Genomic DNA, 141155 nt, shown 5'->3' with positions numbered 1-141155 from the left:
ATTCATTATATTTATCTTATCTAATGTACTTATTATGATACATTTGTATCATACATTATAAGTACATCTCCTTATATAATGAATGTTCATCTCCATATCCAATATATGTATTATTCGATATATTGATATTAATAATAAGTACATCCTTGTTTTCTTATAAATAGAAGCTTAATTTTTGTCATAAATATAATAGTGATATATCGAAATAAAATATTATCCTCTGACTTTCTCTACTATCTTTGGTGTATACCTACTTTCTCTTCTCAATTTCTTTATTCTCTCTATTACATATTTGTAACTCAATATTTTACAACAATGTGGTATATTGTTATGAATTATTGAATTGTCATGTGGTTTGGTATATCATTACTAATGTATAAGATTGCATTGTCCAACACCTTTAAAATGTTTAGGGGATAGAAAGCAATATTAATATTGGTGCCTCGGATTCTATGAGGAAGTTGATGCATTGAACGCGGTCTCACCTCCCCCAACTATTCTCATTTAATAGCTCTCTCATCTACCCTAATTAAAGCCATCTTGTCCTCAAATGTTTGTCCAATGACGGTGGACAATAGGACGTGGGGATAAACATTGGTGACGGTGACTAATCAAGTAAACAAATAATAAAATGTAGAAAACTGTCCCTTTCAAGAAGGACTTGTCATATTAAAGGCTATCTCAACTCCCCCAACTAGCTTGGGCTTCCAAGTATCTTCATCAAACAGCTAAGCATTTGTACAAAGGATTTTAGAGGCCTAAAGGACTTTGAGAATATGTTCTCAAATGCGCCTTAGATCATCACTGCATGGTGATGGCTAGCAACGGCTATACATGGTTGACGATAAGTGAATAGAATGTGTTTTTGTTTAATGTCTATCTTATTTTAATTCCCTTATCTCTCTCAGACTTTTATTTTATCTCTTTGTATAGCGTAAAAACTAAACTTCATACTTGAAACTAAATAGCCATTGTGACGACCCCATCACATCACGGCTACTGTAGAATTACTATCACCGATATCTTCTTTATTTTAAATTTTCTTAAGCATGCAGAAGCGTAAGAGACAATAGAAAATTCCAAGGTACACGCGATTTTCTATAAATGGGGCAACTTCATTTCTTATTTATCCATACATGTACATCAGATGACAAGTGGGGTGCCATGGGGAAGTATAAAAAGTCAGCACTAGATTGACTATACTAGACTCTAGGTCGATCACACCTCCCCACCTAGATGTACAAGTGTTATTTAATAGTGGCCCCTGATGTTCTCAAAACCTTCCGAGCTCTAAAAAAACCTTGTTCCCTCCTCCCAAGTGAAGTTCACTAGCACCCCATAGCAAATCATCGAGGAGGTAGATGGAATCGACATTCTAATGATATGAAAAGATGAAGTCAAGAATGAGTGAGTCACAACCTAGCAAGTAGAAAGTCCATCAATCTATACCACACAAATCGGTCACTATATGACAAAGAAAGTCTCAATAGGAATTTTTATAAATACATACACAATAGCTTAACCTTTCAAAATACACGATTGATCAATATAAGGAATAACTTTCCTTAATTCAAGAATACCAAAGTCACAATCAATACAAGTTCATGTTGCCATTATCTTCCGAGAACCTCGTTAATCCCCGGGCATCTTGCACCCATCCGGCATCGCGAGGCATTTGGGGGAGCCGTGTTACACCCCCCCAGGCATCTGGAGGAACTCAGTTACCCCTCTAGGCATCCCTACTACAACCCGGGCATCGTCATCCCAAGGACCGACATCATTCTCAATCACACATTCAAACCATGATGCGGCAATTTCATAATTCAATTAAAAGCACATTAACACCACTACCATTCAGGGATTCAAGCATACATCTAATGAATCATCATTCATTTTCATCCCTTATACAAACTCATCCATATAATATTAAGTATACTGTGGGGAAGGTCCCACGTTTCAGGCCTAAACTAGCCTCGTAAGGCGTCTCGCATGCCTCTAGAGTCGATGGCTATTGTCTAGGTAATGGATCTCCAAAAATTATGAAACTCTAGTAGGAGGTAGACAAGATCTAAAGGAATATCCTTTGTGAAGAACTCAAAATCCGTTTCAGTTCATACAGTTCTAAATAATTTTTGCAATCCGGGCTCAAAACAGTCAAATCTCCAGGACGAAATTGAGTAGAAAAATAAATATTTCACTAACCTATTGAGACCAAAAAATTATGAAAATTTAGTGTGTGTGCTCTACAACTTTTTTGAAGAACATATTTTAGAATTCTGGACCGAGAAATCTGTAGAAAATAAAAGCATAAAAAGGTCGGTTCAGTGACCCAAAAATAGATTTTGAATCGTCAAGTTTTTCATATATATTTTTTGTCATATGAAACCCAAAAATTCTGAAATTAAATTATGTCATAGAACAATCAATAAGGGACAACTCTCATGAAGAATACCCCATGAAATTTGCACCACATAAGTTGGTACAAAAGTCACAAACTTCTTGGTCGGGCTAGATCCGAACCCGCCCTCAGCCCAGTCATGAATTTCCTTCAAAGTTTCTGCCGTTCCGGCCTTCGCACATGCCAAATCTCGACTACCCATGCCTCTACGACTTTGACTATTTTGAACTCGACAACATAGCTAAGTAATGTAATCGGAACTTCCGACTAAACGAACAACGTAGTCAAAACTTCAATTAAATGAAAATCTCAACAACGTTCTTGGTTTCTACAAAACTATTCTCGTCACATGACAAACGATCAATATAGGATAGAACGGAGGATATCCACTTGCCTCGGTCCCCGTGATTTGCGGTGGCGGCTTGGCGGAACAAAGACGAGGTCAACGATGGTGACGCAAGTAGCCGCAACGGAGAGAGAGACGGTCTTTGCTGCTTGCGCTTGCTGTCTTCTCTGATTCACGGCTAAAATAGAAGTGGGGAAAGAAGCTGGAGGAGCTGAAGAGGGCGTGTAGATAGGCCTTACCTTGTAGGGACCAACTCCTTGCATCAAGCTAAATCCTTATTCCAAATATAAAGATTTCTGGTCTAACTTTTTGATGTACAAGATCCTCATGAAGCCGAATGTAAAGCATACTATCAAGATAAGGTGCTACCTTACTATTCTGGAATCTCTAATGTTGAACAGAAATTTAAAGAGAAAAAGAGAAAATAAGCTTTTTCATTATTTAAGAGCCCAAACACACGAACGAACGATTTTATCGCTGAAGGCTTGACATCCAAAGTTATGAGCTCCATTTCTGGCTGTATATCCTCATGAAAGAACACAATCGCGACCTACGAAGCAGGATCCGCACTGAGCTCTTCCTCGCATCCCCTGGACTTCGTCTTCCAATCTTCACACACGACAGCGAGCGATGCATGAGACGACCCGCTCCCTGGTTCAAGCTCTCGATCGAGCTATCTCTAATCTCTCGAGCCCTACGTCTCATTCTCTTCCCTTCTTCACCGCTCACCACGGCCCTCACCACCCTCTCGATCTCCTTCCTCCCCACCACCTTCCTCCCCTCCTCGACCGACGGCCTAATGGCCACCCCGATGTCTTCTACCAGCATCGCTGCGTTCGTCCTCTGCTCCGCGTAGAGCGGCCAAGCTATTATCGGCACACCTTTGGCCAAGCTCTCGACGGATGAGTTCCAGCCGCAGTGCGATAGGAATGCTCCGATGGAGGGGTGGCTCAGTATGGCCACCTGGGCAGCCCAAGAGGACACCACCATGCCTACCTCTCGAGTCTTCTCCTGGAAACCTTGCGGTAGATACTTGGTCGGATCGTTTTCCTCGTCCCTCCCAACATTGAAAAACGCAGCTGAGACGAAAATGCTAGCGTATAAGTCCATTGGATAATACCAGAAACATATGGAGAGAGTTCGAAAATTCTACTGTAAAGTCTCTACTGCACGCTTCTAAGACACTCGTATAATTGTTTGCACATCACACGCACGCGCGGGCACGTATTCCAGGTTTCTTTTATGGTGAAATCAAGATGGACATGTATCGTAGGTAGTCATCAACAAAATCGCTTCTGTTTTCATTTTATCGCATCAGTATTTTCCGTCGAGTAAGCCAAAACAAGAGCATACGCACGCTCTCGCCAAGGAGTTTCGTGGTCCTACCCGAGGCGGAGGCATCCGTGGGCTTCCGGACGATCCACAAGAACCTCTGCTGGCTCAGCTCCAGACCCCAGGCCATTTCCACCTGCTGCTCCGTCGTCAGCGTCCCGCCGCTCCCAAGCGATACCAACACGACCGACTCTTCCGGTTGCCTGTCCAGCCACGCGAAGCACTCGATGTCTGTAGAGCGCAGCCCCTCCGCATCGCCGTCCTCATGCACGAGAGGCCCGATCGCGTGGATCTGCTGGGCCGGCACCTGCCTATAAAAGGACTCCTCCCTCAGCACCCGGAGCAAACCCGACTCAAGGCCCTCCCATGTGTTCAGGAAGATCCCGGCCGCCATTGGGAACCGGCTGACGTGGTACAGGAACCACCGGTACTCCTCGTTTTCTCGGTCCTTCACCTGGTCCAGCAGGTCATCCGGTCGGATCGGCGGGCATCCAGGGACCCGGATCGGCCCCGGCAGGTCCACCAGTTCACCCGTCACCTCTCGATCCAGCGTCGGCAGGTACAACGAGAACGCGAGCATCTTTGCCGACATCGTGCAGAACGAGTAGGCGGGGATGCCTAGCTCGCCGGCCACGTCCAACGCTTGAGTGCAGAAAAGGTCCACGACTAGCGCCCTCGGGTAGCTCAGCTCGATGAGCGTGGCTCTGAGGCTCTTGAGGCTCGCTTCGACGATGAGGCATATGCGGGTGAGGAGGCGGGAGTCTTCCGGGACGACGGAGGCGGCGTCGACGGCCGGGAGGCCGAGCACGCGCAGGTCGCGCGGGAGGCCCGCCGCATTTAGCAGCTGGTCTTGAGCTGGGGTCGGGTCGACGGTGGTGACGACGAGGAAGGTGACGCGGAAGCCGTGGCCGACCACAAGGCGTTTCGAGAACTCGAGGAGGGGGACGACATGCCCGACGCCCGAGTTCGCTAGGACCGCCACGTGGGGCTTGTTGCCTCGATCGGCGACGGCCGACGCATTGTCCGGCATGGCGTGGGGGGTTTGGGGATGAACGGGGGAAGCGGGAGACGGAAGGCGCTTGTCTTGTCGTGGTGTTAGTTTTTTGCGAGCGTGCATGTCTTTTTATAGATCGGTGTGATTCTGAATTTCGTTACGTTATACAGAAAAGGTTGCGCCGGACAATTATTGTACAAAAATTCTTGCATAGTCGAGAGCGACCAAAAGTGACGACCGAACGCACATTAAAACAAATTGGTGGCCGCTCTAAAATAAAAACGACCTTACAAGAAAATACAAGAAAGCGCACTTTTCCTGTCTGTTGCCATCGGCTTTCGTTGACATACATACATACATACATACATACATACGAGAAAGAAAGACTTCAACAGTTCACTTAATACCTATAAAATCTATGGCGTCCCGTTTCCCTTGTCTAATTATTACGGGGAAAGCTTACACCAAATACGGAAAAATTATCCGATCAATCCTAAATTAATTAAGAAAATATCAATTATGTATTAAATTTTTAAATTTTATCAATTTAGTTTTAATTTTTACGCGAAATTTCAATATAATCTTTCAAGTCAATTTTCACTAAAAACCACTAATGTGACGATCTAATCATCGCCAATTATTCTACCTGTCACACTATCCCATCGGAGTTTTCGATGAAAATTGACCATAATGATTACTTTGATATTTATTGTAAAGATTCATGACTAAATTAACAAAATTAAAAATTTAAAATTAAATCAGCATCCGTATACTAAATTTAGAGCTGATGAAACAATTTTCCCCACCAAAAGCTCATGTAACCTCCCGACGCTTCAACAACTTCAGCTTTTGGATCATACTTTGTGACAACGTCAACCCTTCTTCTAGAACTCCCCCTACTCTTTTTGGCTCCTTTTAACTGGGCCCGAATAGTCTGACGGTCCAGAAAAACCATTAGGCAAATCGGGCATCGGCATTTTTTTTTTTTTTTTTTTTTGTGCGTGCGGTAATTCCGCCTTCAAAATAATCTTTTAAGACACATTCTCAAAGTTGTCTGGTGGGAGAGAACCAAATTCCCCTTCTTTCTAGAGTCCACTAATTTTATCTGATATTATTCTGGTTTTGAGGGTCGATTCAAAGATCCGACATTAAATGGTGTTTAAAGGGGCGCCGATAATATGATATACAGATAAAATTATGCCAAACTCCAAAATCAAATAGGCATGTATTCAAATCATATCATCTTTCGAAGTTGAGATAACTCAATAAAGAAGAACAACAATGAAAAAGAAGAAGTTGCACAAATGCTAGGCAGATCATTGGGAGGTTTCGAGCGAACTCTTGTTTATCTATGCCCTTCATAAAAGAGGGGAAGGAAATGTGATTTCTAAAGCTCTATTTATTTAGCGAAAAATAAATAATTTGAAAAATATTTTTAAAAAATGATCACTTGTATTACCTGAAATAATTAATTGATGAAAAATGTTGCCATTGTTGGCAATAATTTATTTTTAAATAATACATCGACAATAAAAAAATTCATTCATTCATTTTTGTAAACGATATAAGGTTCATTTTTTAGAAAATATTTTTTAAATCACTCATCTTTTGTAAAATAAACGGAGACTAAAGAAATAACGTCGCAAATTGGAGCAAGCATGGTTTCGATATGTGGCTGAGAATTTGTGTCGATTTTTCACAGCAGGGCGCACTTATGAATGATCCTTCAGGGCGCGCAGCCCGGGATTCGTATATTTGGAATGCTTGACATGGCATTTGCGGGAGAAGGAGGGGGGCGAATATTGCATACCCTGTAGATTCATCAAATATAAAAAAGTCGATGGGTTGAAATCGAGCGCGGTTCGGAAAAGTATGATTTGAACTATAAAGGTGTTTTGGCCCCAAAAAAAAAAAAAAGTTCAAAGGGGTACCTAAACCAAGCTAAATTGATTTTTTTTTTTTTTCTGGGGAAGAAAGCGAGATCCGATTACATTGCATTTAGGGACATTTTGGAATCGAGGCTTCGGCGGCGGCGGCGGCGGCGGCGGCAGCGGCCTGGTGGTATGGGGCTCCTAATTTTTCAAATGGAGTGGCACGAGTTTGAACTCGCCTGCGACGGCAGTGCGCGTATCTTCGGTGGCGGAGGGGTTCTGAACCTGTGACGCCCTTGGTGGGTAGGGGGCCTGAGGCAATGGGGCTCGCGTGCCTTGGACGCAGTGTGCGAGTGGTGCCGAGAGACAACTTTTCCGCAATCTGAAATCCAGATATTCCATTCCAACACTAGACTTAAACAATTTTTTTCAAAAGACTTCATCTCGATACTTGTCCGGAGTATATTACCTCCTCTTAGGGAAGATAGAAATACAGGGGAACTAGGGATGCGAAGCGTGTGAGCATCCATACGTTAAAATAAGGAACGCATCTATGAAACCTGTCGTCCCTATATATCAAATGGACAGGCCGCAGAGGCCCTCGTAGGAGCGCAAGCTCCTTCTTTTGGTGAGGTTACCTTTTAACCGAACACCAAGGATCCAAGGGAAGGCCCTACTTAAGAAGGTTGGATGAAAGTTCCGCACATTCCATAATGTTGGATGCAAAAAGCCTTGCTTTGTTGTGTTGAAGAAATTTCCATAATTGATTTTGAAGATTAATAAAAAAATTGCTTACTTCACTCTTGGTTCTGATGATGAGTTTTTCCAAGTGATATTATTGGAATAAATTGATAAGCTCATATTCATCATATTTAGATTCTTATTGGAGATCTATTTCTCTACAAGCTTGAACTTGATAATCGGAACAATGCATGATTGTTTGAGGATTATCGTCAAGCGTTCTAAGAAGATCTTAAATCTTCGTGTAATGGCTAGAAATGGGCATAGATTTCTTTTTATATTTATTAATTGTGCAAGAGGAATGAATATCATAATAATCTTTCCTGATTGGAGATTCGTAATACATGCAAAAATCATTTTGAGATGAGACGAACTTTCCATATGAAGAATTCAACTTATGGACACCCAATCTATTGTATGGATAACAGAATAAAGGGAGACTTTATTCTTTGCATTCTTAAAGTAATCAAATCTTCCATATCATTCAAGTCCAACTAGTTGATTTGGTGAATAATCCTCAAAGTCTCTGTCAAACGATCTGCTTGGATATTGAGAAGTATTAAAGGAAGTCATGATGCCGAAGAGATAAGAGAGAATTGAAGTCTAAAAATTCCAAATTTCTAGAGAGCTTCGTTCTTACATACTTGTCTTCGTGAGCTTAAATTTATGATCACTTAGAGGTTATTGCCAAGAGCTGACTAATGGGATGTCATACGACTTAACTCAAACTCGCGATATCGCGAAAGACAACTCTATCACGTGCACATATCAAACATCAAAACCATACGTTATATTTACCATGTCACCTACCCTTATAATACATCCAATTATCACGATTAAATCCGATCATGGGTCCGAAGGCCCACACGCCCCTTGAGGCCAATAAAAGCCTCAAAGAGCACTTTTGGGCGGGCCCCGTCGAGCCTGTGGTTGCCCAATCCAGCTAGCTTGTAAAATAAACTTTCTGTAATGGGTAGGCTGGGCATGATATTGGGCCCGTTCCGCCAACCGATCGCCTCTATCATGGAAGAGAGTCCCCGGGGCTTCCTCAAAACTTGGCTTTTCGATCGACCAATCGAGCCTTACATCGAAACTGTCCCAAGAAAACACAACCAGCAAATCTCGGACACGAATAATGGACCAAAAGCAAGCCCACATCAGAGAGAGAGTTTTTATATAACAGATCATTGAACTTCATGGTGGTAAGGCCACTTCTTCGGATGCCTTTGGGAGAGCATTAGCCCAAAACCTTTGCATAATTGCAAAGAACTATAAATTTTTTTTTTTTTGGTAAAGCAAAGAACTATAAAGTTTGTTAAACACTAATTGCATAAATGCAAAGAATTTTGACAAAATGTACATAGTGCTTTGCATAGAGGACCTTGGTTTAAGAGATAAAGAAAATTGCAACGGTGACCTTCCTCAAACAACTCAAGCACAGTTGGAAGCTTTAGGAACAGCCGTCACCAAGCTCCCGTGCCTCAGGCAAGCCAAACAAGAGGGCATCTGATATCGTGCACCCCAGGGGATGGGTTGCCGAGATTACAAGACCCTAGAGGAAAGGTGACGACGAGGTTGCGTGATCTCAAGCCAATCAAATCTAGGTTTGACATTGCACAAGTCAAGCATCAAATGTAGACTTCGGTGTCACACAAGCCAAGTGATGGGTTGTTGAGGTTGAGCAACCCTCGGTAGTATGACACTAGAGTCACTTAACCCCAAGTGATGAGTTGCTGAGTTTTCGTGACTTCAAGTAAGTCAAATCTAGACTCCAACATCATGTGAGTCAAGTGACAGGTTTGCAAGGTCACCTGATCCTATACGACGGAATGTAAAAGTCACGCAATCTAGGTGACCCTAAGCAAGCGTTTATTCAGCTCCCTTGAGTCACCTCTATGAATTCCAAACTTGCAGGAAGGGACTATGAACAGTGCAAAACTAAGGGGTAAAAACGGAATATGAAAAATTAAAAAGGTAAAATTGGAATTAAAAATTTCATTAATTTTGGGCCCCTACATCTGAAAAATGTTGGGATGCCCATAATGGTTTCCAGTAGCCTTGAGAGAAAGGCCCTTGAAAGCTTTTGGAAATACATTTTATTTTTCAAGTGGGCTTCCAAGTATCTTCATCAAACAGCTAAGCATTTATACAAAGGATTTTAGAGGCCTAAAGGACTTTTGAGAATATGTTCTTAAATGGGCCTTAGATCATCACTGCATGATGATGGCTAGCAGCGACTATACGTGGTTGACCATAAGTGACTAGAATGTGTTTTTGTTTAATGTCTATCTTATTTTAATTCCCTTATCTCTCTCAGACTTTTATTTTATCTCTTTGTAGAGCGTAAAAATTAAAATTCATACTTGAAACTAAATAGCCACTGTGACGACCTAGCACGTCATAGCTATTGTAAAACTACTATTGCCGATATCTTCTTCATTTTAATTTTTCTTAAGCATGCGAAAGATAAGAGACAATAGAAAATTCCAAGGTACACACGATTTTCTATAAATGAGGCAACTTCATTTCTTATTTATTCATACATGCACATCAAACGACAAGTGGGGTGCCATGGGGAAGTACAAAAGGTCAACGCTAGACTGACTATACTATACTCTAGGTCGGCCACCCCTCCCCACCTAGCTGTACAAGTGTCGTCTAACAATGGCCCCTGATGTTCTCAAAACCTTCTGAGCTCCAAAAAAACCTTGTTCCCTCCTCCCAAGTGAAGTTCAGTGGCATCCCGTAATGAATCATCGGGGAGGCAGGTAGAATCGATATTCTAATGATCCAAAAAGATAAAGTCAACAACCAGTGAGTCACAACCCAGCAAGTAAAAAGTCCATCAATCTATACCACACAAACCGGTCACGTATGACAAAGAAATTCTCGATAAGAAGTTTCGTAAATACATACACAATAGCTTACCTAAGAACCTTTCAAAATACATGGTTGATCAATATAAAGAATAATTTTCCTTAACAAATGACCAACAGTTCAATTCAGGAATACCAAAGTCACAATCAATACAATTTCATGTTATCATCATCTTCCGAGAAACCCCGTTACCCCCTGGGTATCTCACACCCATCCGGCATCGCGAGGCATCTGGGGGAACCGTGTTACACCCCCCAGGCATCTGGAGGAACCCAATTATCTCTCCAGGCATCCCTACTACAACTCAGGGCATCGTTGTTCCAAGGACCGATGGCATTATCAATCACACATTCACACCATGATGCAGCAATTTCACAATTTCATTAAAAGTACATTAGCACCACTACCATTCAGGGAGTCAAGCATGCATCTAATGAATCATCATTTGTTTTCATTCCTTAGACTAATACAAACTCATCCATATAGGTATTAAGTGAATCGTGGGGAAGGTCTCACATTCTAGGCCTAAACTAGGCTCATGAGGCATCTCGCACACCTCTAGAGTCGATGGATAGGTCTAGGTAATCGATCTCCAAAAATTATGAAACTTTAGTACGAGGTGGACAAGATCTAAAGGAATATCTTTTGTGAAGAACTCAAAATCCATTTCAGTTCATACAGTTCTAAATAATTTTTGCAATCCGGGCTCACAACAGTCAAAATCTCCAGGACGAAATTGAGTAGAAAAATAAATATTTCACTAACCTATTGAGACCAAAAAATTATGAAAATTTAGTTTGTGGTAGCTTGGGATGTGCTCTACAACTTTTGTGAAGAACATATTTTAGAATTCTGGACCGAGAAATCTGTAGAAAATGAAAAGCATAAAAAGGTCGGTCCAGTGACCCAAAAACAGATTTTGAATCCTGAAGTTTTTCAAATATACTTTTTGTCGTATGAAACCCAAACATTCTGAAATTGAATTATGTCGTAGAACAGTCAAAAAGGGACAACTCTTGTGTGGAGAATGCCCCATGAAATTTGCACCACATAAGTCGGTACAAAATTAGCAAACTTCTAGGTCGGGCTAGATCCGAACCCACCCTCAGCCCAGTCATGAATTTCCTTCAAAGTTTTTGCCGTTTCTGCCTTCGCACGTGCCAAATCTCGACTACCCATGCCTCTACGACCTAACTACAAGTTTGACTATTTCGAACTCGACAATATAGCTAAGTAACGTAGTTGGAACTTCCGACTAAACGAACAACGTAGTCGAAACTTTGATTAAACGAAAATCTCAACAACGTTCTTGGGTTTCTACGAAACTATTCTCATCACACGACAAATGATCAATATATGATAGAATGGAGGATATCCACTTGTCTCGGGTCCTCGTGATTTGCGGTGGCGGCTTGGCGGAACAAAGACGAGGTCAACGATGGTGACGCAAGTAGCCGCAACGGAGAGAAAGACGGTCTTCGCTGCTTGCGCTTGCTGTCTTCTCTGATTCACGGCTAAAATAGAAGTGGGGAAAGAAGCTGGAGGAGCTGAAGAGGGCGTGTAGATAGGGAACTATCGTTCCCTCGTGCCCCCCTTTTCTTCCCTTTTTTTTTTTTCCAATCAATGCTGCCCCTTCCACAGCCATTGTCTCTTTCTCATGCATCAATTTGTTGACTAAGCTACCTCAATTCACGTCAGCTGGATCCTTATCCCTTGACCAGCTGAAACGTGAAGTACTTTAGAGAAAATTCAAGAGTCTTGGTAAATTTTTTTTAAGGCTATTTCTTTAAAGACCAATGCTTTGAAAATTCTTGAGGTTGGGATGTTTGGATCAGCAAAGTTTATTGCGACAAGGTAGCGATGGCAACTCAGTGATGTCGCGGTGAGGATGCAAATGGCATAGTCAAATGGAGAGCTCGTTATTTTGTCGAGTGAAAAATCAAGATGTCACACACATGCCATCCAATTTCCTTATCAGCAGGCCACTTACCAAGCAGGTAAGTGAGATGTTAAGACTTTGTGGCCAATCTGGGGCCTAATATTTTTGGATGTATTTCAAGAAGACGTAATTCAGCTTCTTCTTTTTCTTTTTATTTAAAGTGAGGATATTTAGAGAATAAAGGATGCAAAACAATTGCGAAGTAATTGTTTTGCGAAGTAATCGGCGTGGAGACGACTTTTGTTTTTCCCTTTTCTTAATGGAAAGGGGCTTAGCAAATGCAGCTATTTCCCTTGCAGTGCCTTTTTTAGGCCTTACCTTGTAGGGACCAACTCCTTGCATCAAGCTAAATCCTTATTCCAAATATAAAGATTTCTGGTCTAACTTTTTGATGTACAAGATCCTCATGAAGACGAATGTAAAGCATACTATCAAGATAAGGTGCTACCTTACTATTCTGGAATCTCTAATGTTGAACAGAAATTTAAAGAGAAAAAGAGAAAATAAGCTTTTTCATTATTTAAGAGCCCAAACACACGTACCACCGGCCTTGGTGGCGAAGTTGGATAAGACCTTGAACCTTGGGGGAAAGGTGCAAGGGTCAAACCCAGTGGAAGCATCGGCGTCTTAAGCGTGATATCGGGGTGGTGGGTCCTCCCCGTAAAGATCACTCCAGGGTTTACTTGGCAGCTATGTACATCGCCGTAAGGTGACGAACGGCTGACGGGGTTCCCTGGATTACCAAAAAAAAAAAAAAACACACGAACGAACGATTTTATCGCTGAAGGCTTGACATCCAAAGTTATGAGCTCCATTTCTGGCTGTATATCCTCATGAAAGAACACAATCGCGACCTACGAAGCAGGATCCGCACTGAGCTCTTCCTCGCATCCCCTGGACTTCGTCTTCCAATCTTCACACACGACAGCGAGCGATGCATGAGACGACCCGCTCCCTGGTTCAAGCTCTCGATCGAGCTATCTCTAATCTCTCGAGCCCTACGTCTCATTCTCTTCCCTTCTTCACCGCTCACCACGGCCCTCACCACCCTCTCGATCTCCTTCCTCCCCACCACCTTCCTCCCCTCCTCGACCGACGGCCTAATGGCCACCCCGATGTCTTCTACCAGCATCGCTGCGTTCGTCCTCTGCTCCGCGTAGAGCGGCAAGCTATTATCGGCACACCTTTGGCCAAGCTCTCGACGGATGAGTTCCAGCCGCAGTGCGATAGGAATGCTCCGATGGAGGGGTGGCTCAGTATGGCCACCTGGGCAGCCCAAGAGGACACCACCATGCCTACCTCTCGAGTCTTCTCCTGGAAACCTTGCGGTAGATACTTGGTCGGATCGTTTTCCTCGTCCCTCCCAACATTGAAAAACGCAGCTGAGACGAAAATGCTAGCGTATAAGTCCATTGGATAATACCAGAAACATATGGAGAGAGTTCGAAAATTCTACTGTAAAGTCTCTACTGCACGCTTCTAAGACACTCGTATAATTGTTTGCACACCACACGCACGCGCGGGCACGTATTCCAGGTTTCTTTTATGGTGAAATCAAGATGGACATGTATCGTAGGTAGTCATCAACAAAATCGCTTCTGTTTTCATTTTATCGCATCAGTATTTTCCGTCGAGTAAGCCAAAACAAGAGCATACGCACGCTCTCAAGGAGTTTCGTGGTCCTACCCGAGGCGGAGGCATCCGTGGGCTTCCGGACGATCCACAAGAACCTCTGCTGGCTCAGCTCCAGACCCCAGGCCATTTCCACCTGCTGCTCCGTCGTCAGCGTCCCGCCGCTCCCAAGCGATACCAACACGACCGACTCTTCCGGTTGCCTGTCCAGCCACGCGAAGCACTCGATGTCTGTAGAGCGCAGCCCCTCCGCATCGCCGTCCTCATGCACGAGAGGCCCGATCGCGTGGATCTGCTGGGCCGGCACCTGCCTATAAAAGGACTCCTCCCTCAGCACCCGGAGCAAACCCGACTCAAGGCCCTCCCATGTGTTCAGGAAGATCCCGGCCGCCATTGGGAACCGGCTGACGTGGTACAGGAACCACCGGTACTCCTCGTTTTTCGGTCCTTCACCTGGTCCAGCAGGTCATCCGGTCGGATCGGCGGGCATCCAGGGACCCGGATCGGCCCCGGCAGGTCCACCAGTTCACCCGTCACCTCTCGATCCAGCGTCGGCAGGTACAACGAGAACGCGAGCATCTTTGCCGACATCGTGCAGAACGAGTAGGCGGGGATGCCTAGCTCGCCGGCCACGTCCAACGCTTGAGTGCAGAAAAGGTCCACGACTAGCGCCCTCGGGTAGCTCAGCTCGATGAGCGTGGCTCTGAGGCTCTTGAGGCTCGCTTCGACGATGAGGCATATGCGGGTGAGGAGGCGGGAGTCTTCCGGGACGACGGAGGCGGCGTCGACGGCCGGGAGGCCGAGCACGCGCAGGTCGCGCGGGAGGCCCGCCGCATTTAGCAGCTGGTCTTGAGCTGGGGTCGGGTCGACGGTGGTGACGACGAGGAAGGTGACGCGGAAGCCGTGGCCGACCACAAGGCGTTTCGAGAACTCGAGGAGGGGGACGACATGCCCGACGCCCGAGTTCGCTAGGACCGCCACGTGGGGCTTGTTGCCTCGATCGGCGACGGCCGACGCATTGTCCGGCATGGCGTGGGGGGTTTAGGGGTGAACGGGGGGAAGCGGGAGACGGAAGGCGCTTGTCTTGTCGTGGTGTTAGTTTTTTGCGAGCGTGCATGTCTTTTTTATAGATCGGTGTGATTCTGAATTTCGTTACGTTATACAGAAAAGGTTGCGCCGGACAATTATTGTACAAAAATTCTTGCATAGTCGAGAGCGACCAAAAGTGACGACCGAACGCACATTAAAACAAATTGGTGGCCGCTCTAAAATAAAAACGACCTTACAAGAAAATACAAGAAAGCGCACTTTTCCTGTCTGTTGCCATCGGCTTTCGTTGACATACATACATACATACATACATACATACGAGAAAGAAAGACTTCAACAGTTCACTTAATACCTATAAAATCTATGGCGTCCCGTTTCCCTTGTCTAATTATTACGGGGAAAGCTTACACCAAATACGGAAAAATTATCCGATCAATCCTAAATTAATTAAGAAAATATCAATTCTGTCTGAAATTTTTAAATTCTATCAATTTAGTTTTAATTTTTACGCGAAATTTCAATATAATCCTTCAAGTCAATTTTCACTAAAAACCACTGATGTGACGATCTAATCATCGCCAATTATTCTACCTGTCACACTATCCCATCGGAGTTTTCGATGAAAATTGACCATAATGATTACTTTGGTATTTCTCGTAAAGATTCATGACTAAATTAGTAAAATTAAAAATTCTAAAATTAAATCAGCATCCGTATACTAAATTTAGAGCTGATGAAACAATTTTCCCCACCAAAAGCTCATGTAACCTCCCGACGCTTCAACAACTTCAGCTTTTGGATCATACTCTGTGACAACGTCAACCCTTCTTCTAGAACTCCCCCGTACTCTTTTTTGGCTCCTTTTAACTGGCCCCGAATAGTCTGACGGTCCAGGAAAACCATTAGGCAAATCGGGCATCGGCATTTTTTTTTTTTTTTTTTTTGTGTGCGCTCGCGCACTAATTCCGCCTTCAAAATAATCTTTTAAGACACATTCTCAAAGTTGTCTGCGAGTGGGAGAGAACCAAATTCCCCCTTCTTTCTAAGAGTCCACTAATTTTATCTGATATTATTCTGGTTTCGAGGGGTCGATTCAGTATCCGACATTAAATGGTGTTTAAAGGGGCGAAATGTCCTGATCATAAGATCCAATATGATATACAGATAAAATTATGCCAAACTCCAAAATCAAATAGGCATGTATCGAAATCATATCATCTTTCGAAGTTGAGATAACTCAATAAAGAAGAACAACAATGAAAAAGAAGAAGTTGCACAAATGCTAGGCAGATCATTGGGAGGTTTCGAGTGAACTCTTGTTTATCTATGCCCTTCATAAAAGAGGGGAAGGAAAGGTGATTTCTAAAGCTCTATTTATTTAGCGAAAGGTAAATAATTTGAAAAATATTTATTAAAAAATGATCACCTGTATTACTTGAAATAATTAATTGATGAAAAATGTTGCCATTGTTGGCAATAATTTATTTTTAAATAATACATCGACAATAAAAAAAAATTCATTCACTCATTTTTGTAAACGATATAAGGTTCATTTTTAAGAAAATATTTTTCAAATCACTCATTTTTTGTAAAATAAACGGAGACTAAAGAAATAACGTCGCAAATTGGAGCAAGCATGGTTTCGATATGTGGCTGAGAATTTGTGTCGATTTTTCGCAGCAGGGCGCACTTATGAATGATCCTTCAGTGCGCGCAGCCCGGGATTCGTATACTTGGGATGCTTGACATGGCATTTGCGGGAGAAGGGGGGGCGAATATTGCATACCCTGTAGATTCATCAAATATGAAAAAGTCGATGGGTTGAAATCGAGCGCGGTTCGGAAAAGTATGATTTGAACTATAAAGGTGTTTTGCCCCAAAAAAAAAAAAGTTCAAAGGGGTACCTAAACCAAGCTAAATTGATTTTTTTTTTCTGGGGAAGAAAGCGAGATCCGATTACATTGCATTTAGGGACATTTTGGAATCGAGGCTTCGGCGGCGGGGGTGGCGGCGGCGGGAGCGGCCTGGTGGTATGGGGCTCCTATTTTTCAAATGGAGTGGCATGAGTTTGAACTTGCCTGCGACGGCAGTGTGCGTATCTTCGGTGGCGGAGGGGTTCTGAACCTGTGACGCCCTTGGTGGGTAGGGGACTGAGGCAATGTGGCTCGCGTGCCTTGGACGCAGTGTGCGAGTGGTGCCGAGAGACAACTTTTCCGCAATCTGAAATCCAGATATTCCATTCGAACACTAGACTTAAACAATTTTTTTCAAAAGACTTCATCTCGATACTTGTCCGGAATATATTACCTCCTCTTAGGGAAGATAGAAATACAGGGAAACTAGGGATGCGAAGCGTGTGAGCATCCATACGTTAAAATAAGGAATGCATCTATGAAACCTGTTGTCCCTATATATCAAATGGACAGGCCGCAGAGGCCCTCGTAGGAGCGCAAGCTCCCTTCTTTTGGTGAGGTTACCTTTTAACCGAACACCAAGGATCCAAGGGAAGGCCCTAGTTAAGAAGGTTGGATGAAAGTTCGCACATTCCATAATGTTGGATGCAAAAAGCCTTGCTTTGTTGTGTTGAAGAAATTTCCTTACTTGATTTTGAAGATTAAGAAAACTTTGCTTACTTCACTCTTGGTTCTGATGATGAGTTTTTCCAAGTGATATTATTGGAATAAATTGATAAGCTCGTATTCATCATATTTAGATTCTTATTGAGATCTATTTCTCTACAAGCTTGAACTTGATAATCGGGAACAATGCATGATTGTTTGAGGATTATCGTCAAGCGTTCTAAGAAGATCTTAAATCTTCGTGTAATGGCTAGGAAATGGGCATAGATTTCTTGCCATATTTATTAATTGTGCAAGAGGAATGAATATCATAATAATCTTTCCTGATTGGAGATTCGTAATACATGCAAAAATCATTTTGAGATGAGACGAACTTTCCATACGAAGAATTCAACTTATGGACACCCAATCTATTGTATGGATAACAGAATAAAGGGAGACTTTATTCTTTGCATTCTTAAAGTAATCAAATCTTCCATATCATTCAAGTCCAACTAGTTGATTTGGTGAATAATCCTCAAAGTCTCTGTCAAACGATCTGCTTGGATATTGAGAAGTATTAAAGGAAGTCATGATGCCGAAGAGATAAGAGAGAATTGAAGTCTAAAATTCCAAATTTCTAGAGAGCTTCGTTCTTACATACTTGTCTTCGTGAGCTTAAATTTATGATCACTTAGAGGTTATTGCCAAGAGCTGACTAATGGGATGTCATACGACTTAACTCAAACTCGCGATATCGCGAAAGACAACTCTATCACGTGCACATATCAAACATCAAAACCATACGTTATATTTACCATGTCACCTACCCTTATAATACATCTAATTATCACGATTAAATCCGATCATGGGTCCGAAGGCCCACACGCCCCTTGAGGCCAATAAAAGCCTCAAAGAGCACTTTTGGGCGGGCTCCGTCGAGCCCGTGGTTGCCCGATCCAGCTAGCTTGTAAAATAAACTTTCTGGAATGGGTAGGCTGGGCATGATATTGGGCCCGTTACGCCAACCGATCGCCTCTATCATGGAAGAGAGTCCCCGGGGGCTTCCTCAAAACTTGGCTTTTCGATCGACCAATCGAGCCTTACATCGAAACTGTCCCAAGAAAACACAACCAGCAAATCTCGGACACGAATAATGGACCACCAAAGCAAGCCCACATCAGAGAGAGAGAGAGAGAGAGAGAGAGAGATCACAGAACTTCATGGTGGTAAGGCCACTTCTTCGGATGCGTTTGGGAGAGCATTAGCCCAAAACCTTTGCATAATTGCAAAGAACTATAAATTTTTTTTTTTGGTAAAGCAAAGAACTATAAAGTTTGTTAAACACTAATTGCATAAATGCAAAGAATTTTGACAAAATGTACATAGTGCTTTGCATAGAGGACCTTGGTTTAAGAGATAAAGAAAATTGCAACGGTGACCTTCCTCAAACAACTCAAGCACAGTTGGAAGCTTTAGGAACAGCCGTCACCAAGCTCCCGTGCCTCAGGCAAGCCAAACAAGAGGGCATCTGATATCGTGCACCCCAGGGGATGGGTTGCCGAGATTACAAGACCCTAGAGGAAAGGTGACGACGAGGTTGCGTGATCTCAAGCCAATCAAATCTAGGTTCTGACATCGCACAAGTCAAGCATCAAATGTAGACTTCGGTGTCACACGAGCCAAGTGATGGGTTGCTGAGGTTGAGCAACCCTAGGTAGTATGACACTAGAGTCACTTAACCCCAAGTGATGAGTTGCTGAGTTTGCGTGACTTCAAGTAAGTCAAATCTAGACTCCAACATCATGTGAGTCAAGTGACAGGTTTGCAAGGTCACTTGATCCTATACGACGGAATGTAAAAGTCACGCAATCTAGGTGACCCTAAGCAAGCGTTTATTCAGCTCCCTTGAGTCACCTCTATGAATTCCAAACTTGCAGGAAGGGACTATGAACAGTGCAAAACTAAGGGGTAATGACGGAATATGAAAAATTAAAAAGGTAAAATTGGAATTAAAAATTTCATTAATTTTGGGCCCCTACATCTGAAAAATGTTGGGATGCCCATAATGGTTTCCAGTAGCCTTGAGAGAAAGGCCCTTGAAAGCTTTTGGAAATACATTTTATTTTTCAAGTGGGCTTCCAAGTATCTTCATCAAACAGCTAAGCATTTATACAAAGGATTTTAGAGGCCTAAAGGACTTTTGAGAATATGTTCTTAAATGGGCCTTAGATCATCACTGCATGATGATGGCTAGCAGCGACTATACGTGGTTGACCATAAGTGACTAGAATGTGTTTTTGTTTAATGTCTATCTTATTTTAATTCCCTTATCTCTCTCAGACTTTTATTTTATCTCTTTGTAGAGCGTAAAAATTAAAATTCATACTTGAAACTAAATAGCCACTGTGACGACCCTAGCACGTCATAGCTATTGTAAAACTACTATTGCCGATATCTTCTTCATTTTAATTTTTCTTAAGCATGCGAAAGCATAAGAGACAATAGAAAATTCCAAGGTACACACGATTTTCTATAAATGAGGCAACTTCATTTCTTATTTATTCATACATGCACATCAAACGACAAGTGGGGTGCCATGGGAAGTACAAAAGGTCAACGCTAGACTGACTATACTATACTCTAGGTCGGCCACCCCTCCCCACCTAGCTGTACAAGTGTCGTCTAACAATGGCCCCCGATGTTCTCAAAACCTTCGAGCTCCAAAAAAAACCTTGTTCCCTCCTCCCAAGTGAAGTTCGTGGCATCCCGTAATGAATCATCGGGAGGCAGGTAGAATCGATATTCTAATGATCCAAAAAGATAAAGTCAACAACCAGGAGTCACAACCCAGCAAGTAAAAGTCCATCAATCTATACCACACAAACCGGTCACGTATGACAAAGAAATTCTCGATAAGAAGTTTCGTAAATACATACACAATAGCTTACCTAAGAACCTTTCAAAATACATGGTTGATCAATATAAAGAATAATTTTCCTTAACAAATGACCAATAGTTCAATTCAGGAATACCAAAGTCACAATCAATATAAGTTCATGCTGCCATCATCTTCGGGAACCCCCGTTGCCCTAGGGCATCTCACACCCATCCGGCATCGCGAGGCATCCAGGGGAACCGCGTTACACCCCCAGGCATCTGAGGAACCCAGTTATCCCTCCAGGCATCCCTACTACAATCCAGGGTATCGTCGTCCCAAGGATTGACGGTATTCTCAGTCACACTTCCACATCATGATGCAACAATTTCATAAATTCAATTAAAAGCACATTAACGTCACTACCATTCAGGGAATTAAGCATGCATCTAATGAATCATGATTCATTTTCATCCCTTAGACTAATACAAACTCATCCATATAGATATTAAGTGAACCGTGGGGAAGGTCCCACGTTCCAGGCCTAAACTAGCCTCATAAGGCGTCTCATATGCCTCTAGAGTCGATGGATAGGTCTAGGTAATCGATCTCCAAAAATTATGAAACTTTAGTACGAGGTGGACAAGATCTAAAGGAATATCTTTTGTGAAGAACTCAAAATCCATTTCAGTTCATACAGTTCTAAATAATTTTTGCAATCCGGGCTCACAACAGTCAAAATCTCCAGGACGAAATTGAGTAGAAAAATAAATATTTCACTAACCTATTGAGACCAAAAAATTATGAAAATTTAGTTTGTGGTAGCTTGGGATGTGCTCTACAACTTTTGTGAAGAACATATTTTAGAATTCTGGACCGAGAAATCTGTAGAAAATGAAAAGCATAAAAGGTCGGTCCAGTGACCCAAAAACAGATTTTGAATCCTGAAGTTTTTCAAATATACTTTTTGTCGTATGAAACCCAAACATTCTGAAATTGAATTATGTCGTAGAACAGTCAAAAGGGACAACTCTTGTGTGGAGAATGCCCCATGAAATTTGCACCACAAGTCGGTACAAAATTAGCAAACTTCTAGGTCGGGCTAGATCCGAACCCACCCTCAGCCCAGTCATGAATTTCCTTCAAAGTTTTTGCCGTTTCTGCCTTCGCACGTGCCAAATCTCGACTACCCATGCCTCTACGACCTAACTACAAGTTTGACTATTTCGAACTCGACAATATAGCTAAGTAACGTAGTTGGAACTTCCGACTAAACGAACAACGTAGTCGAAACTTTGATTAAACGAAAATCTCAACAACGTTCTTGGGTTTCTACGAAACTATTCTCATCACACGACAAATGATCAATATATGATAGAATGGAGGATATCCACTTGTCTCGGGTCCTCGTGATTTGCGGTGGCGGCTTGGCGGAACAAAGACGAGGTCAACGATGGTGACGCAAGTAGCCGCAACGGAGAGAAAGACGGTCTTCGCTGCTTGCGCTTGCTGTCTTCTCTGATTCACGGCTAAAATAGAAGTGGGGAAAGAAGCTGGAGGAGCTGAAGAGGGCGTGTAGATAGGGAACTATCGTTCCCTCGTGCCCCTTTTCTTCCCTTTTTTTTTTTCCAATCAATGCTGCCCCTTCCACAGCCATTGTCTCTTTCTCATGCATCAATTTGTTGACTAAGCTACCTCAATTCACGTCAGCTGGATCCTTATCCCTTGACCAGCTGAAACGTGAAGTACTTTAGAGAAAATTCAAGAGTCTTGGTAAATTTTTTTTAAGGCTATTTCTTTAAAGACCAATGCTTTGAAAATTCTTGAGGTTGGGATGTTTGGATCAGCAAAGTTTATTGCGACAAGGTAGCGATGGCAACTCAGTGATGTCGCGGTGAGGATGCAAATGGCATAGTCAAATGGAGAGCTCGTTATTTTGTCGAGTGAAAAATCAAGATGTCACACATGCCATCCAATTTCCTTATCAGCAGGCCACTTACCAAGCAGGTAAGTGAGATGTTAAGACTTTGTGGCCAATCTGGGGCCTAATATTTTTGGATGTATTTCAAGAAGACGTAATTCAGCTTCTTCTTTTTCTTTTTATTTAAAGTGAGGATATTTAGAGAATAAAGGATGCAAAACAATTGCGAAGTAATTGTTTTGCGAAGTAATCGGCGTGGAGACGACTTTTGTTTTTCCCTTTTCTTAATGGAAAGGGGCTTAGCAAATGCAGCTATTTCCCTTGCAGTGCCTTTTTTAGGCCTTACCTTGTAGGGACCAACTCCTTGCATCAAGCTAAATCCTTATTCCAAATATAAAGATTTCTGGTCTAACTTTTGATGTACAAGATCCTCATGAAGACGAATGTAAAGCATACTATCAAGATAAGGTGCTACCTTACTATTCTGGAATCTCTAATGTTGAACAGAAATTTAAAGAGAAAAAGAGAAAATAAGCTTTTTCATTATTTAAGAGCCCAAACACACGTACCACCGGCCTTGGTGGCGAAGTTGGATAAGACCTTGAACCTTGGGGGGCCTAATGGCCACCCCGGTGCAAGGGTCAAACCCGAGTGGTTCCAGCCGCAGCATCGGCTCAGTATGGCCACCTGGGCAGCCCAAGAGGACACCACCATGCGTTGCTAGATAAGCGTGATATCGCGTATAAGTGCCCTCCGAAACATATGGAGAGTTCGAAAATCACTCTACTGCTTCTAAGACACTCGTATAATTGTTTGCACACCACACGCACGCGCGGCACGTATTCCAGGTTTCTTTATGGTGAAATCAAGATGGACATGTATCGTAGGTGGCCGATTTTATCGCATCAGTATTTCCGTCGTAAAAAAAAAAAAAAAAAAACACACGAACCACAAGAACGATTTTATCGCTGAAGGCTTGACATCCAAAGTTATGAGCTCCATTTCTGCCTATAAAGGACTCCTCCCCAGCACCCGGAGCAAACCCGACTCAAAGGCCCTCCCCGGTGTTCAAAGATCCCGGCCGCCATTGGGAACCGGCTGACGTGGTACAGGAACCACCGGTACTCCTCGTTTTTCGGTCCTTCACCTGGTCCAGCAGGTCATCCGGTCGGATCGGCGGGCACCAGGGACCCGGATCGGCCCCGGCAGGTCCACCAGTTCACTCCGTCACCTCTCGAAAGCATCTTTGCCGACATCGTGCAGAACGAGTAGGCGGGGGATGCCTAGCTCGCCGGCCACGTCCAACGCTTGAGTGCAGAAAAGGTAGCTCGATGAGCGTGGCTCTGAGGCTCTTGAATATGAGGCATATGCGGGTGAGGCGGCGGAGTCTTCCCGGGACGACGGAGGCGGCGTCGACGGCCGGGAGGCCGAGCACGCGCAGGTCGCGCGGGAGGCCCGCCGCATTTAGCAGCTGGTCTTGAAAACGACGAGGAAGGTGACGCGGAAGCCGTGGCCGACCATTTCGAGAACTCGGGGGATTTGTAAACGATATAAGGTTCATTTTTAAGAAAATATTTTCAAATCACTCATTTTTTGTAAAATAAACGGAGACTAAAGAAATAACGCGCAAATTGGAGCAAGCATGGTTTCGATATGTGGCTGAGAATTTGTGTCGATTTTGAGAGGCGCACTTATGAATGATCCTTCAGTGCGCGCAGCCCGGATTCGTATACTTGGGATGCTTGACATGGCATTTTATGGAGAAGGGGCGAATATTGCATACCCTAGATTCATCAAATATGAAAAAGTCGATGGGTTGAAATCGAGCTGTTCGGAAAAAAGTATGGGATTTGAACTATAAGGTGTTTTGCCCCAAAAAAAAAAAGTTCAAAGGGTACCTAAACCAAGCTAAATTGATTTTTTTTTCTGGGAAGAAAGCGAGATCCGATTACATTGCATTTAGGGACATTTTGGAATCGAGGCTTCGGCGGCGGGGGTGGCGGCGGCGGGAGCGGCCTGGTGGTATGGGGTCCTATTTTTCAAATGGAGTGGCATGAGTTTGAACTTGCCTGCGACGGCAGTGTGCGTATCTTCGGTGGCGGAGGGTTCTGAACCTGTGACGCCCTTGGTGGGTAGGGGACTGAGGCAATGTGGCTCATGTGCCTTGGACGCAGTGTGCGAGTGGTGCCGAGAGACAACTTTTTCCGCAATCTGAAATCCAGATATTCCATTCAAACACTAGACTTAAACAATTTTTTTCAAAAGACTTCATCTCGATACTTGTCCGGAATATATTACCTCCTCTTAGGAAGATAGAAATACGAAACTAGGGATGCGAAGCGTGTGAGCATCCATACGTTAAAATAAGGAATGCATCTATGAAACCTGTTGTCCCTATATATCAAATGGACAGGCCGCAGAGGCCCTCGTAGGAGCGCAAGCTCCCTTCTTTGGTGAGGTTACCTTTAACCGAACACCAAGGATCCAAGGAAGGCCCTAGTTAAGAAGGTTGGATGAAAGTTCGCACATTCCATAATGTTGGATGCAAAAAGCCTTGCTTTGTTGTGTTGAAGAAATTTCCTTACTTGATTTTGAAGATTAAGAAAACTTTGCTTACTTCACTCTTGGTTCTGATGATGAGTTTTTCCAAGTGATATTATTGGAATAAATTGATAAGCTCGTATTCATCATATTTAGATTCTTATTGGAGATCTATTTCTCTACAAGCTTGAACTTGATAATCGGGAACAATGCATGATTGTTTGAGGATTATCGTCAAGCGTTCTAAGAAGATCTTAAATCTTCGTGTAATGGCTAGGAAATGGGCATAGATTTCTTGCCATATTTATTAATTGTGCAAGAGGAATGAATATCATAATAATCTTTCCGATTGGAGATTCGTAATACATGCAAAAATCATTTTGAGATGAGACGAACTTTCCATACGAAGAATTCAACTTATGGACACCCAATCTATTGTATGGATAACAGAATAAAGGAGACTTTATTCTTTGCATTCTAAAGTAATCAAATCTTCCATATCATTCAAGTCCAACTAGTTGATTTGGTGAATAATCCTCAAAGTCTCTGTCAAAACGATCTGCTTGGATATTGAGAAGTATTAAAGGAAGTCATGATGCGAAGAGATAAGAGAGAATTGAAGTCTAAAAATTCCAAATTTCTAGAGAGCTTCGTTCTTACATACTTGTCTTCGTGAGCTTAAATTTATGATCACTTAGAGGTTATTGCCAAGAGCTGACTAATGGGATGTCATACGACTTAACTCAAACTCGCGATATCGCGAAAGACAACTCTATCACGTGCACATATCAAACATCAAAACCATACGTTATATTTACCATGTCACCTACCCTTATAATACATCTAATTATCACGATTAAATCCGATCATGGGTCCGAAGGCCCACACGCCCCTTGAGGCCAATAAAGCCTCAAAGAGCACTTTTGGGCGGGCTCCGTCGAGCCCGTGGTTGCCCGATCCAGCTAGCTTGCAAAATAAACTTTCTGGAATGGGTAGGCTGGGCATGATATTGGGCCCGTTACGCCAACCGATCGCCTCTATCATGGAAGAGAGTCCCCGGGGCTTCCTCAAAACTTGGCTTTTCGATCGACCAATCGAGCCTTACATCGAAACTGTCCCAAGAAAACACAACCAGCAAATCTCGGACACGAATAATGGACCACCAAAGCAAGCCCACATCAGAGAGAGAGAGAGAGAGAGAGAGAGATCACAGAACTTCATGGTGGTAAGGCCACTTCTTCGGATGCGTTTGGGAGAGCATTAGCCCAAAACCTTTGCATAATTGCAAAGAACTATAAATTTTTTTTTTTTTGGTAAAGCAAAGAACTATAAAGTTTGTTAAACACTAATTGCATAAATGCAAAGAATTTTGACAAAATGTACATAGTGCTTTGCATAGAGGACCTTGGTTTAAGAGATAAAGAAAATTGCAACGGTGACCTTCCTCAAACAACTCAAGCACAGTTGGAAGCTTTAGGAACAGCCGTCACCAAGCTCCCAGGTGCCTCAGCAAGCCAAACAAGAGGGCATTCGATGCGTGCACCCGGGGATGGGTTGCCGAGATTACAAGACCCTAGAGGAAAGGTGACGACGAGGTTGCGTGATCTCAAGCCAATCAAATCTAGGTTCTGACATCGCACAAGTCAAGCATCAAATGTAGACTTCGGTGTCACACGAGCCAAGTGATGGGTTGCTGAGGTTGAGCAACCCTAGGTAGTATGACACTAGAGTCACTTAACCCCAAGTGATGAGTTGCTGAGTTTGCGTGACTTCAAGTAAGTCAAATCTAGACTCCAACATCATGTGAGTCAAGTGACAGGTTTGCAAGGTCACTTGATCCTATACGACGGAATGTAAAAAGTCACGCAATCTAGGTGACCCTAAGCAAGCGTTTATTCAGCTCCTTGAGTCACCTCTATGAATTCCAAACTTGCAGGAAGGGACTATGAACAGTGCAAAACTAAGGGGTAATGACGGAATATGAAAAATTAAAAAGGTAAAATTGGAATTAAAAATTTCATTAATTTTGGGCCCCTACATCTGAAAAATGTTGGGATGCCCATAATGGTTTCCAGTAGCCTTGAGAGAAAGGCCCTTGAAAGCTTTTGGAAATACATTTTATTTTTCAAGTGGGCTTCCAAGTATCTTCATCAAACAGCTAAGCATTTATACAAAGGATTTTAGAGGCCTAAAGGACTTTTGAGAATATGTTCTTAAATGGGCCTTAGATCATCACTGCATGATGATGGCTAGCAGCGACTATACGTGGTTGACCATAAGTGACTAGAATGTGTTTTGTTTAATGTCTATCTTATTTTAATTCCCTTATCTCTCTCAGACTTTTATTTTATCTCTTTGTAGAGCGTAAAAATTAAAATTCATACTTGAAACTAAATAGCCACTGTGACGACCCTAGCACGTCATAGCTATTGTAAAACTACTATTGCCGATATCTTCTTCATTTTAATTTTTCTTAAGCATGCGAAAGCATAAGAGACAATAGAAAATTCCAAGGTACACACGATTTTCTATAAATGAGGCAACTTCATTTCTTATTTATTCATACATGCACATCAAACGACAAGTGGGGTGCCATGGGGAAGTACAAAAGGTCAACGCTAGACTGACTATACTATACTCTAGGTCGGCCACCCCTCCCCACCTAGCTGTACAAGTGTCGTCTAACAATGGCCCCTGATGTTCTCAAAACCTTCTGAGCTCCAAAAAAACCTTGTTCCCTCCTCCCAAGTGAAGTTCGGTGGCATCCCGTAATGAATCATCGGGAGGCAGGTAGAATCGATATTCTAATGATCCAAAAGATAAAGTCAACAACCAGTGAGTCACAACCTAGCAAATAGAAAGTCCATCAGTCTATACCACACAAACCGGTCACGTATGACAAAGAAATTCTCGATAAGAAGTTTCGTAAATACATACACAATAGCTTACCTAAGAACCTTTCAAAATACATGGTTGATCAATATAAAGAATAATTTTCCTTAACAAATGACCAATAGTTCAATTCAGGAATACCAAAGTCACAATCAATATAAGTTCATGCTGCCATCATCTTCTGGGAACCCCGTTACCCTAGGGCATCTCACACCCATCCGGCATCGCGAGGCATCCAGGGGAACCGCGTTACACCCCCCAGGCATCTGGAGGAACCCAATTACCTCTCCAGGCATCCCTACTACAACCAGGGGCATCGTCGTCCCAAGGACCGACGGCATTCTCAATCACACATTCAAACCATGATGCAACAATTCCATAATTCAATTAAAAGCACATTAACATCACTACCATTCAGGGATTCAAGCATGCATCTAATGAATCATGATTCATTTTCATCCCTTAGACTAATACAAACTCATCCATATAGATATTAAGTGAACCGTGGGAAGGTCCCACGTTCCAGGCCTAAACTAGCCTCATAAGGCGTCTCATATGCCTCTAGAGTCGATGGATAGGTCTAGGTAATCGATCTCCAAAAATTATGAAACTTTAGTACGAGGTGGACAAGATCTAAAGGAATATCTTTTGTGAAGAACTCAAAATCCATTTCAGTTCATACAGTTCTAAATAATTTTTGCAATCCGGGCTCACAACAGTCAAAATCTCCAGGACGAAATTGAGTAGAAAAATAAATATTTCACTAACCTATTGAGACCAAAAAATTATGAAAATTTAGTTTGTGGTAGCTTGGGATGTGCTCTACAACTTTGTGAAGAACATATTTTAGAATTCTGGACCGAGAAATCTGTAAAAATGAAAAGCATAAAAGGTCGGTCCAGTGACCCAAAAACAGATTTTGAATCCTGAAGTTTTTCAAATATACTTTTTGTCGTATGAAACCAAACATTCTGAAATTGAATTATGTCGTAGAACAGTCAAAAAGGACAACTCTTGTGTGGAGAATGCCCCATGAAATTTGCACCACATAAGTCGGTACAAAATTAGCAAACTTCTAGGTCGGGCTAGATCCGAACCCACCCTCAGCCCAGTCATGAATTTCCTTCAAAGTTTTTGCCGTTTCTGCCTTCGCACGTGCCAAATCTCGACTACCCATGCCTCTACGACCTAACTACAAGTTTGACTATTTCGAACTCGACAATATAGCTAAGTAACGTAGTTGGAACTTCCGACTAAGCGAACAACGTAGTCGAAACTTTGATTAAACGAAAATCTCAACAACGTTCTTGGGTTTCTACGAAACTATTCTCATCACACGACAAATGATCAATATATGATAGAATGGAGGATATCCACTTGTCTCGGGTCCTCGTGATTTGCGGTGGCGGCTTGGCGGAACAAAGACGAGGTCAACGATGGTGACGCAAGTAGCATAACGGAGAGAAAGACGGTCTTCGCTGCTTGCGCTTGCTGTCTTCTCTGATTCACGGCTAAAATAGAAGTGGGGAAAGAAGCTGGAGGAGCTGAAGAGGGCGTGTAGATAGGAACTATCGTTCCCTCGTGCCCCCCTTTTCTTCCCTTTTTTTTTTTCCAATCAATGCTGCCCCTTCCACAGCCATTGTCTCTTTCTCATGCATCAATTTGTTGACTAAGCTACCTCAATTCACGTCAGCTGGATCCTTATCCCTTGACCAGCTGAAACGTGAAGTACTTTAGAGAAAATTCAAGAGTCTTGGTAAATTTTTTTTTTTAAGGCTATTTCTTTAAAGACCAATGCTTTGAAAATTCTTGAGGTTGGGATGTTTGGATCAGCAAAGTTTATTGCGACAAGGTAGCGATGGCAACTCAGTGATGTCGCGGTGAGGATGCAAATGGCATAGTCAAATGGAGAGCTCGTTATTTTGTCGAGTGAAAAATCAAGATGTCACACACATGCCATCCAATTTCCTTATCAGCAGGCCACTTACCAAGCAGGTAAGTGAGATGTTAAGACTTTGTGGCCAATCTGGGGCCTAATATTTTTGGATGTATTTCAAGAAGACGTAATTCAGCTTCTTCTTTTTCTTTTTATTTAAAGTGAGGATATTTAGAGAATAAAGGATGCAAAACAATTGCGAAGTAATTGTTTTGCGAAGTAATCGGCGTGGAGACGACTTTGTTTTTCCCTTTTCTTAATGGAAAGGGGCTTAGCAAATGCAGCTATTTCCCTTGCAGTGCCTTTTTAGGCCTTACCTTGTAGGGACCAACTCCTTGCATCAAGCTAAATCCTTATTCCAAATATAAAGATTTCTGGTCTAACTTTTTGATGTACAAGATCCTCATGAAGACGAATGTAAAGCATACTATCAAGATAAGGTGCTACCTTACTATTCTGGAATCTCTAATGTTGAACAGAAATTTAAAGAGAAAAAGAGAAAATAAGCTTTTTCATTATTTAAGAGCCCAAACACACGTACCACCGGCCTTGGTGGCGAAGTTGGATAAGACCTTGAACCTTGGGGGAAAGGTGCAAGGGTCAAAACCCAGTGGAAGCATCGGCGTCTTAAGCGTGATATCGGGGTGGTGGGTCCTCCGCTAGCATCACCTCCAGGGTTTCTTGGCGGTATGTCTGCCGTAAGGTGACTAACGGTGACGGGGTTCCCTGGATTACCAAAAAAAAAAAAAAAAAAAACACGAACGAACGAACGATTTTATCGCTGAAGGCTTGACATCCAAAGTTATGAGCTCCATTTCTGGCTGTATATCCTCATGAAAGAACACAATCGCGACCTACGAAGCAGGATCCGCACTGAGCTCTTCCTCGCATCCCCTGGACTTCGTCTTCCAATCTTCACACACGACAGCGAGCGATGCATGAGACGACCCGCTCCCCTGGTTCAAGCTCTCGATCGAGCTATCTCTAATCTCTCGAGCCCTACGTCTCATTCTCTTCCCTTCTTCACCGCTCACCACGGCCCTCACCACCCTCTCGATCTCCTTCCTCCCCACCACCTTCCTCCCCTCCTCGACCGACGGCCTAATGGCCACCCCGATGTCTTCTACCAGCATCGCTGCGTTCGTCCTCTGCTCCGCGTAGAGCGGCCAAGCTATTATCGGCACACCTTTGGCCAAGCTCTCGACGGATGAGTTCCAGCCGCAGTGCGATAGGAATGCTCCGATGGAGGGGTGGCTCAGTATGGCCACCTGGGCAGCCCAAGAGGACACCACCATGCCTACCTCTCGAGTCTTCTCCTGGAAACCTTGCGGTAGATACTTGGTCGGATCGTTTTCCTCGTCCCTCCCAACATTGAAAAACGCAGCTGAGACGAAAATGCTAGCGTATAAGTCCATTGGATAATACCAGAAACATATGGAGAGAGTTCGAAAATTCTACTGTAAAGTCTCTACTGCACGCTTCTAAGACACTCGTATAATTGTTTGCACACCACACGCACGCGCGGGCACGTATTCCAGGTTTCTTTTATGGTGAAATCAAGATGGACATGTATCGTAGGTAGTCATCAACAAAATCGCTTCTGTTTTCATTTTATCGCATCAGTATTTTCCGTCGAGTAAGCCAAAACAAGAGCATACGCACGCTCTCGCCAAGGAGTTTCGTGGTCCTACCCGAGGCGGAGGCATCCGTGGGCTTCCGGACGATCCACAAGAACCTCTGCTGGCTCAGCTCCAGACCCCAGGCCATTTCCACCTGCTGCTCCGTCGTCAGCGTCCCGCCGCTCCCAAGCGATACCAACACGACCGACTCTTCCGGTTGCCTGTCCAGCCACGCGAAGCACTCGATGTCTGTAGAGCGCAGCCCCTCCGCATCGCCGTCCTCATGCACGAGAGGCCCGATCGCGTGGATCTGCTGGGCCGGCACCTGCCTATAAAAGGACTCCTCCCTCAGCACCCGGAGCAAACCCGACTCAAGGCCCTCCCATGTGTTCAGGAAGATCCCGGCCGCCATTGGGAACCGGCTGACGTGGTACAGGAACCACCGGTACTCCTCGTTTTCGGTCCTTCACCTGGTCCAGCAGGTCATCCGGTCGGATCGGCGGGCATCCAGGGACCCGGATCGGCCCCGGCAGGTCCACCAGTTCACCCGTCACCTCTCGATCCAGCGTCGGCAGGTACAACGAGAACGCGAGCATCTTTGCCGACATCGTGCAGAACGAGTAGGCGGGGATGCCTAGCTCGCCGGCCACGTCCAACGCTTGAGTGCAGAAAAGGTCCACGACTAGCGCCCTCAGGTAGCTCAGCTCGATGAGCGTGGCTCTGAGGCTCTTGAGGCTCGCTTCGACGATGAGGCATATGCGGGTGAGGAGGCGGGAGTCTTCCGGGACGACGGAGGCGGCGTCGACGGCCGGGAGGCCGAGCACGCGCAGGTCGCGCGGGAGGCCCGCCGCATTTAGCAGCTGGTCTTGAGCTGGGGTCGGGTCGACGGTGCTGACGACGAGGAAGGTGACGCGGAAGCCTTGGCTGACCACAAGGCGTTTCGAGAACTCGAGGAGGGGGATGACGTGGCCAAGTCCCGAGTTCGCTAGGACCGCCACGTGGGGCTTGTCCTCTTGATCGGCGACGTTAGGCGGAGTTCCCGGCATGGTGCGTGAGTTCAGGGTGAACGAGAGAAGCGGGAGATGGAAAGCCATTGTTGCGGCGTTGGTCTTTAAGTACTGCATGACACATTATACCAAAATTAATAAAATATTTATAAAAATTAATGAAATTCTTGTCTTATTATACCAAAGTTTCAAACCTTAGCAGCCCTCGCGGCGTAGATTTTTCCCACTTGACTTTTCCACACTGCTTGGTTCCCAAATTTCTCGAAACGTATGTTTTTTCAACACTTGGCGTAGACCGAAGCAACCAAGCAGCTGCCAGCAAGGAGTTGATGTCGTGAACTCTGCGATCACGCCTTTTTTTTTTTTTTTTTTTATGGGACGGGAGGGGGGTGTCTTGCGCGATTACGCAGTTGATGATGCACGAACGCGACAAAAAAAAACCAACGAGCCTAGACCAAAGTTCGGACCTGGAGTTTCACCGTGATTGTTAAGACGAGTAGTTTCAGTTTTAGCATGTGAGTAGTTGCTAACGTGTCAATTTTATAGACTGGTTTTTACGCGAAAGCGAGGACGGAAACAGGAAGAAGCAGGTAGAGGGCACGCCGAGTGGAATTGCTGAAGGAGTCTGGACCTTAAATTCATCGCCTTAACGCCGGAGATTTGGAAGAATTTATGTCAAACTAGATTAATACGACGGGAATTCATAAATTGGTACACGTGATAGATAAATAATAAAATCCTAAATTGATATATTTATCAATTGTCATGTATCTTTCAATTCAGCAATTTGACGGTAAAATGTAATGAAAATTAATAGAGAATAAATTTATCACAGGTATATTAATTTGTGATTTTTTTTCGTTATATTAACTTTGATAAAAAAATATATTTTATTTTCCAATATTTATGTATGCATATGGGTCAGCATCACATATCACATGGCAATATAAAAAGACCGCGATTTATAAAGTCAAGTTACATCGTGTGGATTCTTTAATGTTGGGTTGTTGTCCGAGGTTTCTTGACGTTGTTATATTTGAAATAACTCGATATTGTACGTGATAATTGCGGCACGAGTTCGCTTTGATTATTTAGGCAATAATTGAGGCCAAAGTAAACTTCAAATCATCAGTACCAAAATATTAATATTTTATTATTATTATATTGTATAAATTCTGTACCCATTAAACCTTTCCCATCGCTCTACAAGTAGAGTTTAGTTGGGCGCATGTGCACATGGGGTTTTGCATGAATCGTGGGGACTCATGGAGTAAAAGATGTCCAAAATATTGAAATAAAACAGAGAGGGAAAAAAGAAAAGTCTTCAGTCCTGGTTGTTTATACTCAGGTTACTGGCAAACAATCGTGACTTTTCATCTGCTTATAGCCCCATCACCTCTTTTTATTGACAAAAGAATAAAGAGAAGCAGTAGGTCAGCTATCCCTCTTGGGGTTGTTGTTATGAGAAAAAATGCTCAGAAGACGATATGATCACTTTGTGGAAAGTGACGATATTCTTCTGACCACACATTCTCAAATGTATTGTCAAGCAATAAATTTGTATGGTCTAATAATAGACTTTGTCAACGGTCAAATTGAAGACGTGTGGTCGAAAAAATGCCATCACTTTATGGAAAGTGACCATATTGTCCAATAAGCATTGCTCTTATTATAAATATCTTCTGAGAAAGATGTTAGAAAATTTTCAAAAGGGTACAGAGTGTTCTCATTTTTTTAAATAAAAGCACAAAATACCTTCATTTTTTCAAATAAGAGTAAGAAGTGAAACTAATTTCATATAAGATTTGAAGTGACCATTGCTCTTATTATAAGGGCAATGGTCACTTTATGGAAAGTGACTATACTGTCCTCTAAGTATTGCTCTTATTATAAATCTCATTGCTAAAAGATGTTAGAAAATTTTCAAATAAACATCTGAAGTGTTTTCATTTTCTCAAATAATGACTTAAAGTACTATCGTTTTTTCAAATAATAGCTTGAAGCGAAACTTATTTTAAATAAAATCTAAAGTGAAAATTTAGTCTAAAAAAGGGGGCATAAGCTTGCCAATTGAATGGCATATTCATCTTCTACTTTTAAATTTTTTTTTCTTCATTTTCCCTCTTTCCTCTAGCCAAGGTGGAGGTTATCAAACTCAAGTAAGAGTTGCCCTCGCCCACCCAGCCTAGGCAAGGTTTCGCCTAATGCCAAAGAGGGCAACCCTCGCCTTGGCTTGGGCTAGCGAGGCTAGGTGAGGGCAAGGGTTGCCCTAGCCTCGCCTAGCCCAAGTGAGGCGTCGGCCCTGCCCGGACACCCATTAGGCAAGGGCAATCCTCACTCGCTCTCACTGATGCCAATGATGGTTGGGAGAGGAAAGAAAAAAAGAAAAAAAGAAAAAGAAAAAAAATACAAAATAATTAGTAAAATATATCTATAATTTTTAACTAAAATAGCCTTCAATAGCCATAATAGTCGTCGGCTGGCCAAAAGTCCTTATTCGAAACGATTTGATCACTTTAGACCATTAATTGAAAAAATGATAGCACTTTAAGCCCTTAGTTGAAATTTTCCCAAATAATGCTTGGTTTGAAACCACAACTATTTAAAGTAATGGATGCCTCTTAACTCGGACTTGTGTTATCACGAAAGAAAACACTATCCCCGTGCATATCAAAAATCAAAACCATACATTACATTCGACACATCATCTATTCTGACGGCACATCTACTAATTATCACGACGAAACCAAAAATTACATGCGAGGCCATAAAAGCCTTGAAGGAGGTAATTTTGGGCTAGCTTGTCAAATAACAAAAACAAGTTAGGCCTTCGGACACAACTAATGGGCCAACAAAGAAAGCCCACATGAGGGGGAGAGAGAGAGAGAGAGAGCCCATGGAAAAAGCAAGGCTGGTCCAGATGGGCCAGGTCCTTGTCTCTCATGTAGCCGTTGGCTACCCACCACCATCTTCCGACCTTTTTTTCCGTTTCCTCCTTTTCTCTTTGCCTTCGGCTGGTGGAATGAGGTTTTGAGTGTGCTTTTGTCGTTGTTTGTTGCCCGCCCCCTTCCCTCTTTGGATTCTTTTTGTTAACGGTAAGGAAGAGCAACTTCCACACAAAGCCAACGATCCAAAACGACCCGACTGGAGTGCGACCCTTGGCCTAAAAGACGTTCCCCCTCCCCACGCCTTTTCCTCTTTTGACCGCCACCTCCCGGTCCCGGTTCCCATGGGATCAAGTTCCTATTCTGCCCTCCCTTCACCGTCTCATTCAGGACCCAACCCAATCTTAGCTGCTGCTTGACCCTTGATTAGTATGTTGCACCTCAAAGCGACGATGGCAGCCAAAAGACCAACGTGACCTAGAAATGGCAACATCTCTCACTTGGTTCACCTAAGAATTTTGAGATTGTTAGATTAAAGCGTGATGTCATATGTTTTAAATGCTCTGATACTGCACATCAATCAATAAATTGAAAATTGGATATTAGTTATGACTAAGAGGGTAAAGGAAATATGTAGATACCAACCTCTACTTCACATCTTAATTATCGAAAATGTGATTGCCGGCGCCACGCTAACTTAGCTGAAGATTTGTATCAAATTAGAGCGTGGTTCAATATTCTAGTGCTTTGAGGATATATTAAGATAAGTCAAAATTCAATTCAATTCATAGTCTGATACAATACTTTATTTGAAGTCAAGCAAGGAGTGCACATCAAAGCCGGAATCTCTTAAACTTTGCATAGATAGATTATTTAAGTCCACTGGGCACCATTTTCGGCCAATAAGAGTTGACGTGGCCGTCACATCATGACCATGTCGAAATATGACATATTTTCTTGCCATGGTGTTTTGTTGACAGATGCAAAATTCTCCATGTGGCTTGTCCACATAGGCCAACATTTCCGGCCATTTTTCCACAACGTGTTTTCACGGAGGCGCATTCTTTCTCCACACCATCCTACCGCACGGTTCAATAGCCACGTTAGCTCAAATTGATCGGAATCAGCGTTCAATGGGTCTCAATTAGAAACTCGATTAGATAAATCCAAAGTTCACTGTTAATGGAAAAAAATGCGATTCAAGGACAGAAACGCAGGAATATTTTCTCACAAATATGCAATTAGAGACGTAATTCGTGTTCATCTAATCGAATGTTTCACCCACTTGTATTTTGGATGTTAAATGTTTTTCAAATAACATGTTTTATTTAATTAGAAAGAGATAAAAACCAGGCATTCTAACTTAAGCCTAAGAAAGGAGAACAATCATGTGATCTCAAGTTTCACCTCAACTGAGGAGAGAACTTCAATTATCGCCCCAATCATAGCAGTAGATTAGTTAGGATGATTGGGTCATTATTGGATTTGCACTTTGCACCAACCTATTTCAAAAATCACTTTTCTCAAAGTATGCATGCTGAAATTTCTTTTCAATTATGATGTGCATAATGTGTAATATTAATAAACGTACTCATTTTTTCGAAAGAACCGACCATTTACACACATATATCGATGATCGTTTTTTAGTGGTATATAAAATCTTCTGAAATTTTATGGAAAATGACTTTTGATAAATGGTGTTGTGGATAATAGTTACCCAAAACGTTCATGATTTCTTGGGAAATGTTTCCAAAATTAAAATCAAAAGACGATAAGGATAGAGTTGCAATTTTGTCGAACCAAGGGCGGCAAAATCGGAATTGCGAAAGAACATTTCTCGTGCATTTCCGAAGTCCCGGCAACGGGAGGTGACCGGCACGCGAGCAACGGCAACCGGCTGCTCCCGGTGCGGCAGCTGCTCCAAACGAGTTTCCGCGTTTTAAAATCGCCAGAAGGACGTCCCCGTTCGTTCCCTAGTCGTTTTTTGCTGGTCCAGCAGCTGCTCCATCTTCTTCATCTCTCGCTCTGTCTCTCTCACGCTTTCTTCTCCTGCCTCCTCTGTCTCTCCCTCTCCCTCTGTCTCGTCCATTTCGACCTGAATCCTCTTCAAATTCCTCAATTACTGTGCTACACTTCACTGACAAGCAACCCGCCTCCCGCAAATTCGAAATTTTCGAGCTCGGCGACCGCAAAGTGCTCGAGCCAGAGCTCGAAGGAGGTCGCGTTCTGGGAAGTTCCCCCCGCGTCGTCATCCGTGGCAATGCCTGTTCCCGCTAAGCCCCAGCCCACGGCCAAGCCTGTGGCCGAGCTGCGAGCCATCCTCGGCCCTGGCGGAAACAGAGTCGCCGTAGGCAAAGAAGACCCGAAGCGCCAGAGCAAGCTGCAGAAGCCGAGGAAGCCAGCTGCTGCGGAGGTGCCGGCTTCGGCCGTGAGGAGCAGCGCCTCGGTGGACAGCACGGCCTCCTCGGACTCGAACTCGAACTCAAGCAGCGCTTCCTCTGTGAAGAAGATGGCCAAGTGCAGGAGGACGGTGAAGAGCGTAGTAGGAGCGACGGTGGCGAGGCCAGTGTCCCCCGGTGCTGAGGATGGTGGTGTTTCTGGTCCGTTGAAACGGTGCGACTGGATCACAGCGAATTCAGGTGAGGAGCTTCATTAGCATTTTATCTGTCATATGTTATTTTACTATAAGCTCAATTCTGCTCATGGAAGTGGCTGTCTTTGAGAGTTTTTATTTACCGTGTGCTCAATAAGCCATTGAAATATATGTTCATCAGCGATTATCTTGGAGAGAAGGTGTTTTGGTCACTCGGCTTGAACTTTCGAGTTTTTGCATTGAAAAAGAAAAAGTTCATACAAAGGGCTTCTTAGAATGCACTAAGTTGTTTAACTTATAAAGAATAATTAAATAGCCAAATCTAGAATGGGGATTACGATTTACCCAAAAACACTAATTCCAGTAATCTGTCATTTTGATATTTGCTTCTTCAGAAAAAGGGTCTTTAACATGCAGAATAGCTGAGTTTTCTGCTCTAATACGACATAATCTTTGTATCGGTGTAGGAACGCGTATAACTTTGTATTTGCACCTTTGTGTTGTTTCGGTGGCAATGAGGTGGCTATATAAGTTAATTCAGGATTCTGGCTTCCTTTGCAGATCCTCTGTATACTTCCTTCCATGATGAAGAATGGGGCGTTCCTGTTCATGATGATAGGAAGCTCTTTGAGCTGCTGGTCTTTTCACAAGCACTGGCAGAATTGAGTTGGCCCATGATTCTACAGCTGAGAGAAGTATTCAGGTTGCGCTCTTTGTCAGATTTCTACTCCTCTTGAATTAGTTCATATAGTTTCATTCGCATCTGAGGATTTTGTCCTTGGAACATTGGCAGGAAGTTTTTTGCCAATTTCGACCCATCATGCGTTGCTCATTTTGATGAGAAGAAGATGCTCTGTGTGAAAGTAAATGGCAAACCATTGCTTTCTGAACCAAAGCTTCGTGCTGTTATAGAGAACGCCAAACAGACCATCAAGGTAACTACGTTCTCTAAGCATATTACTCGAACATTGGGGAATATGCTCACCTAGTACGAGTCGCGTGAAATTTCATTTATACTATCTCATAGAATAATATCTGATATGGGCACAATTTTTCGAATAAACAATCAATATTGCCGTTATTTTCTGATTCTCATTTGGATAAACATGCTAATAAATTAAAAGCGAAGAGGCTTCAAATATAGGCTTACAGCTCCGGAATGGATAACTGATGAGTGTTGCGTTGGGGGAAACCACCAATCCAATCCGATGGCTAAGATAACAAGTACAGTGCTACAGAGAAGATCATTGAATGAATGCTGTCGTTTAATCTGCAGATTCAGGAGGAGTTCGGCTCCTTCAGCAACTACATATGGAGTTTCGTGAATCACAAGCCCATAAGAAATGGATTCCGTTATGCTCGTCAGGTACCCATAAAGACGCCGAAAGCAGAGGTCATTAGCAAGAACATGATGCAGAGAGGCTTCTGCTCCGTCGGGCCGACTGTCATCTACTCGTTCATGCAGGTCTCGGGAATGGTTAATGATCATCTATTGTCATGCTTCAGATACAGAGAATGCATTGCAGATGCCAAGAGGGATTTTAAACCCAAGACAGAGGAGACAGAAGTGAAAAACGAAGGCTCGGGGAGCCCACGCCGTCTTAAAGCCAAACTCTTCTAGAGCAAAAACTTACCTCCTAACTGATGACAAAAACTCAGAATTACATTACCTTCTAGATATGGGAATTTGATAGGGTCGTGAGAGGGTCTAGCGTGTGCAACTTAATGATGCTTTAGTATAGCTATTCTTCTCTGTCCGCTTGTATAATGTTGGGTGTATTAAGAAGTTGTTGACATTACGTTCTGAGGAATGCCCTGTTGATGTAAGGTTGTGAGAAATTTATCCACTTTGCCATCTATTTTTAGCACTTCCATGCCTTCCGACTCTATGAAGTACTTGGCTCTCCTTAGCCTTTGTGAATATGGTGATCCTCGACGGTGGCACAAGGCCAGTCCATTGACCACAAGGCCGTTTCGAGTGTTTCAGCGATGTCCCTAAAGAGGAGAGGAAGGCAAAGCAGCACACGCCGTGACCGTTAGGAATAGTGTAGAAAGGACTGTTGTGAAAATTCCGGACAAGAGCTTCTTCTCAGCTGATGATTGAATAACAGTTTAATCCAACGACCTGAGGGTTTTTCGTGAATTAGTCACTGGAAGGTGTCTTCGCAAGAAATGAGAAATTTACATGATAATTCATGGTCTTTGAGACCGAACCATCAAAACTACATCAGCAATTAAGAGGGTAAATTATCCAAAATGTTAAACCTATTACACTTTTGTCAATTCAATCATAAACTTTCAATTGAGTCCTAAACCTTTCAACATTTTGCCAATTGAGTCGATCCAATCAATTTTGGCTAGAATTTGCTGATGTAGACATCGACTATCCTATTATCCTATGTGGCATTGATGTGAACAAAATTTATTATTTTTATATTTTGTATTTCTTTTTTTCTCCTTTTTTCCTTTTCTTCCTCTAGCAGTTGTCCAATCTCCGACAACCAACCAAAGGCCACAACCAGCAAGGTCGACCTCCCCGGCCAAGGAGAGGTCACCCTCACCAGGATCTAGCGAGGGGTGACCTCCCCGTCCTCGGGTGAGGCGAGCAAGGGTCGGCCTCACAAGGCCTCATGCAAGGTTGCCCTCGCCGAAATCTAGCAATGGGCAACCTCGTCGGCCTTAGGCAAGCTCACCCTCGCCAAGAGCCTCGCTCGCATCCGGCTGAATCACTCCTCACCAAGAGTTGGCGAGGGCCATCTCGCCCGAGGCCAATGAGGTTGCCCCTTGACGATCGTGGCCTCTAACTGATCGTGGAGGCTAGGCGACCAGCCAGAAGTAAAATTCAAAAAAATATTTAAAAATTTGTTCACGTCAACACCGGCGTCCACGTCATCAAATTCCGGCCAATACCAGAATTGGTCGGATGAACTCGATCGGCAAAAAGTGAAAATATTTATGACTCGATTGGTAAAATTGAAAGATTTAGGACTAAATTGACAAAAGTGCAATAAGTTTAGAACTTTTTGGACAATTTTCCCAGAAAAAAAGAGCTATCTCAGATCCATTTGCATCTGGTTTAGCTGGACCAAAACACAGATCACAGATGACACCTTTCATTGTCAACTACAAGATGTATTCGTATGTGCTATATGCATCTGGAAAACTTTAAACAAGACATCCATGATGAGTATGAAAAGAATGAAAATGAACAAATTTCAGATAAAAATGAAAATTTGGGCAACCAGAACCACATATTTGGGCATGTTTACAAAATGACAAGTACCATGACATGGAGCTGAATGAATTACAAGCTAGCGTAAGAATCTATTGCGTTTTGAAGAGCCTTGATCTTACACTTCCATCACTAGTCTTCCCACATATATGGTTGGCCATCGAGCTTCAACTTCTATTCTTCATGCTCCCAAGAGTGAGCTCAAGATCGTCCATTCCCACCTCATGAATCCTCTCCCCTTCCCACGGCTTCACCTGTCCTCTCATGAATTCGAAATCGGACCCTCTTTCCTGCTCTTTACCAGCATCTTCGAGGGACTTCTGTGGCATAGTGGGTTTCATGAGATTGTAGGTTGGAGAAGTTGGAATTTGAGGGGGCGCAAATCTCTGGAAGTTGATCCATTGGCCAGAATCTACAGTCGAAGTATCAGATTCATCGCACTCCGGAATAGTAGCTGGAGTTAAACGGCGGTTGCGGGTCGGGCTTGCAGGGGCGGAGGCAGCGAATATAGGGTAATTGAAGGCGGCCATTGACTGCTTGGCTATGGCCTCCCAGTTAGGAACAGGCTTCGGATTTCTGGACGTTGGAGATGAGAGTGGAGGGGTGACAGGGGCACTGTTGGAGATGCGGAGGGGAGGGAGGGATGAAGGAATCGCATTACGGAGATAGGGAAGGAGGTTGGAAGCAGCATTATTTTCGATTCGGGTAGGGCTGGGAAAGGACGAAGATGAGGGGCTGACTTGATAGGACGGGATCGGGCTTGGGAAGGATGAAGAAAGCGGGCTAGGGTTCTGCGAAAAGTATGGTGTGGCTCGGTATGAGCTTCCCGGTATGTCGATTGGGGGCAGCCTGCATCCCTGGAGAGAACATCGCAAACCAAAAAGTGGATTGTAACTCAGTGAGGACAATTATGGCGTAATGACAGAATCAATATCTCCAAAATGCCACAACAATCAACAGTGGAAGCAATAAAGAGTAACGGAGATGCAAATTAAAGGTTCTAAGTGCCAAGATTGTTTCCTCCACCTAAACATCAAAGCAGATGAACAAGGTCTCCTAAGTTCCAATGCTACAGAGCAAGGGTTCATAAATGAGATCCGCTGAAACTCAAAAAATGACACATCGAAGTAGGACTCACTTGACCAAGTTGAACCTCAAAATATTTCTTCTTCTGGAAATTCCAATTTATTACTACTGATTTTCTCACTCGTCGCCCCTCGCCAAAAAATTTGCCGGAAAGTCAGATCGAAACCAGCGTGCCCATATCGTCATTCACTCGACGGATCAATCGGGAAGAAATCATGGGTCAAAACCCATCAATCTCTTGGAAAGGAACTGAAGATCGAAATCCGGAAAGGACGCTTCTTCCCACTTCACGACCCAGAAAAACCAAAACAAAACTCCTCCGCAAAACAAGCAAAGCGAAACCCTCAGGGAAAGATCCGGTCAAAACTCAAACTAGCGCAGCTCATCAGCTCACGCCCCACCAAAAAAAAAACAGCTCGTTCGCACACAGAATCGCGCACAGATCTAATCACCAGCACCGAACACGCACACGACGCTTCAAAGAAAGAAGAAAGAAAACGGGTAATCCTTCGTTTTTCCCCTGGGTTCCTAATTCCGGTTACCTTGCGATAGGTGGTGCCGTCTTCTTCCACGACCCACCCGGCCTCGGCGCACAGGGCCTTCAGCACCTCGTTGTTGTCGCAGTGCTTGGGGAGGTTGTAGTTCCCCTGCGCCCGGAGGCCGGAGTATACCTTGGCGGCGACGGCCCGCCGCCGCCGCTCCCTCCGCCGGTTGTTCTCCCTCTCCCGCCACGACGGCTTCCTCCTGGACGTCGCCGACGACGTCGCGCCGTCCGACGTCATCTCCAGCTTGACCCCCCGCCCCGCGCGCGCGCGCCCGCGCACCGGGAAGAAGAGAAGAGGAGGGAGGGGGCGCGTTTCCGGGTGTGGGGTTGGGACTGAGGGAACGGGGGAGGGGTCGCTGTCGTGCGCGAAGCAGTGGATTTATAGGCGGACGGAGCAGGAGGGAGGGAGAGGAAAGTGATCGCTGTGCTCTGCTCACGAGGTGTGCGCTTCTCCTTCGCTGGAAAATGTAAGAATCTCTCTCTTTCTCTCTCTCTGTCCGCGCGAGTGTGCGTGAGAGAAAGATATGACTATTGAATTAGGGGAGAGATGGTACGGTCCCTCGCGGGTTCACTGAACCTAATAGTCACACAAACTTTGACTATGAACGATTTAATCCATCCTAAATTTTTAATTTATTTAATTTGATAAATAAATTTTAGTTCGATATGTAATATGATCGTTAGAATTTTGGTATATATAAAACTTAGTCCCTAAACTATTTGAAAACATTAAATATTCTTTTTTTCAAATTTAAATTAATGGAATGACAACATTTTGTATAATTTAAAAACTAATTGAGCGTATGTTGAACGTTCAAGAGTTTAAAAGTTTAGGGAATGCCTTGGTAACGATTAACTTTTTTGCTACTTGTTTTTTTTTACTATAACAAAAAAAAAAATAAGAATCATTTGATAACATCAACTAATTTTTATACTTCTAAAAATAGATTTGTTACGGGGGGACAATTCTAAAATCAACCCATCTTTTTCTCTTTTCTTTTTTTTTTCTTCCTCCTCTAGCTAGCTACCAGACTTGACAATCGTCCATGATCAGTCAGAGATGAGGTCGTGGCAATGTGAGGTTGAGTCTTGTGGTGGCTAAGTGAGACTTGACCTTGCCTAGGTTACTTGACAATGGTGATCGATGATTGGTCAAAGATGAGGTCGTGGCAATGCAAGGTCGAGTCTTGTGGTGGCTAGGTGAGACTTGACCTTGCCTAGGGTCGGCAAGGCTCCAAAACTCAACGGTTCCACGAAAATATTCAAAGTCACCAACTCTTGAAGGAAAGAAGAAGGAAGATTTTTTCTATAAATAAAAGAGTAATAAAAGGATTTTAATGGTCTCTTGCCAAGGAAAAAAATAAGTTATCATGAAATTAATTCTATGAAAAATTAGAAAAATCTAAATAACATTAAAAAAATTATTAAGAAATTCTACGTAATAAAAAAAAAGAAGGAAGAAGAAGAGAAGGAAAAAAAAGAAAAATTAATTCAAGATCGTATCAAACACATTTATGTTTTTTTTTTTTCTATTTTGAGATTATAAACTTTACATGGTTACCAAATACTTTCGAATATTCAAAAACTCATCTAGAAAATGGAATTAGAAAAATTATTTCTAAGTATAAATTATTTTCATGAACAAAATAATTACCAAACATGCTCTTATGAACTATATTTCATATTGGGGTAAAGTTCATGAACTACATTAAATAAATAAAAATTTAAAAATATTAAATCAAAATTCAAAAATTATTTATGTCATCATCCCTCCTTAGAAAAAGAGGAATATTATGTATTTAAAGTTTGTAAAAATGGTAAATCTGCATGTTTCGATAATACTTATAAAGTAATAGGGTTTTTTGGATATATTTTTTCTTTTTTATTTAGTTCGAATTTTATTACTCAAAACACCGATGGCCCTCATGACATATAATTTAAGGTGATATATATATATATATATATATATATATATATATATATATTGTGGACTTCGATTCATGCATGCAAAGTTTATAAACATAACTTTTTTTAATTGCATATTATGACACGAGTACCCTAAGTTTTTTTTTTTATAAGAAACCCTGAACTTATACCAATGTAACAAATATACCATAAATGAAATTAAAATATAAGGTATATATGTTATTTCACGTCACCAACAAAAAAAAAGTTAAGAGGTATTTGTATCACAATGGATTTATTTATAGTTTTTGGTGACACAATTAAAAAATTTAGGGTATTTATGTCACAATTAACGTAAGTTGTGATTTTTGTAGTATTTTCCCTGTTATTAATACGTACTTTCCATGCTTTGTTAAAAAAAGTCGTGGGGTTAAATGCAAATAACAAGTCAAACAAGCGTATCAATGCTTTTTTCGAAAATCGAAAAAGGTGATTTTCAACGTACAAAAATTGTTCTCTCGGTTCTTGAAAAGCATGCTTATTACATCTGGAACTACAAGTAACGAAATCCTTTTTCTTCAAGCTTTTCTTAAAAACGTTTGATTTTGGACTTTTAATACATGCTCTTGAGACATTTATTAAATCTATATTTATGAGAAAATATTCGATTTGTATATTATTGATCTTGAGTATCATAAGAACAATCGGTGCATGAAAAATTGTAATATTCTTTATATACTCAATTAACAAGTGTTTAGAGTGTAATTTTTAACAAAATGCCTTCTTAAGTAATGTTTTTATTAAAAAAATTTATAATTTGGGGGCATGATTTGGAGATTTGAATATTTGAAGGACCATGAAGCACCCTAGAAACCCTTTGACTAGGAGGTCAAATGTAGACTTTTGACTTGTGTAAGTAACGTTACTCTGCTTAATTCGCACGCCATTAGTTATATTTGAATAAATGACTTTTAGTTCTTACACAAAAAAATCCTTTGATATTCTAAACAGCTCTGTCAATCTTAACAATTCTGTTGATAATATTCTGAATACCGATTAAGTAATTATTACGGAGAAAAATGGTGACATTTTGATATATCGAGTTTTTTATGAAAACAATGCATTGAAAAATCAAGTACCATTTTTTGTTAAATTTTTATTAGGGTCAATATCATAAAGAACTCCAAATTATGTCCACTACAACACAAATATCCTTGAATTTTTTTTTTATCACTAAAGAAAAAGACCTAAGTATAGTCTCGTATGAACTCGAATTCTCATTCGATAAAATCCAGACGCAATGTGAATTTACCACTCGAGGGGGGTCAATGGAATTAGGCGCGTGCGGGTCAGTGGCTCCAGCGCGCGTCTGTGGTGCGGGCGCCGGCATGCGAGGCGTGGCCTGGGGGACCTGTTCGTAGGATAACAGAGCAGAGAGTGCCATGTGGACGGTCGTGATGAGATTATTGCTGTGCATGGGACCATAAACGACAAACGTTTAGCGTGGGTCCCCAAGTCCTCTCTTTCACGATGTTCCTGCAGTCATCCTCGTCGTCACCTGATTGAGCGGGAAAGGTTTTCAGCAACTGACCTTTGGCGAGAAATGAATGATCTCGAGAAATTATTATTTATATTATTTAAAAAATTAATTAATGAAAATATTTTTATTATCAACAAGAATTTATATCTAAATATTTTCGTAGATAACAGAGATATTTTTTATTTATTCATTTTTATAAATAATATAAATGACTATTTTTAAGAAAATATTTTTACAAAAATTCATTTTCCTTTTCCAAATAATTCATTTTCCGTGAAACATTAGCTATTACAAATTATAGGTCTCCAATGAATCTCATATTGAGTATTCTTAGACCCGACATTCAAATTAATTAAAAGTGTATTTTGTTTGTAGGAAAATTTCATGATAAAGGAAAATTATTTACAAGACTTTTTTTTTTTTTGGGAAATCATTATTCGGAAAAATGTGTTCTCCATTTCAAGTTAAGGAATTCATTATAATGACTTTAAGCATTCATATTTTCATTTTTTTTTTTTTGGTCAGTATATTTTCCTTAATATAAGTATTATGAAAAAATGCTTTTCATATTGCTCATTGAATAGTTCCCGTAATAATGACCTGTTACCATAATTATAAGTTGAATTTATATAATTAGTGCCGGTCCATCAAGTGTCAAGAATAAGAATGGGGTTTTGTTGGCCAAACTGCAAATTGATTTGTACCATGTTTTAATGGTTTCCCTCTTTCGTCTGCAACAATGTCTTCATCTAAGATTGTTCTGCTTTAAAATCAATCCGATGGTCCAAGTCGCAACAGTGTGTTCAATGCAATGTGCAAGAAAAGTCAATTCCACCTCTCCCTACTTTGCCTTTTTCCCTCTTGCGTTGGGGAATTCCATTGGATGTAAACCCAAGATAAGGTTCAGCACTTTCTGGGAGACAATCTGTCCAATGCTGATTAGAATAAGGTTGGCAAGTCGCTTACTTTGAGAAGAACAAGCCAGTAAAAAGCCTTGAGAAAACACCGAGACTAGAACGTTGGAATTCGCATGACGTGACCAACAAAAATGTCCCAACAAAACCAGCTTTTTTAAAAGCTCATTCGCAATCTTTTGCGTCATATAATATTATTGATTTTGTAAATCAATTACAAATAGCTGGTGCGTTTTAACTTTAAATGACCCATATCATGACCATATTAAAGCTGTTCCATTATAAAATTGCTCCGGGAATGGTTAAACGTGGTACAAAATTGAAGGACTTCCAAGGTGAGGATTGGACTTTGAACCAAGAGATACATTTCAGAGCCGTGCTTTGAACGGTCTGAGCGGGCACATAAACAAAAGGATGACAATGCCTGCATGCGCTGTGACAACCAGACAGGATTTGAGAATGGAAATTAGACCGAGGCAAGCTATGTTTCACACACAGCACGATCTGATTCAAGTAAATGACCCAGTCCAAGTCTGCGAACGAGGATCTACGCATGTATCGCCGAGGCACGTCAAAGTTATTTAAAAGGGATCTTCGCGGTCGCCTAAGATGCTCACGAATCGACATACTTCAAATGGATCGAAAATGCATATGTGCTAACTTCTACGGAGAAAGGAAACGGCCGCGAATCTTGCCCCGTGTGACTCGGCGATTTGAGCCTTCAGGAGATAGTGTGTGGAGCTACCGGGGTGAAAACGACCGAGCACCGTACCACGACTTGAAGCCCAAATTGCAGACACGAACCGGCAAATTGCTCATCAAGCTCAAGGCGCAGAGGATCCATCCGACAACATGACCGGTGCCGGCCCCAATCTCATAGTACCTTAAGCATCTTTCCCCATTGGCAAGAGGAATTTTCCTCGCAGTGGTTTATCACTCGCTGATACTTTGAAAGGGCTTCCGAGGGCCAAACAACTGTTAAGTCCATGTACCATCTACCGTTCTTATATTGGGCCAGTTGTAGGATTTTTGGAATTGGGTCATAGCATTTGAAGATCCGAACAAGACTTGGAATGTGTTCATAGAATTTGGATAAACGATGAGAAGTATGAACAACCAAATAAAAATTAGCGGCAAAGGGAACCCCAATTATGCTGGAAACGCCTTTGAGTCCGTATCCGCAACAAGAATTTTCTCCATAGTGGCTTATAACTCCCCGATACTTTGCAAGGGCTTCCCAAGGTGAAACAATTGTTAACTCCATGTCCCGTCTCTAGTTCTCATATTGGGCCAGTTCCAAGGTTTTCAGAATTCATAGCATTCAAAGATTTGAATAAGACTCAAAATGTTTTTATAGAATTTGGATAAAAAAACAAGAGATTTGACCTAATAAATAAAAATTAGCATAAGAGGGGACCCCAATTATGTTGAAAACACCTTTAAGTCCGCATTCATTTATTTCCAAATTATTAATATGAAACTAAACCCGTAAAAAAAGGGGTAAAAAGGAAACCGCCGTTGCCGGGGATCGAACCCGGGTCACCCGCGTGACAGGCGGAAATACTCACCACTATACTACAACGACTTTGATGTTCAACCTTACCTATCTAAAATAACTTATTATAATATAAGTACAGTCTTTGACCCAATAAAGGACCAGCTGCCAGTCTAATCTCGCGGAAAACAAAATGTACCAGAACGGCATATTTATTACTTGGATCCCGTTTGCGATTTATTTACCTTATGTCTACTATAATCATAACTAAAAAAGCACCACTCGTCACTTGAGATTGTAATATGTTCTAAGGGAATAATTCCGACCCAATTAATTGAATGTACAATTTGAAAATGTTGTGAAATTTACACAAAAGGAAAGCCAGGTGCAGTGTGACAATTCCCGACCCAATTAATTGAATGTACAATTTGAAAATGTTGTGAAATTTACACAAAAGGAAAGCCAGGTGCAGTGTGACAATTGCCCTATAAAATCCTCATCTTCTTCTATGGCTCAGTAGTAAATATAAAATTAGACCTATAAAAAAGAAGATAGGAAGAAGACCGCCGTTGCCGGGGATCGAACCCGGGTCACCCGCGTGACAGGCGGGAATACTTACCACTATACTACAACGACTTTGATGTTCAACCTTACCTATCTAAAATTATTTATTATAATATAATTACAGTCTTTGACCCAATAAAGAACCAGCTGCCAGTCTAATCTCGCGGAAAACAAAATGTACCAGAACGGCATATTTATTGCTTGGATCCCGTTTACGATTTATTTACCTTATGTCTACTATAATCATAACTAAAAAAGCACCACTCGTCACTTGAGATTGTAATATGTTCTAAGGGAATAATTCCGACCCAATTAATTAAATGTACAATTTGAAAATGTCACGAAATTTACACATAAGGAAAGCCAGGTGCAATGTGACAATTGCCCTATAAAATCCTCATCTTCACTTGAGATTGTAATATGTTCTAAGGGAATAATTCCGACCCAATTAATTAAATGTACAATTTGAAAATGTCACGAAATTTACACATAAGGAAAGCCAGGTGCAATGTGACAATTGCCCTATAAAATCCTCATCTTCTTCTATGGCTCAGTAGTAAATATAAAATTAGACCTATAACAAAGAAGATAGGAGGAAGACCGCCGTTGCCGGGGATCGAACCCGGGTCTCCCGCGTGACAGGCGGGGATACTCACCACTATACTACAACGACACGCGATGGTGACGGTGGCATTATGCCAGAATAATTTATTGTTAATCCCTAACTTCGGCCTTTAGGTTCTCCAATTCTTCTTGAATTCGCAATCGGGCTTTAGTCAATCTTGAAAGCCTGATTTTTAGAAACATACGAATGACACCATTTGAAGCAACCTTATAAGAAACCGAAATGGATCTTTATGCTTGACCAAAGAGTGATATATACCAACAACGCCCATGAAAACTCTAGTCACCTTCGAACAATTGCCACAAAGCCGTCGCGCCGCTGCTAACCTGAAAGTTAGCCAAGCCACGCCGTATTCAGCTTAATCAAACACATTCATTGAACGGTGCCTATCTGAGCTCAGAGAAGGAGTTTGTCAGCAGGTGTTACGTCTCTTTTCAGACCGGTCAGCAGTTTTGGTCCATGACCGGAATGCTGTTGATGCTAATAGGAAAGCCATGGAAAACACGGGCTCTCTGAGATCACAGACTGCCGATATGGTCACTGCCGATATGTTCATTCTCAATCTGAAATTGCAATGACAGGACAGGGGGCACAAACATCGGAGCAGATCGCAAAAAACTCTTGACACAGAATCAACACTAGTCCCAAGCCAAACTTGAGAAAAAGCAGATTAAACTCTCCTTTAGGAAAAATAGTGCCGGGATGAAGAGAATCCAAAATGACAGACCATTACTAGCGAGAGGAATGAAAAGTTCCTCCCTTTCTCTCTATAACATCAGCATCAACTAGTCTACTCTGTTTCTTTTGCAATATTAATCATTAGATGGCCCTAGGGAACTACTCAAATAAATAGGAAAAGAAAACAGATTCATAATCTATTCGAGCTACAAAATTTTGTCACTACTATCAGTCATAATTACAAAATCAGGCCGTAATAGTGCACTCGCCATTGAGCCGCTTGGTAGCCGTTTGTTAAAACGACCTCGGCCCAGATGGGTTAACAATGTGACTGAACGAAAATGCCTAGGGAGCAGAAACCCCCTGTGCATACTCATAATTTGTCGATCTGTCAGCCAATGCGTGCTAGGCCAACACATGGCCGGTTGACAGGTGGCAGCCCCAGTAAGTGTTACTAACTCCTCCAGCTGTTTATCATCTCTCTGGTCAATCCAACTCCTCTTGAGTTCTATCTGGCGAATACCGGGGAAATGGTGAATTTCAGGCAGTGATCAAATCCATCCATAGTTTACCAAAATCCCTTGAAGAAAGCCTTTGGTTTCAACATGTCACTACATATGCAATCATACTTCATCAAGAGAACTTACAGCAAGCAAGAGAGATGATTTCTTCCCTGTGGTTGCTAATGTTGCAAATAAAGCCCACATCAAGCATCATCTGCATCTCTCTTCTGAAAATATCTCATCTCTTGAAAGTGCAGTGGCTCATTCCCCCAAGAACACCATCCAGCCCTCATGTCTCTAGCAAATAATTCAACACACCGTGCTGGCTTGGTCCCTGGAATGTACTCAAGAACCAGCTCTGGCACAGAAGATGCAAAAAGTAACGTTATAATTACATCAATTGCATGATAGGAAATGCTCTTGTTCAACTATATTAAAATAAAAATAGACCTGTTCTACTTAAACAAGAAGATTAATTACCACAAGATGTATTTCTAAATGAATCTGAATAGCCAATTAAACACAGATATGCAGGGGTACCTTCAAGTGGGGGCTTCCTTGAGTAATCCCCAGGCACACTCATCAACACTCTTTTATCTTGAATAGTACTTAATCTTGACAGATCTCTAGGATCCATACCCTAGAAAGCACCAAGGGAGCAAAGTAAATAGATAATTCAAGAGAAATAATCCAATATATACATGATAAGCTGCAATAGGGTGCCGAGTCTTACCTCCTTGTCACAGAAGCCCAAGAGAATACATTCATATGGCCTGTGATGGAATAGGTCCAAGTCACAAATCAAAGATCCGTCTGATTTCACCTGAGGTGGTTAAGTACCAACTCAGCATCAAGGAACAATAGACAGATTCTACGAGAGAGAGAGAGAGAGAGAGATATTCATTCACCTTTAACCAGTAAAAAGTTGCTAAAAATTTGACTCCCCATGCAGGAAATAGCTCTTTCTCAACAAAATTACGGAGCTTCTCCCTGTTAGTCACCCACAAGGCAACAAGGGCTCCTTCTCTATGAGCAAGTTGCTGAACAGGGAGGGATAAGAAATATTTATTAGGCAAAGTTGGATATCTGTATTCAAAAGAGAGAAAATCAGTGACCCAATTAATAAATATCCACATGGACTAAACTCAGAATCATAAAATCGCCCCAAAAAAAAGAAAAAACACAACCAGCTGCACCAACCTAAGTTTATTACGCATTTAAGCAAGAATAGTGTCATTAGGCTGTTGCGGTTAGAAATACAAATTAATTTCCTGACAATTAATTTTTGAACATCAGATATCAACAGCATATTGCAAAGTCTTAACCCAGAAAGCTTCACATTGCATAAAGTGTGATTAGCACCTTGACTTCTGCTGGGCACTTCCATTTTCCCATGGTGGATCTATCACTATAAAATGGAAATGAGCATCACCCTCAACTGCATCAAATTAGCGGACATTCAGCCACTGTCAGATCGAAATGCAAAATGAAACAACAAGCATAGTTTCTAATAGGCTCAACAGGTAAGTCTCAATGTTCCCGTTATATTGCATCTTCGTGCATATTTTGACGTGCTCAGTAAACAACAACAAATAGCAAAAGCAAGCACACCATTACCTGGAATCATTCTGTGGATCTGCTGCAGATCGGACTTCAATTATTACATGCGAAACAGAGAAGGAAGGGTTAAGTTGTCAGAAAAACTAAGTTTTATTTTTCAAATACGAAGTGCTCAAGGAAACGCTATTGCACTTCCCAAAGTGGAGTAAGAACTTGAGAGGCAACATACCATGTAGAAGCAACTTTCTCTAGGAATGACATATTGACTGCCAAGGAACTCAGCCTCCAGATCATCCTTTGTTCCGTTATGAACTAAGTTATTGAATATAGGAATCACTTTTTGCTCTTTGCTGTGAATTATCGAAGGACCTGAGAAAACACCACAGTTCTTAAATAAAGAACAAATGGGTAGGTAGAGGTAGTGATTGACATAAAGCATACTCTATGGAAAGGATCAATCCCCATTACTGAAAAGCATCTCAACATTGCAAAGTTGAGACAGAGATATGGATCAGCAGCGGTCTGTTTAAGTCATTAGCACGACACTTGATGTTGGAAACTCTTTTTAATTGACCACAGAAACATGTAACAGTCAAGTGTAATTCTTTCTACTTCTCGAGCTATAATGACAGACCGAGAGAAATAAGGTTATAGAAAATCATTTGAGGCAAAGCTGTAGAAAATGCAGGACCATTCACTAAATTCAATTCAACCCACATGAATCGGCAATGGTCGGCTCATGAATCTCAACCATAACTTGATCTAAAGGCTTCAACTTCACTGATATAACGTATAAGACTAGTGTCATACACTTCTCTTCCCCCACCATAGCTAGCATTTCCCACAACATATCATTCTTCCATAATTACCAACCAACAATCAGGGATTTTAGAAATATGAAGCGGACCTCCATCTCCGGTCGGCTTTTCTTGCGAGAAGTTGAGCGTTATCTCATACAAAGGAGCTTGCCAGAGCCTCCCAATCTCGATAAACGACGGCGGAACACCGGGCGGCGCCAATTTTCGATCTTCCGCGGTGGCGACTTCGCCCTTCATCTTCAACATGAGAGACCTTAGCTCAGTAGCTCCAACTAAAGCTTCATGCGCCTTAACCAAAAATGGCCTCGCCTCCTGCGATGAACACAACAAAAAGAAGAAGATCCAAAACAACAGTTTAATCCCTTCATTCGAAAACCTCGCAAAATCCGCCAAATTCATCGTTCCACGACACTCGCCTGGTGACGCTGAGCGGCGACCCGTTCGCGGTCGTTGAGGACGAGGGGCTTCCTCGCCCTGCGCTTCCGTTTCCTCCCGTTCGACCCGCCGCGATCGGCTTCGGACGGTCCGGGCTCGAAGAAGCGGGAGTAGTAGGCGGAAGGGGAGATGCTGAACCGCGCCAGAGCACGGTTCAGGACGCGTACGGGGTCGACGAACACCGCGCCTCCCGAGCCCTCCAATCGGTAAACGCCGGATTCCAGGAACAGGGAGAGGCTCCGGCGAGGCTCCGATCCGTCGCCGCCCATCGCCGTAGAACGCGCCGGGCCGGTGCGGGGAGCAAAGATTCGAGGAGGACGAGGAGGCGGCCGCCGGCTCGTGGGGGAAGATGGAAGAGGCGGTGTCCGGGGCGGGTCGGGTCTCGGCCGGTACCCGGTGGAATTCGGGTTATCTTTCAGGCCCATGGGCACCTTCTTGGATCGGGATGCTTACGCACGCATTGCGCAAGCGGATGACGCGACACGTTGCGTCCGCAAGAGCTGAAAATGTCGGCAACCCTTCGGGAGCAGTGCGACACAAAATGCACTGCACTTTTAATAAAAGGGAAAATGACAACAGCGACATGTCCTGTTTTTGAATTTTCTATCTCTTTGGATTGGAGCGACCTCAGCACGCAAGCGATTCGTGTAAATCCACTAAATATAAATCATGCGGCCATAACAATCTTACGTCGTGCGAGATTGAGATTCTTACATTAGATAAGGAATGAGGAGCCCCAACATACGTTGTAAATATCTTAACCATGATTCTCACGTCTGCTACAAAATGCTCGATAGGGGTCTTTATTTCTTTTTCTTTTTTTATCTATAATTCAAGGTACTAGCGAAAATTCTTGGCAACCTTTGGTATATAGATAGAGGGGGCTAATAAATACATTATAAGCATGTTCAATTGATAAAGTCGGCTACCTATATCAACAGTCTGTGTGAATATCTAAGCTATTTGCTTCTATTCAACTTACAAATCGTCATTTATTGGTCTTACTCAATATCTCAGTGTATCAAGACTAAATAAATTGTTCACCTTGTTTGGTATTTGCAAATCTCCACAAACTTCCCATTCATCATGACTTGTTCACTTTTATAAAGGTTCATCCAGTTATCAACAATCTTTCACTTTTTAATTGGGATACCTTTTTAATTGGGAAGGATATCAACTTCACTGAAGCTTCTATCTTCCGATCCTTCTAAGCATATTAACAATCCTGGCTCTACCTAGTTGTTCACCGATTCATGGTATCTCCAAGCTTTACCGAACTCATCGTCTAGGCTTGCTCACCTTCTATTCCAGTACCTCCTCTTGCTTGTAGACATCTCTACCCCCCCAATGCCTTCTTCACCCTTGACAGAGAACTCCTAATCTTTAGACAATCCTATTAGGACACCATTTGTATTTTGATTTGTGCATCTCTCACCAAGTCTTACTCAAATAATACATGCATTAGTAATCTTTGATTATTTTGTTATCTTCGAATCATCATAGGGATTTTCCCGACGTCTTTAACGGCCGCCCCTCCTTTCTATGATCTCACTTGGCGTCTTTGGGGTTATGATCAAGGTAGGGTTGGTAAGAACAAAATCGGTGACATGTGATTGAACAATGCATAATGTTTCAATTTTATGCCATTCCATGTTTAATATATAGTTGTCGTAATCCCTTAGGTTCCCTTTGCATAATTCATTGCATATTATATTAGAGAATTGGATCTTTGAGCCAAAAGATCAGACTCTTAATCGTAGTTGTTCATACATCGTATTTAGTATCGATAGTTTTTATTTCGTGCAAGTATAATGTCAAGGGCACTATATTTCAAATTTTCATAATTAAGAATGTTAGTAATGTTAAATATAAACGGTATTGCACGATCCTTGATGATTCTTGATTGCCTTGCATATTTTTTAATAGTCTCAAATCATCTTGAATAATAATCATGGGTATTCTTGACTAATCTTGATGAGCTTTGATTGATATCGACGCCTCTTAATAATTCTCAATAATTCTTGTATCAAGTGGCATGTTCTTGGCATGTCATGTATAAATCTTGATATTCTTGATCAGGTTTTGCATAATAGGAAACATTGGATAATAGTGCTTTCGTGTAGGTTTAATATGGCATTGTTTATCATGTTGTAATCTAGGTCTTACATGTTTAAAAATTAATGCATGAATTTTGGTCACATGTAGTTTTCCTTGGGTATAATATCTTTTTTCTTAAACTCATCAATAATATAGCATTCCATATAGATTGCATTATGAGAATAATCGATATTCATGTTGTACATTATACATCATTTAAAGAGTCACAGTCCTTGCAATTCAATTTTGATTAGCATCTCATATAGGTTGCATTTATCTGATTATTTACATGTGTTGCATAACATTCTTTAATTTTGGAGTTTATGTTAGTTAGATGCATGTTAGTTTAAGTCATATCATGCATGTCACGTAATATAGAAAAATCATGACCATGTTATGATCTTTAGGGATTGATTTAGACTGGTATTACATATAAGCTACATCTAGGGTTCTTTTATGTTTAATCATATCTCACATAGAATAATATTCATTACGCGTGTTGGATGGTGACTAAGGTTATGCATGATAGTTTAGAATACACATGTCATTTTACTTTAAGAATTTCGTCCACGGCACATTGCGTCTGGGCTACATTTGACTAGTCATTGCACTAGTGCATTTCTTCATGTTTATTTTTATATAGTTTAGTATACACATCATTCAGCATTTAGGAGTTTATATTAGGCTATTTATTTGTGTTATTTTTTTAAATTAATCTTATTTCATGGATATTTATTTAGTTGCATGCATACTCATGGTCCTAATCAAGAAAATGAAAACATAGTTTGATGTCTCATTTAGGTGATTGTGGCATTAATTCGTGTTATTCATTGATTCATATAATTCATTAGCCCACATCTACGAGTGTCATTTAGTAATATTAAGTCATGCACATCAGCAAACAATTTAAGTTACGTTCATCATTCACTGCACGTATAGGTTTTGGCCATATAATTATTTTAGGAGGTTAATTTCGAATTTACCATGTTGATTAGATGTAAAAAAATCCAAACAGATTAAACTAAGTTGCATATTAAATACTTTTGCATTATGGCAATGAGAACGCGTTAGTTAGATGATTCATGTCTAGTCGTTCATGTCCTAGATGCGTCATCCAGGCCAGGCATTTATATTATTGCATCTTTATTTGTTGATTCTTATGCTGCATTTGGGAACAATATTCCCTCGAAAAGCCAATAGGCAAATGTTGAGGCATTTGACAAAATATATGGAAAGCTTAAGGGAAATGCATTGCATTTTCAAAGTCCTCTAAATTCCCTTAGTCCAAGGCCAGTCTGGATGAACTTCAAGTTTTAGCATTTTAGAAATGCTAATAATTCTTTTTCGACTTTGCCCTAGCTAAACTTTCATAATTTCATAAATGCCTTTGCTTTGCATGACATTGCGGGCAAAGTGCTCTAGCTATCGGCGAGCCAGATCTACCAATAGCGGCCCTTGCTAAAGGTTGCATGACCTTCGACAAAGGCCACTTGGGGTTGCTAGGGGTTGCGTGACCCGAGGTAGCCTTCGTCCATGACTAACCATCGCCCACAGCCACAAGTAGATTTATTATTATTATTATTATTATTATTATTATTATTATTATTATTATTATTATTATTATTATTTTAAAATATATCCTTAAAGTTCTTTTCAAGTGTACTTTTTATAAATAATATTTAAACTAAAATTGATTTCCAAAGTTATATATTAACGCATGTTATTTGCCTTTCAAAAAACTCCTTTAATCTGAAGACTTTATATTTAAGCTGAAACAAACGTGACCCATAGGACCTTGTCTCGAGCTTGATGACGAGGCTTTTGCTTAATGTTGCTTTGTACATTTCAGGTTCTTTAATTTTTCTTGCAATTTATGTACGACTTTGACTATTGAGTGTTATTTTTATTGTCTGCACACCGTGCATGATCGATCACGTTCATAGGTTTAAGAGATTGATAAAAAAGATCGCCTGCAAATATTTTCATTAAAGAAAAAAAAAGTACTGAAAAGGCATTAGAGTTAATCGATAGTAATTAAGTCCTCAAATTCAAAATCTATATGATCCATAAAAGTAAGACAAACTCCTTGTCTTACTTGGATTTCTTAGTAGCGGCTCCAAAATAATATGAATTGATGCTGGGTTTGTGGTAAGCATATTTATTGCCTCGTCAAACGAACCAGTCATACTTAATTAGTAATCTGGCAGCTTTCCATTGATGGTTCATCTCAAGAGGGTCATGACAATTTGGGCTGCGCAAATATCTTGTACTTTGCAAAATGCATGATGAGTTTGGGTGAGATTGTTAAATTTGTTTGGCCGAACGAAAGTGTTTGATGAGTTTGAGGGAAAATAAGATTAGGATAGAATAGTTCACCTTTAATGTATAAAGGTATATCTCACCAATAAAGATAAAGGAACTTTAAGGCTCACCGCCAATGAATTGAATTAAAAACCAAATGAGTCACTCACTTGAGAAATTTTTTTATATATATATCAACTAAAAAATCTGAATGCTTAAATTTTGAAAATGCTCCTCTTATCTATAGAGGAACTAGGACATTAAACTAAAAAACACTAAACTAGGAAACGTTAAACTAGGAAACGTTAAGCTAGGCAACATCGAACAAGGAAATACTAAATTAAGAAACATCAAATTAGGAAACGTTATATCAGGAAATGTCAAACTAGGAGACATTATGTTAGGAAACATCAAACTAAGAAATACTAAATCAGGAGATATCAAATTAGGAAACCAACTTGAACTAAGCAACATACTCATATTAGAAACATACTTAATTAGGAAATAGCCCTCTAACCTTTGATCAATTGAAATAGCTTTAATTCTTCAATTCCTAGAAATTTTGTATTATAAACTTTCTCCTTGCTCGACCCATTGGATCATGTTGTGGCCAAAATCTCCTTTGAATGCATAAACATCAAACGGTTTTTAGTGTAATTTGATGCTCTTGCATCACTGAAATTGTGAACTCGGGAAAGATAATAGATTTAATCGCCATAGGATACCGTGAGTAACTGGAGCTATCATTGATTTGTTCCCTGCTTCATGTATATATTTGGTATGACAAGCACGAGCAAGTATTTCAAAACATACACTGAATTAAATGTGGACCATCTAATTTGGTGCGTGAAGCCCACGTAGAAGTCACCATCTTTAGCTATTCAAATTTAGTTCAGTATATGTACTACGCTCCTATACTAATTTGTCGATGGGCATCGATGGTATCTCTTCGAGAGGTCATCGGCGGCCTCTTTTTTAACGAATGTTTTAAATTCACATAATAATTTCTAGATGGGCATGACTCTCTTTTTTATTGTTAGTTTTTCACGGAGCAACAATATCGAAAGTCAACCCATCATGCTAAGTAAAATCGACATGATGAAGTTAATTTTGGGTTGAAGTTTCGTTTTGATCAATGGCCCTACTAGTGGGATTAAGAAAGTAAAGTGGCCAAGCCGGTTCAATGCCGTCTAGGACAATCATGCACCACGTGCTATGCCGAACGCCAAAGTCGCAGGAAAAGAAGATTTTTGATTGCCTTGAGGAGCTACGACTTTTGGTGTCAGCACACCTCATCCTGGGAGACGGGATCAAGACGAGAAGGAAAAAACAACATAGGAGGAAGCAAAGAGGGCTTTGCCTACATGCAATGCCTACTTTAATAAAGGAATGATGACAAAAGGAACCTTATTTTAATATATTTCTCGACATGAATGCTACACTTGATATTTCAATGCCAAAACTCTTGGCAAGTTCAGGACTTAGTTAAACAAATCAAAAGTCCAAATGACTTGATTAAAAAAAAAAAGTACAAATTCAAAGACTAAATGTCCGATTTCACGAATTCCTAAGGTTTGGGCTCTAGTGAGCTTAGTTCAAACCTGTCTATTGGTAGCGGTAGTAGGTAAACCCAAGACCTAACTCAACATAATAAAAAAGTTGATAGGTTTATTCTACAAGTGAAAATAATAGTGTTACTAAATTAAGAAATTCTCATTGATCAAATTCTCTCAAAAGGACCACCAAACTGTGTTCATTACCATATCATCGGAGACAAAATGTATGCCAAATCAAGACAAATCCATATGGGCCACATTGTTAGATGTGTTGGTTAAATTAATTTAATCAACTATCTCCAACCACCGCTTCATTCTCGATCACATCACATTAATTCAAACTTAAGAAATACATATTCTTAATGTGCCTTTTGACTAAGAGATAACATGCACATGATATCACAGCCGCTACCTTATCACCAAGCCGGCGAATTCCGTTCTTTTCTAATAGAATTCACACTAGTCAATTCAAATCGTCCAGCTCCCAACCCAAAGTCATCTCCTACCATCTTCGCCCTCCTAAATTTCCAAAGCAATATGAAAATACGACTTTATCTACGGCTAGTCCAACTAGCCACTGAAACTTCGTAGAAACAACCGACCGAGCCGTTGGGGGCCCACCATGACGTCACGACAGGGACAACCTGTTCTTTCCACATGTCGAGCTATTACTGGACTGATTACGATGATCTCTGAGACCGTCGCCATCGCGGTCCAGCTAGTTGTCACCGCGGGCCCCACTGCTTTAGTCATCGCGGCGATTGCTCAGTCAGAAGGTTCACGAACGAATGGCTTGCGAGGGACGCTTGCCATGACTTCACCAATCATGTGGCTAATTAACTATTACCTTTTATTTTTAAATTAAGCTAAATTTTCCGACAGACGCACAATAAATCTTTTTGATCCCGAAAGTTCGAAACTTTCCCAATTTATAAATACAGACATTTTAATCTACATGCGACATTATTATTAATTTTTTGAATTTTGGATAATATTTTAAGTTTTAGCAGGAAAAGCTTTGATCAATCACTGAGAAATAGACCTTTCATCCAAGACTATTTAACCTATATGGATTGGGTTTTAATTTTTACTTAGTTTAAATTTCACAGTTTGCACATTTTGGCTTTTCTTAAATTGGAAACTCTTGAAATTTCACAATATTCAAATATTGATGCTAAGGTTCACATATAACTTTTTTTTTTTTTTTTTGTAGTTTTTACATTTCAGCGAGAAAGTAAAAAATGCATTTTGATTTTATTAAAATTCAAACAAGTAGATCTAGTGAGATGTATAATCGAGTGTTTTAAATGTGCTCACTAGGTCTATTGAACATATTATTTATCTTTTGATTCGTCCAAAAACTTATCAAATTCCAATTAAAATGCATCTTCTCCTTGGAAATAGTAATTGATGCATCAAATAATTATAACCTAAGTTTATAACTTAAATTGCAAATTTCATGGAAATTCAACAACTAATTTATATTCTTAAAATTTACATCCCATAATAAGATGATTGAATGATTCTATTCAAATTATCATGTGAGCAGCATATGAAGAAGTGTCAAATGCCACCACTCAACAAAAATATTTCCCAACAAAACTATCCACGCGTACCGGGAAAATTCGAAAAAATGTGCAATATTTCTCTTGAGAAATGCAAATGTTCGTTGATTTGAGACAGATTTCTATTTAGGGCTGCTCATTTCTTCTTTTGGCTATAAGTCAGATAAATGACCCCGTTCCGGGTGCCAATCGACGTGGTTACTCATCTGCGATGACACGTTGGCATGATTAACCACGGTTTAATTCCGGATTAAAAGAAAGGGCAAGGAAAAGCCTATAAATACCACCGTTCAAACCACCCCTCCCCTGTTGAATACAGGCTAAGGAATTTCGAGCCGTGGCTGGTTGCTCTTCTCCTCCTCCTCCTCCTCCTCCCCCGTCGTCATCATCTCCTCCAGGTTAGAAATTCGACCCGATTCATTTCCCTTCACGCTATTTCGTAGCTTTCGTTTCGACTTCGATGCCGGCGCATCTGTTTAGCTGGATCGGTTCGCCTTTCTGCTGCTGTCCCTAGTCAATTATTGGAAGGCGGGTAGTTTCTGTGTTCAGCATCAGCAGCAGAAGCTCCCGCGCTTAGTGGCCATGGCAGTTGATTTAATTCAACTAGTTAGTTCGTCTTTCTTTCGTTCAGGCTCGAATGGAGCTGATACCTGCTGTTTTTGTTCAATAGCTCTGCATCTCGTCTCTGGTTTACTCTGTCTGAGCCTATGAATGTTGTAGCTCGCCGTCGATATCCACGTTCATTCGCGCGTTGATTGACGTATCTTGCGAGCTAAAGAATGTTTTCGATAATTTGTTGACACCATCCAATTGCCTTATAAATCATTTTTAGTCCGATCTCTCCCGGGTGCCCTTTTTTTTTTTTTTTTTTTTTGGCAACTGCTTCTGATTCTGCTCTGAAATTGTTGTTTGAGAGGGTTCTTGAAATGAAAACTTGGGTTGCGCCGGGTCTGGTGGAGAGAATTATCAAAGAAAACTGTTCTGCTTTTTGGGTATCCGCTACATTTTTTTCTCCTTAGTTCTTTGCAATGATTTTGAGGACTCGAAGTAGAATAACATTTCTGCAGGCTAATAGATTAGTCTATGGCCTCTCGTCCGTGCTTCTGATGACCGTATTTTGTTACCATCATTGACTTTCCATTTGTGCTCGGTTCAGGAAGAAGTTTGCTCGCTGAACAATTTCGCCTTTCTCTGATATTGCTCGAGATGTGTCCTCCAGCTGTCGCCCCTCTGTTCGATATTAAAAATATCAGTTCAAATGAGGAGCTCTTCAAATTCATGTTTCTCATGGCTCGTGCAGACTTTGTTCCGGCAAATGTGATAACGGATGTGAATCCTTTCAACTGTCTGCCTGAAACTTTGCCAGGTGATCTGGTCCTCAAGCTCCTCTTTACCTGCCAGTGTTGTGCTAAAAGATTGCACATGTTGACTAACATTACTTGCCACAATTGATCTTAGCTGAAAATACGTGGTACTTCACGAACTCAATGGAGAACAAGGGGGCAGAAGGTGGATTCTGGATACCTAGAGGAGAACCCCGTGAGATATTTGGTGATGCTTTCATCAATGGTTGGGAAGAAACTCATGAATTCTACGAAGGACGAGGCCCGAAAGTTGAAAAAACTAATTGGTCGATGCTGGAGTACTATATGACTTCGAAGGTGTCAGGAGAAGCTCTTTCGGCAAAGGTATTACCCAAATTCCACATTGTCTACACTAATTCACTGATGCATTTTTCCTCCCCCCACCATAATCATACTGCCAGTCAACAACTAGTTTGGGTTGGATTTTGTGCAGGACGCGAAATCGCTATGCAAAGTCTTCCGCAGTAGCAGCTCGCCACTATCTGACAGTAAAATGCTGCAAAATGCTGTGGGTACTGAGTTCTGTAGAGACAACTACCTTTACTCACTGCCTCCAGATAATTTCAACATACCTACCGAGCAATGTGTAACAAACCAGATGCAGGTGTGCCTTACGGACTTCTTTGTGGTTGCTTGGTTCTTCCTAAATTCTTGAATAAAATTAGATTGATTAGCAACGCCTAGTTAACATTGGAAAATATATAAATTTACTACTCAGAATGACTTACGGTTGTGAATTTTCAAGATGCTGAAGCATCAAAATAAGCGCATTATGTTCACTAACTGAAAATTAGTTCAATTGATCAGAAAATGTAAACTTGCTGCATCAATCATGAGAAGAACAGGGAAGTTCTGAGATAACTATAGTCACGTTTCAATTGCCAAGTGATCTCATGAAAGTTGTGGTTGAGATTATCAGTAACTACCATTATGTGCCTTGGATCAGTTGGCTCATATTATTGTAAAAGAATGGTCTTCACCATTGAAATATGCTTGTAAATGATCTTTTCCATAAATTTCTCATGATTGGATGTCTGGACTCTAAAATAAGGATTTCTTGCTTCTTGTAATAATATGCATCCTCGTGCCTGGTTACATGGACGCTAGTCACTGCTGTTGCCTCCCGAATGTTGCTATCTCCTGGCTCATTAACACTTTTATCTGTTGTAGGTTAACACCACTTCCCGCAATATTATGCGACGTGCATCCAGTTTCTCTCCTAGCCATCCCATGGAAAGTCTGCCTGAGCTGGATCATATTGAGTCTGGTGACTACTTAGAATTGCTGGACCTTGACATTCAACAATCGCCATCTTCCCGGTCAGATAATTCAAGCTGCATGACCATGTTGTCAGATGAAATCTTTGATTATCTGGTCGCAATGCTGGACTCAGAAGCTGAAAGTGGAGATCATGTAGAGCATAGGGATGCTGGTTGCAACCTTAATGTCTCTGATTCTTCAAAACCAGATGACCTTGTTGTCCAAGCAGTGATTTCAGGTATCTTCTTTGGCCTCCTTGCATCTGGTTTTCAATAGAGAGGAGCTACTGCTGGTTCTATCTCATCTGATCATTGATGTTGCTCGTTCTAAAGGTGACAATCACCTTCAAGGCCTGCACATTTTATGTCTGCATCGTATGAGAAAGGAGAACACATTTTCTTAAGTTCATGTGAACATATGTGAGTGATTAGTTATAGCTAAGAATGTAGCCTAATTGGTAATTAATATCATTGACCAGCTTAACTGACACCAGTATTGCCTAAGTTCTAGTCATTGCAGTGGAATTTGCCCGTCTGATCAAGAAAGTTCAGTGATTGTGTAGTTTAAGGTCCTATGACATTAGAATCCCTATATGTATCATTTTGTAATTTCGATGCATTTAGACTGCTAATGACAAGGAAATTAATTTGATCGAAAGATCTACTTCATTTCCCCCTTCTAAGCCTTGTTTTGTTCATCCTAAAGCTTGCCAAATCAGTACAAGATTTCATTCAGATCACCATTTAGTGAAGGGTCCTGAATAGCTGGTGCTAACTTACAGGATTGCCTATCGAAGAGATCTTCACAGAATGCCAGAGATGGCAAACCAGTCAATAGGGATGGCAGTCCACCATTGACTTTAGCTTCTCAGAGCCGCCAACTGTCGGACAGTAGCCAGACACCATCTGCTGATGGAAGAAACAAGACAGATGGAAGGTTGAAAAAGCTCAAGAGGAAGTACCTTCCAACATCGAGTTCTCAGAGTAGCGACGGGTCAAACAGCGGCCGAGCACCTTCTCCTGGTCCTGGCGGAAGAAGGAAGACTGATGGAGCATTCAAGAAGCTGCGGAAGAAGTACCTATGCTTCATGCCATTCTAGTTCATCTCTTCAGTACTCAGAGTCACAGATGGGGCATGGAGTCGAGGAAAAGTTTTGATGAAGTAGGTCGGCAATCCTACCACCTGCACAGATGTTGTTTGGATACATTCTACTTCTCGGGGTGGATTCTTTGTACATACTATATGCTATTGGACGGAATAATCGTGGGTACATTGAGGTGGCATCTACCACCCAAGACTATTTAGTGGATTATGGCATAGGGGGAAATGGTTTTATTTATTCAATGCCGGAGACAGATCTGTTTTTTCTAAGCCTAGCTTGATTTCAAGTACCTGTTTGGTTGGTATATATTAATAGTATAAAAGTAGCGTTTCCCCTGTTTTTTTGCGACTTGAAAGCTTTGAGTACATGAAACATCAGTTCGATGCCGTATCATTAGGCAAAACGTGTATGGTTCAGCTTCATCAACGAAGATTTAGTGATAAGTTCTGGGCTTATGATGGCCCGACTTTCCTTTTTCTCTGCCTCTGGACCTTGAGTAATGCATCCGATTGGACCTTGAGTAGCCCTGCCTTATGGCAGGCACCGTCATCGTGTCGCCTAAAGAAAATTCTGTGCGGGTTTTCCGCAGCAATATCGGTTGCAGAATAGTCTTTACAATGCACTTGGCGAAATTGCACCGCAACGGTGCTCTCTACGACACCTAATAAGGATTGTAAGACCCATATAGGTGATAATTATAATTGCTTGATCACGGCTGCCGATCATTGAGGTCGCCTGGCTGTTGTTGTTGATTGCCAGCTCCACGCGACCCCATCATCGGCTCATCGAGGGATCCCGGGTGATGACCGACAGGGGTTGCCTGAATGCAGCAGATTCGGCTTGGGTCATGTGATCCAGGCATTGGCATCAGTTGTCCGGATAAATCAAACCATACACGTGCCCGGTGGAATTCGGGTTAAATTTAGGCCCATGGTGCGGTGCGCACGCATTGCGCAAGCGGATGGCGCGTTGCGTGCGCAAGAGCTGAAAAGATTGGTAACCCTTCCAGAGCACTGCGATGCCGAAAGAAAGTTGACCAAATGCGCTGCACTTTAGTAAAGGGAAAATGACAAAATCGACATGTCATCTTTTTGAACTTCCTATCTCTCTGGACAGGGACCGACCTTAGCACGCAAGCGTTTCATGTGAATCCACTACATAGAAATCCCGGGACCATAGCGATCTTACGTTATGCGAGGATGAGATTCTTACATTAGACAAGGGGCGGGGCAATGATGACGAGCCCCGACTCAGCACCGTAAAGATCTTATTTGTGATTCTCACATTCGTTGCAAAATGCTCGATCGGGGTCATTGTTTCATTTTTTATCTGTAATTCAAGGTACGAGCGCAAACACTGACTTCTGATATGTAGCTAGAATGGACTAATATCATAAAAAATTCTCAACTTTACGTCCAATCTCAATTTTACCAACTTTTACTAAATCTTCCTTCATTAAAAGTTTCTTGTTGACAACTGAGAGATAAGAAACTCTTGAGCACGAGCTGTTCGAGCATCCTAAGTGGAGTGTCCCAAGCGCGAGCTCTCCAATCACACGAGATGGAAGACTCTCAGCACAAGAGATTGAAGATTGAGCGCAAAATCAAACATTCCCAGACAAGATGGAAGGAAAACTTTCTTAAAAGTAAGAGTAATTAAAGGAAGCCAACTCTAATTGGTCTAATTTTATCCAAATTTTAGATCCAAGAAGATACCATTTGGGCGATGTGGAAATTCATCTCCAAAAGACGCCTTTTGGGATTTGAAATGTAGGGAAAAACTATAGCAATGACATACCAATAAGGGCGATATTGGATGAATGGTTAATGTGATGGGAGTCTAGTAAAAATTGGTGGTTTACTATGGAAAAAAGAAGAAGTTTATGGTAGTATTGGGACCGGATCTAATGTTGAGAATTTTTTATAAGAGAAAAAAATCTTTATAGTAAATTTAGGACTTGACCTAAAGTTTGAATATTTTATTAGACAAAAAAAATAAAATTATGGCATAATTAAGGCTGAAGTTAAAGGTTGGGATACCGTTGGGTATTTGGCCTATGAACATGTGACCTTGACTCAAAGTGATTTACATGCAATTTGTGACATTTGAATAGATGACCTTTAGTTTGATATATGCTAGAATGAGCTGCTAATATTTAGGGTGGTGCTTCTATGAAATAGTTAAATTAAAAGGCAGAGGGATAATGCATGTAGATTTACAGTAATTCGACTTAGATTAAGCCTATGCACACTCTCCCAGATTAACAACTACTAATGAGGTTAGAATCCAATAATTATCTCTTGAGTAGTTACAACATAATGTGTGTTGTTTCTACTTAAAGTTGTAACATTGATCAAGCACTGCTAACATAGTTGTACAATGCTCAAGTCACGTATTACAATTAGGAACAACTCTCTAAAGAGTATAACATAACTTGGATATAAGCACGATTGTAGTAATCAAATAGAATGTGACTATATCAATGTTTGTAACTTTCTCGCTCTTCCCCCTTATGTCCTGCAACATGTATTGATTTTCTTATGTAGTTTTCAATCTTTAAACTAGCCGTTGGAGGATCTTAAAGAGGATCAATTGGCCGTTAGAATTGATGGACACAATCACCGGAGATTTGGTCGCCCATACAATCAAATCTTTAGGTAATTGGGAGGTCTTCCTAAATTGATTTGGCCTTGGTAATAATTAATTCCTTTGAATTTGGTAATAAACCAATTGATTTATCTCTAATCTTCTTTTCATAATTTCAATCCTTGAAGATAGCTGTTAAATCCCTTTTGACACATAATATTAGTCAAAGAAATTTTTGGGTCTCTTATCCAAATAATAAATAAATTATAAGCATGTTCCATTAGTATAGTCGGCTAATTATATCGACAATCTGTGAGTATATTTAAGCTATTTGCTTCTATTCAACTTACGAACCATCATCCATGGGTCTTACTCACTATCTCAGTGTAACAAGACTAAATAAATTGTTTACCTTGTTTGGTATTTCCAATTCTCCATTACCTTCATGTTCTTCATGACTTGTTCACCTCCTCACCTCCATAAAGGTTCGTCCAATTATCATTAATCTTTCACTTTATACTTGGGGTACCTTTGACATTAGGAAAGGATATCAACTTCACTCGAGCTTCTATCTTCCGATCCATCTAAGCATATTGACAATCATGGCTCTACCAAGCTATTCACCTATTCATGGTATCTCCAAGCTTTATTGAACTCACCATCTAGGCTTGTTCACCTTATACTTAGATACCCATAGCTTGTACACACCTCTACACCCGCTCAATGCCTTCTTCACCCTTAATAAAGAACTCTTAATTTTTAGACAATCCTATCAGGACACCATTTGCATTTTGATTTGTGCATCTCTCACCTAGTCTTACTCAAACAATACATGCATTAGTAGTCATTGAATATTTTGTCTTCTTCAAATCATCATATGGGATTTTCCCAACATCTTTGGTGGCCGCCCCTCCTTGCCATGATCTCACTTGGTGTCTTTGGAGTTCTAATCAAGGTATGGTTGGTAAGGATAGAATTGGTACCATGTGATTGAACAATGCATAATGTTTCAATTTTATGCCATTCCATGTTTAATATATAGTCGTCATAATCACTTAGGTTCCCTTTGCATTATACATTGCATATTATATTGAAGAATTGGATCTTTGAGCCAAACTCTCAATCATAATGGTTCATATATCACATTTAATATCAAGAGTTTTTATTCTATGCAAGTATAATGTTTGTTGACACCCAAAAATACCCTTGCAAACGTGTGCTGGTTGTGAGGGGCACAAAACTCTAAAATCACACTTGTTGCCGCATGTGGGCTGTAATTTACATTGGCCTAACCCATAGTGGTTATAAAAATGAAGGATAGCCAAGGATTTCGAGAATCCTTAGGCTAAATTTGATGAACATACAAACAAAGATACATAATTTTATGATGAAGCAACTAGTTGCCATGTGTCAAAGTCAAGAGATGCTATTGGAGACATAACATTCACAGTGAATTTAGGTAGGAACGATTAGAAGTGTGCCAAACTCAAGAGGAGTTATTAATCCTTATTAGACAAGCCATGAGAATATTGTCGAACAAGTCAAAAACCAAATGTGGATAAGATGGTTCAATAGAGAACGTGGAGTAACTCTTGAGGAGGGAGTAACTGACCACTAATGGTTACTAAATTGGCCTATAAATACCACAGGTAATCCAACAAAGAGCCCATCAAACAACATACAAAACTACTTTATCTTACCTTTTACTTTTGCTTAGTTTAGCTTAGCTGTAGCTTAAGATTCCTATCGTAGATTCAATTCCGACGAGTGTCTATACTATTGATTAGATTCCAGTATTAACTCATTGTTCAGCGTCGTCGATTAAATTTTGACGTTGTGTCTACATACTCATCTAAAAACAATGTTTACTAGGTGCTATCTTCACTATCCAACGTCATCAATTAGATTTCAACGTTGTGTCCTCATACTCACCTAGAAGCGGTGTTTGTTAAGTGTTATTACCACTATCCAAAGTCTTCGATTAGATTCTGACATTATGTCCTCATATCCATCTAGAAGCAGTGTCTCTTCATTGTCTAGCGTCGTCAATTTGGTTCTAACGTTGTGTCCTCGAACTTATTAGAAAGCAGTGCTTTCCGAACACTTTTGTAAATATCGAGCATTGTCGAATCGTCTTCGATATTGTATAAATTATTTTAATTTTAATGGGCTTTCATTATTATGTTAAAGTTAGTGTAGATGGTACTGTTGATTAGATTTCGACATTAATTGTTGTTGATATTAAGCTCATGTTAAGTGTGTTAAGCATATTAAACAACTTCTTTAGATTCGAAATTATATAATAGATATAGTCCCATTCGCATTTGACCATCTCTATTCAAAGTTAACATATAACCTAAGTCTCCCTTAATAAAAATCAAAATATAATGCTTGGTGAAAGATATTTCATTGCAGGATCTAAAACTGGCGAAACAATGTCAAGGGCACTATTAAAAAACATGCATGATCCTTGATGATTCTTGATTGCCTTGCATGTTTCTTTAATAATCTTGAATCATCTTGAATAATAATTATGGATATTCTTGACTAATCTTGATGGGCTTTAATTTATATTGACACATCTGAAAATGTTTTGCATGTTTACAAATTGATAAATGTATTTCGGTTACATGTAGTTTTCCTAGGGTATAATATCAGTTTTCTTAAACTCACTGATAAAGAAAAATACAAAAAAATTAAATTAGCATTCCATATAGATTGCATTATGAGAATGTCGATATTCATGTTGTACAGTACACATCACTTAAAGAGTAACATGTCCTTGCAATTCTTTAATATTGGAGGTAATATTAGTTGGATACTTGTTAGTTTAAGTCATATCACGCATGTCATGTGATATAGAAAAATCATGACCATGTTATAGTCTTTAGGGATTAATTTTTATTAATATTTCATATAAGCTGCATCTAGGGTTTATTGTCTAGTCTTATCTCATATAGAATAATATTCATTATGCATGTTGGATAGTGATTTAGGTTACGCATGATAGTTTAGAATACACATGTTATTTTATTTGAAGAATTTCGCCCACGACACATTGCGTCTAGGCTTCATTTAACTAGTCTTTGCACGAGTGCATTACTTCATGTTTATTTTTATATAGTTTAGTATACACATCATTCAGCATTTAGGAGTTTATATTAGGCTATTCATTTATCTTTTAATTGAATTAATCTTATCATTAATATTTGTTTAGTTGCTGCATGCATACTCATGGTCTTAATCAAGAAAATAGAAAAATAGTTTGATGTCTCATTTAGGTGACTGCGGCATTAATTTGTTTTATTCGTTGATTCCTATCATTCATTAGCCCACATTTACGCATATCATTTGGTAATATTAAGTCATGCATATCATTAAACAATTTAAGTTATGTTCATCATTTAATGCACATGTAGGTTTCGGCCATGTAGTTGTTTAAGGAGGTAATTTCGAATTTATCATGTTAATTAAATGTAGAAAATCCAAACAGATTAAATTAGGGAGAAATACACCAAAAGTGTCAAAACTTGGCACAGAGGAACACTTAAGTGTCAAAATCGGAATAAAATGGATCACTTAAGTGCTAATTCGGCCAAAATGCTGACGTGGCTATTTTCCGGCAAAATAAGTGCAAAACGGCGTCGTTTTGCACGCTGACATGGCTAGACAATGCAAAAACGACGTCGTTTTAGTGTTGACGTGGTAAAAAATTAAAAATAAAAATTAAATTAAAAACTAATTTATTTAAAACATTTAAAAATACAAATACAAATATTAAAAAAAAAAATAAAAAAGGAGGGGAAAGGAGGTGGGCCGAGGGTTGAGACCCCGCCGCCGTTTGTCGGAAGGGCTAACAATGGAAAGGGAGGGTTGGTTGCCAAGGTTGCCGATCCTTGGCCGACTAGCGACGAGGGCCCGCGAGCCCTCGCCAAGATCTGGCGAGGGTTGGCGGCCCTTGCCTGGCCGAGCCAAGGGCCGCCGCCGTTGAGGTGACCCCCAGTGAGGGTGGCCCTTGGCCCGAGCAGGCAAGGGTCACGACCCTCGCCCTAGATCTGGGCGAGGGCTTGTGGGCCCTCGCCGCGATGTCGGCCCCTAGCTGGGGCCCGATGACCCAGCGACGCTCCCCCACCGTTGCCGGTCATTCCCGGTGACGGCGGGGAGGCGGCAAGGCCCAAAAGCTCGCGCCTAGATCCGGCGAGGGCTCACGAGCCCTCCCCCCGATTGGCAAGGGGCTCGTGAACCCCGCCAACCCTCTCCCCCTCGTCGACCACTGGCCGACCCTCTCCCCTTCAAGAGCTCGCCCTCAATCGCCTCCTTCCTCCCCACCTTTTTTTTTTTTTTTTTTAAATAAATTTAATTTTCATATTAATTATTTACCACCTCAAAGACAAAATGACGTCGTTTTTTTTTTTTTCATTTTCTAGCCATGTCAACGTGTAAAACGACGCCGTTTTGCACTTATTTCACCGGAAAATCGCCACATCAGCATTTTGGTCGGATTTTGACCAGATTGGCATTTAAGTGATCCATTTTGCTTCGATTTTGGCACTTAAGTGTCACTTTCCTAACTTTTGGCACTTTTCTAACTTTTGGCATTTAAATGTCATTCCATGCCAAGTTTTTGCTCTGATTTTGGCACTCTAGATGTTCGGCACTCGATTAAATTAAGTTACATATTAGATACGTTTGCAATATGGCAATAAGAATGCGTTAATTAGATAATTCCTGTCTAGTCGTTCATGTCCTAGGTGTGCCATATAGGCCATGCATATATTAAATTATTGCATCTTTATCTTTTGATTCTTATGCTACATTTGGGAACAACATTACCTCTATAAGTCCTTATGCGAATGTCGAGGCATTTGGCAATATTTTTTAGAAAGCTTTTGCATTATATTTCCAAAGTCCTCTCAGACAAGACCGGAGAAGTTTTGTTAGCATTTTTGGAATGCTAATATTTTTTTTTTCAACTTTACCCTCGCTAAACTTTCATAATTTCATAAATGCCCTTGCTTGGAGGCTCATATGACATTGTGGGCAAATGGCTCAAACTGCCGACATGCAAAATTTGACACTAGCAACCCTCACCTGAAGTCACATGACCTTAGGCCAGGGCCACCTCGAGGGGTTACCAGGGGTTGCGCGACCCGAGGTGGCCCTCGCCAGCTACCAATAGTTAGTCACAAGTAGATTTTTTTTTTTTAAATAATAATTTATTTAAAATATATATTATATATATAAAGTTCTTTTCAAGTGTAGTTTTTTCCATATAGTATTTAAACTAAAATTGATTTCCAAAGTTATACTTTAACCAATACTCCTTTAGCCTAAAGATTTTGCATTTAACCTGAAACATACGCAGCGCATAAGACCTCGTCCGAAGCTTGATGATGAGGCTTTGCTTAAGGTTGCTTTGTACATTTCAGATTCTTTAATTTTTCTTGCAATTTATGTACTACTTTAGTTATTGAGTGTAATTTTTATTGTCTGCACAACATGCATGATTGATCACTTTCACATATTAGTGGCTTAAGTTAAAGAAATTGATAAAAAAAGATAGCATGCAAAAAATTCCATAAAGAAAAAAAATGTACCAAAAGGGCATTAGAGTTAATCTAACATAATCTAGTTCCCATATTCAAAATCTCTGTTTTGTAAAAGTAAGACAAAATCTTGTGTCTTACTTGGGTTTCTAATCAATTTATAACATATTAGTGGTGGCTCCAAAATAATATGAATCGATGGAGGACTCGCACTAAGTGTACAAATCACCTCGTCAAAGGAACCATTCGTACTTGATAGTTCACCTCGGGAGGATTCTAACAGATTGGGCTACACAAATTTCTTGTACTTTGCATAATGCGTGATGAGTTTGGGTGAGATTATCAAACGTGTTTAAAGTGTTTAATGAGTTTGAGATAAAATAAGATTAGGATAGAGTCGTTCACCACTAAGGTATTAAGGTATATACCACCAATAAAGATAAAAGAATTTATAGGTTCATCGGCAACGAATTGAATTAAAAATCAGAAGAATTACTCACTTGAGAGAAATTTTTATATATCATCAACTAAAAATTCCGAATGTTTAAAACTGAGAATACACCTTTGATCTATAGAGGGACTAGGACACTAAATTAAAAAACACTAAACTAGGAAATGTTAAACTAGGAAACATTAAGTTAGGAAACATCGAATTAGGAAATGCTAAATTAAGAAACATCAAATTAGGAAACATTATATCAGGAAATGTTAAACTAGGAAACATTATATTAAGAAACATCAAACTAAGAAATACTAAAAATGGAGACATCAAACTAGGAAACCAACTTGAACTAAGTAACATACTCATATTAGGAACATACTTAATTAGGAAATAGCCCTCTAACCTTCTATTCAGTTGAAATAGCCCTTATTCTTCAATTTCTGAAAATTCTATATTAGACACTTTCTCCTTACCGGACCCATTGGATCATGTTGTGGCCACAATTTCCTTTGTTTGCATAAACATCAAATGGTTTTCAGTGGAATTTGATGCTCCCGCATCACTAAATTTGCAAACTTGTGAAAGATAATAGGCTTAATCTCCTCTAGGCTACCGCGAGAAGCTATCACTAATTTGTGCTCCATTCCATGTATATATTTGGTATGACGAGCATGAGCAAGTATTTTAGAATATATATCGAATTGAATTTGAATTATTTAATTTAGTGGGATTCACGTGAGACCCATACGGAAGTCACTATCTTCAACAATTTATATTATGTTTAGTGCACGTACTACGCTTTTATAATAATTTGTCGACGGCTATCAATATTCTATCTGCAAGGTCATCGGTGGCCTCTTTTTTAACTAATTGTCTACTCTCATATAGTAATTTCTAGATGAGAATTGACTTTCTCTTTTCCATTGTTGCTTTTTCACGGGGCAAGAGCACCGGCAGTCAACCCATCATGCTAAGTACAATCGACATGACAAAATTGATTTTGGGTCGGAAATTTCGTTTTCGATCAATGGCCCTACTTGTGGGATTAAGAAAGTAAATTGGCAAAGCCGGTTCAATCTCGTCTTCAATAATCATGCACCACGTGCTATGCCGAACGCCAAAGTCGCAGGAAAAAGGATTCTGATTGTCTGAGGAACTATGACTTTTGTTGTCAGCACACCTCATCCTGGGAGATGAGATCAAGACAAGAGAAGGAAAACCACATAGGAGTAAGCAAAGAAGGCATTGCCTACATGTAATACCTACTTCAATAAAGCAAATTGAACAAAATGAACCGTATAGTGATATATTTCTTGACACGAACACTGCACTAGATATTTCAATGCCAAAACTCTTTACGAGTTCAAGGACCTGATTAAATGAACCAAAAGTCCAAATTACTTGATTCGGAAAAAAAAAATGCACCAATTCAAAGACTAAATGTCCGATTTCACAAATTTTGGAGGTAGCGGTGGTAGATAAACACAAGACCAGTAACTTAACATGGTAAAAGTTGATAAGTTTATTCTACAAGTGAAAATAACAATGTTACTAAATTAAGAAATTCTCATCGATTAAACTTTCTCGAATGAGCCATCAGACAATACGCGTTATCAATTCACTATGGGACAAATAGTCAAAATGTGTTGGTCAAACTAATTTAACTAAATGTATCTCACTATCACTTCTCTCAATTGTGTTACATTAATCCAATTTAATATATATATTCTTAATGTGCCTTTTGACTAAGATAGAACATCGACATGATATCATGAACGCTACCTTATCACCAAAGCCAGCGAATTTCGTCCGTTTTCTATTAGAATTCACACCAGTCATCTCCAACCATTTTCGCCCTCCTAAATTGGCAAAGGAAAAAAAAAAGTTCGACTTTTTCCCCGGCTGTATAGCCACTGAAATTTCGGAGAAACAACCGACCAAGCAGTTGGGGGTCACCATGACAGGGTCAACCTTTTATACTTTTCCACATGTCCAGCTCTTACTGGACGGACTACGATGATGTCTTTGACCATCGCCATCCCACTCCAGCAAGTTGCCGATCGACCGTTGGCCCCACTGATTAGTCACCGCTGCGACTGCGATTGCTCGACGAGGAGGTGCACGAGCGAACGACTTGTCAGGGACGCTTGCCGAGACTTGACCAATCATGTGGTTAATACACTTTTACCTTTTATTAAAAATGCTCCAAACTTTCCCAATTTATAAATGCCGACATTTTAATTTCAATGCGAATTTTTTTTATTCGTTTTCTGAATTTTGGATTAAATTTTAAATTTTGGCGAGACGCAAACAAATAAACATTTCATCCAAGACTATTTAACCTGTATGGATTGAGTTTTAACTTTTACTTAATTTAAATTTCACAATTTGCACACCTCGACTTTTCTTAAATTGTAAACTTTTGAATTTTCACAGTATCTAAATATTGATGCTAAGGTTCACATATGACTTTTTTTTTTTCTCTTCTTTGTACTTTCTACATTTTGGTGAGAAAGAAGAAAATACTTTTTGTTTTGTTTTTTTTCATTCAAACAAATAGGTCTAGTGAGATGTATTATCAAGTATTTAAAATATGCTCACTCGATCTATTGACCTTTTCATTTATCTCTTGGTTCGTCCAAAAACTTATCAAATTCCAATTAAAATGCTCACTTGATCTATTTAAAATGTATAATCAAAGTTTATAACTTAAATTGCAAATTTCATTAAAATTCAGCAACCAACTAAAATTCACATTCCTGAAATTTATATCACATGATAAGATGATTGAATGATTCTATCTAAAGAGTTACATGACCTGTATATGAACAAACGCCATTTGCCACCGCGCAATAAAAATATTTCCAAATAAAACTATCTAGGCATATTTGGAAGACTCAAAAAAATGTATCATATTTCTCTTAATGGATGAAAGTATCCATAATTAACTCTTCCGTTTATAGTGGCTTTTTATCTAGGGCCGGTCATTTCTTCTTTCGGCGAGAAATCAAATAAACGACCTCGTTCCGGGTGCCGGTCGGCGTGGTTACTCATCTACGATGACACGTCAGCTCAATTTGTTTCCCCCTATAGCGTAATTAACCATGGTTGAGTTCTGGAGTAGAAAAAAGGAAAAGAGAAGACCATGGTTGAGTTTACTGTCTTCACTCGAGTAGCGGCCTATAAATACCCGTTCAAGCCGCTCGTTCTCCTCTGTTGAGTAAAGGCTAAGGAATTTTGAGTCGTGGCTGGTTCGTTCTTCTTCTTCTTTGTCGTCATCATCTCCTCCAGGTTAGGAATTCGGCCTGATTCAATTCCCTTAGCGCTATTTCGTAGCTTTCATTTCGACTTTAGTTCAATGGGTTCGCCTTTCTGCTGTTGTCTCTAGTCTATCATTATAGGACGGATAGTTTCCGAGTTCAGCATCAAAAGAAGCTCCCGTGCTTAATGGCCATGGCAGTTGATCTAATTCAACTAGTTAGTTCGTCCTTCTTTCGTCCGGGCTCGAATGGAGCTGATACCTGCTGTTTTTGTTCAATAGCTCAGCATCACGTCTCTGTATCACTCTGCCTGAATCTGTAGATATTGCAGCTCGTCGTTGATATTCACATTAGTTTGCGCATTGATTGACGTATCTTCCAAGCTAAAGAATATATTGATAATTTGTTGATGGCATCCAATTGCCTTATAAATGATTTTTAGTCCGATCTCTCTAGGGTGCCAGCTGAGACAACTACATCTGATGCTCTGAAATTCTTGTTCAAGAGGGTGCTAGAAATGAAGACTTGGGTTGTGTTGGGTCTGGTCTGAGAGAATTATCTAAGAAAAGGGTTGTATATCTACCCCTTTTGGGTGTCCGCTGCATTGTTTTTTCTCCTTAGTTCTTCGCAATTATTCTGAGGACTCGAAGTAGAATAACATTTCTGCAGGCTAATAGATTAGTCTCTGGCCTCTCGTCCATGGTTCCGATGACCGTATTTTGTTACCATCATTGACTTTCCATTTGTGCTCAGTTCAGGACGAAGTTTGCTCGCTGAAAAGTTTCGCCTTTCTCCGATATTGCTCGAGATGTGTCCTCCAGCTGTTGCCCCTCTGTTCGATATAAAATATATCAGTTCAAATGAGGAGCTCTTCAAGTTCATGTTTTGCATGGCTCGTGCAGACTTTTTTCCGGCAAATGTGATAACAGATGTGAACCCTTTCAACTGTCTACCTGAAACTTTGCCAGGTGATCTGCTCCTCAAACTCCTCTTTATCTGCCAGTGTGCTGCCAAAATATTGCACATGTTGACTAACATTACTTGCCATAATTGATCTTAGCAGAAAATACGTGGTACTTCACGAACTCAATGGAGAACAGGGGGGCAGAAGGTGGATTCTGGATGCCTAGAGGAGAACCCCGTGAGATATTTGGTGATGCTTTCATTAATGGTTGGGAAGAAACTCATGAATTCTACGAAGGACGAGGCCCGAAAGTTGAAAAAACTAATTGGTTGATGCTGGAGTACTATATGACTTCGAAGGTGTCAGGAGCAGCTCTTTCGGCAAGGGTATTACCCGAATTCCACGTTGTCTACACTAATTCACTGATGCATTCCCCAACCCCCTCCCCTTTCCCCAGTCATACTGCCAGTCAACAAACAGTTTGGGTTGGATTTTGTGCAGGATGCTAAATCGCTCTGCAAAGTCTTCCGCAGTGGCAGCTTGCCACTATCTAACAGTGAAATGCTGCAAAATGCTGCGGGTACTGAGTTCCGTAGAGAAAACTACCTTTACTCTCTGTCTCCAGATAATTTCAACATACCTACCGAGCAATGTGTAACAAACCAGATGCAGGTGTGCCTTATGGACTTGTTTGTGGTTGCTCGGTTCTTCCTAAATTCTTGAATAAAATTAGATTGATTAGCAATGCCTAGTTAACACTGGAAAATATATAAATTTACTACTCAGGATGACTTAACGGTTGTGAATTTTCAAGATGCCGAAGCATCCAAATAAGCGCATTATGTTCACTAACTGAAAATTAGTTCGATTGATCCGAAAATGTAAACTTGCTGAGAACAGAAAAGTTCTGAGATAATGATAGTCACGTTTCAATTGCAAATTGATCTCGTGAAAGTTTTGGTTGAGATTATCAATAACTACCATTATGTGCCTTGGATCGGATGGCTCATATTATAGTAAAAAGAATGGTCTTCACCATTGAAATATGCTTGTAAATGATCTTTTCCATAACTTTCTCGTGATTGGATGTCTGGACTCTAAAATAAGGATTTCTTGCTTCTTGTAATAATCTGCATCCTCGTGCCTGGTTACATGGACGCTAGTCACTGCTGTTGCCTCCCGAATGTTGCAATCTCCTGGCTCATCAACACTTTTATCTGTTGTAGGTTAACACCACTTCCTGCAATGTAATGCGACGTGCATCCAGTTTCTTTCTTAGCCATCCCATTGAAAGTCTGCCTGAGCTGGGTCATATCAATCCTGGTGACTACTTAGAATTGCTGGACCTTGGCATTCCACAATCTCCATCTTCCCAGTCGGATAATTCAAGCTGCATGACCATGTTGTCAGATGAAATCTTTGATTATCTGGTCGCCATGCTGGACTCAGAAGTTGAAAGTGGAGAGCATGTAGAGCATAGTGATGCTGGTTGCAACCTTAATGTCACTGATTCTTCAAAGCCAGATGACGTTGTTGTCCAAGCAGCAATTTCAGGTATCTTCTTTGGCCTCCTTGCATCTGGTTTTCAATAGAGAGGAGGTACTGCTGGTTCTATCTCACCTGATTATTCATGTTGCTCGTTTTTCTGGTGACAATCACCTTCAAGGCCTGCACATTTTATGTCTGCATCGTATGAGAAAGGAAAACATGCTTTTTAGTTCATGTAAACATATGTAATTGATTAGTTATAGCTAAGAATGTAGCCTAATCGGTAATTAATATCATTGACCAGCTTAACTGACATCAGTATTGCCTAAGTTCTAGTCTTTGCGGTGAAATTTGCCTGTCTGATCAAGAAAGTCCAGTGATTGTGTAGTTTAAGGTCCTATGTCGTCAGAATCCCTATATGTATGATTTTGTAATTTCAATGCATTTAAACTGCTAATTGCAAGTAAATTAATTTGATCAAAAGATCTACTTCTTTTCCTCCTCTTAAGCCATTGTTTTGTTCATCCTAAAGCTTGCCAAATCAGTACAAGATTTCATTCAGATCATCATTTAGTGAAGGGTCCTGAATAGCTGGTGCTAACTTACAGGATTGCCTATTAAAGAGAGATCTTCACAGAATGCCAGAGATGGCAAACCAGTCAATAGGGATGGCAGTCCACCATTGACTTTAGCTTCTCAGAGCCGCCAACTGTCGGACAGTAGCCAGACACCATCCGCTGATGGAAGAAACAAGACAGATGGGAGGCTGAAAAAGCTCAAGAGGAAGTACCTTCCAACATCCAGTTCTCAGAGTAGCGACGGGTCGAACAGCGGCCGAGCACCTTCTCCTGGTCCTGGCGGAAGAACGAAGACTGATGGAGCATTGAAGAAGCTCCAGAAGAAGTACCTGTGCTTCATGCCATTCTAGTTCATCTCTTCAGTACTCATAGTCACAGATGGGGCATGCAGTCAAAGGCAAAGTTTTGATGAAGTAGGTCGGCAATCCTACCACCTGCGCAGATGTTGTTTGGATACATTCTACTTCTCGTGGGGTGGATTCTTTGTACATACCATATGCTATTGGACGGAATAATGGTGGGTACATTGAGGTGGCATCTACCACCCAAGACTATTTAGTGGATTATGGCATAGGGGGAAATGGGTTTATTTATTCAATGCCGGAGACAGATCTGTTTTTTCTAAGCCTAGCTTGATTTCAAGTACCTGCAGGTGATATGAAAAAACATATAGACAAAGGAATGCTATCTGGACGTGTTTGGTTGGTATATGTTAATAGTATAAAAGTAGCGTTTCCCCTGTTTTTTTGCGACTTGAGAGCTTTGAGTACATGAAACATCAGTTCGATGCCGTATCATTAGGCAAAACGTGTATGGTTCAGCTTCATCGACGAAGATTTGGTGATAAGTTCTGGGCTTATGATGGCCCGACTTTCCTTTTTCTCTGCCTCTGGACCTTGAGTAATGCATCCGATTGGACCTTGAGTAGCACTGCCTTATGGCAGGCATCGTCATCGTGTCGCCTAAAGAAAATTCCGTGCGGGTTTTTCGCAGCAATATCGGTTGCAGAATAGTCTTTACAATGCACTTGGCGAAATTGCACCGCAACGGTGCCCTCTACCACACCTAATAAGGGTTGTAAGACCCATATAGGTGATAATTATAATTGCTTGATCACGGCTGCCGATCATTGAGGTCGCCTGGCTGTTGTTGTTGATTGCCAGCTCCACGCGACCCCATCATCGGCTCATCGAGGGATCCCAGGTGATGACCGACAGGGGTTGCCTGAATGCAGCAGATTCGGCTTGGGTCATGCGATCCAGGCATTGGCCTCAGTTGTCCGGATAAATAAAACCATACACGTACCCGGTGGAATTCGGGTTAAATTTAGGCCCATGGTGCGGTGCGCAAGCATTGCGCAAGCGAATGGCGCGTTGCGTGCGCAAGAGCTGAAAAGATTGGTAACCTTCGAGAGCACTGCGATGCCGAAAGAACGTTGACCAAATGCGCTGCACTTTAGTAAAGGGAAAATGACAAATTCGACATGTCATCTTTTTGAACTTCCTATCTCTTTGGACAGGGAGTGACCTTAGCACGCAAGCGATTCATGTGGATCCACTACATAGAAATCCTGGGACCGTAGCGATCTTACATTGTGCGAGGATGAGATTCTTACATTAGACAAGGGGCGGGGCAATGACGATGAGCCCCGACTCAGCACCATAAAGATCTTATCCGTGATTCTCACATTCGCTGCAAAACGCTCAATCGGGGTCATTGTTTCATTTTTTATCTGTAATTTAAGGTACGGGTGCAAACACTTCGCTACTTCTGCTATGTAGAAAGAATGGACTAATATCATAAAAATTCCCAACTTTACGTCCAATCTCAAGTTTACCAACTTTTACTAAATCTACCTTCATTAAAAGTTTCTTGTTGACAACCGAGAGATAGGATACTCTTGAGCGCGAGCTATTCAAGCATCCTGAATGGAGTGTCCCAAGCGCGAGCTCTCCAATCACACGAGATGGAAGACTCCCGAGCACAAGAGATTGAAGATTGAGTGCAAAATCAAACATTCCTAGACAAGATGGAAGGAAAACTTTCTTAAAAGTAAGAGTAATTAAAGGAAGCCAACTATAATTGGTCTAATTTTATCCAAATTTTAGATCCAAGAAGATACCGTTTGGGTGATGTGGAAATTCATCTCCAAAAAATGCCTTTTGGGATCTGAAATGTAGGGAAAAACTATAGCAATGACGTACCAACAAGGGCGATATCGGATGAATGGTTAATGTGATGCGAGTCTAGTAAAAATTGGTGGTTTACTATGGAAAAAGAAGAAGAAGTTTATGGTAGTATTGGGACCGGATCTAATGTTGAGAATTTTTTATAAGAGAAAAAAATCTTTATAGCAAATTTAGGACTTGACCTAAAGTTTGAATTTTTATTAGACAAAAAAAAAATTATGGCATAATTAAGGCTGAAGTTAAAGGTTGGGGTATCGTTGGGTATTTGGCCTATGAACATGTGACCTTGATTGAAAGTGATTTACATGCAATTTGTGACATTTGAATAGATGACCTTTAGTTTGATATATGCTAGAAAGAGCTGCTAATATTTAGTGTGGTGCTTCAATGAAATAGTTAAATTAAAAGGCAAAGGGATAAATATAGATGCATGTAGATTTATAGTGATTCGACTTGGATTAAGTCTATGTACACTCTCCCAGATTAACAACTACTAATAAGGTTAGAATCTAATAATTATCTCTTGAGTAGTTAGAACATAATGTGTGCTATTGCTACCCAACGTTGTAACACTGATCAAGCACTACTAACACAGTTGCACAATGCTCAAGTCATGTATTACAATTAGGAACAACTCTCTAAAGAGTATAACATAACTTGGACACAAGCATGATTGTAGTAATCAAATAGAATGTGACTACATCAATGTTTGAAACTTTCTCGCTCTTCCCCCCTATGTCTGGCAGCATGTATTGATTTTCTTATGTAGTTTTCAATCTTTAAACTAGCCGTTGGAGGATCTTCAAGAGGATCAATTGGCCGTTAGAATTGATGGACACAATCACCGGAGATTTGGTCGCCCATACAATCAAATCTTTAGATAATTGGGAGGTCTTCCTAAATTGATTTGGCCTTGATAATAATTAATTCCTTTGAATTTGGTAATAAACCAATTGATTTATCTCTAATCTTCTTTTCATAATTTCAATCCTTGGAGATAGCTGTTAAATCCCTTTTGACACATAATATTAGTCAAATAAATTTTGGGTCTCTTATCCAAATAATAAATAAATTATAAGCATGTTCAATTAATATAGTCGGCTACTAATATCGACAATCTGTGAGTATATTTAAGCTATTTGCTTCTATTCAACTTACGAACCATCATCCATGGGTCTTACTCACTATCTCAGTGTAACAAAACTAAATAAATTGTTTACCTTGTTTGGTATTTCCAAGTCTCCATTAACTTCATGTTGTTCATGACTTGTTCACCTCCATAAAGGTTTGTCCAACTATCATTAATCTTTCACTTTATACTTGGGGTACCTTCGACATTAGGAAAGGATATCAACTTCACTCAAGCTTCTATCTTCCGATCCATCAAAGCATATTGACAATCATGGCTCTACCAAGCTATTCACCTATTCATGGTATCTCCAAGCTTTATGGAACTCACCGTCTAGGCTTGTTCACCTTCTACTTAGATACCCACAGCTTGTACACAACTCTACACCCGCTCAATGCCTTCTTCACCCTTGATAAAGAACTCTTAATTTTTAGACAATCCTATTAGGACACCATTTGCATTTTGATTTGTGCATCTCTCACCTAGTCTTACTCAACAAATACATGCATTAGTAGTCATTGATTATTTTGTCTTCTTCAAATCATCATATGGGTTTTTCCCAACATCTTTGGTGGCCGCCCCTCCTTGCCATGATCTCACTTGGTGTCTTTGGAGTTCTAATCAAGGTATGGTTGGTAAGGATAGAATTGGTACCATGTGATTGAACAATGCATAATGTTTCAATTTTATGCCATTCCATGTTTAATATATAGTCGTCATAATCACTTAGGTTCCCTTTGCATTATACATTGCATATTATATTGAAGAATTGGATCTTTGAGCCAAACTCTCAATCATAATGGTTCATATATCACATTTAATATCAAGAGTTTTTATTCTATGCAAGTATAATGTTTGTTGACACCCAAAAATACCCTTGCAAACGTGTGCTGGTTGTGAGGGGCACAAAACTCTAAAATCACACTTGTTGCCGCATGTGGGCTGTAATTTACATTGGCCTAACCCATAGTGGTTATAAATATAAAGGATAGCCAAGGATTTCGAGAATCCTTAGGCTAAATTTCGATGAACGTACAAGCAAAGATACATAATTTTATGATGAAGCAACTGGTTGCCATGTGTCAAAGTCAAGAGATGCTATTGGAGACATAACATTCATAGTGAATTTAGGTAGGAACAATTAATAGTGCGCCAAACTCAAGAGGAGTTGTTAATCCTTGTTAGACAAGCCATGAGAATATTGTCGAACAAGTCAAAAACCAGATTTGGATAAGATGGTTCAACAGAGAACGTGGAGTAACTCTTGAGGAGGGAGTAGCTGACCACTAATGGTTACTAAATTGGCCTATAAATACCATAGGTAATCCAACAAAGAGCCCATCAAACAACATACAAAATTGGCCTTTTACTTTTGCTTAGTTTAGCTTAGCTGTAGTTTAAGATTCCTATCGTAGATTCAATTCCAATGAGTGTCTATACTATTCAATAGATTACAGTATTAACTCACTATTCAGCAACGTCGATTAAATTCTGAAGTTGTGTCTACATACTCATCTAAAAACAGTGTTTACTAGGTGCTATCTTCACTATCCAGCATCGTCAATTAGATTTCGACGTTGTGTCCTCATACTCACCTAGAAGCGGTGTTTTCTAAGGCTTATTACCATTGTCCAGAGTCTTCGATTAGATTCCGACATTATGTCATCATATCCATCTAGAAGCAGTGTCTCTTCATTGTCTAGCATCGTCAATTTGGTTCTTGTTGGAGAAATCTTCTTGAAGTGTTTTGAAGTTGACAAAACGTTTCTATCAGTCTAGTCTGAAGGCTTGCAGACTCTGCTATTTAAAGTCTGAAGACCTCCGGACAGCCAGACTCAAGACTCAAAGTCTATCCTCATTGACAGTCTCTAATCCGTTGAAGAAATGTTATCCAGAACTGGATGTTTCATTAAGGATTTAACCTTATCAACTGGAGAAGATCTCGTGGCTGGAGAAGACATAACGGAGTCCTTTGATTGATCGAAAATTGACTCGATAATTGAAGATCCGGTGATTGCCAAATATTATTGGAAGGTTCTGCTTATGGAAACCGAGATCCTGATTGTATGGGCGAACAGGATTGATGGGCTATCAACACATTCCTTTAATAGCTTGGACAATCTTCCTAATTGATTCCGTCCAACGGGTAGATTGGAGGAATTCCTTTGGTAAGTGCCAACGGGTATGATGGCATAAAGGAGTATATAAGGAAGACTGTCTTAGTTGTTCAAGGTGTGCGCGATAGAAGAATTCCAAAGTTTGAAGCTCCTTTTTGTTTAGACAAATCCTTTGAGCGAATACTTGTATACAAAAGAGAGTCTATATTTGTGAGAAACCTTGAGGAGGTGTGGTAGAACATCTACACTTTGTGGAATCAAGGCAAAGCTGTGCTGTAACTTCTCTTTTGATCATAGTGAAATCCAGCCGGTGGGCTGTCGGTGCGGAAGAGTGGACGTAGGCTTGGAATAAGCCGAACCACTATAAATCCCGTGTTCAATTTTCTCTTCCTCACTCTCTCTACCTCGATCGTATTTCATTTTGTTAATCAAGAGAAATTTCCTTTCTATCATATGCTAAGAATCGCTTCCGTATTTCGATAAATTGTTTGTGCACCTATTCACCCCCCTCTAGGTGTTTATACTAGCTATCTCAATTGGTATCGAGCACATGTACTTACTTTATTTGAAGTGTTTTACTTCGTAGTAAAAGATCCATGGCTAGTATGCTAGCACCGGGGCTGATGGAAGGGCAAAGCAATACCCGGACCACCCTACTTTGATGGAAATGATTACAACATCTGGAAGAACAAGATGAAAGCTTTCCTTCGATCAAAGGATCCTCTGGAATGGGACGTTGTAGAAAAAGGAACTACTCCTACCACTTTGCATCGGTCTACGAAAGAGGAAAAGAAACTGATGAGACCAGCGGAATGTCTCAAGAAGAAATAATCAAGAGACAAGCACTCGATGCAAAAGCAATTTACTCCTTATATTGTGCTTTATCACCAACTGAATATAATAGAATATCTTATTGTGGTACAGCAAAAGAAGTTTGGGACGGTGCATATCACCTATGAAGGAACGGATCAGTGAAGGAAACAAGAATCAACATTCTTCTCGGTCAATACGAAGCCTTGAGAATGAAACCAGGAGAATCTATATCGACATGTTTAGTCGTTTTACGAGATATTGTGAATGGTCTTGAAAATCAAGGTCAACTAACTTCGATCCCATGAAGGTAAACAAGCTGCTGCGTGGACTCTCCGATTGGAATCACATAAAGACTTCGATAAGAGAGACGCAAAAATTATGCCACTATCGTCGACGAGCTAATTGGAACTCTTCGAGTCTTATGAAGTGGAACGGATCAATGAAGATGAAGATCCAAAGGTAAGAAATCCATTGCATTAAAATCAAATGATGATTCTGATGATACAGATTAAGAAGAAGATATGGACGATGAGGAGCTTGCTCTCATGATAAGAAGATTCAGAAAACTGAATAGAAAAGGAAGAAGGTTCAACTCAAAGAAACAAAGCTTTCAAAGACAGCGGACCAAGTCTTGATGATGAGGAACCAAACAAAGACATAGTCTGCTTTGAATGTAAGAAAAAAAGGGACACATCGGACCCAACTTGTCCTCTTCGAAGAAGAAGAAAGGAAAAACTGAAAAATTTCGAAAAGCTCTCAAAGCCGAAACACAGGTGTGACACGAGTGTGAAGAAAGTGATAATGAATATGCCAATCTATGGCTGATGGCACAATCGGACTCGGACTGGATTAGACTCGGACGGTGAATTTGAGACAAGTAATTTTAAAATTCTGTCAAAGTTTCTAAATACATTGATGAACTGTGTTTCGGTCTTAAGACTTCTCTCAAAAGAATTTCCGAACTGAAAAGGAAAACTCAACTCTAAAGCAAAAGGAAAATGTTTTAGTAGAAAGAGTTAAAAGTCTAGACTTGACTGTTTCCACTATTAAAGAAAATGAAGATAATCTTTTAAAAGAAAACACTCTTTTAAAAACAGACTTATCAAATATCTCAAAGAAATTTTCAATAGGGTCTGAAAAACTTGAGAAAATTCTTTCAGCTCAAAGACCTTACTTCAATAAGTCCGGTCTAGGTATGACAGCGAAAACAATTCCCTTGATTGATTTTCCTAAAGTAAAAGAAAGAATTAAGAAAAGACTTCTCGAGAGAGGTTTACAAAAATCACTTCAAGAAAGTTTTTGTAAAATCTGTAGGTAGAAATGCTCTCAGATGTTCAAAATGCAACAGTCCGAATCACTTTGAAAAATAGTGTCATATGGTTTGGAAACCTGTTAAGAAATTATGAGCTAATACTGCTTATGTTACTAACACCAAATGACCCAAGAAATTTTGGGTACCAAAGAAAGCTTGAGACTCTTTTTTAAATGCGAGTCACCGTCAAGAAAAAGGTAAAGTGGTATCTTGACGGTGGATGCTCAAGACACATGACGGGAGACTCAAATTGTTTTATAAAGCTTGCTTAAGTAAATGGTGGAAAAGTTTCATTTGGAGGAAACAGCAAAGGAAGTATTGTGGGATTTGGAACTGTGAAAATTGGAAATCTCACAATAAGTAATGTTTCCTTAGTGGAAGGACTCAATTACAATCTTCTCGGCATTAGTCAACGTGTGTGATACTTGGTTTCAAGATCTTCTTTCAAGAAGGAATATGTTACGGAATCGGTAAAGACTCTACTCGATCTTTCGTGGGTCGAAGACATGGAAACATCTATCTTCTGGATGTGAAACCAAATGAATCGCAATGTTTTATCTCAATTCAAGACGAAGCAAGCTTATGGCACAGAAAGCTTGGTCATGTCAACATGAAGCAATTAGCCAAAATCTCATCAAAACAGCTTGTTCGAGGACTACCCAAATTACCTTATCAAAAGACTGATCCATGCACTCCATGTATTCTAGGAAAGCAGGTAAGAAATTCATTTAAGCCAATAAATCATGTCTCTACTAATCATGTACTACAGTTGCTGTATATGGATCTCTTTGGACCAACGGAACACGAGTATTGGAGGTAAGAAATATTGCCTAGTAATTGTGGACGATTACTCCCGTTTTACTTGGGTATATTTCATTGCAAGTAAGTCCGAAACCTTCTCGTATTTTGAAAAGTTTGCTAAAAAGGTTCAAAATGAAAAAAGGATGTGTTATCTCAAGTATAAGAACATATCATGGAGGTGAATTTGAAAATCAAGATTTTACAAAATTTTGTGATGAATCGCTTTAATCATGTGTTCTCCTCTCCATATACTCCTCGGCAAAATGGAGTTGTGGAAAGAAAGAACAGATCTCTTCGAAATGGCTAGAACTCTTTTAATTGAAAGCAAGATTTCTTCACGATTTTGGGCTGAAGCTGTTTCAACAGCATGTTATATCATCAATAGAGTCTTCTTAAGACCTATTCTAGAGAAAACCCCTTACGAATTGTTCAAAGATAAGAAGCCTATTGTTTCATACTTTCATGTATTCGGTTGCAAATGTTTTATATTGAAAAATGCAAAGATCGAGTTGGTAAGTTTGAAGAAAGATCGGATGAAGGTATCTTCCTTGGATATTCTTCATCAAGCAAAGCCTTCGAGTCTATAACAAGAAGAGCCGAGTCTGTGGAGGAGTCAATGAATGTCAAATTTCAAGACTCAACGCAAGATGAATCAAGTCGAGACTCATCAAGAAGAGTCGAACCTCGCTCCAGATCTTCCAAAGCTTACAACTCAAGAAGCATCTCGGACTGGAAAACCAGCATCGGGATGTTCGTGAAGATCCAAACAAAGAAAGAGATCATCATCCGAGACAAATCAACAAGTAACTGGAAGCATAAGTCCAGTCATCCCAAAGATCTTATAATCGGCGAAATTAATGAAGGAATTCGCACCAGATCCAAAAGGCGAGAAGAGTCTAGTGATGTGGCTCTTGTTTCTGAAATTGAACCAAAAAGCATAGAAGAAGCTTTATCTGATGAAAGCTGGATTGAAGCTATGCAAGAAGAGCTCAGACAGTTCAGCATTAATGATGTCTGGGAATTGACATCCAAACCAAAAGGTAAAACTGTTATTGGAGCTAAATGGGTGTTCGAAACAAGATGAATGAGAAAGGAAAAGTCGTACGAAACAAAGCAAGACTCGTGGCCAAGGGATATACGCAAGAAGAAGGAATAGACTATGATGAGACTTACGCTCCAAGTAGCAAGGTTAGAAGCTATTCGACTATTACTTGCGTTTGCTTGTTATAAGAATTTCAGGTTATTCCAAATGGATGTCAAAAGCGCCTTCCTAAATGGATTTATCCATGAGGAAGTTTATGTGGAACAACCACCAAGGTTTGAAGACCCAAAGAAGCCGGACTCGGTCTTCGGGCCGAAAAGGCTTTGTATGGTTTAAAGCAAGCACCTCGAGCTTGGTACGACAGATTAAGTAAGTTTTTAATACAAAATGGTTTTGTAAAAGGTAAAGTAGATACGACTTTATTTATCAAAAATGAGATCAAAAGTTTCTTACTTGTTCAAATATATGTGGATGACATTATTTTTGGATCTTCTAATGAAAATATGTGCAAGAAATTTTCTAAGTCTATGCGGGATGAATTTGAAATGAGTATGATGGGAGAGTTAACATTCTTTCTTGGTCTTCAAATAAAACAATTGAAGGAAGGAACTTTTATTTATCAAGAAAAATATGTTAATGATCTTGTCAAAAGATTTGGACTGGAAAAGTGCAAAAAGACCGACATACCGATGTCAAGTTCTTTGAAGATAGACAAAGATGAAGAAGGGAAGAAAGTTGATCAAAAGCTGTACAGGAGCATCATTGGTTCACTCCTTTATCTTACTACCTCTAGACCTGACATCTTGTTGAGTGTTTGCATCTGTGCTAGGTTTCAATCAGATCCTAGAGAATCCCATCTTAGTGCTGCGAAACGCATCATTAAATACGTTGCTTCATCATCAAGTATCGGTCTTTGGTATCCTAAGAAAGGAGACTTCAATCTTAAGGATATTCGACGCGAGATCTGGCGATTGCGAGTTGATAGAAAGAGCACTTCGGGAACTTGCCGGTTGCTTGGAAGCGGGGCGGTGTCTTGGTTTTCAAGGAAACAAAGCACTTTGTGTCCCTTTCAACAACGAAGCGAGTATGTAGCCACAGGAAGCTGCTGTTCGCAAATTCTATGGATAAAACAATAATTAAGAGACTTTGAAATTGAAGACTCATGCACGGAGATTAATTGCGACAACACCAGCGCTATCAACCTCACCAAAAAATTCAATTCTCCACTCAAGAGCAAAGCATATAGAGATTCGACATCACTTTATTAGAGACCATGTTCAAAATGGAGATGTTTCAATTCAATTTGTTGACTCAAAGAATCAAGCGCGGATATATTCACAAAGCCTTTGGAGAAAAATCAATTTGAGTCTATACATTCCAGACTCAACATTTTAAGGTATGAGGATATCAAAGTCTAAAGACCTTCAGACTCAGACTTACAAGACTTTATTTGAAAGACAGTCTTGGTACGTCCGTCGGCGTAAGTCTTTCTCCCTTGAATCTTATCTTGAAAAGGTACGATCGTCAGTCTGTGTTTAAATTGTTGCTATATTTAATTGACGTAAATATTGCATCGTTTCATTTTCAAAAATGAAGTTATTTTTTAAATGGCTATTTTTGCGGAAAAAGACAGTTATTTTGAAAAGGCATTCTTTTATTTCCTTTGTGACGGTTCGTTTATCCCTCTTTTTAACCGATCGTGCACTGTCGATTCCTCTTCACTTTTCTCTCAAAAACCCTAGAAAGCATCGATCCTCCATTCCCGTTTGTCTTCTTCGTTTAATCCTCAAAAGTTGTCATCTTTCCTGGAAAGTCAAGCAAGGAATCTTCCAAAAAAAGCGAGAAAGATGTCATCTTCAAGAAAGTCCTCAAGAATCGCAAGCAGGGGACCACGGCGGATGAGTGAGGGGCCTACGCACTTCGATCTTACTGAAGATGAAGTGACTCCAGAACAGCAAGCGAGCCCACAACATTCTCAACAGCGTCATTCTCCTCCATCTAGTCCTCAAGGCGTTGATCATCAATAACGGGAAGAAATCATCGAGGATGCGGACCACGTAAGAGTTCAAAAGCCCGCTTATATTTACCGTTATATCGTGCCCTAAAAGGAATTCGTACTCCTTTGAACTACATTGATGATTTTCTTAAAGACAAAGGACATGGGAATGAATATATCTTTCTGCGAAAAATGGAAAGTTTGGGAATTGCTCGAAAAGGGGTGGTGAGGAAACCCTTGCAAATATCCCAAGTGATCCTCGTGATTTGGGGGCCGAATCTGTAGATGGGAATGATGATGATAAATTATACAGTCAATTTCAATCGAAAATGGGTGTTGCGGTTGAAAATCAAGGAAAAAGGGAGATTTGTTCAGATCAAAGGAGCAAAAGGATCTCGTACTCGAAATTGCTTTGAAGCGTGGGGTAATAAACCCTAGGAGTGTGGATTTTGATTTTCTGGATGCTGTGAATATGAACTTGAGGGAAAAGTTCAGTTATCTTCAACTTGAAAAGTTCTACTCTGACTCTACAGAGGCATATGCTGAATTAACTACATATTTCTATTCAAATCTAAGCTTTTTAGATGCGAATAGATTCTCTTTCAGCGTTAAAGACCAAGACTATGTTGTGGATATGAATATCTTTGGCGGATGTGTTAGAAGTAGAAAGAGGAAGATATCAGCCAATCAAAGTTTCCATTGCTCGGGCCACACTTGAACCGGTGAAGGACGGGAGAACGAGATGAAAAGATCACCTACTTAAGGATGGGTGCATTCAACATCTTGCTTCACAAGATTGTGATTAATTGCCTCCGACCGAAATCAACTTCCAAGACTGATGTTTCAAGTTCAGAGGCCAAGCTGATGTATGCCATTCTCTTTGGAAAAAGGTTTTCTCTCCCTCACACTGTGATGTTTCACATGTATAGAGCAATGATGAAGGACAGAGGTCAACTCCCTTACCCAAGCCTTGTTACGAAGTTATTCAGACATCTGAATATTCAGCCTCCACAAATCTTTTGTGTTCGACCATGCGATCATATGGTGGTAGGTCTGAAAATGGTGACCAAAATGCGTCTAAAGGAACTGAGCAAGGAGTTGGAGAAATTCAAGGAGAAGACTCCTGCAAAATCTCATCAAATCTCTTTTGCAGCTAAAAGAAAAGGGAAGGAGCCCATGGTTGCTCCATCCAAGAGAAGAAGAGCTCTCCTCGTTGAGGATGAAGATGATGAGGAAGACATCACCATCTCTGCATTGGCTTTGAAGAATTTAAGTCGTCTGTTGCACGAAAGAATCGGAACAAATGACGAAAGAAGCGAGAGGAGAAGGAAGAAGAAGAAATAGAAGCTGAAAAAGAAACGAGAGGAGGAAAGACCTGAAGAAGAAAGAAGAGAAGAAGGAGAACTGAAGAACACTCTTCTCCACCCGTAGGCATGGAAACATGGGGAGATCGGGAGAAAGGTGTGAAGTCTTCATGTCCTGATGCAAGTGAAGGAGTCAGTCGCTCACCAGCAGACCTAGAGGATGTTTATGCATCTCAGTTTCCAGAAGAAGGTCATGAAGTTTCATCGCCAAACCTGCAAGAATATGCTGATCTACCATCGTTTGCATTTACTCCATCGAGATTGAGCCGAAGCAAGTACTCGGGCCGATAATGGAGCAGATTTTCGCGAATCATGGATATTCTCTTGGAGATGCGAGGTCAAATTTATGCCTTGGGATGCGAAGTTCAAAGCTTGAAGAATGAAGGTCAAGCTTCTTCATGTTCATTGAATGATAAATTGCAAGCCCTCTCTGTTCAGAATCAGGCCAATGCCAAGAGTGAGGAGATTGCACATCTAAAGGAAGACTTTAAAAGGCTGGAAGGCATCGTTCAGTCTATGGAAGATTTCCAGCTTGTCCGCGTTCCCAAGCAATCTTGACTTCATCTCATCCTTTTTAATGATGACAAAAAGGGGAGAGATGCAAGATTTGATCAAAAACTTTTCATTCATTAAACTTTTAATTGTTTGTTGGATTGTTTTGTGGTTTGAACTTTGTTTGACTTTGTTTTGTGTCTGGATGAAAACTGAACTAGACTTGGACTTGACTGCTTCTATTAACTAATATTGATATCTTATGGATGGCTTCATCATATACTGGATTAACCTATTTTCTGTGGTTGCAGATTCTAGTGTTATTCTGTTAGCCATTTACCTCTATAAGATATGCATATGTGTTTGAGAAATGTTTTGCGGGTCAAAGATATCCAAATCTGCGGGAAAGTTTTGTCACCATAAAAAGTGGGAGATTGTTGGAGAAATCTTCTTGAAGTGTTTTGAAGTTGACAAAACGTTTCTATCGATCTAGTCTCGAAGGCTTGCGGACTCGCTATTTAAAGTCGAAGACCTCCGGACAGCCGAGACTCAAGACTCAAAGTCTATCCTCATTGACAGTCTCTAATCCGTTGAAGAAAGTTATCCGAACTGGATGTTTCGTTAAGGATTTAACCTTATCAACTGGAGAAGATCTCGTGGCTGGAGAAGACATAACAGAGTCCTTTGATTGATCGAAGATTGACTCGATAATTGAAGATCCGGTGATTGCCAAATATTATTGGAAGGTTCTGCTTATGGAAACCGAGATCCTGATTGTATGGGCGAACAGGATTGATGGGCTATCAACACATTCCTTTAATAGCTTGGACAATCTTCCTAATTGATTCCGTCCAACGGGTAGATTGGAGGAATTCCTTTGGTAAGTGCCAACGGGTATGATGGCATAAAGGAGTATATAAGGAAAACTGTCTTAGTTGTTCAAGGTGTGCGCGATAGAAGAATTCCAAAGTCTGAAGCTCTTTTTTGTTTAGACAAATCCTTTGAGCGAATACTTGTATACAAAAGAGAGTCTATATTTATGAGAAACCTTGAGGAGGTGTGGTAGAACATCTACACTGTGGAATCAAGGCAAAGCTGTGCTGTAACTTCTCTTTTGATCATAGTGAAATCCAGCCGGTGGGCTGTCAGTGCGGAAGAATGGACGTAGGCTTGGAATAAGCCGAACCATTATAAATCCTGTGTTCAATTTTCTCTTCCTCACTCTCTCTACCTCGATCGTATTTCATTTTGTTAATCAAGAGAGAATTTCCTTTCTATCATATGCTAAGAATCGCTTCCGTATTTCGATAAATTGTTTGTGCACCTATTCACCCCCCTCTAGGTGTTTATACTAGCTATCTCAGTTCTAACGTTGTGTTCTCGAACTTATTAGAAAGCGGTGCTTTTCGAACACTTTTGTAAATATCCAACATTGTCGAATCGTCTTTGATATTGTATAAACCACTTTAATTTTAATGGGCTTTCATTATTATGTTAAAGTGAGTGTAGATGGTACTGTTGATTAGATTTCGACATTAATTGTCGTTGATATTAAGCTCATGTTAAGTGTGTTAAGTATATTAAACAACTTCTTTAGATTCGAAATTATATGATAGATATAGTCTCATTCGCATTTGACCTTCTCTGTTCAAAGTTAACATAGAACCTGAGTCTCCTTTAATAAAAATCAAAATATAATGCTTGATGAAAGTTATTTCTGTGCGGGATCTAAAACTGGCGAAACAATGTCAAGGGCACTATGAAATAAACATGCATGATCCTTGATGATTCTTGATTGCCTTGCATGTTTCTTTAATAATCTTGAATCATCTTGAATAATAATTATGGATATTCTTGAGTAATCCTGATGGGCTTTAATTTATATTGATACATCTTAAAATGTTTTGCATGTTTACAAATTGATAAATGTATTTCGGTTACATGTAGTTTTCCTAGGGTATAATATCGGTTTTCTTAAACTCACTGATAAAGAAAAATACAAAAAAATTAAATTAGCATTCCATATAGATTTGCATTATGAGAATGTCGATATTCATGTTGTACGGTACACGTCATTTAAAGAGAGTAACATGTCCTTGCAATTCTTTAATATTGGAGTTAATATTAGTTAGATGCATGTTAGTCTAAGTCATATCACGCATGTCACGTGATATAGAAAAATCATGACCATGTTATAGTCTTCAGGAATTAATTTTTATTAATATTCATATAAGCTGCATCTAGGGTATGCATGTTGGATAGTGATTTAGGTTATGCATGATAGTTTAGAATACACATGTTATTTTATTTGAAGGATTTCGCCCACGACACATTGCGTCTAGGCTTCATTTAACTAGTCTTTGCACGAGTGCATTACTTCATGTTATTTTTATATAGTTTAGTATACACATCATTCAGCATTTAGGAGTTCATATTAGGCTATTCATTTATCTTTTAATTGAATTAATCTTATCATGAATATTTGTTTAGTTGCTGCATGCATACTCATGGTCTTAATCAAGAAAATAGAAAAATAGTTTGATGTCTCATTTAGGTGACTGTGGCATTAATTTGTTTTATTCGTTGATTCCTATCATTCCTTAGCCCACATTTACGCATATCATTTGGTAATATTAAGTCATGCATATCATTAAACAATTTAAGTTATGTTCATCATTTAATGCACATGTAGGTTTCGGCCATGTAGTTGTTTAGGGAGGTAATTTCTAATTTATCATGTTAATTAAATGTAGAAAATCCAAGCAGATTAAATTAGGGAGAAATACACCACAAGTGCCAAAACTTGGCATGGAGGGACACTTTAAAGTTCTAAAAGTTAGGAAAGTGACACTTAAGTGCCAAAATCGGAATAAAATAGATCACTTAAGCGACAATTTGGCCAAAATGCTGACGTGGCTATTTTCCGATGAAATTAGTGTAAAACGGCGTCGTTTTGCACGCTGACGTGGCTAGACAATGCAAAAACAACGTCATTTTAGTGTTGACGTGGTAAAAAATTAATATAAAAATTAATAAAATAAAATTAAAATTAATTTATTTAAAACATTTAAAAATACAAATACAAATACAAATATTAAAAAAAAATTAAAAAGGAGGGGGAAGGGAGGTGGTTGAGGGCTGAGACCTCGCCGCCGCCCTTACCACTTGTCGCCAAAAAGGGCTAACAATGGAAAGGGAGGGTCGGTTGGGGTCGCCGGTCCTTGGGCGACGGCGATGAGGGCTCGCGAGCCCTCGCCGAGATCCGGCGAGGTTGGCGGCCCTCGCCCGGGCCGGGCCAAGGGTCACCGCCCGTTGAGGTGACCCCCTAGTGAGCGGTGGCCCTTGGCCCGACCGAGCAAGGGCTGCGACCCTCGCCCTAGATTTGGGCAAGGGCTTGCGGGCCCTCGCCGTCGCTTGGCCGACGTTGCCGGCCCCTAGCCAGAGCCCGACGACCACAACTGACGCTCCCCCATCGTTGCCGACCCTTTCCGGTGACGGCGGGGAGGCGGCAAGGGCCCAAAAGCCGTCACCTAGATCCAGCGAGGGCTCACGAGCCCTCGCCCAGATCCAACGAGGGCTCGCGAGCCCTCGCCACCACTTGGCTAGGGGTCGGCGACCTCGGCCGACCCTCTCCCCTTCGTCGCGGGCCCTTAGCCGCCTCTCTTCCTCCCCACCTTTTTTGTTTTTTAAATAAATTTAATTTTAAATTTAATTTAATTAATTTTTATATTAATTATTTTCCATGTCAAAGGCAAAACGACTTCGTTTTTTTTTTTTTTTTTTCTAGCCATGTCAACATGTAAAGCAACGCTGTTTTGCACTTATTTCACCGGAAAATCACCACGTCGGCATTTTGGTCGGATTTTGATTGGATTGGCATTAAGTGATCCATTTTACTCTGATTTTGGCACTTAAGTGTTACTTTCCTAATTTTTGGCATTTAAGTGTCCTTTCGTGCCAAATTTTGGCACTCTAGGTATTCGACACTCGATTAAATTAAGTTACATAGTAGATACGTTTGCAATATGGCAATAAGAATGCGTTAATTAGATAATTCCTGTCTAGTCGTTCATGTCCTAGGTGTGCCATCTAGGCCATGCATATATTAAATTATTGCATCTTTATCTTTTGATTCTTATGCTGCATTTGGGAACAACATTACCTCTATAAGTCCTAATGCAAATGTCGAGGCATTTGGCAATTTTTTTTAGAAAGCTTTTGCATTATATTTCCAAAGTGCTCTCAGACAAGACCGGGGAAGTTGAGTTTTAGCATTTTTGGAATGCTAATATTTTTTTTCAATTTTACCCTCACTAAAATTTCATAATTTCATAAATTCCATTGCTGGAGGCTCATATGACATTGTGGGCAAATGGCTCAAGCCGCCGACGAGCAAAATTTGACACCAATAACCCTCACCTGAAGTCACATGACCTCAGACCATAGCCACCTCGAGGGGTTACTAGGGGTTGCGCGACCCGAGGTGGCCCTCGCCAGCTACCAATAGTTGGTCACAAGTAAATTTTTAAAAAAAAAAATTATTTAAAAATATATACCTAAAGTTCTTTTCAAGTGTAGTTTTTTCCAAATAGTATTTAAACTAAAATTGATTCCAAAGTTATACTTTAACCAATACTCCTTTAACCTAAAGATTTTGCGTTTAACCTGAAACATACGCAGCGCATAAGACCTCGTCCGAAGCTTGATGATGAGGCTTTGCTTAAGGTTGCTTTGTACATTTCAGATTCTTTCAATTTTTCTTGCAATTTATGTACTACTTTAGTTATTGAGTGTAATTTTTATTATCTGCACAACATGCGTGATCGATCACTTTCACATATCAGTGGCTTAGGTTAAAGAAATTGATAAAAAAAGATAGCAAGCAAAAAATTCCATAAAGAAAAGAAATGTACCAAAAGGGTATTAGAGTTAATCTAACATAATCTAGTCCTCGTATTCAAAATCTATGTTTTGTAAAAGTAAGACAAAATCTTGTGTCTTACTTGGGTTTCTAATCAATTTATAACATATTAGTGGTGGCTCCAAAATAATATGAATCGATGGAGGGCTCGAGCTAAGTGTACGAATCACCTCATCAAAGGAACCATTTGTACTTGATAGTTCACCTCGGGAGGATTCTAACAGATTGGGCTACACAAATTTCTTGTACTTTGCATAATGGGTGATGAGTTTGGGTGAGATTGTTAAACGTGTTTAAAGTGTTTAATGAGTTTGAGATAAAATAAGATTAGGATAGAGTCGTTCACCACTAAGGTATTAAGGCATATACCACCAGTAAAGATAAAAGAATTTATAGGTTCATTGGCAACGAATTGAATTAAAAATCAGAGGAATTACTCACTTGAGAGAAATTTTTATTTATCATCAACTAAAAATTCTGAATGGTTAAAACTGAGAACACCTTTGATCTATAGAGGGACTAGGACACTAAATTAAAAAACACTAAACTAGGAAACGTTAAACTAGGAAACATTAAGTTAGGAAACATCGAATTGGGAAATTCTAAATTAAGAAACATCAAATTAGGAGATATTATATCAGGAAATGTTAAACTAGGAAACATTATATTAAGAAACATCAAACTAAGAAATACTAAAACAGGAGACATCAAACTAGGAAACCAACTTGAACTAAGTAACATACTCATATTAGGAACATACTTAATTAGGAAATAGCCCTCTCACCTTCGATTCAGTTGAAATAGCCCTTATTCTTCAATTTCTGAAAATTCTATATTAGACACTTTCTCCTTACCGGACCCATTGGATCATGTTGTGGCCACAGTTTCCTTTGTTTGCATAAACATCAAATGGTTTTCAATGGAATTTGATGCTCCTGCATCACTAAATTTGTGAACTTGTGAAAGATAATAGGCTTAATCTCCTCTAGGCTACCGCGAGAAGCTATCACTAATTCATGCCCCATTCCATGTTATATATTTGGTATGACGAGCATGAGCAAGTATTTTAGAATGTATATCGTATTGAATTTGAATTGTCTAAATTAGTGGGATTCACGTGAGACCTATACGAAAGTCACTATCTTCAACAATTTATATTTTGTTTAGTGCACGTACTACGCTTTTATAATAATTTGTCGACGGCTATCAATATTCTATCTGCAAGGGTCATCGGTGGCCTCTTTTTTAACTAATTGTCTACTCTTATATAGTAATTTCTAGATGAGAATTGACTTTCTCTTTTCCATTGTTGCTTTTTCACGGGGCAAGAGCACCGGCAGTCAACCCATCATGCTAAGTACAATCGACATGACAAAATTGATTTTGGGTGGAAATTTCGTTTTCGATCAATGGCCCTACTTGTGGGATTAAGAAAGTAAATTGGCAAAGCCGGTTCAATCTCGTCTCCAATAATCATGCACCACGTGCTATGCCGAACGCCAAAGTCGCAGGAAAAAGGATTCCGATTGCCTGAGGAACTATGACTTTTGTTGTCAGCACACATCCTGGGAGATGAGATCAAGACAAGAGAAGAAAACCACATAGGAGTAAGCAAAGAAGGCATTGCCTACATGTAAAACCTACTTTAATAAAGCAAATTGACCAATGACAAAATGAGCCGTATAGTGATATATTTCTTGACACAAACACTGCACTAGATATTTCAATGCCAAAACTCTTTACAAGTTCAAGGACCTGATTAAACGAACCAAAAGTCCAAATTACTTGATTTGGAAAAAAAAAAAAAGCACCAATTCAAAGACTAAATGTCCGATTTCACAAATTTTGGAGGTAGTGGTGGTAGGTAAACACAAGAACAGTAACTTAACGTGGTAAAAGTTGATAAGTTTATTCTACAAGTAAAAATAACAATGTTACTAAATTAAGAAATTCTCATCAATTAAACTTTCTTGAATGAGCCATGGGACAATGCGTGTTATCAATTCACTAGGGGACAAATAGTCAAAATGTGTTGGTCAAACTAATTTAACTAAATGTATCTCACTATCACTTCTCTCAATTGTGTTACATTAATCCAATTTAATATATATATATATATATATATATATATTCTTAATGTGCCTTTTGACTAAGATAGAACATCGACATGATATCATGAACGCTACCTTATCACCAAAGCCAGCGAATTTCGTCCTTTTTCTAATAGAATTCACACTAGTCATCTCCAACCATTTTCGCCCTCCTAAATTGGCAAAGGAAAAAAAAAAGTTCGACTTTTTCCCCGGCTGTATAGCCACTGAAATTTCGGAGAAACAACCGACCAAGCAGTTGGGGGTCACCATGACAGGGTCAACCTTTTAAACTTTTCCACATGTCGAGCTCTTACTGGACGGACTACGATGATGTCTTTGACCATCGCCATCCCACTCCAGCAAGTTGCCGATCGACCGTTGGCCCCACTGATTAGTCACCGCTGCGACTGCGATTGCTCGACGAGGAGGTGCACGAGCGAACGACTTGTCAGGGACGCTTGCCGAGACTTGACCAATCATGTGGTTAATACACTTTTACCTTTTATTAAAAATGCTCCAAACTTTCCCAATTTATAAATGCCGACATTTTAATTTAAATGCGAAATTTTTTATTCATTTTCTGAATTTTGGATAAAATTTTAAATTTTGGCGAGACACAGACAAATAGACATTTCATCCAAGACTATTTAACCTGTATGGATTGAGTTTTAACTTTTACTTAATTTAAATTTCACAATTTGCACACCTCGACTTTTCTTAAATTGTAAACTTTTGAATTTTCACAGTATCTAAATATTGATGCTAAGGTTCACATATGACTTCTTCTTTTTTTCTCTTTTTTGAAGTTTCTACATTTTGGTGAGAAAGAAGAAAATACTTTTTGTTTTTTTTTTTCATTCAAACAAATAGGTCTAGTGAGATGTATTATCAAGTATTTAAAATATGCTCACTCGATCTATTGAACTTTTCATTTATCTCTTGGTTTGTCCAAAAACTTATCAAATTCCAATTAAAATGCTCACTCGATCTATTTAAAAAGTTTATAACTTAAATTGCAAATTTCATTAAAATTCAGCAACCAACTAAAATTCACATTCCTGAAATTTATATCACATGATAAGATGATTGAATGATTCTATCTAAAGAGTTGCATGACCCGTATATGAACAAACGCCATTTGCCACCACGCAATAAAAATATTTCCAAATAAAACTATCTAGGCATATTTGGAAGACTCAAAAAAAATGTACGATATTTCTCTTAATGGATGAAAGTATCCATAATTAACTCGTCCGTTTATAGCGGCTTTTTGTCTAGGGCCGGTCATTTCTTCTTTCGGCGAGAAATCAAATAAACGACCTCGTTCCGGGTGCCAGTCGGCGTGGTTACTCATCTACGATGACACGTCAGCTCAATTTGTTTCCGCCTATAGCATTATTAACCATGGTTGAGTTCTGGATTAGAAAAAAGGAAAAGAGAAGACCATGGTTGAGTTTACTGTCTTCACTCGAGTAGCGGCCTATAAATACCCGTTCAAGCCGCTCGTTCTCCTCTGTTGAGTAAAGGCTAAGGAATTTTGAGTCGTGGCTGGTTCGTTCTTCTTCTTCTTTGTCGTCATCATCTCCTCCAGGTTAGGAATTCGGCCTGATTCAATTCCCTTAGCGCTATTTCGTAGCTTTCATTTCGACTTCAGTTCAATGGGTTCGCCTTTCTGCTGTTGTCTCTAGTCTATCATTATAGGACGGATAGTTTCCGAGTTCAGCATCAAAAGAAGCTCCCGTGCTTAATGGCCATGGCAGTTGATCTAATTCAACTAGTTAGTTCGTCCTTCTTTCGTCCGGGCTCGAATGGAGCTGATACCTGCTGTTTTTGTTCAATAGCTCTGCATCACGTCTCTGTATCACTCTGCCTGAATCTGTAGATATTGCAGCTCGTCGTCGATATTCACATTAGTTTGCGCATTGATTGACGTATCTTCCAAGCTAAAGAATATATTGATAATTTGTCGATGGCATCCAATTGCCTTATAAATGATTTTTAGTCCGATCTCTCTAGGGTGCCAGCTGAGACAACTACATCTGATGCTCTGAAATTCTTGTTCAAGAGGGTGCTAGAAATGAAGACTTGGGTTGTGTTGGGTCTGGTCTGAGAGAATTATCTAAGAAAAGGGTTGTATATCTACCCCTTTTTGGGTGTCCGCTGCATTGTTTTTTCTCCTTAGTTCTTCGCAATTATTCTGAGGACTCGAAGTAGAATAACATTTCTGCAGGCTAATAGATTAGTCTCTGGCCTCTCTCGTCCATGGTTCTGATGACCGTATTTTGTTACCATCATTGACTTTCCATTTGTGCTCAGTTCAGGACGAAGTTTGCTCGCTGAAAAGTTTCGCCTTTCTCCGATATTGCTCGAGATGTGTCCTCCAGCTGTCGCCCCTCTGTTCGATATAAAATATGTCAGTTCAAATGAGGAGCTCTTCAAGTTCATGTTTTGCATGGCTCGTGCAGACTTTTTTCCGGCAAATGTGATAACAGATGTGAACCCTTTCAACTGTCTACCTGAAACTTTGCCAGGTGATCTGCTCCTCAAACTCCTCTTTATCTGCCAGTGTGCTGCCAAAATATTGCACATGTTGACTAACATTACTTGCCATAATTGATCTTAGCAGAAAATACGTGGTACTTCACGAACTCAATGGAGAACAGGGGGGCAGAAGGTGGATTCTGGATGCCTAGAGGAGAACCCCGTGAGATATTTGGTGATGCTTTCATCAATGGTTGGGAAGAAACTCATGAATTCTACGAAGGACGAGGCCCGAAAGTTGAAAAAACTAATTGGTTGATGCTGGAGTACTATATGACTTCGAAGGTGTCAGGAGCAGCTCTTTCGGCAAGGGTATTACCCGAATTCCACGTTGTCTACACTAATTCACTGATGCATTCCCCAACCCCCTCCCCTCTCCCCAGTCATACTGCCAGTCAACAAACAGTTTGGGTTGGATTTTGTGCAGGATGCTAAATCGCTCTGCAAAGTCTTCCGCAGTGGCAGCTTGCCACTATCTAACAGTGAAATGCTGCAAAATGCTGCGGGTACTGAGTTCCATAGAGAAAACTACCTTTACTCTCTGTCTCCAGATAATTTCAACATACCTACCGAGCAATGTGTAACAAACCAGATGCAGGTGTGCCTTATGGACTTGTTTGTGGTTGCTCGGTTCTTCCTAAATTCTTGAATAAAATTAGATTGATTAGCAATGCCTAGTTAACACTGGAAAATATATAAATTTACTACTCAGAATGACTTACGGTTGTGAATTTTCAAGATGCTGAAGCATCCAAATAAGCGCATTATGTTCACTAACTGAAAATTAGTTCAACTGATCAGAAAATGTAAACTTGCCGCATCAATCTGAGAAGAACAGAGAAGTTCTGAGATAATGATAGTCACGTTTCAATTGCCAATTGATCTCGTGAAAGTTTTGGTTGAGATTATCAATAACTACCATTATGTGCCTTGGATCAGATGGCTCATATTATAGTAAAAAGAATGGTCTTCACCATTGAAATATGCTTGTAAATGATCTTTTCCATAACTTTCTCGTGATTGGATGTCTGGACTCTAAAATAAGGATTTCTTGCTTCTTGTAATAATCTGCATCCTCGTGCCTGGTTACATGGACGCTAATCACTGCTGTTGCCTCCCGAATGTTGCTATCTCCTGGCTCATCAACACTTTTATCTGTTGTAGGTTAAGACCACTTCCTGCAATATAATGCGGCGTGCATCCAGTTTCTTTCTTAGCCATCCCATTGAAAGTCTGCCTGAGTTGGGTCATATCAATCCTGGTGACTACTTAGAATTGCTGGACCTTGGCATTCCACAATCTCCATCTTCCCAGTCAGATAATTCAAGCTGCATGACCACGTTGTCAGATGAAATCTTTGATTACCTTGTCGCAATGCTGGACTCAGAAGTTGAAAGTGGAGAGCATGTAGAGCATAGGGATGCTGGTTGCAACCTTAATGTCACTGATTCTTCAAAGCCAGATGACGTTGTTGTTCAAGCAGCAATTTCAGGTATCTTCTTTGGCCTCCTTGCATCTGGTTTTCAATAGAGAGGAGCTACTGCTGGTTCTATCTCACCTGATTATTCATGTTGCCCGTTTTTCTGGTGACAATCACCTTCAAGGCCTGCACATTTTATGTCTGCATCGTATGAGAAAGGAAAACATGCTTTTTAGTTCATGTAAACATATGTAATTGATTAGTTATAGCTAAGAATGTAGCCTAATCGGTAATTAATATCATTGACCAGCTTAACTGACATCAGTATTGCCTAAGTTCTAGTCTTTGCGGTGAAATTTGCCTGTCTGATCAAGAAAGTCCAGTGATTGTGTAGTTTAAGGTCCTATGTCGTCAGAATCCCTATATGTATGATTTTGTAATTTCAATGCATTTAAACTGCTAATTGCAAGTAAATTAATTTGATCAAAAGATCTACTTCTTTTCCTCCTCTTAAGCCATTGTTTTGTTCATCCTAAAGCTTGCCAAATCAGTACAAGATTTCATTCAGATCATCATTTAGTGAAGGGTCCTGAATAGCTGGTGCTAACTTACAGGATTGCCTATTAAAGAGAGATCTTCACAGAATGCCAGAGATGGCAAACCAGTCAATAGGGATGGCAGTCCACCATTGACTTTAGCTTCTCAGAGCCGCCAACTGTCGGACAGTAGCCAGACACCATCCGCTGATGGAAGAAACAAGACAGATGGGAGGCTGAAAAAGCTCAAGAGGAAGTACCTTCCAACATCCAGTTCTCAGAGTAGCGACGGGTCGAACAGCGGCCGAGCACCTTCTCCTGGTCCTGGCGGAAGAACGAAGACTGATGGAGCATTGAAGAAGCTCCAGAAGAAGTACCTGTGCTTCATGCCATTCTAGTTCATCTCTTCAGTACTCATAGTCACAGATGGGGCATGCAGTCAAAAGGCAAAGTTTTGATGAAGTAGGTCGGCAATCCTACCACCTGCGCAGATGTTGTTTGGATACATTCTACTTCTCGTGGGGTGGATTCTTTGTACATACCATATGCTATTGGACGGAATAATGGTGGGTACATTGAGGTGGCATCTACCACCCAAGACTATTTAGTGGATTATGGCATAGGGGGAAATGGGTTTATTTATTCAATGCCGGAGACAGATCTGTTTTTTCTAAGCCTAGCTTGATTTCAAGTACCTGCAGGTGATATGAAAAAACATATAGACAAAGGAATGCTATCTGGACGTGTTTGGTTGGTATATGTTAATAGTATAAAAGTAGCGTTTCCCCTGTTTTTTTGCGACTTGAGAGCTTTGAGTACATGAAACATCAGTTCGATGCCGTATCATTAGGCAAAACGTGTATGGTTCAGCTTCATCGACGAAGATTTGGTGATAAGTTCTGGGCTTATGATGGCCCGACTTTCCTTTTTCTCTGCCTCTGGACCTTGAGTAGCACCGCCTTATGGCAGGCATCGTCATCGTGTCGCCTAAAGAAAATTCTGTGCGGGTTTTTCGCAGCAATATCGGTTGCAGAATAGTCTTTACAATGAACTTGGCGAAATTGCACCGCAATGGTGCCCTCTACGACACCTAATAGGGGTTGTAAGACCCATAGGTGATAATTATAATTGCTTGATCACGGCTGCCGATCAATGAGGTCGCCTGGCTGTTGTTGTTGATTGCCAGCTCCACGCGACCCCATCATCGGCTCATCGAGGGATCCCGGGTGATGACCGACAGGAATTGCCTGAATGCAGCAGATTCGGCTTGGGTCATGTGATCCAGGCATTGGCCTCAGTTGTCCGGATAAATAAAACCGTACACGTACCCGGTGGAATTGCGGGTTAAATTTAGGCCCATGGTGCGGTGCACACGCATTGCGTAAGCGGATGGCGCGTTGCGTGCGCAAGAGCTGAAAAGATTGGTAACCTTCGAGAGCACTGCGATGCCGAAAGAACGTTGACCAAATGCGCTGCACTTTAGTCAAGGGAAAATGACAAATTCGACATGTCATCTTTTTGAACTTCCTATCTCTTTGGACAGGGAGTGACCTTAGCACGCAAGCGATTCATGTGGATCCATTTCATAGAAATCCTGGGACTGTAGCGATCTTACGTTGTGCGAGGATGAGATTCTTACATTAGACAAGGGGCGGGGCAATGATGATGAGCCCCGACTCAGTACCGTAAAGATCTTATCCATGATTCTCACATCCGTTGCAAAATGCTCGATCAGGGTCGTTGTTTCATTTTTTTATCTATAATTCAAGGTACGGGTGCAAACACTTCACTACTTTTGATATGTAGATAGAATGGACTAATATCATAAAAAATTCCCAACTTTACGTCCAATCTCAATTTTACCAATTTTTACTAAATCTGCCTTCATTAAAAGTTTCTTGTTGACAACCGAGAGATAGGAAACTCTTGAGCACGAGCTGTTCGAGAATCTTGAGCGGAGTGTCCCAATCGCAAGCTCTCCAATCACACGAGATGGAAGACTCCCGAGCACAAGAGATTGAAGATTGAGCACAAAATCAAACATTCCCAAACAAGATGGAAGGAAAACTTTCTTAAAAGTAAGAGTAATTAAAGAAAACCAACCCTAACTGGTCTAATTTTATCCAAATTTTAGATCCAAGAAGATACCATTTGGGTGATGTGGAAATTCATCTCTAAAAGACGCCTTTTGGGATCTGAAATGTAGGGAAAAACTACAGCAACGGCATACCAATAAGGGCGATTTTGGATGAATGGTTAATGTGAGTGGATTTGAGAGTCTAGTAAAAGTTGGTGGTTTACTATGGAACAAAATATATATATATATATATGGTAGTATTGGGACCGGATCTAATGTTCAGAATTTTTTATGAGAGAAAAAAATGTTTATAGTAAATTTAGGACTTGACCCTAAAGTTTGAATTTTTTATGAGACAAAAAAAAAATTATGGCAGAATTAAGGCTGAAGTTAAAGGTAGGGTTTTGTTGGATATTAGGCCTATGTACATGTGACCTCGACTCAAAGTGATTTACATGCAATTTGTGACATTTGAATAGATGACCTTTAGTTTGATATATGTCAAAATGAGCTACTAATATTTAGTGCGGTGTTTCTACAAATAGTTAAATTAAAAAGTAGAGGGATAAAGACAGATGCATGTAGATTTATAGTGGTTCAACTTAGATTAAGCTTATATACACTCTTCTAGATTAACAACTACTAATAAGCTTAGAATCCAATAATAATCTCTTGAGTAGTTACAACATAATGCCTGCTGCTTCTACTAGAAGTTGTAGATTACACTTCATTGATCAAGCACTGCTAACACATTTGTACAATGCTCAAATCGCGTATTACAATCAAGAACAACAACTCTCTAAAGAGTATAACATAACTTGGATATAAGCACGATTGTAGTAATCAAATAGAACGTGACTATATCAATGTTTGTAACTTTCTCGCTCTTTTCCCTTATGTCCAGCAGCATGTATTGATTTTCTTATGTAGTTTTCAATCTTTAAACTAGCCATTAGAGGATCTTCGAGAGGATCAATTGGCCATTAGAATTGATGGACACAATCATCGGAGATTTTGTCGCTCATACAATTAAATCTTTTGGTAATTGGGAGATCTCCTTAAATTGATTTGGCCTTAGTAAAAATTAAATGCTTTGAATTTGGTAATAAACCAATTGATTTATCTCTAATCTTCTTTCCATAATTTCAGTCCCTGAAGATAGCTGTTAAATCCCTTTTGACACATAATATTAGTCAAAGAAATATTCGGGTCTTCTTATCCAAATAATAAATAAATTATAAGTATGTTCAATTAATATAGTCGGCTAACTATGTCAACAATCCGTGAGTATATTTAAGCTATTTGCTTCTATTCAACTAGTCTTACTCACAGCTTGTAGACACCTCTACACCCACTCAATGCCTTCTTCACCCTTGATAAAGAGCTCCTAATCTTTAGACAATCTTATTAGGACACCATTTGCATTTTGACTTGTGCATCTCTCACCTAGTCTTACTCAACCAATACATGCATTAGTAGTCATTGATTATTTTGTCTTCTTCAAATCATCATATGGGATTTTCCCAACATCTTTGGTGGCCGCCCCTCCTTGCCATGATCTCACTTGGTGTATTTGGAGTTCTAATCAAGGTAGGGTTGGTAAGGATAGAATTGGTGCCATGTGATTGAATAATGCATAATGTTTCAATTTTAAGCCATTCCATGTTTAATATATAGTCGTCATAATCCCTTAGGTGCCCTTTGCATTATACATTGCATATTATATTGGAGAATTGGATCTTTGAGCCAACCTCTCAATCATAATTGTTCATACATCGCATTTAATATCAAGAGCTTTTTATTCTATGCAAGTATAATGTTTGTTAACACCCAAAATACCCTTGCAAATGCGTGCTAGTCGTGAGGGGCTGTAATACTCTAAAATCACACTCGTTGCTGCATGTGGGCTGTAATTTACATTGGCTCAACCCACAGTGGTTATAAAAATAAAGGATAGCCAATGATTTCGAGAATCCTTAGGCTAAATTTTGATGGACATACAAGCAAAGATACATAATTTTAGGATGAAGCAGCTGGTTGCCACGTGTCAAAGTCAAGAGACGCTGTTGGAGACATAACATTTACAGTGAATTTAGGCGGGAACAATTAAAAGTGTGCCAAACTCAAAAGGAGCAGTTAATCCTTATTGGATAAGCCATGAGAATATTGTTGCACAAGTCAAAAACTAGATGTGGATAAGATGGTTCAATAGAGAACATGGAGTGACTCTTGAGGAGGAAGTAACCGACCACTGACGGTTACCAAATTGGCCTATAAATACTGCAGGCAATCCAACAAAGAGCCCCTTGAACAACATACAAAACTAGTTTATCTTACCTTTTATTTTTGTTTAGTTTAGCTTAGCTGTAGCTTAAGATTCCCATCGTAGATTCAATTTTGGTGAGTGTCTATGCTATTAATTAGATTCCAGTATTAACCCACTGTCTAGCCTCATTGATTAAATTTTGATGTTGTGTCCTCATACTCATCTAGAAGTAGTGTTTACTAGGTGCTATCTTCACTGTCCAACGTCGTCAATTAGATTTCGACGTTATGTCCTCATACTCATCTAAAAGCAATGTTTGCTAAGTGTTATTACCACTACCCAGCGTCTTCGATTAGATTTTATGTCCTCATATCCATCTAGAAGCAATGTCTACTAGGTGTTATCTTCATTGTCTAGCATCGTTTATTTAATTCCGACATTATGTCCTCGAACTCATTAGAAAGCAGTGCTTTCTGAACGCTTTTGTAATTATCCAGCATTGTCAAATCGCCTTCGATATTATATAAACCACCTTAATTTTAATGAGCTTTCATTATTATGTTAAAGTAAGTTTAGATGGTACTGTTGATTAGATTTTGGCATTAATTATTGTTGGTATTAAGCTCATATTAAGTTTGTTAAGCGTATTAAGCGACTTCTTTAGATTCAGAATTATATAATAGATATAGTCTCATTTGCATTTGACCATCTCTGTCCAAAGCTAACATAGAACCCGAGTCTCCTTTAATAAAAATCAAAATATAACATTTAGTGAAAGATATTTCATTGCGAGATCTAACATTGGCGAAACAATGTCAAGGGCACTATTCCAATTTTCATAGTAAATGTTAATAATGTTAAATATTAATGTTATTGCATTATCCTTGATGATTCTTGATTGCCTTGCATGTTTCTTTAATAATCTTGAATCATCTTGAATAATAATTATGGATATTCTTGAATAATCTTGATGGGCTTTAATTTATATTGATACATCTTAAGAATTCTCAATAATTCTTGAATCAAGTCGCATGTTCTTGGCATGTCACGCATAAATGTTGATATTCTTGATGAGCTTTTGCATAATAGGAAACACTGGATGATAGTTCTTGCGTGTAGGTTTAATAGGGCATTGTTTATGATGCTGTAATCTATGTTTTGCATGTTTAAAAATTGATAAATGCATTTCGGTCACATGTAGTTTTCCTAGGGTATATTATCGGTTTCCTTAAACACATTAATAAAGAAAAATGCAAAAAATTAAATTAGCATTCCATATAGACTGCATTATGAGAATGTCAATATTCATGTTGTACAGTACACGTCATTTAAAGAGTAACATGTCCTTGCGATTCTTTAATATTGGAGTTTATATTAGTTAGATGCATGTTAGTTTAAGTCATATCACGCATGTCATGTGATATAGAAAAATGATGACCATGTTATAGTCTTTAGGGATTAAATTCCATTAATATTTCATATAAGCTGCATCTGGGGTTTATTGTGTAGTCTTATCTCATACAGAATAATATTCATTATACATGTTGGATAGTGATTTAGGTTATGCATGATAGTTTAGAATACACATGTTATTTAATTTGAAGAATTTCGCCCATGACACATTGTGTCTAGGCTTCATTTAACTAGTCTTTACACTAGTGCATTACTTCATGTTTATTTTTATATAGTTTAGTATACACATCATTCAGCATTTAGGAGTTTATATTAGGCTATTCATTTATCTTTTAATTGAATTGATCTTATCATGAATATTTGTTTAGTTGCTGCATGCATACTCATGGTCTTAATCAAGAAAATAGAAAAATAGTTTGATGTCTCATTTAGTTGACTGTGGCATTAATTTGTGTCATTCGTTGATTCCTATCATTCATTGGCCCACATTTACGCATATCATTTGGTAATATTAAGTCATGCATATCATTAAACAATTTAAGTTATGTTCATCATTTAATGCACATGTAGGTTTCGGCCATGTAGTTTTTTAAGGAGGTAATTTCGAATTTATCATGTTAATTAAATGTAGAAAATCCAAACAGATTAAATTAAGTTACATATTAGATACGTTTGCATTATGGCGATAAGAATGCGTTAATTAGATAATTCCTGTCTAGTCGTTCATGTCCTAGGTGTGTCACCTAGGCCATGCATATATTATATTATTGCATCTTTATCTTTTTGATTCTTATGCTGCATTTGGGAACAACATTACCTCTAAAAGTCCTTATGCAAGTGTCGAGGCATTTGGCAAATTTTTTTAGAAAGCTTTTGCATTATATTTCCAAAGTCTCTTAGATAAGACCGGAGAAGTTTTGAGTTTTAGCATTTTTAGAATGCTAATATTTTTTTTCAACTTTACCCTCACTAAACTTTCATAATTTCATAAATGCCCTTGCCTGGAGGTTCACGTGACATTCTGGGCAAATGGCTTAAGCTGCATGTCACGCCCCGAACCTTGAGCGCACGCACACCTCTCGGTGGTCGATAAAATTGCGACGTCCTAAGACGCGTCGCCGACCCTTTCTTTTTATTGCACATGCGGAAGCGAACAAACAAATCCCCAAACAACACAAATATGAGATAGAAAAGCGGGATACCATTTTCACAAAATTCTTTTCATAAACAAGCTGAGTTTATAGACAACACTAGACTTTAAACAAAGGTCTACTCCAAAAAGAAGAGCCACCTGGCTAATTAGGCATAGGAGTCCTCAGCCGAGACCTCTGAGACCTTCGGGAGATTTGGGTCTTCCATGACACCATTAGGGATGTCGGTGTCAAGGAGTCCAACCATCTCCTCACCCTTAACAACGGGTGCATCAAAACCATCCGGGGGACCTTCTTGTTTTCCATCAAGCTCATGACGATACCACGCTCTGAATCAATGAGGTACAAACTCAGGTAAGCCCTCATCAACCAAGATTGTAGACACCACGAGCTCATGGAGCCAGGAAGTCCTGGGGATAGGGAAAAAGGTACTCTGCTCACTAAACCCCCTCGGCTGCCCAAAACGTACTGGAGGGACCGCAATCTACGGACATGAAAAGAATTGAGTCCACAATGGGGTGAGACAACGTCTTCGCAAGTTTATCTCTTAAACCCCGATTAGAAAGGAAATACACCTAGGGGCGTCCTAACCACACAACTACACAACCACACAACCACAGAGACTCACCTCGCCTCAATTCCTCCCTATAGGTCAGCACAGTTCATATATTCAACCATATGCAGTAATAATACTCAATCAATTGGAATGCCACATCTCATATCTCACAAAACCACATGGGTTTCGATTATAAGGCCAAATCGTTATGACATGTTCCATACCGTGCCATACGATTTTGTCCCATAATCAAGCGCGGTTTAAACATTCAATTGTGCGTTCCAATTTTTATCACGGCCTAATAGGTACAGCCTACTCGATGTTTGGCGGTCTTCTGGCGTAACCAAGCATTGTCTCACCCCATTGAGCATGGTAACGTCTTCCTCGAGACAACAATTCTGAAGGAGCATCAGTCTAGAATCTATTGCAACCGGCATTTGTTAACTTTGGGCATTCCACATAGGAGCATCGTTCACCCGACTCATATCAAGAACGGGTTCTCATACCATTCATGCACCCATCCAATCCAAGCCAAGACATTGTGCTTTGCACTCAAATGTCCCAATTAAAATAACGTACTTGGCCCATTTTCTTCGTATTAAAAACACACAGTAAAATAATCATGTGTGGATACACGGTCAATTTGAACCAAAAAAATTGATATCCTCCCTTTTAAAATCTCATTTGTTGATATAGTATCTAAAAATATTTTCGGTGTCAAAACCCGACACTCGGTATTCTCTAATTAAATATCAAAATTTCGTAATTTTGAAATAAATACTCAAAATCACAATCACCACTCAATTTGCACCAAATAACACTCAATTGCATAAACTAAGCACACCACTGCAATCAGCACAAAATTTCGGTCACCGACTATCCCAGTATAATTTCTGGAAAATATTAAATAATTAAATAAATAGCAAAATTAATTAATTAAATAGAAATAAATCCAATAAATTGTAACCTAGGCCAGAAATGCTAATCTAACCACCTAAACGGGCCTAGAAAATTAATGCACTTATATAGATAAATTGTACAATCTATTTAGCCCATAATTAATCTATTTTAACCATCTAATATGCATTATTAAGCAATTAAATCACTAATCTAAACTAAATAACCACCTAATCTATACTTAGTCTAAACTAATCAATCCTTAAGCATAATTAACCTCATAAGAAAGGTTTAGTGAGTAAACTCACCGATTTAGCGGGCCGGTGAGTCCATGGCGACGGTGATGCGGAGGCAAGCGATAAACAAGCCTGGAGCGATACCAACAGAGGTCTGGACGGCTCTTAAAATGGGCCACAAGCTCTCAGCTCTAACCTGACAATTCGGCTTCTGCTTGTTGTTGGGAGGGGTGGTCCGAGTGACTGGTTGGTGCGGAAACGACAAGGAGATGGACCAGGCGGCTGCAGCAGGCGATGGTGATGACTCCGGTTGGTTGGATGGCGACGGACGGTGGCTAGGCGACTTGCGAGAACGGCGACTAGGTGTGGACGACGGCGTGGGACCGTAGGATGATCACAGACGAGCGGACGGGCGGCAGTGACGGCGTTCGACGGGCAGCAGGAGGCTCGAACGGTGGCTGGCTCAATTGCAGAGGTGCTGGCTGGCTTTCTCTAGTTTTCTTAAGCTTGAAGAACAACAACTATGGAGAAAGGAAGCCAAAGAAGAAGAAGGAAGCTGCTGAAGATGAGGAGGGGGCCATAAAATATCAAGAACACTCAAGTTCATGCCCCCACCAACCTTGGCTATCATCCTCAACCAATATCCACACCAAGGCTTCCTCAAGAAACTTCCCAAATAGCCCAAAATGTTGCAGCACCCCCTAGCTACGAATTTTGAACATTTGCCCTTCAATTTGATTCAATTTCTACTCCAATTGAGCTCAATTTGGCTCCCATAAAATCAGCCAAGGTGCTATCGTCCATCTCATGATTTTTCCTCGTCAATTGAACCGACTTGACGGCAAAAAATGCGACAAAAAACGGCCCTCTAATTTTCCCGGTTCAAAATAACCCAACTTTGATTTTTCGCCGAAATCTCGGGTTTGAAGAAAAATCTTCAGAGGATGAGTTGACGTTCCTAAAATAAATTGTGACATGACAGAACTTCAGAAATTGGATTTAAATTCATGGTTAATTTCAACCGGGCGCGATTTTAGCATGACCTAACTTACCGAGTAGCTTTTGGAAATTTTTAGTGTAATTGATTCGTGGTCGATTATTTTCGAGTCACATTGTATATCTTCGACTCATTGGCAACTCTCAGTTGCCGTGAAAATCTCGAGATTTCAAATACGGGCATAGGGTACAGAAATGACAGAAAAATCAATTTAGTGTTGTTCGACGAGAATTTTGCAATTAGGTGGAATCACCTACACTTTAATCACATACATCAGTCGAATCGACCTATTTTTGATCTCTGATTGATTTTAACAGTGTTGTATTGACCCCTGTAGATTCGCACGGTCGAGCAGTCAATTTCTGGTCGAATTCTCAAGTCTACTGCGTTAAAATCCCTTAACAGCTCCATCAAATATACTAGTTATCCAGTGAGTAATCAGCTCAGGGAAAAAACTATAGACACGTCGATGAAAAGCCCAACTCATTCACTTGAAAACAGAATCCGAAATTCGGGATGTCACACCGTCGACGAGCGAAATTTGTCACCAGCAACCCTCACTCGAAGTCACATGACCTCAAGCTAGGGCCACCTTGGGGGGTTGCCAGGGGTTGCGCAACCTAAGGTGGCCCTCGCCAGCTACCAATAGTTAGTCACAAGTAGATTTTTTTATAAAAATTTATTATTTAAAAATATACACCTAAAGTTCTTTTCAAGTGTAGTTTTTTCCAAATATTATTTAAACTAAAATCGGTTTCCAAAGTTATACTTTAACCAATACTCCTTTAACCTAAAGATTTTGCATTTAACTTGAAACATAGGCAGCGCATAAGACCTCGTCCGAAGCTTGATGATGAGGCTTTGCTTAAGGTTGCTTTGTACATTTCAAATTCTTTAATTTTTCTTGCAATTTATGTACTACTTTAGTTATTGAGTGTAATTTTTATTGTCTGCACAACATGCATGATCGATCACTTTCACATATAAGTGGCTTAGGTTAAAGAAATTGATTAAAAAAAGATAGCATTAAAAAAATTTCATAAAGAAAAAAAATGCACCAAAAGGGCATTAGAGTTAATCTAACATAATCTAGTCCCCGTATTCAAAATCTCTGTTTCGTAAACTAGGAAACATTAAGTTAGGAAACGTTAAACTAGGAATCATTAAGTTAGGAAACGTCGAATTAGGAAATGCTAAATTAAAAAACATCAAATTAGGAAACATTATATCAGGAAACGTTAAACTAGGAAACATTATATTAAGAAACATAAAACTAAGAAATACTAAAACAGGAGACATCAAATTAGGAAACTAACTTGAACTAAGTAACATACTCATATTAGGAACATAATTCGGAAATAGCTCTCTAACCTTCAATTCAGTTGAAATAGCCTTTATTCTTCAATTTCTGAAAATTCTATATTAGACACTTTCTCCTTACGGGACCCATTGGATCATGTTGTGGCCACAATTTCCTTTGTTTGCGTAAACATCAAATGGTTTTCAATGGAATTTGATGCTCTTGCATCACTAAATTTGCAAACTTGTGAAAGACAACATGCTTAATCTCCTCTAGGCTACCACCAGAAGCTATCACTAATTTGTGCCCCATTCCATGTATATATTTGGTATGACAAGTGTGAGTGAGTACTTTTAGAATATATATCGAATTGAATTTGAATTGTCTAATTTGGTGGGATCCATGTGAGACCCATACGGAAGTCACTATCTTCGATAATTTATATTCTGTTTAGTGCACGTACTACGCTTTTATCATAATTTGTCGACGGCCATCAATATTCTCTCTGCGAGGGTCATTGGCAGCCTCTTTTTTAACAAATTGTCTACTCTCACATAGTAATTTCTAGATGAGAATTGACTCTCTTTTCCATTGTTGCTTTTTCACGGGGCAAAAGCACCGGCAGTCAACCCATCATGCTAAGTACAATCGACATGACAAAGTTGATTTTGGGTCGAAGTTTCGTTTTCGATCAATGGCCCTACTTGTGGGATTAAGAAAGTAAAGTGGCAAAGCCGGTTCAATGTCGTCTAGAACAATCATGCACCACGTGCTATGCCGAACGCCAAAGTCGCAGGAAAAAGGATTCTGATTGTCTGAGGAACTATGACTTTTGTTGTCAGCACACCTCATCCTGCGAGATGAGATCAAGACAAGAGAAGGAAAACCACATAGGAGTAAGCAAAGAAGGCATTGCCTACATGTAATACCTACTTCAATAAAGCAAATTGACTAACGACAAAAGGAACCGTATATTGATATATTTCTCGACACGGACACTACACTAGATATTTCAATACCAAAACTCTTTACAAGTTCAAGGACCTGATTAAACAAATCAAAAGTCCAAAGGACTTGATTTGGAAAAGAAAAAAATGCACCAATTCAAAGACTAAATGTCCGATTTCACAAATTTCAGAGGTAGTAGTGGTACTTAACATGGTAAAAGTTGATAAGTTTATTTTACAAGTGAAAATAACATTGTTACTAAATTAAGAAATTCTTATCTATTAAACTTTTTCGAATGGGCCATCGGGCGATGCACATTATCAATTCACTAGGGGACAAATGGTCAAAATGTGTTTGTCAGACTAATTTAACTAATTGTATCGCACTATCACTTCTCTCAATTGTGTTAATTAATCTAAATTATATATATATATATATATATATATATATATATATATATTCTTAATGTGCCTTTTGACTAAGATAGAACATCAGCATTATATCATGAACGCTACCTTATCACCAAAGCTAGTGAATTTTGTCCTTTTTATAATAGAATTGACAGTAGTCTATTTAAATTGCCCAACTCCCAGCACAAAGTCATCTCGAACCATTTTCGCCCTCCTAAATTTGCAAAGGCAAAACTTGCTCAAAAAAAAAAATTTGCAAAGGAAACAAAAAAAAAAAAAGTGCGACTTTTTCCCCGGCTAGTCCAGTCAGCCACTGAAATTTCGGAGAAACTACCGACCGAGCAGCTGGGGGCCACCATAACAGGGTCAACCTTTTATACTTTTCCACAATGTCGAGCCCTTACTGGACAGACTACGATGATGTCTTTGACTATCGCCATCCCACTCCAGCAAGTTGCCGATCGACCGTTGGCCCCATTGATTAGTCACTGCTGCGATTGCTCGATGAGGAGGGGCGCGAGCGAACGACTTGTCAGGGACGCTTGCCGAGACTTGACCAATCATGTGGTTAATACACTTTTACCTTTTATTAAAAATGCTCCAGACTTTCCCAATTTATAAATGCCGACATTTTAATTTAAATGCGAAATTCTTATTAATTTTTTGAATTTTGGATAATATTTTAAATTTTGGCGAGAAAAGCTTTGTTCAATTGCAAACAAATAGACATTTTCATCCAAGACTATCTAACTTGTCTGGATTGAGTTTTAATTTTTACTTGATTTAAATTTCACAATTTGCACACTTTGACTTTTCTCAAATTGAAAACTCTTGAATTTTCACAATATTCAAATATTGATGCTAAGGTTCACATATGACTTTTTCTTTTTTAGTAGTTTTTACATTTTGGCAAGAAAGTAAAAAATGCTTTTTTTTTTTTTTTAAATTCAAATTAGCAAGTCTAGTGAGATGCATTATTGAGTATTTAAAATATGCTCACTCAGTCTATTGAACTTTTCATTTATCTTTTGGTTAGTCCAAAAATTTATAAAATTTCAATTAAAATGCATATTTTGCATGGAAATAGGAATTAATGCATCAAATAATTATAATCAAAGTTTATAACTTAAATTGCAAATTCATTGAAATTCAACAACCAACTGAAATTTACATTCCTGAAATGTACATTACATGATAAGATGATTGAATGATTCTATCTAAATAGTCACATGATTGGTATATGAACAAATGCCATTTGCCATCGTGCAATAAAAAAAATAGTTTTTTATGCATTTTTGGAAGACTAAAAAAAAACGTATGATATTTCTCTTGAGGGATGAAAGTATCCATAATTAACTCTTCCGTTTATAGCGGCTTTTTATCTAGGGCCAGTCATTTCTTCTTTCGGCGAGAAATCAAATAAATGACCTCGTTCCGGGTGCCGGTCGGCATGTTTACTCATCTACGATGACACGTCAGCTCAATTAGTTTCCGCATTTAGCGTAATTGACCATGGTTGAGTTCTAGATTAGAAAAAAGTTAAAGAGAAGACCATGGTTGAGTCCACTGTCTTCACTTGAGTAGCAGCCTATAAATACCCGTTCATACCGCTCGTTCTCCTCTGTTGAGTAAAGGCTAAGGAATTTCGAGTCGTGGCTGGTTCGTTCTTCTTCTTCTTCTTTGTCGTCATCATCTCCTCCGGGTTAGGAATTCGGCCTGATTCAATTCCCTTAACGCTATTTCGTGGCTTTCAATTCGACTTTAGTTCGATGGGTTCGCCTTTCTCCCGTGCTTAATGGCCATGGCAGTTGATCTAATTCCACTAGTTAGTTCGTCCTTCTTTCGTTCGGGCTCAAATGGAGCTGATACCTGCTGTTTTTGTTCAATAGCTCTGCATCACGTCTCTGGATCACTCTGCCTGAATCTGTAGATATTGTAGCTTGTCGTCGATATTCACATTCATTTGCGCATTGATTGACGTATCTTCCAAGCTAAAGAATATATTGATAATTTGTTGACGGCATCCAATTGCCTTATAAATCATTTTTAGTCCGATCTCTCCCGGGTGCCGGCTGAGACAACTATATCTGATGCTCTGAAATTCTTGTTCAAGAGGGTGCTAGAAATGAAGACTTGGGTTGTGTTGGGTCTGGTCTGAGAGAATTATCAAAGAAAAGGGTTGTATATCTACCCCTTTTTGGGTATCCGCTGCATTGTTTTTTCCCCTTAGTTCTTCGCAATTATTTTGAGGAATCGAAGTAGAATAACATTTCTGCAGGCTAATATATTAGTCTCTGGCCTCTCGTCCCTGGTTCTGATGACCGTATTTTGTTACCATCATTGACTTTCCATTTGTGCTCGGTTCAGGACGAAGTTTGCTCACTGAACAGTTTCACCTTTCTCCAACATTGCTCGAGATGTGTCCTCCGGCTGTCACCCCTCTGTTCGATATAAGAAATATCAGTTCAAATGAGGAGCTCTTCAAGTTCATGTTTTGCATGGCTCGTGCAGACTTTTTTCCGGCAAATGTGATAACAGGTGTGAACCCTTTCAACCGTCTACCTAAAACTTTGCCAGGTGATCTGCTCCTCAAACTCCTCTTTACCTGCCAGTGTGCTGCTAAAATATTGCACATGTTGACTAACATTACTTGCCACAATTGATCTTAGCAGAAAATATGTGGTACTTCACGAACTCAGTGGAGAACAAGGGGGCAGAAGGCGGATTCTGGATGCCTAGAGGAGAACCCCGTGAGATATTTGGTGATGCTTTCATCAACGGTTGGGAAGAAACTCATGAATTCTATGAAGGACGAGGCCCGCAAGTTGAAAAAACTGACTGGTCGATGCTGGAGTACTATATGACTTCGAAGGTGTCAGGAGAAGCTCTTTCGGCAAAGGTATTACCCAAATTCCACATTGTCTACACTAATTCACTGATGCATTTTTCCTCCCCCCCACCATAATCATACTGCCAGTCAACAACTAGTTTGGGTTGGATTTTGTGCAGGACGCCAAATCGCTATGCAAAGTCTTCCGCAGTAGCAGCTCGCCACTATCTGACAGTAAAATGCTGCAAAATGCTGCGGGTACTGAGTTCCGTAGAGAAAACTACCTTTACTTCCTGCCTCCAGATAATTTCAACATACCTACCGAGCAATGCGTAACAAACCAAATGCAGGTGTGCCTTACGGACTTCTATGTGGTTGCTCGGTTCTTCCTAAATTCTTGAATAAAATTAGACTGGTTAGCAACGTCTAGTTATTGGAAAATATATAAATTTACTGCTTAGAATGACTTACGGTTGTGAATTTTCAAGATGCTGAAGCATCAAAATAAGCGCATTATGTTCACTAACTGAAAATTAGTTCAATTGATCAGAAAATGTAAACTTATGGCATCAATCTGGGAAGAACAGAGAAGTTCTGAGATAACGATAGTCACGTTTCAATTGCCAAGTGATCTCATGAAAGTTGTGGTTGAGATTATCAGTAACTACCATTATGTGCCTTGTATCAGATGGCTCATATTATAGTGAAAGAATGGTCTTCACTATTGAAATATGCTTGTAAATGATCTTTTCCATAACTTTCTCGGGATTGGATGTCTGGACTCTGAAATGTGGATTTCTTGCTTCTTGTAATAATCTGCATCCACATGCCTGGTTACATGGACGCTAGTCACTGCTGTTGCCTCCCGAATGTTGCTATCTCCTGGCTCATCAACACTTTTATCTGTTGTAGGTTAACACCACTTCCCACAATATTATGCGACGTGCATCCAGTTTCTCTCCTAGCCATCCCATTGAAAGTCTGCCTGAGCTGGATCATATTGATTCTGGTGATTACTTAGAATTGCTGGACCTTGACATTCCACAATCGTCATCTTCCTGGTCAGATAATTCAAGCTGCATGACCATGTCGTCAGATGAAATCTTTGATTATCTGGTCGCAATTCTGGACTCAGAAGCTGAAAGTGGAGATCATGTAGAGCATAGGGATGCCGGTTGCAACCTTAATGTCTCTGATTTTTGAAAACCAGATGGCATTGTTGTCCAAGCAGCGATTTCAGGTATCTTCTTTGGCCTCCTTGCATCTGGTTTTCAATAGAGAGGAGCTACTGCTGGTTCTATCTCATCTGATCATTGATGTTGCTCGTTTTTATGGTGACAATCACCTTCAAGGCCTGCACATTTTATGTCTGCATCATATGAGAAAGGAGAACACATTTTTTTTAGTTCATGTGAACATATGTGATTGATTAGCTATAGCTAAGAATGTAGCCTAATTGGTAATTAATATCATTGACCAGCTTAACTGACACCAGTATTGCCTAGGTTCTAGTCATTGCAGTGGAATTTGCCCGTCTGATCAAGAAAGTTCAGTGATTGTGTAGTTTAAGGTCCTATGACGTTAGAATCCCTATATGCATGATTTTGTAATTTCGATGCATTTAGACTGCTAATGACAAGTAAATTAATTTGATCAAAAGATCTACCTCATTTCCCCCTTCTAAGCCTTGTTTTGTTCATCCTAAACTTGCCAAATCAGTACAAGATTTCATTCAGATCACATTAGTGAAGGGTCCTGAATAGCTGGTGCTAACTTACAGGATTGCCTATCGAAGAGAGATCTTCACAGAATGCCGGAAATGGCAAACCAGTCAATAGGGATGGCAGTCCACCATTGACTTTAGCTTCTCAGAGCCGCCAACTGTCGGACAGTAGCCAGACACCATCTGCTGATGGAAGAAACAAGACAGATGGAAGGTTGAAAAAGCTCAAGAGGAAGTACCTTCCAACATCGAGTTCTCAGAGTAGCGACGGGTTGAACAGCGGCCGAGCACCTTCTCCTGGTCCTGGCGGAAGGAGGAAGACTGATGGAGCATTCAAGAAGCTGCGGAAGAAGTACCTATGGTTCATGCCATTCTAGTTCATCTCTTCAGTACTCATAGTCACAGATGGGGCATGGAGTCAAGAGGAAAATTTTTGATGAAGTAGGTCGGCAATCCTACCACCTGCACAGATGTTGTTTGGATACATTCTACTTCTCGTGGGGTGGATTCTTTGTACATGCTATATGCTATTGGACGGAATAATCGTGGGTACATTGAGGTGGCATCTACCACCCAAGACTATTTAGTGGATTATGGCATAGGGGGAAATGGGTTTATTTATTCAATGCTGGAGACAGATCTGTTTTTTCTAAGCCTAGCTTGATTTCAAGTACCTGCAGGTGATATGAAAAAACATATAGACAAAGGAATGCTATCTGGACGTGTTTGGTCGGTATATGTTAATAGTATAAAAGTAGCGTTTCCCCTGTTTTTTTGCGACTTGAGAGCTTTGAGTACATGAAACATCAGTTCGATGCCGTATCATTAGGCAAAACGTGTATGGTTCAGCTTCATCGACGAAGATTTGGTGATAAGTTCTGGGCTTATGATGGCCCGACTTTCCTTTTTCTCTGCCTCTGGACCTTGAGTAATGCATCCGATTGGACCTTGAGTAGCACTGCCTTATGGCAGGCATCGTCATCGCGTCGGCTAAAGAAAATTCTGTGCGGGTTTTCCGTAGCAATATCCGTTGCAGAACAGTCTTTACAATGCACTTGGCGAAATTGCACCGCAACAGTGTCCTCTACGACACCTAATAAGGGTTGTAAGACCCATATAGGTAAATAATTATAATTGCTTGATCACGGTTGCCGATCATTTAGGTCGCCTGGCTGTTGTTGTTGATTGCCAGGTCCGCACGACCCCATCATCGGCTCATCGAGGGATCCCGGGTGATGACCGACAGGGGTTGCCTGAATGCAGCAGATTCGGCTTGGGTCATGTGATCCAGGCATTGGCCTCAGTTGTCCGGATAAATCAAACCATAAACGTACCCGGTGGAATTCGGGTTAAACTTAGGCCCATGGTGCGGTGCGCACGCATTGCGCAAGCGGATGGCGCGTTGCGTGCGCAAGAGCTGAAAAGATTGGTAACCTTCGAGAGCACTGCGATGCCGAAAGAAAGTTAACCAAATGCGCTGCACTATAGTAAAGGGAAAATGACAATCGACATGTCGTCTTTCTGAACTTCCTATCTCTTTGGACAGGGAGTGACCTTAGCACGCAAGCGATTCATGTGGATCCACTACATAGAAATCCTGGGACCGTAGCGATCTTACATTGCGCGAGGATGAGATTCTCACATTAGACAAGGGGCGGAGCAATGATGATGAGCCCCCACTCAGCACGGCAAAGATCTTATCCGTGATTCTCACATTCGCTGCAAAATGCTCAATTGGGGTCATTGTTTCATTTTTTATTTGTAATTTAAGGTACGAGCGCAAACACTTCGCTACTTCTGATATGTAGATAGAATGGACTAATATCATAAAAAAATTCCCAACTCTACGTCCAATCTCAATTTTGCCAACTTTTACTAAATCTACCTTCATTAAAAGTTTTTTGTTGACAACCAAGAGATAGGAAACTCTTGAGCACGAGCTATTCGAGCATCCTAAATGGAGTGTCCCAAGCGCAAGCTCTCCAATCACATGAGATGGAAGACCTCGAGCACAAGAGATTGAAGATTGAGCGCAAAATCAAACATTCCCAGACAAGATGGAAGGAAAACTTTCTTAAAAGTAAGAGTAATTAAAGGAAGCCAACTCTAATTGGTCTAATTTTATCCAAATTTTAGATCCAAGAAGATACTGTTAGGGCAATGTGGAAATTCATCTCCAAAAGACACCTTTTGGGATTTGAAATGTAGGGAAAAACTATAGCAATGACGTACCAATAAGGGTGATATTGGATGAATGGTTAATGTGATGGGAGTCTAGTAAAAATTGGCGGTTTACTATGGAAAAAAAAAAGTTTATGGTAGTATTGGGACCGGATCTAATGTTGAGAATTTTTCATAAGAGAAAAAAATGTTTATAGTAAATTTAGGACTTGACCTAAATTTAGAATTTTTTATTAGACAAAAACAAAATCATGGTAGAATTAAGGCCGAAGTTAAAGGTTGGGGTATCATTAGGTTTTTGGCCTATGAACATGTGACCTTGACTCAAAGTGATTTACATGCAATTTGTGACATTTGAATAGATGACCTTTAGTTTGATATATGCTAGAATGAGCTGCTAATATTTAGTGTGGTGCTTCTATGAAATAGTTAAATTAAAAAGCAAAGGGATAAATATAGATGCATGTAGATTTATAGTGATTCGACTTAGATTAAGCCTATGTATACTCTCCTAGATTAACAACTACCAATAAGGTTAGAATCCAATAATTATCTCTTGAGTAGTTACAACATAATGCGTGTTGTTTCTACCCAAAGTTGTAGATTACACTACACTGATCAAGCACTGCTAACACAGTTGTACAATGCTCAAATCACGTATTACAATTAGAACAACTCTCTAAAGAGTATAACAGAACTTGGATATAAGCACGATTGTAGTAATCAAATAGAATGTGACTATATCAATGTTTGTAACTTTCTCGCTCTTCCCCCTTATGTCCTGCAACATGTATTGATTTTCTTATGTAGTTTTCAATCTTTAAACTAGCCGTTGGAGGATCTTCAAGAGGATCAATTGGCCGTTAGAATTGATGGACACAATCACCGAAGATTTGGTCGCCCATACAATCAAATCTTTAGATAATTGGGAGGTCTTCCTAAATTTATATGGCCTTGGTAATAATTAATTCCTTTGAATTTGGTAATAAACCAATTGATTTATCTATAATCTTCTTTTCATAATTTCAATCCCTGAAGATAGCTATTCAATCCCTTTTGACACATAATATTAGTCAAAGAAATTTTTGGGTCTCTTATCCAAATAATAAATCAATTATAAGCATGTTCAATTAATATAGTCAGCTAATTATATCAACAATATGTGAGTATATTTAAGCTATTTGCTCTACTCAACTTACGAACCATCATCCATGGGTCTTACTCACTATCTCAATGTAACAAGACTAAATAAACTATTTACCTTGTTTGGTATTTCCAAGTCTCCATTAATTTCCTATTCTTCATGACTTGTTCACCTCCATAAAGGTTCGTCCAATTATCATTAATCTTTCACTTTATACTTGGGGTACCTTTGACATTAGGAAAGGATATCAACTTCACTTGAGCTTCTATCTTCCGATCCATCTAAGCATATTGACAATCATGGCTCTACCAAGCTATTCACCTATTCATGGTATCTCCAAGCTTTATCGAACTCACCGTCTAGGCTTGTTCACCTTCTACTCAGATACCCACAGCTTGTACACACCTCTACACCCGCTCAATGCTATTAGGACACCATTTGCATTTTGATTTGTGCATCTCTCACCTAGTCTTACTCAACCAATACATGCATTAGTAGTCATTGATTATTTTGTCTTCTTCGAATCATCATATGGGATTTTCCCAACATCTTTGGTGGCCGCCCCTCCTTGCCATGATCTCACCTGGTGTTTTTGGAGTTCTAATCAAGGTAGGGTTGGTAAGGATAGAATCGGTACCATGTGATTGAACAACGCATAATGTTTCAATTTTATGCCATTCCGTGTTTAATATATAGTCGTCATAATCCCTTGGGTTCCCTTTGCATTATATATTGCATATTATATTGGAGAATTGGATCTTTGAGCCCTCTCAATCATATATCGCATTTAAAATCAAGAGTTTTTATTCTATGCAAGTATAATGTCTGTTGACACCCAAAAATACCCTTGCAAACGCATGCTGGTTGTGAGGGGTAGAAAACTCTAAAATCACACTTGTTGCCCCATGTGGGCTGTAATTTACATTGGCCTAACCCATAGTGGTTATAAAAATAAAGAATAGCCAAGGATTTCGAGAATGCTTAGGCTAAATTTTGATGAACATACAAGCAAAGATACATAATTTTATGATGAAGCAACTGGTTGCCTCGTGTCAAAGTCAAGAGATGCTATTGGAGACATAACATTCACAGTGAATTTAAGCAGGAACAATTAAAAGTGCACCAAACTCAAGAGGAGTTGTTAATCCTCATTAGACAAGCCAGAGAATATTGTCGAACAAGTCAAAAACTAGATGTGGATAAGATGGTTCAATAGAGAACGTGGAGTAACTCTTGAGAAGGGAGTAACTGACCACTAATAGTTACTAAATTGGCCTATAAATACCGCATGCAATCCAATAAAGAGCCCATCGAACAACATACAAAACTACTTTATCTTACCTTTTACTTTTGCTTAATTTAGCTTAGTTGTAGCTTAAGATTCCTATCGTAGATTCAATTCCGGCAAGTGTCTATACTATTGATTAAATTCCAGTATTAACTCACTGTTCAGCATCATCAATTAAATTCTAATGTTGTGTCTACATACTCATCTAAAAACAATGTTTACTAGGTGCTATCTTCACTATCCAGCGTCATCAATTAGATTTCGATGTTGTGTCCTCCTACTCACCTAGTAGCGGTGTTTGCTAAGTGTTATTACAACTGTCCAGAGTCTTTGATTAGATTCCAACATTATGTCCTCATATCCATCTAGAAGCAGTGTCTCTTCATTGTCTAGCGTCCTCGATTTGGTTCTGACGATGTGTCCTCAAACTTATTAGAAAGCAATTCTTTCCGAACGCTTTTGTAAATATCCAGCATTGTCGAATCTTCTTCGATATTGTATAAACCACTTTAATTTTAATGGGCTTTCATTATTATGTTAAAGTGAGTGTAGATGGTACTGTTAATTAGATTTTGACATTAATTGTCGTTGATATTAAGCTCATGTTAAGTGTGTTAAGCATATTAAACAACTTCTTTAGATTCGAAATTATATACTAGATATAGTCTCATTCGCATTTGACCCTTTCTGTCCAAATTTAACATAGAACCTGAGTTTCCTTTAGTAAAAATCAAAATATAACGCTTGGTGAAAGATATTTCGTTGCGAAAGATATTAAAGAAACATCATGATCCTTGATGATTCTCGGCCTTGCATGTTTCTTTAATAATCTTGAATCATCTTGAATAATAATTATGGATATTCTTGACTAATCTTGATGGGCTTTAATTTATATTGATACATCTTAAAATGTTTTGCATGTTTACAAATTGATAAATGTATTTCGGTTATATGTTTTTTCCTAGGGTATAGTATCAGTTTTCTTAAACTCACTGATAAAGAAAAATACAAAAAAATTAAATTAGCATTCCATATAGATTGCATTATGAGAATGTCGATATTTCATGTTGTACAGTACATGTCCTTGCAATTCTTTAATATGTCCTTGCAATTCTTTAATATTGGAGTTAATATTAGTTAGATGCATGTTAGTTTAAGTCATATCACGCGTATGTCACGTGATATAGAAAAATCATGACCATGTTATAGTCTTTAGGGATTAATTTTTATTAATATTTCATAAAAGCTGCATCTAGGGTTTATTGTTTAGTCTTATCTCATATAGAATAATATTCATTATGCATGTTGGATAGTGATTTAGGTTATGCATTGTAGTTTAGAATACACATGTTATTTTATTTGAAGAATTTCGCCCACGACAAATTGCGTCTAGGCTTCATTTAACTAGTCTTTGCACTAGTGCATTACTTCATGTTTATTTTTATATAGTTTAGTATACACATCATTCAGCATTTAGGAGTTCATATTAGGCTATTCATTTATCTTTTAATTGAATTAATCTTATCATGAATATTTGTTTAGTTGCTGCATGCATACTCATGGTCTTAATCAAGAAAATATAAAAATAGTTTGATGTCTCATTTAGGTGACTGTGGCATTAATTTGTGTTATTCGTTGATTACTATCATTCATTAGCCCACATTTACGCATATCATTTGGTAATATTAAGTCATGCATATCATTAAACAATTTAAGTTATGCTCATCATTTAATGCACATGTAGGTTTCGGCCATGTAGTTGTTTAAGGAGGTAATTTTGAATTTATCATGTTAATTAAATGTAGAAAATCCAAACAGATTAAATTAAGTTACAGATTAGATACGTTTGCATTATGGTGACAAAAATGCGTTAATTAGATAATTCCTGTCTAGTCGTTCATGTCCTAGGTGTGTCATCTAGGCCATGCATATATTAAATTATTGCATCTTTATCTTTTGATTCTTATGCTGCATTTGGGAACAACATCACCACTAAAAGTCCTTATGCAAATGTTGAGGCATTTGGCAAAATTTTTAGAAAGCTTTTGCATTATATTTCCAAAGTCCTCTTAGACAAGACCAGAAGAAGTTTTGAGTTTTAGCATTTTGACATGCTAATATTCTTTTTCAACTTTACCCTCACTAAACTTTCATAATTTCATAAATGCCCTTGCCTGGAGGCTCACGTGACATTGCAGGCAAATGGCTCAAGCTGCCAACGAGCAAAATTTGGCACCAGCAACTCTCACTCAAAGTCACATGACCTCAAGCCAGGGCCACCTCGGGGGGTTGCCAGGGGTTGTGCGACCCGAGGTGGCCCTCGCCAGCTACCAATAGTTAGTCACAAGAAGATTTAAAAATAATTTATTTAAAAATATATACCTAAAGATCTTTTCAAGTGTAGTTTTTTCCAAATATTATTTAAACTAAAATCGATTTCCAAAATTATACTTTAACCAATACTCCTTTAACCTAAATATTTTGCATTTAACCTAAAACATACGCAGCGCATAAGACCTCGTCCGAAGCTTGATGATGAGGCTTTCCTTGGGGTTGCTTTGTACATTTCAGATTCTTTAATTTTTCTTGCAATTTATGTACTACTTTAGTTATTGAGTGTAATTTTTACTGTCTGCACAACATGCATGATCGATCACTTTCACACATTAGTGGCTTAGATTAAAGAAATTGATAAAAAAAAAAAAAAGATTGCATCCAAAAAAATTTCATAAAGAAAAAAATGTACCAAAAGGGCATTAGAGTTAATCTAACATAATCTAGTCCCCGTATTCAAAATCTCTATTTCGTAAAAGTAAAGACAAAATCTTGTGCCTTGGGTTTCTCATCAATTTATAATATATTAGTGGTGGCTTCAAAATAATATGAATAGATGGAGGGCTCGCGCTAAGCGTACGAATCTCCTCGTCAAAGGAACCATTCGTACTTGATAGTTCACCTCGGGAGGATCCTAACAGATTGGGCCATGCAAATTTCTAGTACTTTGCATAATGCCTGATGAGTTTGGGTGAGATTGTTAAACATGTTTAAAGTGTTTGATGAGTTTGAGATAAAATAAGATTAGGATAGAGTTGTTCACCACCAAGGTATTAAGGTATATACCACCAGTAAAGAAAAAAGAACTTATAGGTTCATCGCCAATGAATTGAATTAAAAACCAAAGGAATTACGCACTTGAGAGAAATTTTTATATATCATCAACTAAAAATTTCGAATGCTTAAAACTGAGAATACACCTCTTATCTATAGAGGGACTAGGACACTAAATTAAAAAACACCAAACTAGGAAACGTTAAGTTAGGAAACGTTAAAGTAGGAAACGTTAGGTTAGGAAACATCGAATTAGGAAATGCTAAATTAAGAAACATCAAATTAGGAAACATTATATCAGGAAATGTTAAACTAGGAAACATTATGTTAAGAAAAATCAAGCTAAGAAATACTAAAACAGGAGACATCAAATTAGGAAACCAACTTGAACTAAGTAACATACTCATATTAGGAACATACTTAATTAGGAAATAGCCCTCTAACCTTCTATTCAGTTGAAATAGCCTTTATTCTTTAATTTCTGAAAATTCTATATTAGACACTTTCTCCTTACGGGACCATTGGATCATGTTGTGGCCACAATTTCCTTTGTTTACATAAACATCAAATGGTTTTAAGTGGAATTTGATGCTCCCACATCACTAAATTTGCGAACTTGTGAAAGACAATAGGCTTAATCTCCTTTGGGCTACCGCGAGAAGCTATCACTAATTCGTGCCCCATTCCATGTATAGACTTGGTATGATGAGCGTGAGCGAGTATTTTAGAATATATACCTAATTGAACTTGAATTATCTAATTTGGTGGAATCCATATGAGACCCACGTAAATGTCACTATCTTCAACAATTTATATTATGTTTAATGCATGTAGTACGCTTTTATAATAATTTGTCGATGGCCATCGATATTCTCTTTGCGAGGGTCATCGGCGGCCTCTTTTTTAGCGAATTGTCTGCTCTCACATGGTAATTTCTAGATGAGAATTGACTTTCTCTTTTCCATTTTCGCCCTCCTAAATTTGCAAAGGCAAAGAAAAAAAAAGTGCGACTTTTTCCCCGGCTAGTCCAGTCAGCCACTGAAATTTCGGAGAAACTACCGACTAAGCAGCTGGGGGCCACCATGACAGGTCAACCTTTTATACTTTTCCACATGTCGAGCTCTTACTGGACGGACTACGATGATGTCTTTGACCATCGCCATCCCACTCCAGCAATTTGCCGATCGACCGTTGGCCCCACTGATTAGTCAGTCACCTTTGCGATTGCTCGATGAGGAGGTGCACGAGCGAACGACTTGTCGGGACGCTTGCCGAGACTTGACCAATCATGTGGTTAATATACTTTTAGCTTTTATTAAAAATGCTCCAAACTTTCCCAATTTATAAATGCCGACATTTTAATTTAAATGCGAAATTTTTCATTCATTTTCTGAATTTTGGATAAAATTAACATTTCATCCAAAATTATTTAACCTGTACGGATTGAGTTTTAATTTTTACTTAATTTAAATTTCACAATTTGCACACTTCGACTTTTCTTAAATTGGAAACTCTTGAATTTTCACAATATTCAAATATTGATGCTGAGGTTCACATATGACTTTCTTTTTCTTTTTCTTTTTTATTGTAGTTTTTACATTTTGGTGAGAAAATAGAAAATACTTTTTGATTTTTTTAAAATTCAAACAAGCAAGCCTAGTGAGATGTATTATCGAGTATTTAAAATATGGTCACTCAGTCTATTGAACTTTTCATTTATCTCTTGGTTTGTCCAAGAACTTATCAAATTCCAATTAAAATGTATATTTTGCATGGAAATAGGAATTAATGCATTAAATAATTATAATCAAAGTTTATAACTTAAATTGCAAATTTCATTAAAATTCAACAACCAACTCAACCAACTGAAATTCACATTCTTGAAAGTTATATCACATGATAAGATGATTGAATGATTCTATCTAAAGAGTCACATGGCCCGTATATGAACAAACGCCATTTGCCACCACGCAATAAAAATATTTCCAAATAAAACTATTTAGGCATTTCTGGAAGACTCGAAAAAACGTACGATATTTCTCTTAATGGATGAAAATATCCATAATTAACTCTTCCGCTTACAGCGGCTTTTTATCTAGGGCCGGTCATTTCTTCTTTCGGCGAGAATTCAAATAAACGACCTCGTCTCAAGTGCCGGTCGGCGTGGTTACTCATCTACGATGACACGTCAGCTCAATTTGTTTCCGCCTATAGCGTAATTAACCATGGTTGAGTTCTGGATTAGAAAAAAGGAAAAGAGAAGACCATGGTTGAGTTCACTGTCTTCACTCGAGTGGCAGCCTATAAATACCCGTTCAGACCGCTCGTTCTCCTTTGTTGAGTAAAGGCTAAGGAATTTCGAGTCGTGGCTGGTTCGTTCTTCTTCTTCTTCTTTGTTGTCATCATCTCCTCCAGGTTAGGAATTCGGCCTGATTCAATTCCCTTAGCGCTATTTCGTAGCTTTCATTTCGACTTTAGTTCAATGGGTTCGCCTTTCTGCTGTTGTCTCTAGTCTATCATTATAGGACGGATAGTTTCCGAGTTCAGCATCAGCAGAAGCTCCCGTGCTTAATGGTCATGGCAGTTGATTTAATTCAACTAGTTAGTTCGTTCTTCTTTCGTTTGGGCTCGAATGGAGCTGATACCTGCTGTTTTTGTTCAATAGCTCTGCATCACGTCTCTGTATCACTCTGCCTGAATCTGTAGATATTGTAGCTCGTCGTCGATATTCACATTAGTTTGCGCATTGATTGACGTATCTTCCAAGCTAAAGAATATATTGATAATTTGTCGATGGCATCCAATTGCCTTATAAATGATTTTTAGTCCGATCTCTCTAGGGTGCCAGCTGAGACAACTACATCTGATGCTCTGAAATTCTTGTTCAAGAGGGTGCTAGAAATGAAGACTTGGGTTGTGTTGGGTCTGGTCTGAGAGAATTATCTAAGAAAAGGGTTGTATATCTACCCCTTTTTGGGTGTCCGCTGCATTGTTTTTTCTCCTTAGTTCTTCGCAATTATTCTGAGGACTCGAAGTAGAATAACATTTCTGCAGGCTAATAGATTAGTCTCTGGCCTCTCTCGTCCATGGTTCTGATGACCGTATTTTGTTACCATCATTCACTTTCCATTTGTGCTCGGTTCAGGACGAAGTTTGCTCGCTGAAAAATTTCGCCTTTCTCCGATATTGCTCGAGATGTGTCCTCCGGCTGTCGCCCCTCTGTTTGATATAAAAAATATCAGTTCAAATGAGGAGCTCTTCAAGTTCATGTTTTGCATGGCTCGTGCAGACTTTTTCCAGCAAATGTGATAACAGATGTGAACCCTTTCAACTGTCTACCTGAAACTTTGCCAGGTGATCTGCTCCTCAAACTCCTCTTTATCTGCCAGTGTGCTGCTAAAATATTGCACATGTTGACTAACATTACTTGCCATAATTGATCTTAGCAGAAAATACGTGGTACTTCACGAACTCAATGGAGAACAGGGGGGCAGAAGGTGGATTCTGGATGCCTAGAGGAGAGGCCCGTGAGATATTTGGTGATGCTTTCATCAATGGTTGGGAAGAAACTCATGAATTCTACGAAGGACGAGGCCCGAAAGTTGAAAAAACTAATTGGTTGATGCTGGAGTACTATATGACTTCGAAGGTGTCAGGAGCAGCTCTTTCGGCAAAGGTATTACCCGAATTCCACGTTGTCTACACTAATTCACTGATGCATTCCCCAACCCCCTCCCCTTTCCCCAGTCATACTGCCAGTCGACAAACAGTTTGGGTTGGATTTTGTGCAGGATGCTAAATCGCTCTGCAAAGTCTTCCGCAGTGGCAGCTTGCCAGTATCTAACAGTGAAATGCTGCAAAATGCTGCGGGTACTGAGTTCCGTAGAGAAAACTACCTTTACTCTCTGTCTCCAGATAATTTCAACATACCTACCAAGCAATGTGTAACAAACCAGATGCAGGTGTGCCTTACGGGCTTGTTCGTGGTTGCTCGGTTCTTCCTAAATTCTTGAATAAAATTAGATCGATTAGCAACACCTAGTTAACATTGGAAATATATAAATTTACTACTCAGAATGACTTACGGTTGTGAATTTTCAAGATGCTGAAGCATCAAAATAAGTGCATTATGTTCACTAACTGAAAATTAGTTCAATTGATCAGAAAATGTAAACTTGCTGCATCAATCTGAGAAGAGCAGAACAGTTCTGAGATAAAGATAGTCACGTTTCAATTGCCAAGTGATCTCGTGAAAGTTTTGGTTGAGATTATCAATAACTACCATTATGTGCCTAGGATCAGTTGGCTCATATTATAGTAAAAGAATGGTCTTCACCATTGAAATATGCTTGTAAATGATCTTTTCCATAACTTTCTCGTGATTGGATGTCTGGACTCTAAAATAAGGATTTCTTGCTTCTTGTAATAATCTGCATCCTCGTGCCTGGTTACATGGACGCTAGTCACTGCTGTTGCCTCCCGAATGTTGCTTTCTCCTGGCTCATCAACACTTTTATCTGTTGTAGGTTAACACCACTTCCTGCAATATTTTGCGACGTGCATCCAGTTTCTTTCTTAGCCATCCCATTGAAAGTCTGCCTGAGCTGGATCATATCGATCCTGGTGACTACTTAGAATTGCTGGACCTTGGCATTCCACAATCTCCATCTTCCCAGTCGGATAATTCAAGCTGCATGACCATGTTGTCAGATGAAATCTTTGATTATCTGGTCGCGATGCTGGAATCAGAAGTTGAAAGTGGAGAGCATGTAGAGCATAGGGATGCTGATTGCAACCTTAATGTCACTGATTCTTCAAAGCCAGATGACGTTGTTGTCCAAGCAGCAATTTCAGGTATCTTCTTTGGCCCCCTTGCATCTGATTTTCAATAGAGAGGAGCTACTGCTGGTTCTATCTCACCTGATCATTGATGTTGCTCGTTTTTCTGGTGAAAATCTTCTTCAAGGCTTGCACATTTTATGTCTGCATCGTATGAGAAGGAAAACATGCTTTTTTAGTTCATGTAAACATATGTAATTGATTAGTTATAGCTAAGAATGTAGCCTAATTGGTAATTAATATCATTGGCCAGCTTAATTGACATCAGTATTGCCTAAGTTCTAGTCATTGCGGCGAAATTTGCCTGTCTGATCAAGAAAGTCCAGTGATTGTGTGGTTTAGGTCCTATGTTGTCAGAACCCTATATGTATGATTTTGTAATTTCGATGCATTTAAACTGCTAATTACAAGTAAATTAATTTGATCAAAAGATCTACTTCATTTCCTCCTCTTAAGCCACTGTTTTGTTCATCCTAAAGCTTGCCAAATCAGTACAAGATTTCATTCAGATCACCATTTAGTGAAGGGTCCTGAATAGCTGGTGCTAACTTACAGGATTGCCTATCGAAGAGAGATCTTCACAGAATGCCAGAGATGGCAAACCAGTCAATAGGGATGGCAGTCCACCATTGACTTTAGCTTCTCAGAGCCGCCAACTGTCGGACAGTAGACAGACACCATCCGCTGATGGAAGAAACAAGGCAGATGGGAGGTTGAAAAAGCTCAAGAGGAAGTACCTTCCAACATCGAGTTCTCAGAGTAGTGACGGGTCGAACAGCGGCCGAGCACCTTCTCCTGGTCCTGGCGGAAGGAGGAAGACTGATGGAGCATTGAAGAAGCTCCAGAAGAAGTACCTGTGCTTCATGCCATTCTAGTTCATCTCTTCAGTACTCAGAGTCACAGATGGGGCATGCAGTCAAAAGGCAAAGTTTTGATGAAGTAGGTCGGCAATCCTACCACCTGCACTGATGTTGTTCGGATGCATTCTGCTTCTTGTAGGGTGGATTCTTTGTACATACTATATGCTATTTGATGGAATATTCGTGAGTAAATTGAGGTGGCATCTGCCACCTGAGACTATGTAGTAGATTATGGCATTTGGGGGAAATGGTTTTATTTATTCAATGCGGGAGACAGATCTGTTTTTTTTTTAGGCCTAGCTTGAATTCAAGTACCTGCAGGTGATTTAAAAAAGCATACAAGACAAAGATATGCTATCTGGATGTGTTGGGTTTGCATATGTTAATAGTATAACAGTAGTGTTTCCCCTGTTTGTTTGCAACTTGACAGCTTTGAGTACATGAAACATCAGTTGGATGCCGTATCATTAGGCAAAACGTGTATGGTTCAGCTTCATCAACGAAGATTTGGTGATAAGTTCTGGGCTTATGATGGCCCGACTTTCCTTTTTCTCTGCCTCTGGACCTTGAGTAATGCATCCGATTGGACCTTGAGTAGCACTGCCTTCTGGGAGGCATTGTCGTCGCGTAGCCTAGAGACAATTCTGTAGAGGTTTTCAGTAGCAATATCAGTTGCAGAATAGTCTTGACAATGCACTTGGCGAAATTGCACCGATCCAAGAGTGAAGGTATGAGAATGAAGATGCCGAATTAGAAGTTCTTCCCTCACATCATTAGGACCCTCCAATAACTAGCACAAGCGAGTACACCATCATGGTGCCCTCCACGACACCTAATAGGAGTCATAAATATAGGCGATGATTATAATTGCTTGATCACAGCTGCCGATCACTAGCTGTTGTTATTGATTACCAGGTCTGCCTGCACGACCCCATCATTGGCTCGTCGAGGGATCCCAGGCGAGGATCGACAGGGATCGCCTAAATGCAGCAGATTTGGGTTGGGTCATGCGAACTAGGCATTGACCTTAGTTGTCCGGAGACCCCTGAGGGCCGTGGTTAGAGGTTGCATGATGCCATTAGTGCATTACCTCCCATCCGTTTGTCTATATTTTCTTGAAATTTCATTTTCCTTAATTTGTTATATTGATTTTGTCTTTTAACATTCTTCATTTTCTAAGTACCATATAAAATATCAAGTCGGCAGCAATATCATTATTTTCGTGTATAATTTTAATTAATAAATGAGAGATATAATTATACAAAGAAAAATCTAATTGATGAATTTGCAAAATTGAAGGACTTCCTTAGTGATACTTTAGCGAAATTCGAATTTCGCCGTCACATTTAAAAAAAATGATTTGCAAATGAGTGATTATAATATCGATACGTTGAGCTAACCATTTAAGCAAACACAGTCATTGATATCTTACGTTTCCTTTTAGGTTCTCTCTTTCCTCTAAAAACAAAAAAAAAAAACTCCCAGGGGAAGAACGATTTTTTGGGAACAACGCAAGAGAGCGAAGTGAAGAGAAGGGGGGGGGGAGGGGGGTGGATAGAGAGAATTCGAGAAGCTTCTGGATCTGGCTCCCATCCGCCGCCGTCGAACGTGGCCGATCTCCGCCTCTCTCACAGGTCTCCGGCGCCCCTCCCTCTTGCTTGAGGAAAAAACGCGAACCGAGACCGCGACTGGAGTATCGGCCTTCCCCTGCCTCTCAAAGTCGAAGATTTCGAGTGAGTCGAATCGCGCGTAGAACTCGACCAGTGTTGATTTAAGCGGCCGAGCGGTCGCTGAAGATTTTGCGGTAGACTCAATCGCCAGCCGTAGCCGTCGTTCCGCTTCGTCGATCAGGTAACGTTAAACGCTCTGATCGGTTTTGCTTCGAGGAAGTTAGGTTCGCGATGTTTTCTTCTCGGCTTGGGTTAATTTCGGTGACAATTCGAGATTATCCTGTGCATTGCGAACAACCTGGATCGACTTAGCACTAGATCGGTATCGAACCTGAATTCATGAATGTGTTTCCTCATCTTTCAGCCAAAGGCGTATAGCCTGTTTGGTAGAATATTTCTTAGAGACGATGTTTGAACCGAAACAGCATGTCCTCTGTAAGATCAAATCGGATTCAAGCGAGTTTATGTCATTGATTTCATGCATTCTGGAATGAAGTTCGTATGCATCTGGTTTCGAGTTCGAGTTACATTACACTCGCTTCACTCTCCCCGCGTTGAACGCCGGGAACACGTTTCGAGTTCGTTACGTGCTGGACGCTTGTGAGGTGAATCAGTCCGGGCTTTTCTAAAGTATAGGTAGATTTGGGCTGAAATTAGTTCATTTAGATTGGGCTTGGTCAATGTCTTTGAGAATTGGGTTTAGTTTCCTGATTCGAGCCCATGTGAACAACCTCACATTGTTCGGCTTCTGGCCAGAATCGTGTACATTTGCCCTGGCCCATAAGACCATTGTATAGGCCATATCCGGACTGGGCCACGGGCCCGACCCGAGTTCGCCCTATTTTTTCAGAAATAAAAAATAAAAATAAAAATTCGAATGTAGAGGAAAATTAGAGAATGGTTAGCAAAATGGGCCTTGATCAGTTTGTTAGATTTTAAGTGTTAGTATTAGATTAGAATTAGTTTAGTTTCACTTAGTTAGTACATATATAGTTTAGGGTTTTAATGGACATTTTAGTTCAGCTTAGTTAGAAGGTTAATCCTTTAGGAAAGAAATTGAATTCGACTTGTCTGTAGTTCATGGGGTTTGCCGTCCCAGGGCTTAATAGCAAAGTCATCTATATTCTTTACCCGACTTGTATTGAGTTTTCATTTCTGCATTTACCTTAAAGCCATTTCAATTCTTGGGTGTTTCGTTACTGCACTGCTTTTCTATAGTTTGATTGTTAATTGCATTTACCATTGGTCCATCTTTGGTATTGCCTCTAAACCATTCGCAAAGCCCTGAACCTTTTGAGGAGGTTGTGACATCCTTAAAATTTGTTTTGTATTCTTAAAACAACAAATAGCCCCAAGACAGGAGGCAAGTCTTCCTCTTCCTTCAGCAAATAGAGTTTAAACTCAAATTGGTTTCCTGTGGCTCTTCATTGGCCTTCTTCTTCTTCTCCTCTTTCTTTCAACAACAAAATGCCACATCTGATGATCCAAATCGCTGGCTATCGTCCATTTGGAGCCTGCGCTCAAGATTGCGAATCACAGGCTAATGAGCATTTCAAAGATATTTGGATATCATCTAAAGATATTTAGGGTATTTCTTATGATTCTTCAAATTTATTTTGATTATATATATCCGATTCAATATCCTTAGTTTGTCATCTATTCAAGCCTATAAATAGGCTCCATTTGCCCTCTTTTTTGACATTGAAATTTACAGAATTTTTTTGTTTCTCTTTATTATTATTCAAATGGTAGCAGAGCAGTCACACGCCATCACTGAAATTTCTCTCTAAAAAAGAGAAACTTTTGGATCGCCGGTGTCATTCAACATCGCCTAGCCCCATCTAGCTTAGATATGGCATCGTCCAATGTCACATAATCTCATCCTTCCCAATACAGTGTTGACCAGCCAAGATCCAACACCAATCAAGCTCCTTGGTCCTCCAAGAAAGGAAAATTTTGGGACAGTAAAGGATGTTTTCTGGTACCTAGTTTCTATGTCCGGACTGTTGGTTCAAATGGTTGCTAGTACTATGACAATCTTGTTAGGCTATTAGTATGAAGTGGTTTATTGATTTGATATTTCTCAACCGTGATGGATAATTGAACTGTTGAGTTGAGTTATTTGAAGAAAAATATTGTGGTGGTTTTCTTAATATTATTGGAGAACGGGTGATCTTGAGAAGACTAATACTGTGATGACTGAGGTGATTTCATTTTCTTATGATCGAATTACTTGTAAGAAGCTTGAGGGTAGTGCCAATTTTCAACAATGGAAGAAAATTGTTAGGATTACTTTGACAAGCAGAAATCAGCATATGCACTTGACTGGGCCTAAACCCAATGATGATGCAACTTGGGATGTTGTTGATGCATGTATTCTTGGTCAGATGCGAAACTCTATGGAGAGTAATATAGTTGATCTAGTAACTCACATTAACACAATCAAAGAACTGTGGGAGTATTTGAGTGTATTGTATTCTGGCTAGAATAACCTTTCACGGATTTATGAGCTATCGCAAGAGTTCTACCAAGCTGAGAGGAAGGGGCATTCTATTACACAATATGTTGCTGATTTTAAGAGGATATATGAAGAGTTGAATGCTCTGCTCCCTATTTCCGCCAATGTTCAGCAAATGCAGCTTCAAATAGAACAATTGGCTGTAATGGGATTCTTACGAGGTCTTGGTTCAGATTATGAAATTGTTAGGTCTCGAATTCTTGGAAGAGAGACTATTGCATCACTCACGGATACATTTGCTCAAGTCCTTCAGGTATCCCGTGAGTCTCCTCAAGTAACCACATCTGTGGTAGATAATTCAGCTCTTGTGTCACAATCTCGAACTGGTGGTGGTAAGAGTGATGGAGGAAACTGTGGAGGACATAATGGTTGTTGAGACCGTGGTGGTGGTCGAGGCACAGGAACAGGAAGAGGCCAAGGCCAACAACAACTTTATGGACAATCCCAAATTTCTATGGAGAGCTCAGGGGCTATTCGGACTTGTCATTACTGTGGCAAACCTGGTCACTTTCAGAAATTTTGCTACAAGTTACATGGGAGACCTAGGCAGCAACAACAGTTTGCAAATGCTGCATCTAATACTAACTCTTCTTCTTTGCCAAAGTCTTTTAAAGGCCACATAGTGGTTATGTCTAAAGAAGAATTTGCTCGGTACACCCAGTTTCAAATTTCACAGCCCGTTTCTTCCACTACTACTCTGGTATAAATAGGTAATGATACCGCATGCCCCTCAACTGCTTCTCAAGCTTAGATCATTGATTCAAGGGCCTCCGATCATATGTTAGGCCTTTCATATATTTCCTCTCTTCATCATCGTCCGCTTGTTATCCTAGCTGATAGTTCATCTACTTATGTTAAGAGAGTTGTTACAGTTCATCTCATTCCTTCATTGCCATTATCCTCGATGCTTTATCTTCTATAATTTTCATTTAACCTCATGTTTATTAGTAAATTAACCAAAAGCTTTTAGTGACATTCTATCATAATTCTTGTATTTTTAAGGATTTGGCTACGAAGAGGACGAATGGTAGAGGACATGAGGAAAGGGGGCTGTATGTGCTTGAAGAAGTTTCATCCATTACATGCTCTAGTGTTGCTTCCCTACATCAGATCAATTGCCATATTGGTCATCCTTCTTTGCATGGTCTTCAAAAGTTAAATTCTAGTTTTCAGTCTTTTTCTATTTTAGAGTGATGTCAACTTGGCAAATTGCATAGATCAGTTACCCACCTCGAGTCATTAAACGAATGATGTCTCCTTTTTCATTAGTTCATTAAGATATTAGGGGTTCTTGTCATGTTGTTTCCAAGTTGGGTTTTACATACTTTGTTACTTTTGTCGATGACTTTACTAGAGTCACTTGCTTTATTCAATGAAAAGTCCTACATAATTGTTTTCAATATTTTGCTTCTTTATTTCTGAAATTCATACTCCGTCTGGTGGACATGTTAAAGTTTTGCATTCAATAACATAATGATTAATTTTCTGCACCTTTTTCTGACTTTATGTCTCGACATTGTGTAATCCATGAATCTTCCTACTTTGATACACCCTAACAAAATGGTGTATTGAGCATAAGAGTATGCATTTATTGGAAGTCATCAAGTCCATGTTTGAGATGAAGGTTCCCAAAACCTTTTGGTTTGAAGTTGTCCTGACCACATGCTTTTTCATTGATTGCATGCCTTATTCTGTTTTGCCAGGTGGTATTCTATTTTCTACTTTGTTTCCCAATCAGTCATTGTTTGTCTTACCATCCCGTATTTTTTTATTGTCTGTTTTGTTCATGATCATTAACCCGGAGTATCAAAACTTGTTCTTGGGGCTATCAAGTGTTATGTTTCTAGGTCATTCTCGTACTAAAAAGAGATACCTTTGTTATTCTCCATCATTGAGGAAAAACTTTATAATTGTTGATGTTTCACTCTTTGAATCTACCCCTTAGCATGACGTTCCAATCATTGATTCTAAGGTGGATGAAGACTTAAATGTGACCACCATTTGGTCAACTACTCCAAT

The 141155-nt window shown here is 39.8% G+C and overlaps 9 protein-coding genes, 3 non-coding genes and 1 pseudogene across 15 annotated transcripts; 4 read left to right on the top strand and 9 right to left on the bottom strand.

Moving 5' to 3' along the window:
• Positions 1-2666: 2666 nt before the first annotated feature.
• LOC104431439 (anthocyanidin 3-O-glucosyltransferase 5-like) lies at positions 2667-5129 on the bottom strand. Its single transcript, XM_039315210.1, has 2 exons — positions 4131-5129; positions 2667-3823 (listed from the first exon to the last, which is right to left on the bottom strand). The coding sequence occupies exons 1-2, from the start codon at positions 5104-5106 to the stop codon at positions 3243-3245; spliced, it is 1557 nt and encodes a 518-aa protein (XP_039171144.1). The 5' UTR covers positions 5107-5129; the 3' UTR covers positions 2667-3242.
• A 1939-nt stretch (positions 5130-7068) lies between these two features.
• LOC120294353 lies at positions 7069-14556 on the bottom strand (annotated as a pseudogene).
• Positions 14557-30675: 16119 nt separating this feature from the next.
• LOC120294775 (anthocyanidin 3-O-glucosyltransferase 5-like) lies at positions 30676-31978 on the bottom strand. The gene is made up of 2 exons (XM_039315279.1): positions 31598-31978; positions 30676-31290 (listed from the first exon to the last, which is right to left on the bottom strand). Exons 1-2 carry the CDS (start codon positions 31935-31937, stop codon positions 30761-30763), a joined length of 870 nt encoding a protein of 289 aa, XP_039171213.1. The 5' UTR covers positions 31938-31978; the 3' UTR covers positions 30676-30760.
• Positions 31979-31991: 13 nt separating this feature from the next.
• LOC104448735 (UDP-glycosyltransferase 72B3) lies at positions 31992-32831 on the bottom strand. Its single transcript, XM_039314409.1, has 3 exons — positions 32727-32831; positions 32105-32643; positions 31992-31995 (listed from the first exon to the last, which is right to left on the bottom strand). The coding sequence occupies exons 2-3, from the start codon at positions 32617-32619 to the stop codon at positions 31992-31994; spliced, it is 519 nt and encodes a 172-aa protein (XP_039170343.1). The 5' UTR covers positions 32620-32643; positions 32727-32831.
• A 4565-nt stretch (positions 32832-37396) lies between these two features.
• On the top strand, positions 37397-39888 carry LOC104448734 (probable GMP synthase [glutamine-hydrolyzing]). Its single transcript, XM_010062619.3, has 4 exons — positions 37397-38056; positions 38572-38713; positions 38804-38945; positions 39287-39888. Exons 1-4 carry the CDS (start codon positions 37678-37680, stop codon positions 39629-39631), a joined length of 1008 nt encoding a protein of 335 aa, XP_010060921.2. The 5' UTR covers positions 37397-37677; the 3' UTR covers positions 39632-39888.
• A 1306-nt stretch (positions 39889-41194) lies between these two features.
• LOC104448733 (protein BRASSINAZOLE-RESISTANT 1) lies at positions 41195-43367 on the bottom strand. The gene is made up of 2 exons (XM_010062618.3): positions 42871-43367; positions 41195-42099 (listed from the first exon to the last, which is right to left on the bottom strand). The coding sequence occupies exons 1-2, from the start codon at positions 43108-43110 to the stop codon at positions 41410-41412; spliced, it is 930 nt and encodes a 309-aa protein (XP_010060920.2). The 5' UTR covers positions 43111-43367; the 3' UTR covers positions 41195-41409.
• A 5377-nt stretch (positions 43368-48744) lies between these two features.
• TRNAD-GUC lies at positions 48745-48816 on the bottom strand. Its single transcript has one exon. It is a non-coding gene; the product is annotated as a tRNA-Asp (tRNA).
• A 474-nt stretch (positions 48817-49290) lies between these two features.
• Positions 49291-49362, bottom strand: TRNAD-GUC. Its single transcript has one exon. It is a non-coding gene; the product is annotated as a tRNA-Asp (tRNA).
• Positions 49363-49891: 529 nt separating this feature from the next.
• On the bottom strand, positions 49892-49963 carry TRNAD-GUC. Its single transcript has one exon. It is a non-coding gene; the product is annotated as a tRNA-Asp (tRNA).
• A 610-nt stretch (positions 49964-50573) lies between these two features.
• On the bottom strand, positions 50574-54254 carry LOC104448731 (methyltransferase-like protein 2). Of its 4 annotated transcripts, none has more exons than XR_726425.3 (10): positions 53891-54254; positions 53564-53786; positions 52886-53025; positions 52714-52747; positions 52459-52534; positions 52005-52182; positions 51830-51919; positions 51637-51736; positions 51241-51454; positions 50574-51105 (listed from the first exon to the last, which is right to left on the bottom strand). XR_726425.3 is itself a non-coding variant. In XM_010062614.3 (9 exons), the coding sequence occupies exons 1-9, from the start codon at positions 54176-54178 to the stop codon at positions 51300-51302; spliced, it is 1284 nt and encodes a 427-aa protein (XP_010060916.2). In that variant the 5' UTR covers positions 54179-54254; the 3' UTR covers positions 50645-51299. The 4 variants fall into 4 exon arrangements, 2 of the variants coding, with proteins under 2 accessions (XP_010060916.2, XP_039170949.1); XR_726426.3 differs by having other exon boundaries at positions 50574-51101; XM_010062614.3 differs by having other exon boundaries at positions 50645-51454.
• A 7497-nt stretch (positions 54255-61751) lies between these two features.
• LOC104448727 (NAC domain-containing protein 37) lies at positions 61752-135212 on the top strand. Its single transcript, XM_039315776.1, has 6 exons — positions 61752-61826; positions 62729-62794; positions 62887-63116; positions 63226-63396; positions 63963-64290; positions 134644-135212. Exons 3-6 carry the CDS (start codon positions 62916-62918, stop codon positions 134961-134963), a joined length of 1020 nt encoding a protein of 339 aa, XP_039171710.1. The 5' UTR covers positions 61752-61826; positions 62729-62794; positions 62887-62915; the 3' UTR covers positions 134964-135212.
• LOC104448728 (NAC domain-containing protein 74) lies at positions 76954-80708 on the top strand. The gene is made up of 6 exons (XM_039315774.1): positions 76954-77019; positions 77742-77956; positions 78052-78278; positions 78394-78564; positions 79119-79446; positions 79989-80708. Exons 2-6 carry the CDS (start codon positions 77797-77799, stop codon positions 80306-80308), a joined length of 1206 nt encoding a protein of 401 aa, XP_039171708.1. The 5' UTR covers positions 76954-77019; positions 77742-77796; the 3' UTR covers positions 80309-80708.
• On the top strand, positions 101753-105523 carry LOC108956882. Its single transcript, XM_039315775.1, has 6 exons — positions 101753-101818; positions 102544-102758; positions 102854-103080; positions 103196-103366; positions 103933-104260; positions 104803-105523. Exons 2-6 carry the CDS (start codon positions 102599-102601, stop codon positions 105120-105122), a joined length of 1206 nt encoding a protein of 401 aa, XP_039171709.1. The 5' UTR covers positions 101753-101818; positions 102544-102598; the 3' UTR covers positions 105123-105523.
• Positions 135213-141155: the final 5943 nt, after the last annotated feature.

This window comes from Eucalyptus grandis, chromosome 6 (assembly GCF_016545825.1).
Source record: "Eucalyptus grandis isolate ANBG69807.140 chromosome 6, ASM1654582v1, whole genome shotgun sequence".
Lineage (NCBI taxonomy): Eukaryota > Viridiplantae > Streptophyta > Magnoliopsida > Myrtales > Myrtaceae > Eucalyptus > Eucalyptus grandis.
The sequence above is the reverse complement of the archived record's forward strand: the minus strand, read 5'-3'. Positions and strand labels throughout refer to the sequence as shown.

Excerpts from the sequence above, each read along its gene's own strand:
- LOC120294775 (XM_039315279.1), bottom strand. The coding sequence starts at position 31,937 with ATGGCGGCCGGGATCTTCCTGAACACATGGGAGGGCCTTGAGTCGGGT. Across the intron at positions 31,291-31,597 it reads CACGGATGCCTCCGCCTCGG|CTGCGTTTTTCAATGTTGGG; the intron begins GTAGGACCACGA and ends TTTTCGTCTCAG.
- LOC104448728 (XM_039315774.1), top strand. The coding sequence starts at position 77,797 with ATGTGTCCTCCAGCTGTTGCCCCTCTGTTCGATATAAAATATATCAGT. Across the intron at positions 78,565-79,118 it reads GTGTAACAAACCAGATGCAG|GTTAACACCACTTCCTGCAA; the intron begins GTGTGCCTTATG and ends TATCTGTTGTAG. Across the intron at positions 79,447-79,988 it reads TGTCCAAGCAGCAATTTCAG|GATTGCCTATTAAAGAGAGA; the intron begins GTATCTTCTTTG and ends GCTAACTTACAG.
- LOC104448735 (XM_039314409.1), bottom strand. The coding sequence starts at position 32,619 with ATGGCTTTCCATCTCCCGCTTCTCTCGTTCACCCTGAACTCACGCACC.
- LOC104448731 (XM_010062614.3), bottom strand. The coding sequence starts at position 54,178 with ATGGGCGGCGACGGATCGGAGCCTCGCCGGAGCCTCTCCCTGTTCCTG. Across the intron at positions 52,183-52,458 it reads AGTGCCCAGCAGAAGTCAAG|ATATCCAACTTTGCCTAATA; the intron begins GTGCTAATCACA and ends TTTTGAATACAG. Across the intron at positions 51,920-52,004 it reads CAACTTTTTACTGGTTAAAG|GTGAAATCAGACGGATCTTT; the intron begins GTGAATGAATAT and ends TAACCACCTCAG.
- LOC104448733 (XM_010062618.3), bottom strand. The coding sequence starts at position 43,110 with ATGACGTCGGACGGCGCGACGTCGTCGGCGACGTCCAGGAGGAAGCCG. Across the intron at positions 42,100-42,870 it reads ACGGCACCACCTATCGCAAG|GGATGCAGGCTGCCCCCAAT; the intron begins GTAACCGGAATT and ends TGTTCTCTCCAG.
- LOC108956882 (XM_039315775.1), top strand. The coding sequence starts at position 102,599 with ATGTGTCCTCCAGCTGTCGCCCCTCTGTTCGATATAAAATATGTCAGT. Across the intron at positions 102,759-102,853 it reads TCTACCTGAAACTTTGCCAG|AAAATACGTGGTACTTCACG; the intron begins GTGATCTGCTCC and ends TGATCTTAGCAG. Across the intron at positions 103,081-103,195 it reads GAGCAGCTCTTTCGGCAAGG|GATGCTAAATCGCTCTGCAA; the intron begins GTATTACCCGAA and ends GATTTTGTGCAG.
- LOC104448727 (XM_039315776.1), top strand. The coding sequence starts at position 62,916 with ATGGAGAACAAGGGGGCAGAAGGTGGATTCTGGATACCTAGAGGAGAA. Across the intron at positions 63,397-63,962 it reads GTGTAACAAACCAGATGCAG|GTTAACACCACTTCCCGCAA; the intron begins GTGTGCCTTACG and ends TATCTGTTGTAG. Across the intron at positions 64,291-134,643 it reads TGTCCAAGCAGTGATTTCAG|GATTGCCTATCGAAGAGAGA; the intron begins GTATCTTCTTTG and ends GCTAACTTACAG.
- LOC104448734 (XM_010062619.3), top strand. The coding sequence starts at position 37,678 with ATGCCTGTTCCCGCTAAGCCCCAGCCCACGGCCAAGCCTGTGGCCGAG. Across the intron at positions 38,057-38,571 it reads CTGGATCACAGCGAATTCAG|ATCCTCTGTATACTTCCTTC; the intron begins GTGAGGAGCTTC and ends CTTCCTTTGCAG. Across the intron at positions 38,946-39,286 it reads ACGCCAAACAGACCATCAAG|ATTCAGGAGGAGTTCGGCTC; the intron begins GTAACTACGTTC and ends TTTAATCTGCAG.
- LOC104431439 (XM_039315210.1), bottom strand. The coding sequence starts at position 5,106 with ATGCCGGACAATGCGTCGGCCGTCGCCGATCGAGGCAACAAGCCCCAC. Across the intron at positions 3,824-4,130 it reads CACGGATGCCTCCGCCTCGG|CTGCGTTTTTCAATGTTGGG; the intron begins GTAGGACCACGA and ends TTTTCGTCTCAG.